Genomic DNA, 144,179 nt, shown 5'->3' on the forward strand with positions numbered 1-144,179 from the left:
TCTGGTAACTTTGGAAAGTTTATAATTTGAAGATTACATCTCCTGGTCACGTTCTTCAGCAATTCTACTTTGAAATTGAGATTCCCACTATCCTTAATCTGGGATTCAACAGATTTTACTCTGGTCTCGTGTCCATCCACTTTATTTTCCAGATTAGATACTCTATTTTTTAAATCCAAATTTTCTGAAACAACCAATGCTACATTTGAGTCCCCAGAGAGAGTTGTAAATTAGATATTGCTTCCCATAATATTTCCATATTTAAAACCCTGGGTCTTTGCATGGGCACAAGCTCTATTCCAAGGCCCACTGGTGGAATCACAGTATTTGTAGCCTCAACAGGAGTCGCATTCAGCTTAAGGAAATCTTCGGGATCTGCTGCTTCTCTTCCTCCGAGTGCTCTGATGACTGTCTCAAAGGCTTCTCTGCCCCCCCCCCCCCTGCAGAGTCGACTGCCGTACTCTGTTGGTCAGGAAAGAGAATGCTCTGGGCCGTTTCCTCCTCCAACTTCCCCTCTAACGCCCCAGGGCGACTCGGTGGACTCTGTTCCTCTGGAGATAGAATTGTTCCCTCGATAAAAAGTGCTGATGCTTCAGCTTGCGTGCCTCCCACAGCCGAAGAGTTCTCCGGATCTCTCGTTCTGGCTCCACACTTGAGGAAGATGTCCATCGGACCCACTGATATCATGGGTTCCTCCGAGAACACCCGGATCTTGGATTTCCTCTTAACCATCGAAAGTAGTAAGGCAAAATTTCCCTCAAGCAGGTCCGTGGCTTCTCAGGACAAGCTACCAGCACGTGACCAAGCAAGAAGCACAAAGGTCGCGTTCCTGTGTCGCTCTGCTAGCTAAAGACACAGGCAGCCATCCCAGAGACCTCGCTGGACCACCACTACAAAAGGTACAGGGGGGGGGGCTGCAGGCGGCTTCTTGCAGCTTTGGGATTCGGGCAGCTGCGGGCGGCTTCGGGATTCAGGTGGCTGCGGGCAGCTGCAGGCTTCTGGTGGCTGGGGGCTTCTGTTGGCTGCAGGCTTCTGGCAGTTGTGGGTGGCTTCAGGCTTTGGGCTTCCCAGCACCAGACGCACCAGACCACCAGCGACACCTACATATATAGGAGGTAAAACCAAGAAGAAAAAAATTCTGAACCAAAATTTTTTTCCTTGGTTTTTCCTCCTCTACAGGTGGGTGCGTCTTATGGTCTGAAAAATATGATAATCTTTAATAAGAGATTAACTATTTTTTCTGTGGCCCTCCAAGTACCTACACATCCAAAATGTGCCCCTGTAAAGGGTTTGAGTTTGAGAGCACTGCTATATAGGAATCTACTGTGTTTGTAGTACTTTTCACTCCTCCACAAGGAAGGAATTCCAGACATCCACAATGTTTTCCATGAAAAAGAATTTCCTGATATTGCTTTTTAAATTACCTCCTTGTAGCTTCATTTCACGTCCTATCTCCAAGCCTCCTCTAAAACTATGCTTATCCGTTCTTGTAATTTCATAAATTAGTTTACTCATGCCCTTCACAGCATCAGTAAGCAATCTTATCTATAATAATAAAACCCTAGAGCGCGCATGCGCTGTTGAAACATCGTGATTCCTGGCGCCTTGAGGTGTGCCTCCGTGCCGAATTCGATTTTCGAACACGGAGGCAGGCCAGAACACGGAGAAACTCCCCCCTCGCTGTCACTTACCGCCAGAGTGCCGCCTCACTGCTGCTGCTGATTTGGAGGGGGGGGCACAGGCGCACCTGCCAGCATCTTCTTCTCACCCTCCTCCCTCTTGCCTGCTCACCTGCCCGCCGCGGCTCCTCTCTCGAACGGGCGGGTGGCCCGCAGACAGGAGGCTGCCGAAATGCACGAAGCTTCCCGGGGCGGGGGTGGGGGGGATGGCAAGCGACGGCGAGGAGGGAGTCGGAGCAGGCCGCAGAGGCTGTCAGTGCCTGCAGGCCGCGGGGGCTTCAGGCGGATGTCGGTGGAGGGCAGACAAAAAAGATCGGAGGTAAGGGTTGCTGCTGGACATGGGGAGAGGTGCTGATGGACTGGGGGGGGGCAGAAAAATGAAGGGAGGTCTACTGCTGGACAGGGGGAACAGAAAAGAGGTACTGCTGGACAGAGGAAGAGGTACTGATGGATGGGGGGGGGCAAAAAAAGGAAGGAAGGCCTACTGCTGGACAGGGGGGAGTAGAAAAGAGGTGCTGATGGACAGGGGGGGCAGAAAAAGGAAGGGAGGCCTACTGCTGGACAGGGGGAGCAGGAAAGAGGTGCTGCTGGACGGGGGGAGTTAAAACAAAGGGAGAAGGGCGGCTGCTGGATAAGGGGAGCAGTGAAGAGGTGGTGGTGGACACAGGGGAAGAAAAAGGAAGGAAGAATGGACAGGGGGAGCAGGCAAGGGGTGGTGGTGGACAGCCGAGGAAAAAGAAAGACAGAAAGAAAGAAATACAGAAATAGGCTATGCCACTGCACACAGAATGCATTTCTAGCTTGGGTCAGTGCTGGTACAACTATTTATTTGGATTTATATCCTATCTTCCCCAAAGAGCTCAGAACGGGCTACAGTTTACTTTCATAGTGTATATTGTAACACTATGAATGTAAACTGTAGCCCGTTCTGAGCTCTTTGGGGAGGATAGGATATAAATCCAAATAAATAGTTGTACCAGCACTGACCCAAGCTAGAAATGCATCCTGTGTGCAGTGGCGTAGCGAAGGTGAGAGGTGCCCGGAGCGGTGGTGCCCCTCCCCTGCCTTCTTCTTCGCCCCCCACCTCCACACACTCCTTCCACGCTCCCTCCTGCTGCGTGTGTGCCATTCCCTTCCCCTGTACCTCTGTAACATTCCTGGCGTAAAGACCTCCCTCGGCTGAACCCATGCTGACTTTCTCATTAAATCATGTTTGTCTACATGTTCCACAATTTTATTTTTTATAGTAACATAGTAAAAGAAGGCAGATATACCAGTCTGCCCAAACATACAGTCTCTATAATTTAATGATTTAATTAAAATTGGTTTTTTTCTTAGATATTTCTGGGCCAGAAACCCAGAGCTCTGCCCATATTATGCACATACTGGAGTCTCCGTCGAAGCTTACTCCAGATAATCTAAACCATCCCAGCCCATCCTCAATTGAATGGCCATATACATGACACAGACCGTGCAAGTCTGCCCAGTACTGGCCTTAGTTCTTCAATATATACCATTATTTTCTGATTAGAGATCCTGTTTTCATCCCATGCTTTTTTGAACTCTGTCACCGTTTTCCTCTCTACTATCTCCCTCGGAAGTGCATTCCAGGCATCCACTACCCTCTCCGTAAAGAAGAATTTCATAACATTACTATTGAATCTACCACCCCTCAGCCTCAGATTATGCCCTCTGGTTTTACCATTTTCCTTTCTCTGGAAAAGATTTTGTTCTACTTTACTACCTTTCAACATCTGAATCATATTTCCCTGTCCCTCCTTTCCTCTAGGGCAGTAGTCGGCAAACTGCGGCTCTTTAGCCACTTGAGTGCAGCTCGCGGCTCGTCTAGAGCAGGGGTATCCAACCTGCTTCCATTTCCCGTAAAGAGGACGCTGAAGCGCCGGGCTGCCTGGCTGGCTCGGAACTTCCTCTCCGACGTTAGAAATGACGTTGGGTGGTAAAGGTTGGTCGGCCTGGCGTTTCAGCATCCTCTTCACAGGGAAGGGAAGCAGGGAGAGCACAGTACTTGGCGGCGGCCTGTTCCCCAATGGCGGCAGTGGCAGCTTATTCCCCAGCAGTGGTAGCAGCCTGTTCCACGGCAGCGGTGGCGGCCTGTTCCCCAATGGCAGTGGCTTGGGGGAGGGCAGAGAGAAAGAAAGAAAGGGGGGGACAGAGAGACAGAAAAAAAGAAGGGAGATGGGAGACAGACAGAAAGGGGACATGGAGAGAGAAAGAAAGAAAGGGGCATGGGAAAGAAAGAAATGGGGCACAGAAAGAGAGAAAGACAGACATACAGAAAGAAAGGGGGCATGGAGAGAGAAAGAAAGAAAAAGTTGGGGGAGGAAATGAGGTCTGGAGGAGAGGAAGCATACAGGGGCTGAAAGAAGGGAAGAAATATTGGATGCACAGTCAGAAGAATAAAGTGCAACCAGAGACTCATGAAATCACCAGACAACAAAGGTAGGAAAAATGATTTTATTTTCAATTTAGTGATCAAAATGTGTCCGTTTTGAGAATTTATACCTGCTGTCTATATTTTGCACTATGGCCCCCTTTTACTAAACCTCAATAGCAGTTTTTAGCGCAGGGAGCCTATGAGCATCGAGAGCAGCACAGGGCATTCAGCGCAGCTCCCTGCACTAAAAAACGTTATCACGGTTTAGTAAAAAGGGAGGGGGTATATTTGTCTATTTTTGTATAGTTGTTACTGAGGTGACATTGCATAAAGCCATCTGCCTTGACCTCTTTGAAAACCCGCGGAATATAAATGATAATTAACATTTTCTCTGCGTACAGTGTGCTTTGTGTTTTTAAAAATTTTATTGTTGGTAGATCATTTTGACTTGGCCACGAAGGTAAGGGGGAGGGAGGGAGGGAAGGGAGCTGCTGAAAGACATCTAGTAATCCTTGCAGGCTTGACTGTGCAGGGAATTATTTTTGTAAAATCATGTTTTGTTAAGTGACTGACATTATTTAAGCTTTAATTTCTATGAATGAATAGAATGAAAATGATATAAAATTGCTTGCTTGTTTTTATGTGCATGCGCTGAAGGGAAGTGGAGAGAGATTGGGCGGAGGACGCTGAAGGGAAATGGGGAAGAGAGAGTGGGGAGAAGACGCTGATTTATAATTGACAATTGTACAGAATATTGTTTCTTTTTATACTTTAATATAATAAGTTCAGTATAAAACTATTTGAGGCTTGTGTGGATGGGATCAGATGGTTTGTGGGGACGGGGACCAAGCTCATGGGAACGGAGACAAATTTTTTCCCCGTATCATTCTCTAGGCTCTGCCATAAATCGATTTCTACTCAGTTCGGGCGAGTGGGGTGTCAGTTGGGTTGAAGTAACCACTTTTTCTTTGCCTTTAGATCTTCAGACACTCTTATTCCAAGATCCCTCTCCCCATCTGTGCATATCAGCCTCTCACCTCCCAACACATACTGCTCCTTCCGATTTCTAATCTCCAAATGCATTGTTTCCACTATTTTGCCCGGCACTGAGGTCAGGCTTATCAGTCTGTAATTTTTTTCTTTTTTCTTTATTGAATTTTAACATAATTTCACAAGAGATCTCTTGTTCAGGGAATACAGAAAGAAAAAAATTAAAGGAAACTGATACTTTATACAATAAAGGAAACAACTTAATTCTTTCTCAGACCACAATCAGAGCAGGAGAGTGTAGGCAACTTAAGTGAAATACAAGTACAATGAAAAGGCTTAATAGCAATTATGGGCCCATCATTATAACTATCTTAGAATCTTCCTAAACTTTTCCAATTGCCAGTTTCTTCACATCCAGGAACGCTCAAAGTTGTTCTGGCATAAAAAGGCATATGATCTCTTTAGCAAAGGCAAAAGCGCACTAATTCTACAATTAGACCTCAGCAGCACGTTCGACCTGGTAGACCATGAAATCATGCTACTGTGCCTTGAAATAATGGGAATTTCTGGAAAGGCAAAGAAATGGTTCCAAGAATTTCTATCAAACAGATCCTACCGAGTAATCAGCAATGGAAATTATTCCAAACCATGGAAAAACCCATCAGGCGTGCCTCAAGGTTCCCCCCTATCGCCCACACTTTTCAACATCTATATCGCCTCCTTAGGCCACCTCCTACAAAAACTAAACTTAATACACTACATTTACGCAGACGACATATCCATCCTAATCCCCTTAAATGACATCACAAAAGAAATTGTAGACAATCTCTCAAACGTAATGACCGAAATCGATAAATGAACCACCAATTTCAAACTAAAATTAAACGCAGAAAAAACAAAAGTCTTTCTGGCTAGTCCTAATGACAAAATTACGAGAACATCGATAAAAATAAACAATCACGAATACCCAATTTCTAATAACATAAAAATACTTGGTATCACCCTAGACACACACCTAACTATGACCGACCACGCTATGGAAACTAAGGACCATAAAAAAATACTTTGACCCAACATCATTCAGGTTGCTGGTACAGGCACTGATCTTATCCATTCTTGACTACTGCAACATCATCTACTTGGGCATCCCACAAAAAACAATAAAAAAACTGAGATTAATACAAAACACCGCCGTTCGACTAATCTTCGGACTAAGAAAAAACGACCACATCAGCCCCTACTATAAAAAGCTGCACTGGCTTCCAATAGAAGCGCAAATACTATTCAAATTTGCTTGCACCTGTTTCAAGCAAGTCTGGGGACTAGCACCTTCATACCTACAAACTCACTTCATCCTACACAACCCCACACGAGCAACCAGAAACAAAAACATATTTGCATACCCAAAGATTACGGGCTGCAGATACAAATCATTCCTGGATAGAACCTTTAAGTTCCAAGCGAACAGACAGCAAGTTTGGCTGAAAAACTACATAAACGAACCCAACCTGTCTTACAGTGCATTCCGCAAATCGATCAAAACCGCCCTATTCGAAAAATTCACGGACTAAAATCGTCCCCTCCCGCACTAGGACTCCCCTCCCTTTAAACGCCTTTCTTTCTTTCTCAAGATGCCCCTCATGTACTCAGATATTCGCTATCCATAGTACTCCAATTCAAATGGAAGTTCTAAAGAAATACTCAGTTACTCATTACCCATTGAACCCCAATCTATAACTTTCCCCTCTTCACTATTGTATTATATTTAGACTCATTGTACGATACTGTATTAGACTTATGTATGGTATTGTCTTTAGACTTATTGTATTGTATTATATTTAGACTCGTTGTATTATATTGTACTGTGTTGTATACACTCATTGTATTGTATTGTATTGTATTGTTTTGTCTTGTATTGTATGTTGACTTATTGTATTGTATTGTGACCTTGTTATTCGCTGAATGTCCAGCCTTCTTACAGTGTGAACCGCCTAGAAGTCACCTGACTATGGCGGTATAGAAAAATAAAGTTATTATTATTATTATTATATTTTATTCCAAGATACTTTATTAGGCATTTACAAGGAAATGCCAGAAGAAATGTTGCTCCCAAGTTAATACTTCAGGTCGCATTGCCAGAAACAATTTCCTCCTCTCTTATGTGTTCCTTGTAACGATACTTTTTTTTTTTCCAAGAAACAATGTTTGAGAGTTACGAAAATAAATTCTTAGAATACCATTAAGGTATTCTAAGGTATTAAGGTCTTGTTCAAAGACCCAGGAAACCAATAACGTAGCTCTCTCTGTTTCTGAAGATAGTGATGATTCCAATATTTCAGTGACATTTAGGGAATTTTCTCTATTTTGAATTTCTTTTATGGTGACACCTGACTACTTCTTGTTAGGCAAATAATAGACCATGTTTAAAGATGGTATTAATTCAGAAGAAAATTTCAATATTTCTATCAAATATTTTCTAAATATTTCAACAGGCATTACTCCAGAAGATTTTGGAAAATTCAAGAGGCATAAATTTAACTTTTGTTATAATTTTCTAGTTGCTCAATCTTTCTATTCAAAAGTATTTTTTCTTTCAAAATCCCATTAGTCACATCCTGTAAGTTAGCCACTTTGGGATAGATTCACTACACCTTCCGATCCTGTACTGACGATCACAAAACCACTTTTACTGGTTTTGCGATCATTCCCTGCCCCAATTCACTAAACTGCTGCCCGATCAATCTCCTATCCGATCCGAACCAACCCATGCAAATTAGTAAAACCCCATGCAAAATAGCCAAGCAATTGATTCACTAACAATTGTTTGGCTATTTTGAATTGGGTTTTACTATCCTAAAACCCGATTGCCTGTTTTTTGTTCATTTTTTTTTAATGGCACTGATATTTTTTGTGAATTACACACGCAAAATAACTGGCAAATTGAAAAAAAAAGCCCTCCATACACAAACGAGGCCCCGCTGCCCCTCCCCACCCCCCACCGAAGAAAAAGGCAGGAGGGATGCCAACTCCCTCCTACCATTGGGTCCGGCTCCCCCCGAAAAAACCAAACACACAAAACTTCCCGACGCTGCCTTCCACCCGCGTGAATATGGCAACCCCAATCATCGCCATTGGCCATATTTTACTCTTTGATCATCCAACGGGCCCACGCATTCCCTCATAGGTTTTCTGCTTTTGATTTGTCTAAACAAATTGTTACCTCTTTGGCAAGTTGATCTTCATATTCTTGTTTAGCTTTGTATCTAACTTGCCAGTGCTTACGTCTCTTCTTATTTTCTTCAATGGGATCCCTTTTCTATTCTTTAAATGATGTTTTCTTGGCTGTAATAGCCTCTTTCACTTCGCCTTTAAACCATGTCGGCTCTCGTTTTCTCTTCTTTCCACCTTTGTTAATACTTGGAATATATCTGGTCTGCGCTTCCATAGCGATATTTCTGAACAACATCCATGCCTGGTTTACACTTCTGACCTTTGCCACAGAAGTGTAAACCAGGCATGCTACCTTTCTGTTGGAAGCTTTCCATCTGTGCAAGCACTGGAGCTTGCTTTTTCTTGTTTCAGCATTCCTGCTGCTTCCCTCTGCTCCCAGGTGTGCTCAATTTATTACTCAAAGGCTTTTCCCTCCTAAAGTCTCCCTGAACAACCAAAGGCTTTGCTGTCTATGTCTCAGCCCCACCTCCTCCTTTAACCGTTTCTGTGTCAGCCTGCTTTACATGCTGACCAGGTTGAGTGCTAGCACATTGTTTATCATAGGAATCATAGGGACAGGTAGCAGGAATTCTGTTCTCCCCTGCAGTTTCCCCTCTCTGTTGCACTCTCTGCACTCATCTAGGGTTAAGTGTAGGTTTACTGGGTTTTTTCCAGTGGCGTACCTAGCATATGTGACACCCGGAGCCCATCATTTTTTGGCACCCCCCCATCTGTACGAAAAACATGATTTTTAGTAACAATGCACATGTCACACATGAGTACCTAGGAAAAGGCAGCATCTTACATATGCAGTGAGCAGTACAACATCAATACACCCATTGTAAAACTAAACAAGCCGGACTAGTACAGATCAATCCTAACAGAAAACCATGTCTTTCGAACACACAGAACACAGAAAACACCTTTGCCTAGTATGGAATATGTAATCACAAACTAACCCCTCCCCCTTTTACAAAACTGTAGTGTAGATTTTAACCACATAGAATTCTGGGCATCAGAGCTGCTACCACCACGGCTGGTGCTAAAAAACACTCCACAGTTTTGTAAAAGGGGGGGATAAAATAGAAATACATAGACAAAGTTTAAATTGAACCAGCAAGAAGCTGGACTCTGCATACAATGCAACACCACAGAAACAGTGACACATGTCTCCTAAAGCAATAAATAAATAGAAAATTTTTTTCTACCTTTGTCTTCTCTGGTTTCTGCTTTCTTCATCTTCTTGTTACTCTCTTCCTTCCATCCACTGTCTGCCCTCTCTCTGCCCCTATATGGCATCTTCTCTCCTTCAGTGCCCCTTCCAGAAACTGTATGCCTCCCCCTTTCATCTCTCCTTTCACCCCCATTGGTCTGGCATCTCTCTCCTCTCCTTCCCTCTCCCACACCTCTCTTCTGCAATCCCTTTCTTCCCTCATTTTCCTTTTCAATTTATTTTCTGCATCCATCTAGATTACGTTCTTACTACCCTCTCATCAATTTCCTTTTTTACTGTCTACTTACAGCTCACCACCTCTTTCCCTCACCCCCTCCAGTATTTCCCTAACTCAATCCTTTTCCTCCATCATGTACCCTCCTTTTATTTATCCCCTCCTTCCATCATCTGCCCTCTTCTCTCTCCCCACTTCCATCATCTGCCCTCTTCTCTCTCCTTCTCTCCACTTCCATCATCTGCCCCTTCTCTCTTCCCCCTCCTTCTATCATCTGCCCTCTTCTCTCTCCTCAGTTCCATCATCTGCCCCTTCTCCCCACTTCCATCATCTGCCCCATCTCTCTCTTTCCCCCACTACCATCAGCATCTGCCCCCTTTCGCTCCCTACAACCCAATTCCATGCAGTATCGTTCTCCCTTATGTCTCTTTCCCTGCAATTCCTTCAGCATCTGCCCCTTTCTCTCCCTCCACCACGCATCCATACCACTCTGACCCCCTTTGTCATCCTTCACCATGTTTTCATAGCACCCTGACCCCCCTTTGTCACCCTTCACCATGTTTCCATAGCACCCTGACCCCCCTGTCACCCTTTACCATGTTTCCATAGCACCCTGACTCCCCTTTGTCACCCTTTACCATGTTTCCATAGCACCCTGACCCCCTTTTGTCACCCTTTACCATGTTTCCATAGCACCCTGACCCCCTTTTGTCACCCTTTACCATGTTGTGTCTGGGAGCCGACAGGATAGCGCCGTGGCTCCCTTAGTCCCTTGCCGCCCCCCCTTTCCCTTCCCTTCCCGCGGTCCCCTCGATACATACCACAGCTTGTTTAACTTTCCGGCGGCTCCTCTCACGATCGCTGCCTGTGTCGGAAGCCTTCTCCGATGTAGGAGCGGCTTGTGAGAGGAGCTGCCGCAGTGTCTTTTAACTTAAAAATAAACTTTGGCCGGTAGCGCTGTATTTCTGGGATGGAGGACTGCACGAGGTGGAGAGCAGGGAGGCCATTGCTTTTCAATTTGTCTGGCGGCCACTGGCAAAGCTAAGCGCGCATGCGCACTCCTGGCGTCCAGGGACCTACAGATCATGGATCACACAGGTAAGCGTGCGCATGCACGCTTAGCGTTTTATTATAGTAGATTGCATACTAAACCTCATTTCCAAAAGGTTAAGAAAAGAAAAGGAAATGCACTACTCACACAATAGCTATTCTTCAGAGCAAATGGAAGTACCTGGTGCACAATCTTGACATCATTGTGACATCATCAAGATGCACCTAGATGGCAGAATATCACTACAAAATAATAGAACCCTTTGCTTAAACAAAAGGTCTTATAGTGGTTAAAGGCACTGCTTCCATCGTCCAAAGGTCATGAGTTCACATCCCAAGGATGGTCATATTCCTATTTTTTTAGTGACATTCTGCCATCTTTAAACGGACACCTAAATGACACCTAATTCGCGTCCACATAACTCGCATCTGCCTATCACCTAACTCATGCTCAAAAGTTGACCTAGTTTTGCAACACCTACATTCTAGGCGTTAGGTAGACACGTTCGGATGCTGAGCAGCATGCGATTCTCTAAATAGGCATCCACATAAAAGCCACTCCTACGCCATGCCCACTCCTATTTTTCAGGCACAGCTTTTCCCGATAGGCATCCATGAAATTGTGGACGTCTATTTGTAGTTTGGATATCTAAGTTCCAATTAATGCTTGTTAAAGTCATTAATTGGACTTATCCACTTTATTTGGACGCCTAAGTCGGTAGATGTCCACATTTTGGATGCCTAATGTTAGGTGTCCTTTACAGAATCTAGGCCTCAATGTCCTTATCCCCCCCCCTTTTTCAGCATTCTCTGTGTCTCTATTTCACCTCACTTTTTTCAGCACTACCCCCTTTCAGCATTGCTCCCTCTCTGTATCCCTATCTTCTTTTCCCCTTTTCAGCACTGCTCCATCTGTATCCCCATCAATATTCCATTTCTATTTTATCCCCCTCTGTGTGCCAATCTAGACCTTTCAGCATTGCCTCCCTCTGTAAACTCATCGACCTCCCTTTCAATGTTGCTTTGTGTTCCTATCTACCCCCTTGTAGCATTTCCCCTCTGTATCCCTATCCTTATAGTTTCTGTTTGCCCCTTCTTTATGTTATTGTCTCCATTTTCAGCTTATCCCCTTCCTTTGTCCCTGCACCCTCCCTGTAATCAACATCTTTCCACTCTCCCTCCACTTCACTCCAGCCCAACCCAGTATGACATATTTCCTTTTGCTTCCCTCCCCTCTCTCTCTCCCTCTCTCTCTCTCATTCTCCTCTCCTGTCTAATTGGAACCCAAGCACAGTACTGGGTAGAGCTTTGGATTCTTGCCCAGAAATAGCTAAGAAGAAAAACTTTAAAAAATTTAAATTGAATCAGATTGGTTAAACTGGATGGACCATTAGGGCCTTTATCTGCTGTCATCTACTATGTTACTATGTTTATTCACCCACGAGTCCTGCATCTGGTCCTCTCCCTTCAACCTGCACCCGGCCGCATCCCCTGCCCTGTGGCCCTCTTCGGTAACTTGTCAGCGGCAGTGATCAAGACTGGCTGCTGACTTTGGGGCCTATCCTCTGTGAGTCCCGCCTACTTTGTTTCAACTTCCGGTTTCTGCAAAGGGGGACTCACAGAGGGAAGGCCTCGACGTCAGATGCCTGTCTTGATCACTGCTGCTGACGAGTCACTGAAGAGGGCCGCGGGGCAGGGGTATGTGGCCGGGTGCAGGTTGAAGGGACAGGGCCAGATGGGAAGGCTGCTGGAAGAGGTAGGAGCTCTGGAGCAAGACACCGACTGGGATGATTTCTTTTTTAGGCTGCTGCTGCTGCAGCCATCACCCCACGAGATAGTGAAAACCAGACAAAAATGACAAATTGAAAAATCCGCCGGGATAACCAATGGGGTCCTCAAAAAGAGAACATGTCTGGAGAAATCCGGACATCTGGTAACCCTACCTAAGGGGGAGAAGGTGGTCATCAGCCAGTGAGGCTCGAGAATCCCCACCAATCACAGCAAGGGAAATGTTACTTAGGGGGCCTAAGCCCCCTCCCTTTGTGGTTGTGCCACTGATTGTGCTCAGTACAAAATTAAGTGCATTTCTGCTTTTATTTCTCCAATGTTTGGGCTACCAAATTTCAGGCCGCAAAACCCCGGGCACATGGCCCCACCCAGTTCCACCTTCAGCTCTGCCCATGTTCCATCCCAGCCCCTCCCAGTTCGGCCTCCAGCTCTGCCCCGTTCTGCCCCATCTGCGCCCCCACAGATCTCCTCTCTTCTTCCCTAACAAGCTCCGGCCGCATCAGGAGGGCCTGGATCATGCGCAGATGTTTGTGACATTATCCGCGCATGCTCAGAGGCTCTCCAGATGCGTCCTGAGATCGCTGGGGCTTTCCAAAACCCAGACAAACTGCTGAGTTTTGGAAAGTCCATCTGGGCACCTGGACAGTCCTCTAAAAAGAAAGCATGTCCAGGTTTTCCCGGACATTTGGTAACCCTACCAATGTTGTAATACTTTCTGAGTTTAATTTGGGTGATTCATATTTCTAATTTGTGATACTTTGTTCTGAATTTGGTGAAGATTTGTCTTTGTGTGTGAAGAAGTCATTCAAAATTGTTTTATGTGTGGAAGTAGAAACATAAAAGCATAGAAACATGATGGCAGATAAAGGCAAAATGGACAATCTAGTCTGCCCATCCTCAGTAACCATTGCCTCTTTCTCTCTCCAAGAGATCTCACGTGCCTATCCCAGGCCCTTTTGAATTCAGACACAGTCTCTATCTCCGCTACCTCTTCTGGGAGACTGTTCCATGCATCTACCACCCTTTCTGTAAAAAAAGTATTTTCTTAGATTACTCCGGAGTAGAGGCTGCACGGGAACGGGGACGACGGGAATCCCGTGGGTTCCCCCTTTGGGTCGCAGGGATCCCGTGGGACACCCCTTAGGGTTGCAGGGATCCTGTGGGGACGCCTCCGAGGGTTGCGGGGTTCCTGCGGAGCTGGATGTACTCAGCCGCGAGGCTCGTCTTCCTACCCGCCCTGCCGCAGCACACAGCCGAACGGAAGTCTTCCCGAGGGCTTAAGCAAAGCCCTCCCTCCCTCCGATGTCAGCGCTGACATCGGCAAGACTTCCGGTCGGCTGTGTGCTGCGGCAGGGCAGGTAGGGAAAAGGCAGTGGCGTACCAAGGCGGGGGGGAGGATGGTCCGCCCCTGGTGCAGCACAGCCGGCCAGGTCCCCTTACCTTTGTGGCGCTTCCCCCCCAACCGACCGACAACAGGCCCGGTCCGACAAACCTCCCTGCCCTGTAGCCGTGAATCTAAATTACTTTCTTACAGCAGCTTCAATACTCCAGCTGCTGTAAGAAGGTAATTTAGATTCGCGGCTACAGGGCAGGGAGGTTTGTCGGACCAGGCCTGTTCTGTTGTCAGTAGGGCGGGGAAGCGCCACAAAGGTAAGGGGCAGGGAGGGAGAAAGGGAGGAAAGGTGGAGTGGAGAGGAAAAGACGCTTAAGGTAAAACTGAGGGGGGAGAAGGACGCTGAAAGCACTGGGGAAGACAAAGGGGTGGAGAAGGACGCTGAAAGGACATGGGGAAGATGGGGAGAAGGACGCTGAAAGGACATGGGGAAGACAGGGGGAGAAGGACGCTGAAAGGACATGGGGAAGACAGAGGGGGGAGAAGGACGCTTAAAGCACATGGGGAAGACAAAGGGGTGGAAAAGGACGCTGAAAGGACATGGGGAAGACGGGGGAGGAAGGACGCTGAAAGGACATGGGGAAGACGGGGGAGGAAGGATGCTGAAAGGACATGGGGAAGACAGGGGGGAGAAGGACGCTGAAAGGACATGGGGAAGACAGAGGGGGGAGAAGGACACTGAAAGCACATGGGGAAGACAGAGGGGGGAGGACACTGAAAGCACATGGAGAAAACAGGGATGGAGGGGATTCCTCGCGGGGACGGGTGGAACTTTGGCGGGGACGGGTGGGATTTCTGTCCCCGCGCAGCTCTCTACTCCGGAGCCTATCACCTCTTAACTACATCCTATGCCCTCTCATCGAAGAGTTTCCTTTCAAATGAAAGAAACTCGACTTATGCATATTTGCATTACGTAGGTATTTAAACATCACTTTGTCTCACAAGAAAAAAACAAAGACTAATAGAAAAAAATCCCAAAATTTAACTACAAAATATTACTCACCAGAGATGGGTTACACTCCCCCGATAACCATTTCACAAACCAGTGGAGAAAAAACTTCAAAAATTTCAATGCAGCAGTAAACAACTTCAATACTGTTTTACTGTTTTAAGTCCAAGCTGCTTATGTACTATCACTGGCAAAAAACTCCACCACCATTGAAATGTAATTATCAAAAGGGTAATATACCCATCACTGTGCACGGGAAAAGCAAAAAAAGTTTTACTTAGCTTGGGACCATGGTCTGAAACGCCGTGCTGTACTGGTAGAAAATGTCTGGCCAGACTGTAGATGAAAACACCACGGCACCATTCAGATATACAATCCAGAATCCATGTCCAATCCTCCAACAAGTGCCTTGTTTCGCCTCTCAAAGGGTTCCTCTGGGAATGTATCAGCTGGAAAACTCCACTCCTCTTCCGTATATCTGAATGGTGCCGTGGTGTTTTCATCTACAGTCTGGCCAGACATTTTCTACCAGTACAGCACGGTGTTTCAGACCATGGTCTCAAGCTAAGTAAAACTTTTTTTTGCTCTTCCTGTGCACAGTGATGGGTATATTACCCTTTTGATAATTACATTTCAGTGGTGGTAGAGTTTTTTGCCAGTGACAGTACATAAGCAGCTTGGACTTAAAACATTACATTACATTAGTGATTTCTATTCCGCCTGTGCCTTGCGGTTCTAAGCGGATTACAAATTAGAAGATATCTGGGCATTTCCAGGAGAATTACAAAACAAAGAAGAAAGTATATTACAGGTTACATTTCCTGGGGAATTACATAACAAAGAAGCAAGTATATTACTGGTTACAGTAGAGAATAAGAACACATTCAGGTTACAGAAGAGAATTACATAACTTGAAGGAAGCAGTTTTCTGGTTACAGATGGTGGCTGCTTATTTGGGTTTCTGAATATATATTGGTGATAAGGTTTGAAGAATTAATTAGATGTTACTATAGGGGTGGTATTCAGGAGGGAATCTGCATGTGCGAATGGGAAGGAGGTTAGAATGATGGGAAGTGTTTTTTGAATAGAAGTGTTTTGATTAAAACAGTATTGAAGTTGTTTACTGCTGCATTGAAATTTTTTAAGCTTTTTCTCCACTGGTTTGTGAAATGGTTATCGGGGGAATGTAACCCATCTCTGGTGAGTAATATTTTGTAGTTAAATTTTGTGATTTAAACATCACTATCATATCTCCCCTCTCCAAATATACAGATTGAGATCTTTAAGTCTGTCCCCATAAGCCTCATAATGAAGAGCACGCACCATTTTAGTAGCCTTCCTCTGGACCGACTCCATCCTTTTTATATCTTTTTGAAGGTGCAGCTTCCAGAATTGTGTACAATATTCAACTAAGGTCTCACCAGAGTCTTATGCAGGGGCATCAATATCTACTTTTTTCTACTGGCCATACCTCTCCCTATGCCAGGGGTCTCAAAGTCCCTCTTTGAGGGCCGTAATCCAGTCGGGTTTTCAGGATTTCCCCAATGAATATGCATGAGATCTATTTGCATGCACTGCTTTCAATGCATATTCATTGGGGAAATCCTGAAAACCCGACTGGAATATGGCTCTCAAGGACTGGAGTTCCCTACCCCTGCCCTAAAATGTACTGTTCCCTCGGGTTTTTGCAGCCCAAATGCATGACCTTGCATTTCTTAGCATTAAATTTTAGCTGCCACATTTCAGACCAAAGTCAGGAAATAGGAAGAGGAGGAGATTGGGGGGCCCCTCCTTTATTTCTGCCCTGGGCCCTAGTATGTCTAAAACTGGCCCTGCTTATGTGGGTCCCAGCTGAATATTGGCCAGGACTCACATAAATTCCAGCACTTAGCATCGTCAAATTAGCCCTGAGCCCTGGATGTTTAGTGCTGGGGCCCGCACAAGGCTAGCACTGAATATCCTGAGCTAATTTAGCCTGAAATGCTGCCAGATGAATGGGCAGATAGATTTTTTTTCTATATAAAAATGAATGGCATGATATTGGCAATACTTATCTCGTTAGCAATATTTTCTAATGGGATAAGTGCTGCTGACCAAGATATTCGGTAGCTTATTCATTAATGATATTTGCTATAGAATTTGATAAGAGTTGATTTCTTACACTATATTTGAAACACTGAACCAACTGAAAGCATAGGCAAGCTATGCCTGTGCCTTGAGCCGAAAATTCTAGGGAGGTTGAGTTAGATGTGCTGAGGACTCAAGAGCCTAGGATTGTCACTATCTGGATTTTTTCAGGATTTTACAAATGTGCAATGTACCTGTCTCAAAGCCAAAAAGATGGCTAAAGTATCTGGATATTTTTCATCCTTTAGTCCTCTGTAGCTCTCCATTCCTCCCCCTTCCAGTGGAGAGACTATGGTAGGAACCAGCCAATGGGAAGGCTGCTCTAGTCACAGGACGAAGGGGTTGAGAAGGAAATGCTTGAGTGGGGGAGGAGGTGGAGGCTGATGTCTGTATGGGACTTTGGAGAGAACTGTAGAGCCAGTGAGTATACTAGAGGGGGGGGGGGGGGATTGTGGAAAAGAAGAAATTTAAGAAGAATCAGATGAAAATGAGAATGGTTTCCTGGAGGCAGAAGAAAAGAACTGGTAGCAAATGTAAGAACTTTACATGCTGGGAGCAGTTGTGGTGGGGTTGGAGGGGACACTGACTGAAAGAAAACATGTCTGTGTATATGTTTTTGTGGCTTTGCTGTAAATAGCCTTGTATAAATTGAACTTCCATTTGAAAAGCTGAGCTGAGTGGAGAAGTCCACTGCCAAAAAAAATGTACCTGTTCTTAGTTTAAATGAGGGAAGTTTTCAACCCAGGGAATTTACCCTGCTTACTATTAAAGGGTCTATATTCAGCTGGTACCAGTCAGTTTTTTTTCTGATCGCCATCAGTTTTATTCCCAGATATCCTTTGCCAGGGATGCTGGGCACCAGCACTGAATATCCAAACATAATACAGCCAGCTAAAATATAGCCAGTTAGATATGATATTCAGCAGTTAACCAGCTGCAATGAACTGCATAAAGATAGGACTGTCTTTTATGTGGTCCTATTTTTCTAGTTATCTTCACCGGTTAAAGTCTGAATATTGGCACTTAACTGGCTAAGTGCTGACTCTGCCTCCAGAACACCCAGAAAGAAGCTAGTTTCAGCCTAGGCATTAACCGGGTATTTTCAGTGGTACTATCAAGTTAACTGCCCTTGAATATGCCAGGTTAGCCCTGCATAAGCATTTTAAATGGTTAGGACCCATTTTTGGCTATTTAAAACACTCTGAATATCAACCCCCTATGTTTTGGGGGCAAATTGCTTTGTCCTAATACTGCCTCCATTCTGTCTGTATTCTTTTAGAAGCACATAGGAAAGCTAAATATTTTATTTTGTGGCTTCTGTTTGTGAAACTTGTTTAGAAATAACACTTTGCAAATTTATCTTGGATGCATTTCCCCTAATATTCTAAATTATTTAACCAGTAAAGAACATTGGGAGATAACCGGCCAAAAATAGTCCAGCACTGAATATCCGGGCTTAATGTCAATGGTGGACAGCAAAAGTGCTGCCTGCCGCCAGCTGAATATCGGGCCCAATGGGGCCAGTTTTAGAAAATCACCGAAAGATAGACACCAAAATGCTGGGCACTAAATCAAATTTCTTTAACAGGATCTGGCACACAGATACCATTATAGGACAGTAGTGTAAATTGACATTTCTATGCTAACATTTAGGTATACTCACTTACGCCATGTCTTTGGCAGGCATAAATGTTCATGCCTAAATGTTGCATTTTAATACATAAATGACAATGGTCAGTATATAAAATTTCCTGTCTCGGACATCTTATCAAGGGAATCAGGGAAGGAGGATCAGTTCGCAGCCGGTGGCTAATAGGGGAATCATCAGAAATGGAGTGGGTGTTTAGAGACGGGTATATTTTTTCATGGACTGATATGTTGGCCGGGGGTTGTGCAAAGGAAGCTGCGGCTTTAACAAGAGATGCAGGGTTAGGATTGGGTACGGGCTGAGGGACGGTAGGTTGTTGAACAGGGGGATCAAAATTAGGGTGGGGTACCGGCGGCAGTGCCTCAGAATAAGAAGGTGGGGCAGTGGGTAAGGGTTGATTTTTCAAATTTGGTACTAGAGAATGACACGGGGAAAAAATCTGTCCCTGTCACTGCACCGTCCCCGGCCCACCATCCTCTGCACCGCCCCGTCACCGCCGTTTCCTTCACCACCCCGTCACCGTCACCGCCATCCCTTTCACCGCCCCATCACTGCCACTGCCATCCCATTCACCGCCCCGTCACAGTCCCCGCAGCATCCATATAAGCCTCAACACTGCGAAACACCATGAAGACAGAAGAGAGTCCTGCAACTACTACTACTGCACTGAGAATCTGTTTCAGTGCCTCTGCCCTGTAGTAAAAGCAGAACATAAAATAAATCAATTGACTTGTCTTCCCTTGCAATGACGTGTCCCCCATGTTCACCTATAGCTCGAATCAGGTCAATTGTGCACACTAAAAATGCAGGAGGATCTGGAACGTGAGCACAGGCAGGCAGTGATACAAAAACAGCAGACACCCGACCGATTGCAGCATTCCGCCATCTCCCTCCCTCCACCTCACCTTAGATGTAGAGTATGCCGGCTTTCTATTTTGCCCAGCCGCACGCGTGGCTGCTCATTTGTTCAATATTCTCCTCTGATGCAACCGGAAACAGGAAGTTGCAAGAGAGGAGAAGATTGAACAACTCGAGCAGCTGCGCGTGCGGCTGGGTGAAAAAGAAAGCCGGCATACTCTACATCAGTGTTTTTCAACCTTTTTACACCCGTGGACCGGCAGAAATAAAATAATTATTTTGTGGACTGGCAAACTACTAGGACTAAAATTTTAAAACCCTGTTTCTGCCCCATCTCCGCAAGCTCAGTCACCTCAGTAACTATAGAAAAATAGACAAATATAGTGCAAAATATAGACAGCAGATATAAATTCTCAAAACTGACACATTTTGATCACTAAATTGAAAAGAAAATCATTTTTCCTACCTTTGCTGTCTGGTGATTGATTTCATGAGTCTCTGGTTGTGTTTCCTTCTGTCTGTGTATCCTTTCTTTCTTTCTGCATTCAGGCCCAAGAATTGTCCCTTTCTATTCCCTCCCTTTTTCCTTCCTATGTCCTTAGTACCCCCGGTGCCTCCTTCCCATGTCTTTAGTGCCCCAGTGCCTCCTTTCCATGTCCTTAGTGCCCCTTCCTATCTTTAGTGCCCCCAATGCCTCCTTCCCATGTCTTTAGTGCCCCAGTGCCTCCTTCCCATGTCTTTAGTACCCCAATGCCTCCTTCCCATGTCCTTAGTGCCCCTTCCTGTCTTTAGTGCCCCCAGTGCCTCCTTCCCATGTCTTTAATGCCCCAGTGCCTCCTTCCCATGTCTTTAGTGCCCCAGTACCTCCTTTCCATGTCCTTAGTGCCCCTTTCTGTCTTTAGTGCCCCCAGTGCCTCCTTCCCATGTCCTTAGTGCCCCTTCCTGTCTTTAGTGCCCCTAGTGCCTCCTTCCTATGTCCCTCTCACTGCCTCCCCTCTGGCCTCGGTCTGCAAATTCTCAGCATGTGCAGCGTGCTAGGATGAGCCTGCCTGGCCGAATACAATAATGCAGTAGATATTCTGGTTTTAGCCCCACCTTTAGAGCAGAACTACCCAGTAAAGCTTTTAAACCATGATTCTTGTCAATGATTTGAATATATCTAAATTCTGAAACAAATCAGACTTGCTTTTACAGTGATATAGGTGTCATATAAAGTGTAAATACACCCTCTCTCCCCTTCCTTTGTAGTTATCCCATCCACCATACCAATAAATTTTGTCCCACCCCCACCCCCGAAGCCTGCCTGCCTGCCTGTCTACCTTTCTCCCTCCCTAGCCAAAGCCAGCCTGCTGCCTCCCTGCCGCTCAAAAAAAAAAAAAGCCTCCCTCCTTTTCCTATTCTCTTACTGCCATACTGCAGCTGCTAAAGCCAGAAGTCTTCTTTCCGACTCAATTCTGAAGTCGGAGAGGACGTTCTGGGCCAGCCAGGCAGTGATTGGCTGGCCCAGGACGTCCTCTCCAACGTCAGAATTGACGTCGGAAAGACTTCCTGTCAGCTTTAGCAACGAACTGAGAGCAGGGGAAAAGGAGAGGTTTTTTTTTTCGCGCAGACCAGCAGAAATTCAACCGGTGGTTGAGGAACAGTGCTCTTCATCAAAGGTGAGGTGGAGGGAGGGAGATGGTCAGGTGGGGACCGCGCGATCCTTGTTTGCCTCACTGCGGAGACAAGTCCATTCACCGCTCCACGGGGCGGTGAATAGCCTTGTCCCCGTCCTCGCAGAGGCCACTATTTTTTCTTCCCCATTTCGGCGGGTTACCAGCGGCTAAACGCGGCTAGCCGCGGGTAACCACCACCTTGTCATTCTCTATTTGGTACCATAATCAGAACCAGTTACAAATCCTCTCCTAAAGTTAGCTAACATTGTTTCAAGGGGATCCCCATAAACAGACTGACTTCCCCCCATCGTGCAATGGAGGCCAAAAACACTTCCTCCCGTTCCTGGCCCTGCCCATCGCCGGACGAGGCAAATGCAGTACTAGGAAGTCCACACTCGCTTCATTCCAAGGACGTCTAAATCACACACAATACACACGCCAGTAATATCTGTTACCCAAAACAGTGAAACACAGGTCCTATATTTCCTCCCCGCGACTTCAGCGATGGATCAAGTGGCTTACTAGGCAGGAGAAAAGAGACAAGATAGGAATGATCAATTCCTACTTACCAGATGGTGGCCACTCCAGGACAGAATTAAACAGATACAGAATCTTGTACTTTAAACTGAGACTGGATAAGTCAGTTGAAGTGGTTGAACTGCCCAAGGTCTGCCAACCCCAAAAGGAGGGCTGCCGGCTAGGCAGACATGTCAGCCGTAGGACCAGAGACAAGTGACCAATCGAGTGACCAGTGGTCAAGAGACCTTCAAGTCCCTGTTCAGGCGCCAAATGAAAAGTCACTTGGACACAAAGTCAGAGGCTTGAAGAAAGTACAAGAGGTTTATTTACAGCATGCCAGACTCTTGTGCAGTGAGCAGCCTGCTTACAAGAGTGCCAGAAACAGGAAATGCACAGACTTTTATGCCTTTTTCACAAACTAATATATGCAAAATCTACAACTTTTCATTTGTTACTTCTATAACTTTTCTACAATTATTATTGGTCCAAAGCCAGCACTTGCGATAGGTTCAGGGGTACAACTTATAGTCCTATAGGAAGCTAGTTCATTTACCTGCTTATCTAAGCCTTGCAGTTCTAACTGTTACATGTTCAGGAGGGCAGGGTACATCATGGCTCAAACTGTTATCTATTTAGCTTACAATGTGGTAAGGCAGGGACATACATTTCAAGCAAATGATGTCAGCAGATTGTACACTGTTTCCAGCTATGTAGGCCAGAGCAGTATTTCAAACAACAGTTAACCATTTCTTGACCCTACAGTGGAACCTGCAGTTCTTCATTTTCCATGGAACTGAGAGACTGTCTTCAGTGTTCTAAGCATGCCAAACTTTTTTACGTTTTGGTGCCTTCCTTTCATTTTTTTAATGTAATGTTTATCAAGCTCTGCTGGGAGCATCAAGACCTTTTTCAGGTACAGTTCTACTAGAGCTCCCCAGCTACTGAACCTTCAACTTAACATTGGCCATTTTACCCTCCATGTCCAAACCAACAAGCAGCTTCAATAGATGCTCTCAATGCAATAGGACTAGCTCAGGCTCTGACTCACACAATTGATTTGTTCATTGCCTCGGTCCTGAGCATCAGGACATTGATTTGCCCTCTGTTCTCGCATGCAAAAGAGGTCAATAAAAGCCCACAGGCTTCAGTTTGAAAAGTTTTGTGGTGCTGCATTTGCGACATCGAGCATGGCTGGGGATTTGGGGCCCAATGCCCAACTTACATTGACACCCACACATCTGCGTCAGTATTGCACCAGGAACATTGAGTGTTGGGACTGACGCAACATAGATATTCCATCTCCCCTATGTCAATTCTGTGTGCATTGGGGAACCTCCTTAAGAAAGCTATTTATTTAGATTTTTATCCCGTCCTCCCAGTAGCTCAGAACGATCTACAAGTAAACATTCACAATGGAGTGTAATTGGACAAACAAGATTATACAGTAGATTTAAATGTTTGGACACACACGACTGTGCATCAGTTTAAATACAGGGACTATACAGCAAATTAAGAGCAGTAGTTTAAATATAAGTAGTTTAGTTTAAGAAGCATAAGCTTGCTACCCCTGAAAGACATGCCATTGCATCTTCCCAGGCATCTTCCTTTTTTGATGCAAGTCAAGCGTCAACATGGATGATAGGTCACCATCTATCCAGCTTCTCTGTGCAGGTGTGCCTTGACATTGAGGTCTTCTATGCCTAGGCAACTTGTACAGAAGACTGCTTAAATGCCTCTGCTTCTTTTGGTACTGGCTCCAACACTACAGGAGGAAATCATGGTGATGCTCTCGCAGGCTATCTGAGCTCCCATGCCTGCCTCAGCCCAGCCCGAGGATGTGTTGACACATCACTCCAGACTATGCTTCAGGACACTGGCACAACACCAAGCATCAGCATCGTATAGGCGCATGATGCATGCTTCATTCTTGAGAGAGTGCAATCCACCTGTTTTACCTCAATGCTCCTTGATGCATTCTTGATGTTCTCCCTCAATATTCTCTAACTGAGACATCTAGATAATAATAATAGTTTATTTTTATATACTGCCAAACCATCAGTTCTTGGCAGTTTATACAATAGAAATTACAAGTAATTAAAATACAGATCCAAATAGCAGTGTCTTATAAAAAAAAATAACACAATTCAATAAAGATACTGACTAACAAAATGCGACCTTAACTTATTCAAAGTAAAATATATTCAAAGTAAAATATGCACAATACAAATTATTTATACTAAAATAAGTAAGAAACTGTAAACATTATTCCATAAAAATAATAAAAAATCTGCTTATCATGATAATTTTGAAATCGATTAAATTTTGTATTGTTTAAATAGATAAGTTTTAAGATCTTTCTGAAATTGATAATAAGTAAGGGCTGGAGAAATAAGAGCATCCAAACATGAATTCATTACTCCTGATTGAAATGCCAGAGTCCTATCTAAGAATTTCTTAAAGCGGCAAGCTTTCGCTGAAGGAAAATAAAACCAACCGGATCTATGTATATTTTTTATACATGTAAAAAATCTAAAATGAGCAACAAGATAAGATGGTGCTAACCCAAATAAAGCTATAACAAATGCATCCAAATTTCAAGGAATCTGACTCTAACCTTTCCATGTACTCCAGTGAGGACCTTCCAGAATATTCAGCTGAAGAATCATATACTATACCCTCTGATCCTTCTCCACCATGTCAGACATCTCTGTCTGAAAGCCTTTCTTTCACAGGCATCATCAGTCAGATGGGGCAAGTTCTTCCTATTAAGATGGAGACAGAGGATGAACCTCATTCAAAGCTCTTTGACTATGAGGTTCTCATTCAGAACTGTTAGACTATGAGTTTCTACCTACATAATGCATAAAAGTACCACTCCATAGGGTCATGAAATATGCTTTATTTAAAAATTGGGAGATTTTCTTATCATTTCAAGTAGCTCTCTGGAAAATCAACATAATGTATAGGATACAAACATGTCCAGGCTTCAGTAGGCCTCAATTCCAATATCAGTCTCTAGTTGCATGTAGCTCATGCTCTTATGCTTCAACTCCACCTGGCAAAGAGGCCAGAACTTTAGACAATTTTGGTAAATGTATTTTCCAATCCACCATGCTTATAAACAGAATAATGGACTACCAATTTTACATGTCCATTTATCTTAAATCTTTACTAAATCAACTACTAGAATTTGAACAGCATCTTCCCTTAGATCAACTTAAGCCATTCCAACACCTAATCAAGAACTTGTTAGCTACCAGAAAGTTCATGTCCAGAGCTACCTTTGATGTCTCCTCTAGATCAGTGTTTCTCAACTTGGTCCTGGAGTACCCTATTGTCAGACAGGTTTTCAGGATATCCACAATGAATATGCATGAAATAAATTTACGTAGAATGGAGGCAATGTATGCAAATCAAATTTATGCATATTTATTGTGGATATCTTGAAAACCTGAATGGTTGAGAAACACAGCTCTAGATCATTTTCTGTGGCTATCACAATGTGTAGAATGACTTGACTTTGAGTTTCTGTTCTTGAGACTTCAGTGCAAGAATGCCTATCCAATGCTTCCTGTAAGGGAGATGACCTCCTTGGTGAATGCACCAAGGAATCTGCAGATAAGATCAAGAAACATGACACTATAACCACTCTTTCAAAGGCTCAGACGTCTCAGTCTTCTATATCATCCCCCAGGTGCTCTGCCAGTTCTATTATACTCCCAAATATCATTGCAATCAGCCTTCTTCATCTACAAGGTCCAATAACCAGACAGTCTAGACAACAAAGACTGCAGAGATCACAATCTCAATCTAAGTAGCAGTTGTCCTTTTGATTCCTTCTTGGAGAGCATAGCCAATGACTCACTTTCTCTACCCCCAAGTCTCCCCATAGGAGGCAGATTTCATCACTTCCAATAGCACTGGACTCTCAGAACATCAGACAAGTGGGTGCACCAGGTAGTAGCTTAGGGTTATGCCCTGCACTTACTAAGCACACCTTAAAATCATCCACCAAGAGAACTTCTTTTGAACTCCTTCATCAGCTCAATGCAATAGAACTAATTTCTCAGCAGGAGAGGGATTGAGGGTTCTACTCCAAATTTTTTCTGATACCCAAGAAAATGGGAGGTCACTATCCAATTCTAGACCTCTGTTCTTTCAACAAATAGTGAAGGAGAAGGTTTGTATGGTCTCTCTGGGAGCCCTGTTACCACTGTTGAAAAAAAGATGATTGGCTTTGCTCTCTAGACCTCAAAGAAGCTTACACCCACATATCAATACTACTTGATCACAAGAAATATCTTTGCTTTTGAGTGGGTTCTCTTCTTCCAGTACAAGGTTCTACCCTTCAGCCTTGCTTCAGCACTGAGAGTTTTCACAAAATGTCTTGTGGTAGTAGCTGCAGTCCTTTGCTTCATCATCACATCTAGCTCAGCATATCATCAACTCAACAATTTGCCTACTGGAACTCTTGGGATTTGCAGTGAACTGTCAGAAGTCACACCTTCAGCCAACCCAAACATTGGAGTTCAAAAGAGATCTCTTAGACACCACTCAGGATGGAGCTTTTCTATCTCGACAGAGAGTCGACAGTCTCCACCTGTGTCAGAAAGTCTGCTCATTACCACACATAGCGCGTCAAATGCTATGTCTCCTCGGACACATGACTTAGACAGTTCACGCCACTCCTTTCGCTCATCTCCAGCTAAGAATTCAACAGTGGACTTCATTGACCCAATGGTTACAAGTCACATGATCTGTCTGCTCCAATACAAGTTATGCCAGACCTTCTTCACTCCCTCCAGTGATGGATGCTTCTGTTCCATTCAATCTTTCCAGAGGTCTCCCCTTCCAGCCTCATGCTCACCAGAAACTTCTCACTACAGATGCTTTGATGCTAGGCTGGGGAGCTCATCTTAATAGCCTCCACACTCAGAGAATCTGGTCTCCTACCGAGAAATCTCTACTTCAAGCTCTTGGAGCTCTGAGCAATTTGCAACCACACATTCCAGGACCATCTTTAGAACCAAATAGTCCTTATCCGCACTAGCAATCAAGTTGCCATATTCTACTTGAACAAACAAGGTGGTATGGTATCTCATTCTCTCTGCAGGGAAGCAATAGGGATTTGAACAGGCAATTGTTCCGGACATACTCCTCAGAGCAGTTTACTTAGCAGGACAGCAAAATGTCTTAGCAGACAAACTAAAAAGACTCCTTCAGCCTCACAAATGGTCTTTCAACATATTTATCTTGAGTCAGATCATCTCCAACTGGGGTATCCCCAAACTTTATCTCTTTGCTTCTGCCCACAACAACAAGCTTCAATTATTTTGTTCCAGACTGTTCCCAATTGTTTAGAGCCGGATGCTTTCCTGCTAGACTAGAAACACAAATTCCTTTATGCATTCCCTCCAATACCTCTCATTAGGAAAACTACTCAAACTTCACCAAGATTGGGGCACCATGATCCTCATTGCACCCTGCTGGCTATGTCAACCATGGTTCCCTCTCAACCTACAGCTCAATGTTTGGAAACCTGACAGATTCCATTTCCAACACTACTCACACAGAACAAACACTCTCTTCTCCATCACAAACTATATTCATTGGCACTCACAGCATGGTATCTCTCTAAGCACATAAATACATTTTTCTTGTCTGCTCCAGTATCAGCTGTTACTGAAGCATCCAGGAAACCCTTTGTTTCAGATGGACGTTTCACTGTCTGGTGTGGCCTCCAATCCCTGGATCCCATCACGTATCTACTTCCTTCCATTCTGGACTACCTTCTTCATCTCTCCAATACTGGCCTAAAGACCAACTCAGACCGAGTTCATTTCAGTGCTATCAGTACATTTCATTCTTCATTAGAAAGAAACCAATGTCTATTCATCCCTTAGTTTCCAGATTCATGAAAGGACTTTTAACATACCAAGTTTCCTATCAAGCCTTCCTCTATTGCCTGGGAGGTCAATGTCATTCTTTCTGCACTTATGAAGTCTCTTTCAATCACTCTCAACTTCTTCACTCAAGCACCTTACTTGGAAAATGGTTCTCCTCATAGCCCTTATGTCTGCATGGCGGGTCAGTGAATAACAACACTTGTCTTGGATCCTCCTTATACAAGATTCTACCATGATTGAGTTGTCCTCTGGATTGAGTTGTCCTTCCAAATGTCTCCATAGTTATACCTGTCTTCTTCCTGAAACCACACTCTCACTCAGGTGAGGCATCTCTCCACACCTTGGACTGTAAATGTGCTCTTGTATTGCACTAAACCTCATAGAACTACCTCCCAACTCTCTGTAACTTTTGATCCTAACAGACTTGGAGTTCTTGTCACCAAGAGAACCATCTCAATTTGGCTGGCAGATTCTATTTCTTCTGCATATTCTCCACTAGGCTGATGCTTGAAAGCTGTGCTACTGCTCATAATGTGTGAGCTATGGCGACTTCAGTAGCCCATTTTTGCTCTAACTCTATTGAGGATATGAGGGGCATGCAATAATTTATCTACTTGAGTATGAAACAAAGTTGCAAGTGTGTTTGAAACAAGTCTATGCATGTTGTGACATGTCTCAAGATTACTCAGCACAGTTGTGGCTCAGTGCAAGTCTAACATTCCAAGAGACAGGATGTTAGAAGAGTCCTTGTACGAATCAAGTAAGAAATTGCTAGATTTGGAGCAACGTTCAGTGATAAAATTTCTCACAAAAGCCAAAGGAGCTCCATGAACACATGACCACAATTTATGGTGAGTCTGTTCCATCATCCTACAAAGCAAAATTTTGGAGCAAGCAATTTAAGTGGGGTAGAGAATCCCTCACATTGGACAGACTGTAGAAATAACTTCCACAGAAATGTGCAAGAAAATTGAGGATTTAATTTTATCAGACAGATGAAAAAGTTTCCCTGAAAGCTGAAAAAGTTGACATCTCATCAGGTACAGTTGCATGTAAAGTTGGGCATGCCCAAGCTTAGTGCAAGATGGGTTCCAAAAATGCTGATGGCTGTCAGGAGAACTTGAAGATGCTCCTTGAAGACCAAGTGAATTTTTTTCATCATTTGGTGACTGGAGATGAGACTTGGGTTTATCACAGAGATCCTGATTCCAAAATAGAGTCAATGCAGTGAAAGCACAAGTCATCCCTTACCCCAAGACAGAAAAGTCTACAGGCAAGGTTATGGCAACTTTTGATTCTGGAGTTCATGCCACACAATTCAACCATAACTGGGGAGAATTACGCCAACACAATGATCGCTTTGCAAGAGTCAATCAAGGAAGAAGACAAGGAAAACTCACAGCAGATGGTAGGTATGCTTCTTCACGACAATGTACCGATGCATGTGTTATGACAATCACAGGCTGCCATCCAAGAATGGTTTTCAGTAGCTGAACCATCCACCCGACAGTCTTGACCTGGCTCCATTAGATTATTTCCTGTTCCGAGTTTTGAAGAAATCTTTCTGTGGAGAGCCATCTTCAAGTGATAAAGATGTCAAGGAAGCTGTGACATCCTGGTTTAAATGTCAAACAGAAGAATTCTTTACAAAGGTGTTAAAGTCATTGCAAGAAAAGAGGTTGATGTATAAGGAGCTATGAGGGGACTATACTGAAAAATAAAACAAATTTTTTTTTGAAAACTTTTTTCCTACTGAGGTAGATAAATTATTGAATGCCCTTCATATCTGCAATGTGGCCACTGAGTCCTCAATGCATACCTTCACTTCACACTGTTGTCTTGAGCAGAACTCCAGAAGAGACAGTTAGTTTGTGCAAGCAGTTCTGCAAAATTAATTTTCTTCCTAAACGTCAACTCTTCCTCCAACCCTTCTGGTTTTGTCAGTCTCCTGTTTATTCATTGTGAACCCTCTCTCTCTAGAGCAGGGGTGTCAAACTCAATGACATAAGGGGCCGAAATCTAAACCATAGGCTAAGTCGTGGGCTGACTTTTTTATTAAGATACTTAGGGATCCTTTTATTAAGGTACGCTAACTGATTTAGCGCACGCTAAAATCACACCTTAATAAAAGCACCCCTTAGTCTTAGTAGAAGTATAGGGTTACAACCTCTCCAACCCCACGCTGGCTCTGTGATGGGCCAGAATTAAAAACTTGGACAAATCAGTTTTTGTTCTCTCAAAAGAGACCTTGTTTTTTTTAGATCCAAAATATACTCAGATGGCATCTAAGGTCACATTGGTGGTTTTGGACTGCAAACAACCTCGAACCATCAATTCTGTCATCACTAACTTTTGTGCCCCTGCTGTAGCTTTTGTAGTGTCTTAGGGGCAACTGAGTGAAGGCTTCCATTGGTTCAGCTCTCTCACCTCCTTTGTCTATATTCAAGATGTTATCTGCCATGGGATCTAAGCCACCAGTAAAATCACAGATGAACCCCTTTGTGGCAGGCACTTCAGCATCTCCCATTTGAAGCATCATAACTGCCTATACTGGCAAGCTCTGAGCCCTCAACTGTAATGGGGAAGCTCTCAAACTAGGGCTACGTATCACATCTGGCCCAACAATGTGCAAATGGTTTTGGAACTCACCTCTTCAATAGCTTTTCTTTTAAAATTTTCAGGCAGGCAGCCGGGAGAGTGCAGGCAGCCAAGAGGACTAGGCGGACCCGAACGGCGACGGCAGCCAGGAGGGTGCAGGCGACCATGAGCGTGAAGAGCGGTGGCAGTAGAGATCATCAGGAGCACAGCGTCGCACAGCATGACAGCCGTGAGACTTGAGGCGCGTGAATCTTCAGCTGGCCCGCCGGAAGGCATCAGCTGTAGATTTATGTGCCTCAAGTCTCGCGGCAGAGTAGTAAAGACTTGAGGCGTGTGAATCTACAGCTGATGCCTTCCGGCAGGTCAGCTTAATTGCAAATTTTTAATTGTCTGGCGGGCCAAATTTTATGATACCGCGAGCCAGAGTGTGACATGTCTGCTCTAGAGGCATGATTTTGGCAGCTTGGATGTCTCATCTGTGAGAATGTTATGCCTGCTTGTCCTCAGAGAAAGCAAAAATACTTACCTTTAGCAGGTGTTCTCTGAGGACAGCAAGCATATGTTCTCACAACTCATTTACCTCCTGTAGTTGACTTCTTAACTTTGTCACTTAACTGCAGGTCCTGCAGTACCTTAAAATTTAAACTGACATTTGGTACCTGTCCAAACTGGGTTCCATGAACTGTCCTCTGAGAACACCTGCTACAGGTAAGTATCTTTGCTCAATGGAGGGTTAAGTGATCTGCCGAGTGTTACAAGGAGCTGTTGTGATTCTAGAACCCAGTTCCCCAGGGTCTTAGCCCACTGCATTAATCATAAGGCTACTCTTCCACAACTGAGCAAGCAGAAGCCAGTGTCTAACAAAATAATGGCCACCATTGGCTGAATATTACCTACTAAATTTCTAATGAAAAATTATTTGTGTGTGAACTATTTGACTATTTCATAAATACAACAAATATTTTTTTACAGGTTCAGTGTCTGAAGTTGCATTGTGTGCAGTAAAGAAAGGAAAAGTTTCATTATTGTGGGAAAACAGGTAATGAAAATCTCTTTTTCAACCTCAAAGATGCTTCGGTATAAGTTAAGAAATAAAAATATATTAGTGTTATAAAAAAAATCTGTCAGAATAATAAATTAATATTGCCGTGTCACAAATCCACCTCCTCTCATTGTTTTTTATTGGACCTGTTTTGGATATAATTGAGACCTCTACAATATAGTTTATATCACTGTTTAGATCATTTGACTAATGACAGTATGGTAAATGTAACCCACAGAGCGAAAAGGTACCAAAAGTGTGATATATGCCACATTATAAAGGGATATCAGTTGCATAATCCTGCAAAATTTCAGCCTCAGGTATGGATCAATTACGTCTTTACAAAATGAAAAATATTTAGCAATAAAAAAGTAATTAACCCCAGTAAATCACATACCCAACTTTAGATTCAAGCAATTTTTAGACTGTAAAACATTTAAAAACCCCATCAAAGTTGTGAAACAATTTGTGTAGTCCCATTCTGCTGGCTATAGTACACAGAACTTTAAAAAATGAAAGTTGCCCCTTTAAACTATTATAGCCTTTATCTCTCATATTTATTTCCTTACTTTTGATACCTTTTTGCTCAGCAGGTCACAAATAGTCCACAAATATAAGGACAAACTTTGCAAAAATGCTGTTGAAATTTTATTAAATTTAAGAAACAGGTAAATATTCTGTACCAATTTTTACAGAAGATTTTTTCTGCACAAATTTTCCTTCTAGAAGTTACAGTAAATTAAAATCTTGGCCAAAAAAAATTATTTCCAAATTATCTCAAAGCAGAACTTTTTCAATTATTTAATATCCCCACTGAATTTGAATAACAGTCACTCAAAAATTTATTTGGAACATATTTGAATATATTTTTATTATTTATATATTGTAATCACTAAAGGCAAATACCCCAGAGTACTTGAAAGAAGCTTGAGTACCTGAATGTAAAACCACTTAGATTCTAAGTGGTATATAAATGCTTAAATAAATAAATGCAAGATGGGTCATTCAAATAAACCCACAAGGACTAGTAATTCCTGCAGACCAAATTTCAACATTACCTCTATCTTTACTTTATATTTTTTTTTATATTACAATTAAAAATCTTTCCAAATCAAAATCAAAAGTGATACTTATCTAAAAATATAATAAAAAGGGGAAAATTGAAGTGGTAAGCTGGTTATGCTGGGTCCAGGCTTCACTGAATAGTCTTACCATAGATTTTACTGAAACTTCCTCAGGTTTTGTACTGAAAAACAGAGACTCCTCTTGGCCATGCACTGCAGAACTCACTGCATAGATTGGCAGTTCTCTGAGAATCCATTTATTTTTTGTTTATTTAATTATTTATATACCACTTATATCCTAAGTGGTTTACATTCAGGTACTTTACCATATTTCCCTGTCCTGGCGGGCTCAAACTCTATCTAAGGTACCTGGGGCAATGAGGGGATTAAGGGACTTGTCCAGAGTCACAAGGAGCAGCGAAGGATTTGAACCCACAAATTCAGTTAATCTTTACTTCTGTAACATTAGTGTTATCAGCCAGACTCTGTTATTTTGTTGAACAACTTTCTTTAATAACTTGAAATAAAGAATAAACACAATTCGAAGATTCCAAGACAGTCCAATTTCATGTACAGAATCTTCTTACTCTACCAGCACAACCTAACTAAAAGAAAGCTGGGGGTGTGTCCACACACTTTGTGGAAATAACACTGTGCGCCAGACTTAGATATTGAATCTAAACTGTATTAGGCTAGCAGAAATAAAGGAAGGAAACTTGGTGAGAGGACAATGTTAGACCAAGTTTTCATTCAGCCATGTGTTCTTACAAAATGGAGACTGTACTCTCTCAAAAGCTAAAGAAGGGTGGGCTTATGCTCTCTAGGTGCAGCCAGGCTCTCTGGGAGAAGCAAAGCTTTCTGGGGATTTAAGTCCACAGAGTACACTTTACTTACACATCTAAGAATAAGCACATATACTTAATTTATACAAGAACTAAGAAAATCCTCACATAAAATGTGGGCAGAACACTGGTGGTTTATTATCTCTGTTTCATGAATTCCTTTTGTTTTATTTCTTTTAATTTTATATATTATCTCAAACAGTGGACTAACCACAACATTTCACTACCACTTGACTACCACAACATTTCACTAAAAAAACTATGAAGTAGGGATGAAATTAGGTCTGCAGGAATTAACTCTTGTGAATATGTTTGAATGAGCAGTCATATATAAAAGATTTTGAGCCCCTTTCTTATATAGTTTGAGTACTTTTAAGTGTTTCCCTTTAGTGATTACAGTATATAAATAATAAGAATATAAGAATAGCCTTACTGGGTCAGACCAATGATCCATCTAGCCCAGTAGCCCTACCTCACGGTGGCCAATCCAGGTCACTAGTACTTGGCAAAATTCCAAATAGTTGCAACATCCCCTGCTACTGATCCAGGGCAAGCAGTAGCTTCCCTTATGTCTGTCTCAATAACAGACTGGACTTTTCCTTCAGGAAATTGTCCAAACCTTTCTTAAAACCAGCTAAGTTAACCAGCTAAGTTACCCCAACCTCTGGCAATGCGTTCCAGAGCTTAACTATTCTGTGAGTGAAAAACTATTTCCTCCTATTGCTTTTAAAAGTATTTCCCTGTAACTTCAAGTGTCCCCTAGTGTTTATTTTTGACTGAGTGAAAAATCGATCCACTTGTACCTATTCTACTCCACTCAGGATTTTTAGACTTCAATCATATCTCCCTTCAGCTGTCTCTTTTCCAAGCTGACGAGCCCTAACCTTTTTAGTCTTTTCTCATACGAGAGGCATTCCATCCCCTTAATCATCTTGGTCATTTTTCTTTGAACCTTTTCTAGTGCTGCTATATCTGTCTTGAGATAAGGAGACCAGAATTAAACACAGTACTCCAGGTGAGGTCACACCATGGAGCGATACAGAGGCATTATAACATTCTTAGTCTTGTTAACCATCCCATTTTTAATAATTCCTAGCATCTTGTTTGCTTTTTTGGCTGCCGCCGCATATTGGACAGAAGGTTTCATCATTGTGTCTATGACACCCAGATCCTTTTCTTGGGCATTAACTCCCAAGTTAGATCCTAGAACTGTGATTTGGGTTATTAAATTTCATCTGCCACTTGGACGCTCTGTCTTCCAATTTTCTAAGGTCTGCCTGCAATTTTTCACAATCTGCAATTTTTCATAATCTGCGTGCGTTTTAACAACTTTGAACAGTTTAGTGCCATCTGCAAATCTAATCACCTCACTCATCGTTCCAATTTCCAGATCATTTATAAATAAGTTAAATAGCACCGGTCCCAGTAGAGATCCCTTTGGCACTCCACTGTTTACTCTCCTCCATTGAGAAAAATGACCATTTAACACTACCCTGTGTTTTCTGTCTGATAACCAATTCCTAATCCACAACTGAACTTTGCCACCTATCCTATGGTATCACCTTTAGAACCTAGCATAACCTAAATGATATAAAACAAAAATATAAAGTAAATATATAGACAAGATCAAATATTTAGATGCTGTATAAGAGAAGACCATATTGTAGCATATGACGATAAGAGCTTATTTCTTTTGACTAGATATAACTCAGATTTAGATGCAAGACATGCCATATTCCTTAGTGTAATCTACGAAATTCAAATTCTTCCAAGAGGCTAATACAATTTTAATTCCAATAGTTAAAAGAATATCAAGTAAATAACAATCATGCTTTGAAAGTCTGGATTGAAAACAGAAAGATTTTAAATAAAGAACTTAAAGCAAATATGTGATGAAATGGAAAATATTACAAATAGTAGTACAAACTTCCACCAGTACTTATGAATTTATACTCAAATAAAATATACTAAAGTGTTCCTATTTGCAATGTGCAAGACCAGTAATTTTTGGAACAGGATGGAGTAATATAGAGGGACATTTTTAAAAATGTCTAAGTCCAACTTGGACGTTTCCAGTTGGACCTCCAAAGTCGGAGGAACAGAAATGACTATTTTTGAATGGCAACCGCTGTACGTCCAAATATAATAATTTTTGGGAAAATGTTATACTTAGATGGCTTGGCCACTAGGACGTTTAACTTTATACCCCATTTTTGATCAATAAAACATCCATGTTGAAAACGTCGAAATGCAGACCATTTGGACGTGGGAGAGGCCAGCATAGTAATAAAGCAATGGGACACTTTAGAGGGCACTGCTGTGAACTTCACATAGAGTGCCAGATGTATATCTCACCAGAACCCCTTTATAATTTATGGTGAGTCCCCCAAAACCTACCATACCCTTCTGTGCACCACCCCAACAGCTCTAATGGCTGCAGGTGGCACCTATATAGCAGTATAGTAGGGTTTGTGTGGCTTTGGGTGAACTCACATTTCTATCATAAGTGTAGTAGTTAGAGTGGCTTATGGTCCTGGGTTGTCCTCTCTATGGTTCACTATCCCACTCACCAGGTAATTCTGCACACCTTTGTGATGCTCTTTTAGGCTTCCCCATATCTCATTTTTGTGTAGTGGAAGGGGGTCAGTGAGCACTTGGGGAGTGTGGGGATGACTTACCTTGGATCATCCAGTGGTCATCTGGTCAGTTGGGCACATTTGTGGCACTTAAATGCTTCTTAAACAGGTCTAGCTCTGAATGTCTATGTTCTGTCCAGGATGACTTGCAAAACATTTGATTATCGCTGCAAGATGCCGAAGTCTAACCCGCTCTTAACTACGGCCAAAGCTTGCTCATTGTATGCCTCCAACATGCCCATCTTGAGCTCAGGATGCATAGAGGCTGGGATGCCTTGCTAGATGTCCAGAAAGGCGGTTTCGATTATCGGCACTTGGACGTCCAAGTGCCAATTTAGGACACTCTTTGGATGTTTATATTTTTTGATTTTGAGCCCCATAGTGTGATTTTAGTGGGGTCCATAAATATATATGTGCCAAGAAAGGTTTTCAGCCTAACCAATCAACTTCCTAAATTCTGAGCGTTATTTTGCCACTATAGCTGAAAAGAGTGTTATCTTATTTCGTTAAGTGCCAATTTGCAGAAACGATTCTATGTTTTGACACTGATTGAACATATCCATGTCATTATCTTCTTGGTTGGGCTGAGAACTATTCAGCACCCCCTCGTACATAGATTGCACTAACTACTAAAGAGGATTTGGTGGATTGAGTAATTAAAACCAAAAGCTGTCCTATTCTAAATCAGTATCTAAATCAAGTCTTATTCCCCATGTCTTCCGCAAACTGTTAAGGTTAGGAGACGATAAGGACCAGATTCTATTAGGATGTCTAAAGTATGTGCCGTTAGGCGCTGAGTTAGGTGTCCAAAATAATTATCTTAACTAGGTGAATAAATTCAATTATGAGCTTTAACAAGCTCATAATTGAAAAATGGATGCCTATCTGATTCTCTAAAATGTGGACATCTAAAGCAGGATGCCTAATGCCTAAGTGGGTATACTTATAGGTGGAGCAAGAGTTAGCCATCCTTAGGTGCAATTCACAACTAGACCTCCACAAAGTAGGCCAGTAAAACCCTGGCCTACTTTGTGGAAGTCTGTTTTTCTTAGGAATCCTGAGCCACAATTCTCTAAATGGTGCTAAGCATGATTGACACGCAAACTGCACTATTTTTTTAAAGTAGCTGACGATTTAGGCACCGTTTACAGAATCCGGACCTAACTGAGAAGGTCATAAAAACAAGAAGCTGTATGACCCAACATCTTATACATAGTATTTAATTAAGTCAGGTTGTGTTTGAGACTACTAATGGGCAGATTACATTTACATATTGCAGTGGAAAAACTCAAAATCGGCAAGGTGTTGTGAGGATTGCATTTCAGCGAATGTGTTCTATAAGGATGGGGTTAGATTAATTAAAGGTTTGCAGTAATATCCCACAATCCTGATTTCTACAAGTTGGACCAAGAAATTGTTTTCATACCAATGAGTAATTGCGGATTATTCCACAAAGAATAATTAAAAGTATTAGTCTACAGGACTTTGTGACAAACCTACTGCATTCCCAAGGTTTGCCACAGGGAAATGTAGGAAAGTATACAAACCCCGGTGCAGAAGGGCTGACCAGGTCAGTACCCAAGACAATAAGGTAGCTGACTACCCTGTGAGTAAGGATTAGGAAATGGAAATAGAACAGGAAAACTTAGACTTACCTGAAGCAGTCCCAAACCTGGCAGGAAGAATCTGCCATGCTATTGTCCAGTGCCTGTAAGGCAGAAAGCTCACAAGCAGTTTCCCCTCAGAGAAACGGCACAGGCTGAGAAAGGAATTCCCTTCCCCCATCCAAGGGGTAGTGGTTCTTTCCCTCAGCTTAAAGCCAGGCTCCTCAGAGAGCAAGAGGGAGGAGAACGAAGCTTGGGAGAACCAGCAGGACAAGAACAGAGGCAGGAAGTGTAGGACGGGGCTGAGCTTGCCTCAGACCCTGCAGGGCAGTTCATCAGCACGGACTGGGAGATGACTGAGGAGATGACTGGTAATTTGTCTACAGAATTCCTTTCCTCAGAGCCAATGGTGGTGGAAGATAGTAGTGCTGTGGAGGAGAGCTGGCTAGAGGAAATGGAGAGCTGAACACACTGGGAAAAGGTCTATGAAAAGGTTATTCTTTTTGGCTGGGTTTTTTGTTCCTCTCATTGAGCTAATGAATGTGGAAGTTATCAAAGGAAAGTAATCCTGTACTACAGTTTTCACATGCTAGTTTGCTGGACTTTGTGAAAGGCACAGTAACCTCCTCTTCAGGAAATGTACACAGTTGAACCAAATGCTAGGCTGTAATGCTAGCCAGGTTAAACCCTGAGGTTCCTGGGGTCAGGATCCCAGCTGGGAATTGATTGCCATAGCAACTAGGTAATTGAATTAGCCTGCATGCCTCTTAGGAAAAGGAGATTAATCCTCTCAGCGTAAAGCCTGCTCCGTTCCTGGGTGGAAAGTCCAACCCAGCTGGAGAGAGTAAGTGCACTATAGGAAAAGCACAGAATGTCTCTTAGGCATGAATATGAATGTCTCCTCTGTAGCTCTACAGTGAAAAGTTATTTTTGCCAACTGTTTCATCTCTAAGCCCTATGAAGAGCTAAATGACTGTATGTGATTTGCCAAGCCAGCCCAGAGCTGATTCCTGAGTATTGATAAATGAAATGAACTTTTTATTTTAGGTTTGTATTATGTTCATGCTACCAGGGAAAACTGGAGTGGCACAGTGATTCTACGGCCGGTGGTTGAATAAAAGCTTATGTTTTTGCACCAAGGCCATTCTGACAAATGTGTTTTCTTCAAAACCCTTGGGAGTAAGCTTAGTTAGTAAGCTTAGTTAGGGGACATTCAATGAAGTTACAGAGAAATACTTTTATATCAAATACAACACTTTGAAGAGGAACTTGCTTGACCAAACTATTTTAAACCAAAACCACCCACCCAGTTCCCCAAAAAATAAAAAATAAAGGGGGGGGGGGGAGGAATGGAGGAACCCAAATCAAGCATAGCTAAATATTTAATACATGCATACTTACATAATACATACATCATTGAGGTCCTTTAAGAGAATTCATATCAGTGACCTCCATCTACTATATCTTCAATTGTTGGATCATCAGAATGCACCATTGAGCCAGGGAGGGAAAAGCAGAGTCTAACCAATGCAACAAGATTAGGCTTTTAGCAAATAGTAATTACTGTTGTAAAAAGCCACATAGGCCTTTTGGAATTTGATACGTAAGGATGAAGGTAGAGAACAGCATTTTAGGATGAGGAGAGCAATGTGAGTTTCAAAGTTTAGAAACATGAGAATGTAAGAGTTTCCAAAAGCTCAGTATCTTAGGGCAAGTATAGAACATGTGACCCAGCATAGCGTGTTCTCTGTAGTATTTAGTACAGCAAGAGTCCAGACAGAGAGAAGCTCGATGTGTTCGAGAAATATAAATTCACAAGGTCAGTTTATAGTGTAATTCAAATAGGGAGACTGGAGTCCATCTCTGAGTAGCATATTTCAAGCTAACTTTTAATAGAACAACTGTGATAGGTATACCCAGATCAGTTGACTACTGCACTCCCAGAGTGTCAAAGTTTAGACCTTGTACCTCCTCTAGCAAAAACTTGTGATGGAAATGTAGTGGTATCAGTGATTGCGCCTCCAAGCAAAATGCTTCCTTCAGTGTCTCTAAAACTTCTGCAGTTAAGGTCGCTGCAGGCAATGATTGAATATAATGCTGTAATTGCAAATATGGAATTACATCTTTATCAGTCAGTTTATATTTCCTTGCCAGTGTTTGATAGAAATATAGTGCACCTGGTGGAGAAACAAAATACCATGTGAAGTCAAGGAAGTGAATCCAGAGGCAAAAAGAGGGTTGCCTCTAATAGTTAACAAGGGCAACCTAACAGAAGAAAGCTATAAATAGGTACAAGTTCACTGCCATGCTTTAGGTATAGGTTGATAAACAGGATATTGAGATAGAACAGATTTAAATATCTCTCAGTGGGAAGTACAAGGGTTCCCACTGTATAGAGTAAAAGTACCTCCAGTTCCACATCTGTAGGAAGTCCCTCTGAACCAGTCATTTAAATGATGCAATTGACAAGCTATAGACAGTAAATGTATGTTCAACAATCACAATCCATCAATAGGAAGAAATATTTTCCACTCAAAGAATAGTTAAGTTCTGGAACTCATTGCCAGAAGATGTGGCAGCAGTAATTAATGTAGGTAGGTTTAAAAAAAGGGTTGGACAAGTTCCTGGAGGAAAATTTCATAGTCTGCTATTGAGACAGACATGGGCAAGCCACTACTCGCCCTAGGATTGGTAGCTTCTACTTGGGTTTCTGCCAGGTATTACCTTTTTTCCTTTTGTTTTTTGTTTTATTTCTTTAAATTCTATATTTTAGATTTTTTATACTACAAATAAAAATATTTCAAAACCATAGATGGTCTTTATGTTCATCAGAATCAAAATAGCAATGCTGATCCTGCTGGGTGCACACATATGGGGAACTGGGCAATAGGTGCTCCGAAATAAAAGCAAACCTGCTCTCTGCCGCCCTGCCTCTCTGCCACCCTTCAAGCCCGTGGTTTTAACCCGCGGGTTTAAAGTGGGGCTGTACTACGGCATGTTCTATTCTGTTCCAGAACATGCCGTAGTGCAGCCCCGCTTTAAACCTGCGGGTTAAAACCACGGGCTCACGGGAAGGGGAAGACTTCTGGATTTGGAATGAGCTTCAATTTTGTGCTAAATGGAACCATATGCAGATCGTTGAAGGTGCAGGAGTGAAGAAGGCAAAATAAAAGCAAGGAAAATGATAGAGACGAGAGGAAGACATAAAATGGAAGCACGGAGAGCAAGCGCATGTGCAGACCATCTACAGGAAAAGAAGATGGTCTGCGCATGCGTCAGGATTGCTCTACAGTGATGTGTGTGGTCGGTTGGTGCATGCCTCTGATTGCAATAATTTGCATGAGGAGGCTTGGTGAATCGGTACCCAGCCACAGATCGGATCGCCCACATAAGAACATAAGAAGTGTCGCTGCTGGGTCAGACCAGTGGTCCATCGTGACCAGCAGTCCGCTCATGCGGAAGCCCTTAGGTCAAAGACTAGTGCCCTAACTGAGACTAGCCTTACCTGCATTTGTTCTGGTTCAGCAGGAACTTGTCTAACTTTGGGCTGGATTCACTAAGCGAACTCATCGTGTACCGATTGGTTTGCGACCAGATTTCCGTCAGGCCCCATTCACCAACCTCTCCTGCGATCTGCTTCAAATCCGTGCATGCAAATGAGGAGAAACACATGCAAAGTAGGCAGGGACGTGATTCACAACACAAAATTCTTGATTCGACTGGGCTGGCTGATCAACTGAAGAAGCGATGCTGGGGACCAGTCAAAAACGTCTTTCCGACTCTGGAAGCCCTGCTCTCTGCCCTACTTGCTGCCCTCTCCTGCCTTCTTGCTGCATCGTCACCCTGGTTCTCCTGCCCTGACTTCCCCGAAAAGCACCTGCCTGCTCGCCGCATCGGTTCTCCTGCCCTGACTTCCCCGAAAATCTCCTGCCTGCTCGCCACATCGCCGCCCTGGTTCTCCTGCCCTGACTTCCCTGAAAATCTGCCTGCTCGCCACATCACCGCCCCAGTTCTCCTGCCCTGACTTCCCTGAAAATTTCCTGCCTGCTCACCGCATCGCCGCCCTGGTTCTCCTGCCCTGACTTCCCTGAAAATCTCCTGCCTGCTTGCCGCATCGCTGCCCCGGTTCTCCTGCCCTGACTTCCCCGAATCTCTCCTGCCCTTCCCCGCCCTGTGAGCCCATGGTTTTAACCCACGGGTTAAAACCATGGACTCGCAGGGCTAAAAACTAATTAAAAAGTTTAAATTTAAAAAAAAAAGATTGCGGCTCCAACAGGCATGCACAGACCATCTACAGATGGTCTGTACATGCGTGGGGATCGCAGAAAAGTGATCCATGCTGGCAGATGGGGGCGTTCCTCCGATTGCCCCATCTGCATATTTTAGCTTCCAGAATTCGTCGGACCTGCCTAAATCGGGCCCGATCGGGCAGGTTGATGAATCTAGCCCTTTGTCCCTGGAGGGTGTTTTCCCCTATAACAGCCTCTGGAAGAGCATTATAGGATCGGATCTGTGAGGTTAGTGAATCCCTCCCCTATTTGGCTCATTATTCAATTAAGTTGCATGCACAAATTGGATCCACATGTAAATTTGTTTATTAAACAAAAATAAAGAAACCGAAGGAGTGGAGGGAAAACTAACACAAATTTTTTTTAATTATAACACTCCACTATCTTGCCAAGCTGTAACTCTTTGGTGATATGGGTGGTGGAGGTAGAGCTTATATATGCTCACCAATGACCGGAGGGTTTTTCTTTTGTCAAACAGTGACAGCTGTGAAAATTGGATTAGCTGCTAGTGTTTGTTTGGAGCGTGAATTCTCAAGAACAGACGCTTTGAGCTACTAAGTGAAAGCTGTTGTTTTTTTCTTAAAGGGATAGATTCACTAACCTTACTTTCCGTATCCGTTCCGCGTCCGATTGCATGCAGGCTGGCGAATTCACACAAGGCCTGCATGCAAATGGGGGCATTCGTTGGCACGCCCCCCACCGACCATACAGATCGTTAGAGAGCGATCCTTGAGCATGCACAGACCATCTTCCTTGACTGTAGATGGTCTGCGCATGCGCTGGCCCTCCATTCTTGGCAGAGCAGAAAACTTTTTTTTTTTTTTGGTATTTTTTTCTTTGCAAGCCTGTGGTTTTAACCCGCTTTAAGCCCGTGGGTTAAAACCACAGGCTTGCACTTCAGGGAAGGGCAGGAGAGTCGAGGTGGCAGGAGAGATTTGGGGTGAGAGCAGGAGATGGGGCAGAGAGCAGATCGTGGCAGGCAGGAGATCGGGGCTGAGAGCAGAGAAGTAGGGCAGAGAGCAGGGCGGCAGAAGGCAGGGCAGTCGAAAAGGACCTGAGCGACTGGTCCTCTGCAGTCGCTTATTTTGGATCGGTCAGCCCAGTCGGTGTCCCCCTTTTTTTTAGGGAATTGCATTCCTGCCTACTATGCATGCTGTTTCCCCTCATTTGCATGCATGGATTGGAATCAAATCGGAGAAGAGGTTTGTGAATCTGGTCAGAGGGAAATCGGATCGCAAAGGGGTCACAAACCAATCTGTACACGATCGGTTTGCTTAGTGAATCTAGCCCAAAGTGGCTGCTCTGGAAAGGCATAGCAGTGTTTATTGTGAAACCTTAACTGAACTGTGCTCAACTTTAGTGTTTTATTTTTGTCCATTACATGCTGAAATTTATCCAGTCTCTGACGGATTGGTTTGTGGACTCTTCCACGGGTTGACTGGGCAAAGCGCTGAAGGTCCAGGCCACAATTAAATTTTTGCTGGATACTCAAGCTACAGAGCCAGTGCTGCCCAACCTCTTGAGCTCAGGCAGATATTCTATTTACTTTATCATGCCAAAGAAAGGCTTCAAAGATTGTAGGCCTATTCTGGATATTCAGCATGTGAATGCGACTCTCAAGGTTCCACGCTTTCGCATGGAGACAGTGCGATCGGTCATTGCAGAACATTCCAATATTTCCGTCCCACCACAAATACTTGCAGTTTCATGTATTGGAAAATCATTACCTGTTCTTGGCTCTGCCCTTTGGGCTTGCAGAGGCTTACCATACCTTCAGCTTACTTATGGAAAATGGGTCTGCAGATATACCCTTACTTGGACTGATCAGGGCTCCTTTGTTGGCCAAGGGTTGGCGCATGGTGGATCAGGTAATCCAGGTGCCGGAGGACCTTGGCTGGATTTTGAACTGCAGGTACTGGAGGACCTGGGCTGGATTGTGAATTACAGAAAGAGCAATCTGATGCCCATGCTGTCGCTGGAATATCTGGGAGTTTTCTCTGATACGGCTGTGTGCCGCATCTATCTTCCAGAAACATGCAGACAGAAACTGTGTGCCCAGATTTCTTCTCTTCTGGAACAGCTGGCTCCTTCAGCCTGGGACTATCTTCAGGTTCTGGGGTTCATGGCTGCCATGTTGGATGTTGTTCCTTGGGCAAGGGTGCACATGCATCCTCTCCAGCATACCGTACTCTCTCGCTGGGCTCCGCACAGGGATGCTTTATAGAGCTGTCTTTCCTGGATTCTGGAGGCTTAGGCCAGTATGGATTGGTGGCTCCTCCCACAGTCGCTCTGCAAGGGTATTCCGCTGCGGATTGCCTCCTGGATCATGGTGATGATGGATGCCAGCCTTCAGGGCTGGGGAGCCCACTTCAATTGCTGTCCCATCCAGGGATGTTGGACACCCTCTCAGAGGAAATGGTCAATCAACCTGTTGGAGCTGAGAGCCATTTGGCTGGCTTTGATGCAATTGCAGAAGACTCTGGAGGGTCAAGTGGTCAGGATCTTCTCCGACATTGTGACAGCAGTAGTCTGGGGAGCCCACTTCAATTGCTGTCCCATCCAGGGGTGTTGGACACCCTCTCAGAGGAAATGGTCAATCAACCTGTTGGAGCTGAGAGCCATTTGGCTGGCTTTGATGCGATTGCAGAAGACTGGAGGGTTAAGTGGTCAGGATCTTCTCTGACATTGCGACAGCAGCAGCCTATATCAATCGTCATGGAGGGATCAAGAGTATCCTGCTGTCTCAGCAAACTCACTTTCTTTTTCTGTGGGCTTAACGCCATCTCTAGGCGCTATCAGCAGCACATGTGGCGCGACTTCCTCGGCAGACAGACTTTAGATCCTCAGCAGTGTTCCAAACCGTAGTGCGTTGCTGGGGTTGGCCCCACTTCGATCTCATGGCCACGGTAAAAAACAAGAAAGTGGATCGTTTCTTCAGTCAAAGATCTGAGCCCGGAAGCATGGGTCTCATTGCTCTAGTGCAGCCAAGGCCTCAGGATTTTCTCCTGTATGTCTTTCCTCCCTGGTCCATAATCAACCAGGTCATTCGGCGGATCACGGTCCATCCGGGCTGCGTCATTCTGGTGGCTTCAGATTGGCCTCGCAGACCATGGTAAGTAGATCTGATATGTCTTCGCAAGGTTTGCAGTTTTTGGCTGAGCTCCCATCCAGACCTGCTTACACAGGGTTCGGTCTGCATGGAGGACCCAGGACACTTTGCTCTTACAGTATGACTTGAGCATGCAGCCATAGAACACAAAAGCTATTCTGATGTGGTTATTGACCCTCTTCTCAAGTCTAAGAAGTCGTCTACAGTTTCTGCTTACTCTAAGGCATGGAAGACTTTCCAACACTGGTGCACTCAAGACCAGGTGGACCCTTACTCAGCTCCAATATTGGTGATTCTCACCTTTCTTCAGGCTGGTTTTCGTAAAGGCCTCAATGGAGCATCTTTTCAGGTCCAGGTGACTGGACTCTCTTGTTTTAAAGCCCGGGATCGTCATTCCTCTTTGGCATCGCATCCTGATGTTGCTAGATTTCTGAAGGGGGCTCTTTGCATCAGACCGCCGGTTAAGCTACCATTCCCTTCCTGGGACCTCAACCTGGTGCTGTCTAGCCTCACCTTTGAGCCCCCGTATTTCTGGTTGCTGTTACCTCAGCATGGTGTGTGTGGGAACTCAAGGCTTTTTTTGTGTAGGGAACCGTTCGTCTGCATTTCAGAGACTGGGGTTTCCTTACAGACGGTTCCTTCCTTCCTGCTGCAGGTCATTTTGGCATTTGCCTTTCAGCCTACTGGTTCTAGGACATAAGAATGTCTTTTGAAGAAATTTGATTTGCGCAGAATGTTTCTTTGAACCTGAAGGTCACTAATGAATTTTGTCTCTCTGACCTTCTGTTTGTGCTGACTCATTTTGTTAAGCGGAATGCTCCTTCTTCCAAGGCCACAATTTCCAGATGGATCCATAGGGCTATTTTGTCAGCCTATATTCTTTCTGTGGAAAGAGTCTCCCATTTCTGTCAAGGCACATTCTACCAGTAGTGTGGCTTCTTCATGGGCCAAAGCTAGACTATGCTGCCACCCATGCAGGGTGCAGCAAGCCCACCCTAATCTTTTGGGGTCTGCTTTTGTACGTCCATTCTGTCCAGAATGTACCACCTATTGCACTGGAAAAAAGAGATTAAGTACTTACCCTGGTAAGCTCTTGTTCCAGTAGATAGGTGAGAGATTCTAGACTTGCGCTCTGTCCTTCCTGCGTCTGCCTACTGTCTCAGTCTGTTTATGCTTCTCCAAGTTGTTTCTTGGATGCTGTCAGTCCTTGGGGGCTGCGAAGAATTCTGTATATATGTTACTTTTTTTGCTTGGGAGTAGTTTCTGAGCTCCTTTGAGGTCTTTGTTGGCATTTGCAGTTGATGTTGTAATGTTACTTCATGAGCATAACAGTTGTTGCTGAACTTGATTGCCATAGGTGTCTCTACTTCATGTTTATGTGGTGACTCTCAGTGCTTGGGTACTAAGTGTAGGTGAAGCTAAGGAACCCAGTAAAGTACGAGATGCACAAATTTAAAATCCGGAGTGGATTCCTTCTGCAGATGGCATGCGGCCATGGGGACACAACCCATCTTTCTAGAATGTCTCACCTATCTACTAGAAAGAGCTTACCAAGGTAAGTACATAATCTCTTTTTTCTATTTACAAAAAATGTTTGACTGTTGTTATGATGTTTTTGATATGAACAGATTAGACTTGTTTCTCTGGGAGTTGCCCCGTACCCCTCTCTTTTCTATGTCCTCGACAGGAATGGCTGTCTGCTTTGTCACACACTGGAAGTTGTAGGGCATTCTAGAAGTAAGAAAGGAGGAGCAAAAAGATATGCTAATGAGGCTTCCTACAAGAAATCTTGTGAGATGGGATTGACTGCCCGAGTGTTCAGGAATAGAGTGAAGCTTTACAAGAAAGAAGATTACCAAGGAAAGAACCTAATCTTTCCTTGTAGTACCAAGAAAGAGGATGTGGAAATGGAGGGGCATTAGAAGGCATGCCTTAAAGTTACGCAAGTAATTATAGATTAAGGAGTATCCACATCTAATTTTAGGTGCGGGGTTTCCATTGGTGCAAATGGTCGTGCCTAAAGCTAGATGCAGCTCCTAAGTGTAAACACTATTTTATAAACTGCAGCTAACTTTAGGCACCATTTATAGAATAGCGCTTAGGCATTTTTTTCAATGCCGACTTTTTAGATGTATTGTATAGATTCCAGTTCCATAGGTATACATCATGAAACTGGTTCATAGCTGTCACCATTGCATTATAGTATTTGTGTATATTATCTGATTTAAAGTTTATGTTTTTAAAGGGCATGTAGTGCTGTGTAAGGTATATATATCACTATCAGGCTTTAGTTATTCTAATAAAGAACATACAAGTCTAATTATAACTTCTGAGAAAGGAGAGTAAGTGTACTAGAAAGATGAAATTGCTTTATTCTATAATTGTTGTTTTTTTTTATATTTTCATTTAGAATTGACACTCTGCTCCTTTGTGCTCACATCAGTTTACAAAATCATACAGCACACTATGGTCCACATAAACAGTCTGAAAAAATGTAGATATATGCTGTGCGCCATCTTTGTCCTTTTGACAATTTGTGTGTGGAATGAAACCAGAAAAAGCATCCATATTTCTTGGAACTTAGAAAGTATGCGTATTGAGAAAACTGTTCTTCCAGCCATACAGTGGGATAGATCACAATTCAGCGTGACTAAGAATAAAGATGTCACAGAAATTATTCAGGAGAGAGCAAAAAGTAACATATTCATCACAGATGTACAGAATAGCAAAACATCAAAGACTCTTCTTGAACTTGTAAAACCAGAGCATAACTTTAAAGTATGGGATAAGGACAGCTCATCTAAGACTCTCATAGTCAGACTCCAAAGAGTCAGACAAAATTACTTAAAAATGAACAAATATAATGTGACCTTCCTTGGCGGAAAACCGAGCAGTAAACTGCATGCTGGGGAGTTACTGTGTGAGCTGAAAAACAGGGTGAACATGACAATGCTTAAAAGGGCTGAAATTCCCTCAAATGACTCCGAGTGGAAGGAATATCTTCCCATGAAAAGCCTTGGTGAAGAAGTGAGACAGCTGGGACGTTGTGCTGTGGTGTCATCTGCAGGATCCATAAAGTCATCAGGACTTGGGTCTGAAATAGGTTTGTATTAACATTTGCATTTCCCCCTAAATTCTGTAAATGGCACAAAATGTTAGGCACCAAATTGCATGCCCAATTATGGAATAGAGTCAGTTATGTGTTTAACATAATTAGTTAATTGGCTCTAAATTGGTACTTAATTGGAGATAGTACCAATATTAACAGTACTAATTTGTACTAATTAACAGTTGCATGTGGAACTGACTTATACCCCTATTCTGTAAAATGAGCACCTAACTTTTCTTACGTGCACCTGCAAAGGGGGCTTGATCAGGAGACAGGTATTCCCAGATTTTAGGTACGATGTTATAGAATAATGGGTGCCAGCATTACATTATGTTCTATCAGGTATAAGTCTAGTGTCCACAGTTGGGCATGAGATTTCACACTAAGCTAATATTCTGCAAAGGATACTGTGGGCTGTATTCTGTAAAGGTCGCCTGGTCTCAGAAGCTGCCTAAGCGGCTTTTGAGAATCACAAACGGGCGTCCCATATAGAATCACGTCCAAGTTGGTTAGAGAACTGGATTGCCGCTGAGCTGATCACGGCAAGGGAATCTCCCTGCCCCCCCATTAAGACTACTGGCAGGAGGGATACCCCTCCACCCCAACTCACCCCCGAGTCATTGAAACCCCCTCCTCTCCGACATATCCTCCAGCAGGAGGGATGCCCAGTCCCTCCTGCTAGAACCCCCATTCCAAAAAACAGCCCAGACTCCCCCAAGCCCATCCAGACCCTACCCCCACCTCAAGCTCACCCAGAAACCCCCCCCCCCCATTATTGAAATGTCTGGCTAGAGGCGTCCTTCCTGCCTACAGCCAGCTGGCCCACTTTAACTAGCCCGCCTTCACTGGCCCACCTTCATTGTGGGATGCACCGGGGAGGGGCCTAAGGCCCTGACTGGCCCAGGCGCCTAAAGCCCCTGAGCCAACTGGAATCTTAGGCCTCTATCGCAGTGCATTCTGGGATGCACTTGGAGTGGCCTAAGATTCCAATTGGCCAAATCCCTTAGGCTGTGTTGCATTTGATATGCTGGGACTCACTACTGTGGCATTATAAAATGAGTCCATAATGTACTCAATTTATAGTATAGGGCTCATTTTCTAAAGAGAAAAACATCCCAAAAGTGGCATAAAGTGGCAGGTGGATGTTTTCCTCACCAAACCATCCAAGTTGCTATTTTTGAAACTTGTATTTTAGATGGATTTCTATGCTGTTCATCTTCAGTTTGTCTAAATCACAAGGGGGCATGTTAGAGGCGTGGTATGGATGGGACTAGGGCAGTCTTATGACTTGGATGTTTTTCTGGCAGACAAAAGAACACCTTGCCTTGAAGTATAGACTGTCAAACAGAAAAGGCAAGGGAGGTGTCTTTTCAACCAATGATAAAGTCTTTATTTAGAAACGGAGGTCCCAACAAGGATCCCTGTTTCAGCATATAGGAAACGCCTTCCTCAGGGGACACTTTTGCTGGAAAGATACTGAGAACAGAAATCATGTGTGCAGTCAAGCACCAGCATTCAAAGCACTATGCCATATAATCAAACATTTTAGAAAATGTCCAGGGTACAATTTGGGGCAAGACCAATTTTAAAAACAAGGGCCAAAATGGTGCCTAAACTGACCAGATGACCACTGGAGGGATGGAATCATGACCTCCCCACACACACACACTCCCCCCAATGGTCACTGACCCACTCCTACTCCACAAAGATGTGAATGAAACAGTACATAGCTGCAGATATTATAGCCAGTTCTATTAGAGCAGTAAGCAGGTCTCTGTAGTAGCCTGGCGATCAGTGCAGTGGATTTAAGAACATAAGAAGTGCCATCTCTGGAACAGACCCTAGGTCCATCAAATCCGGCGATCCGCACACACGGAGGCCCCGCCAGGTGTACCCTGGCATAGTATTAGTCCCCATACTCTAAGCTTCTCATAAGAGATGTGCATCTAGCTTAACCTTACCTATGTTATCTTAAACCACTCATAAGGAGATGTGCATCTAACTTACCTTTAAACCCTGGAACGGTGGATTCCGCAATTATCTCTTCCGGGAGAACATTTCAGGTGTCCACCACTCGTTGCATGAAGCAGAACTTCCTGATATCTGTCCTGAACTTGTCCCCCCTTAGCTTCAGTCCATGTCCTTTTGTCCGTGTCACATTAGACATTGTAAATAATTTTTTATCGTGCTCTATTTGGTCGATTCCTTTCAGTATCTTGAAAGTTTCGATCATATCCCCTCGCAGCCTCCTCTTCTCAAGGGAGAACAATCCCAGTCTCATAAGTCATTCCTCATATTCCAAGTTCTCCATGCCCTTTATTAGCTTCGTTGCTCGTCTCTGCACCCTCTCAAGTACTTTTAAATCCTTTTTTAGGTATGGAGACCAGTGCTGGACGCAGTATTCCAAGTGTGGTCTGACCATCACTCTATATAGCGGTAGTATTACTTTCTCCGAAATATGTGATTCCCTTCTTTATCATGCCTAGCATTCTATTTGCCTTATTCGCTGCCGCCACGCATTGCGCCTATGGCTTCAGGGTCCTTTCAATTAATATGCCAAGGTCCCTTTAATGTTCGGTTTTTCCTAGAGTTGCACCCGAAATACTGTACTTGTTCCTTATTTTTTCTGCCTAAGTGCTTGACTTTGCATTTTTCCACATTAAACTTCATCTGCCATTTATCTGCCCAATTTTCCAATCGGCTCAAGTCGCTCTGGAGTTCCTCACTGTCCTTCTGTGATTTGATTGCCCAGCATAGCTTTATGTCATCTGCGAACTTAATGAGCTCACTAGATGTTCCATCCTCCAGGTCATTTATGAAAATATTAAATAAGATGGGCCCAAGTACTGAGCCCTGGGGCACACCGCTAGTCACAGTCTCCCAGTCTGAGAATTTCCCATTTATGCCCACTCTCTGCCTTCTGTTCTCCAGCCAGTTACCTATCCATCTTAGTATGTCTCCTTCTATTCCATGGCCTTGCAGTTTCCTGAGGAGTCTTACATGTGGAACCTTGTCGAACGCTTTCTGAAAATCCAAGTATACAATATCCACTGGTTCTCCACTATCAATTTGTCTGTTCACTGTCTCAAAAAATTGAAGTAGGTTCGTCAAACATGACTTCCCCTTCCTGAATCCATGTTGACTGGCTCTCATCAGGTCGTGGGTATCTAAGTGCCGGGTTAAGCTGTCCTTGATCAGCGCCTCAACCATCTTCCCAGGGACCGACGTGAGACACACAGGTCTATAGTTGCACGGTACTCCTCTTGGTCCTTTTTTAAATATCGGCGTGATGTTCGCTATCTTCCAGTTGTCCGGTATCTGTCCTGTTTTGATTGACAGGTTGTCAAGCATTTGCAATAGTTCACCGATGTCCACTTTTAGCTCTTTCAAGACTCTTGGATGAATTCCATCCGGTCCAGGAGATTTGTCATTTTTGAGTTTGTCGATCTGGTGGTAAATCTGATCCAAGTCCACTTCCACTGTGGTAAGGCTGTCCTCTGTTGCTCCCTTGAACACTTTCACTGCTTCTGGAATTGTTGCAGTGTCTTCCTTTGTAAAGACAGATGCAAAGAAGGAATTTAGTCTGTCTGCGATTTGCTTATCATCCTTGATGTACCATTTCCTTCCCTGGTCATCCAGCGGTCCCTCTGCCTCTTTTGCGGGTTTTTTCCCTTTCACGTACCTGAAGAAGGGCTTGAAGATTTTGGCCTCCTGTGCTATTGTCTCCTCATAGTCCTTTTTGGCATCCCTCACCGCCCTGTGACACTTCTTCTGATCATCCTTGTGTTTGTTCCGAGTTTCGGTTGTTTTCGTGCATTTCCATGCTTTGAAGGAGTCTTTCTTTTCTTTTATGGCTACCTTAAACTCTTTAGTAAGCCACACCGGCTCTCTCTTGCCATTTGTTTTCTTTGCTTGGACATCCGCGGAATGTATAGGCTTTGTGCTTCCGTGATAGTATTTTTCAGAAGGGACCATGCCTGTTCTACCGTTTTGACTTTGCCTATTTTTTTGATCCATTGTTTCACCATGGTTCTCATGCTATCGTATCTTCCCCTTTTAAAGTTTAAAGTTGTGGCTTTAGTGCCTTTCCCCTTCCCGACATCGAGTTTGAAGTTGATCCTGTTGTGATCGCTCGTCCCTAGCAGGACTGTGACTTCTACATCTTTAGCCGGCTCCAAAATGCTGCTTAGGACCAAGTCCAAGGTGGCGTGTTCTCTTGTTGGTTCCCCCACCAATTGTTCCAGGAAGCAGTCCCCTAGCACCTCCAGGAACATTGCCTCCTTGCCACAAGTTGAGGTTCCCAGGACCCATTCTATCCCCGGAAAGTTGAAATCCCCTAAGATTACAACATTACCTGTCTTGCATTTGTGCTTAATTTCCTCAATCATTTTCGAGTCCGTTTCCTCCCCCTGTCCTGGCGGTCAGTAGTAAAGGCCAATCTTTGTGTCAGCACCGTTGAGTCTGGGAATCTTTATCCAGAGGGATTCCACCTTCTCTTTCTCTTCTGACATAGTCACTCTCACAGGAGACCCAGGCCCTTATCCCACTCTAACTATTATACTTGTGATGCTTGTGGTAGAGAGTGTGAACCCACTAAAACCTTCCCAGATCCCACTGTACCCAAATATAGATTACATCTGCAGCCATAGGGGCTATTGTTGTGGTGTACAGTTTGGTCCAGTAGTTTTGGGGTAGGTTTTGGAGTGCTCCCCATACAATATAAGGGGGTTACGATTAAATGTATACACGGGACCCCTTATGTGAAGTTCACTGCAGTTCCCCACTGCTCTGCTAGGATGTCTGTGTGGTCAGTCTGGCCCCTCCTACATGTCAATGACTTGTTTTGTGTGTTTATCATTTGTACGTTTTATTTTTTGAAAACGGTCAAAAGCGAGAGACACAATAAGGGCAAACACGTTTAAAAAGATCATTTTTGGAAAAAAGAGACATTTTGTGGTTTTGAAAATCACCACTTTTTTTTTTTTACTCAATTTTTGGATGAACTTTACAAAACATCCAAACTTGAACTTAGATGTCATATCATAAATGGCTTCCTCCATGTCTGTCTCAATAATAGACTATGGACTTATCCTCCAGGAAATTGTCCAAACCTTTCTTAAAACCAGCTATGTTAACCGCTCTTATCACAACCTCTAGCAATGGATTCCAGAGTTTAACTATTCTCTGAATGAAAAAATATTTGCTCCTATTGCTTTTAAAAGTATTTCCCTGTAACTTCATCCATTCTCCCTTAGTCTTTTGTAATTTTTGACGGAGTAAAAGATTGATTCACGTACCCATTCCACACCACTCAGGATTTTGTAGACCGTAATCATATCTCCCCTCAGCTATCTCTTTCCAAGCTGGACCCTTAACCTCTTTAGTCTTTCTTCATAATAGAGGAGTTCCATCCATTTTATCATTTTGATCAGTTTTTTTTTAACCTTTTCTAGTTCCACTATATCTTTTTTGAGATAAGATGACCAGAATTGAATGCAATTCTCAAGGTGGGGTCGCATCATGGTGCAATACAGAGGCATTATAATATTTTTAGACTTGTTTATCCCTTTTTTAAATAATTTCTAGCATTTTGTTTGCTTTTTTGGCCACCACCGCACATTGGGTGGAAGATTTCAGTGTATTGTCTACAATGACAGAACACAAGAAAAAGTGGGAAGGGACTTTGCACACAATTCATTTATTAAAAATACATTAACCATTTGAACATATACATAAAACCATGTGAGCCAAAAGGACTAAGGACTCTTTATTTGGCTCACATGATTTTATGTATATGTTCAAATGGTTAATGTATTTTTTAATGAATTGTTGTAGAGGCTGATGTGCAAAGTCCCTTCCCCACTTCTTCTTGTGTTCTGTTCTATTATATTATACGTGGGGTTGTATTTTCCCTTTTTCGTTGTTGTATATAGTGACTACAATGACAACCAGATCTTTTTCTTGGGTGCTGGCTCCCAAGGTGGACCCTAGCATCTGGTAACTATGATTTGGGTTATTCTTCCCAAAGTGCATCACTTTGCATTTGACCGCACTAAATTTCATCTGCCATTTGTATGCCCAGTCTTCCAATTTCCTAAGGTCTTCCTGCAGTTTTTCAAAGTCCACATTCATTTTAACAACTTTAAACATTTTAGTGTCAGCTGCAAATTTAATCACCTCACTCATCATTCCAATAAGTTAAATAGCTCCAGTTCTAGTACAGATCCCTGCGGAACTCCACTATTTACCCTCCTCCATTGAGCAAAATGACCATTTAACCCTACCCTCTGTTTTCTGTCCAATAACCAATTCCTAATCCACAACTGAACATTGCCTCCTATCCCATGGTTCTTTAATTTTCTCAGAAGCCTCTCTTGAGGAACTTTGTCAAAAACTTTCTGAAAATCTAGATACACTACATCAGGGGTGTCCAATGTCGGTCCTCGAGGGCCGCAATCCAGTCGGGTTTTCAGGATTTCCCCAATGAATATGCATGAGATCTATGTGCATGCACTGCTTTCAATGCATATTCATTGGGGAAATCCTGAAAACCCGACTGTATTGCGGCCCTCGAGGACCGACATTGGACACCCCTGCACTACATCAACCGGCTCACCTTTATCCACAAGTGTATTCACACCTTCAAGGAAGTCAAACAAATTGGTGAGGCAAGACCTCCCTCGGCTGAACCCATGCTGACTCTGTCATATTAAATCATGTTTGTTTACGTGTTCCATAGTTCTATTTTTTAGAATTGTTTCCGTTATTTTGTCTAACACTGAAGTCAGGCTTTGTTGTTAGGTGCCATCAACTCATGTTCGAGACCTAATGACTTGATAAATTACAAATCTAAAAAGAAATCAGTTTTGTTCTTATCTGGTATGGTCCTCCAGCATCATCCCCATGGTTGTTTTCAACATGTCCACCCATCTGATTGGACGCTAACCCCCAAGGTGGACCCTAGCATCACTTTGCATTTCTCCACATTAAATTTCATCTGTTACTTAGAAGCCCAGTCTTCCAATTTCCAGAACTGTCTCCTTAATTAAACTCCTTAATTAAATAGTCCTTGTCCATATAGACATCCAAGATGTCATGTTTTATCTGAGCAAACAAGGGGGTATAGGTTCTCATCCCATTTGCATGGAATCAGTCCAGATTTGGAACTGGGCAATTGTTCACAGAATACTTCTCAAAGGAGTTTACTTAGCAGGGAAGCAAACTGTCTTGGCAGACAAATTGAACAGACTTCTTCAGTCACATGAATGGTCTCTCAGCACTACCATCTTATGTTAGATTTTCTCCATGTCGGGAATGTAGGACCTAGATCTCTTCGCCCCCCCCCCCCCACAACATTACATTAGATAGATTGTGATCCCACCAGGACAGACCAGGAAAATGCTTGAGTACCTGAATAAATTAATATAAACTGTTCTGAGCTCCCTTGGGACAACAGTATAGAAAATGAAATAAATAAATAGCTCTCCCTGTTATCTTTCTAAAGCCGCATTCACATTCTGGAGAGGCAGCACTACACACCTTGGACTGCAAATGTGCTCTGGCTTACTAGCTAGAAATCACTAAACCTCATAGAGCAGGGGTGCCCACACTTTTTGGGCTTGCGAGCTACTTTTAAAATGACCAAGTCAAAATGATCTACCAACAATAAAATTTTAAAAAAAACATAATGCACACTGTACGCATAGAAAATGTTAATTATCATTCCTATTCCAGGGTTTTTCAAAGAGGTCAAAGCAGATGACTCTATGCACTATCACCTCAGTAACAACCATACAAAAATAGACAAATATACCCCCCTCCCTTTTTACTAAACCACGATAGCAGTTTTTAGAGCGCAGGGAGCTGCGCTGAATGCCTAGCGCTGCTCTCGACGCTCATAGGCTCCCTGCGCTAAAAAACTCTATTGCGATTTAGTAAAAGGGGACCTGCTGTAAAATATAGACAGCAGATATAAATTCAGTCACATTTTGATCACTAAATTTAAAATAAAATCATTTTTCCTACCTTGTCTGGTGATTTCATGAGTCTCTGGTTGCACTTTCTTCTTCTGACTGTGCATCCAATCTTTCTTCCCTTCTTTTAGCCTGTATGCTTCCTCTCCTCCAGACCTTGTTCCCTCCCCCAACTTTTCCTTCCTCTCTCCCTGCCCTTTCTTTCTCTCTGCCTCTCTTTCTTTTTTTTTTTCTGTTTCTCTTCTTTCCTTCTGTCTCCCTGCATGCCCTTTTTCTTTCTTTCTCCCTGCCCTCCCCCAAGCCACTGCCATCGGGGATCAGGACCCAAACCGCCACCAATAACAGGCCCGAAAGCCGACGACGCCCCAAGCTCTCCCTGCTTCGGCCGACCAGCATTCCTCTCCCCGACGTCAATTCTGCCGTCGGGGAGAAGAAGGCTGATTGGCCAAAGATCGCGATCGACCTATTGGGGGAAATGCTGCCGGGTCCTGCCTTCGCGGAAACAGAAAGTAGGCTGGACCCGGCAGCAAGAAAAGCAAATGCTTCACTAACCTGTCTCCCGCTTTAGCCCATAGCGAACGCTTGCTTCAGGGCTCTCAACATGTGCGTGCCGGCTTCCCTTCTCCCCCCCCCCGGACATAACTTCCGGTTTCGGAGGGAAGAGAAGGGAAGCCGGCACGCACACGTTAGAGCCACGGAGCATAAGTTCGCTACGGGTTGAAATCTCCAAGCCGGTTTTTTTTGTTTTGTTTTTTTTTAATGTTCAGCAGCGGCGGCAGCAGCAGATGACAGCTGGGCGGACCGCCCAGCTAAAAGGCCCTAGAGAGAACACTGGAGAGGAAGGCTGATCGGCCCAGTAGATCAGGACAGCAACACGAGTCTATCACGGAGCTCGGGATGGGCTCCGCGATCGACTCGCGTTGCCTTCCTGAGCTACTGGTCGATCGCGATCGACGTGTTGGGCACCCCTGTCATAGAGGATCCTCCCAGCTCTTTGTGGCTTTTGACCCTAACAGACTTGGAGTTCCTGTTTCCAGGAGAACCATCTCCACTTGGCTGGTGAACTATATCTTCTTCGCATATATTCATACTGAGCTGAAACTGTAGTGCTGTGTAACAGCCGAGCTACGACTGCTTCAGTAGCTCATTTCCATTCTGCATCCATTGAATACATTTGCAAAGTAGCCAATTGGTCCTTAATCCAAACATTTACTTCTTACTACTGTTTGGAACAAAACTCCAGAAGAGACAGTTTGGACAAGCAGTTCTGCACAATCTTTTTACTTCCTGAGCACCAACTTTCCCTCCAACCCTCTTGCATTTCGTCAGGCTCTGTTTATACATATATTATCCTCATCCAGAGCCTTGATCTTGCAGCTTGGGAGTCCCACATGTGAGAATATAATGCCTGCTTGTCCTTGGAGAAAACAAAGATACTTATCTGTAGCAAGTGTTCTCTGAGGGCAACATATATTCTCACAACCCATACACCTCTCCTATTTGGCTTTGTTACTGAACTGATAGACCCGCGAGCCAATGTTGGATGGGAAGGCATCCAGCATGCATGCGGTATGGTCATTGCCAAAAAATTTTAAGTGACAGTGCACTTGGTAGTATCCGTACTGGGTTCAGTGAATGATGTCATCCACATGTGAGAATATATGTCTGCTTGTCCTTGGAGAGCACCTGCTATAGGTAAGTATCTTTATTATATGGCAAAGGGACATGGTCTGGGTGTGTTTTGAGCAGAACTAGGGAGGGGTCAAAGCTTGGACATCCAACTCCAATTGCAGAAGGGGAAGGGATGTCCATATTGTTACAGGGAAATCCCTGTGAGCGCCAGCATAAACCAAGAAGTTTAAATGCTGACAATAAACCCACACCTAAGCCCAGATACTGGTCAGGAAAGGACTATTTTTTTTTCTAGGAAGGCATCTAGAAGATAAATACAGTACAGCAAGAACCCAAAGGAATGGTACAGTTTAGGGGGTGAAAAACTTATGTACACAACTGAGGAGCGGGGTTTGGGTGTGTGATGATCTTAAGGTGGCCAAACAGGTTGAAAAGGCGATGGTTAAAGCTAGAAAGATGCTAAGGTGCATAGGAAGAGGTTTGGCTAGTAGGAAAAAGGAGGGATTGATGCCCCTGTATAAGACTCTGGCGAGACCTCATTTAGAATATTGTGTACAATTCTGGAGACCACACTTTCAAAAAAATATTAAAAAGATGGAGCCGGTCCAGAGGAAGGCTTCTGAAATGGTGTATGGTCTTCATCATAAGGCATTTGGGGACAGACTTAAAGATCTCAATTGGGTATACTTTGCAGGAAAGGCGGGAGAGGGGAGATATGATAGAGATGTTTAAATACTTACGTGGCATAAATGTGCATGAGTCGAGTCTCTTTCATTTGAAAGGGAGCTCTAGAATGAAAGGACATAGGATGAAGTTAAGAGGTGATAGGCTCAGGAATAATCTAAGGAAATACATTTTTAAAGCAAGGGTGGTAGATGTGTGGAACAGTCTCCCGGAAGAGGGGCTAGAGCCAAAGACTGTGTCCGAATTCAAGAAAGCGTGGGTCAGGAACATGGGATCTCTTAGAGAGAGGAGGAGATGATGGTTACTACGGATGGGCCATTTGGCCTTTATCTGCCATCATGTTTCTAAGATTCAATCATGACCAAGAAAGCTAAGCAGGGAGTTCCTGATCTTAAAGCTAACCTATTCCTTAGCCAATAAGCAGGATCTAACAGGATTAATATTCCCCAGAAGTCTCCACCAATCATAGTGAATCTCTCATCTGAAGCTAGTCTTAATTACCCCAGTAGAGTAAGCCAGAGAGGGACAGAGCAAAGCAGGAGCTGGAAGGAACAGCATTAACAAACTAAACCTCACTGGACTTATGCCACGAATAAAGCCGAGGAAGACAAACCATTCAGGTACCCCATAAAGCATAAGATAATCTATCTTGAACCAGAATACCAGGATGACTGCATGTCTGTTTTCACAGGGAAGGATATGATTGAAGATGAGATTGAACCAATGGAATGGACGTTACTCAGAATGTATTCCTATGGAAAGCTAATTCAATAAGAAAGGCTAAAGTATTGAAGTAAAAGTGCTCTGCCAGAAGAAATGTTTGAAGGATATAAAGCACAGCTTCTAGGAGAAAAGTTATGAACTGTTTATGAAGTTGAAGTTATAGCCTTTGCACTAAGGTTGCAGCTGTGTTTTGCCAGCTCCAAGTTTAAAGTAGCTCTCAAAGAGAAAGCCTAGAAATATGACTGGTTGTTTATTCCATGGAGGGAAAGTCTTATCCCTTAATAGCAGCAAATTAGGACTTTGCAGGCAGACAGCTGTAGTGTGAAGATAAGGAAGAGGATATGTTTCTGTGAAGAAAAGCTATATAATAAGGATGTAATAACAAGAAGGCTGCAGCTGTGTTTTGCCAGCTCCAAGTTTAAAGTAGCTCTCAAAGAGAAAGCCTAGAAATATGACTGGTTGTTTATTCCATGGAGGAAAAAGTCTTATTCCTTTAATAGCAGCAAATTAGGACTTTGCAGGCGGATAGCAGTAGTGTGAAGATAAGGAAGCGGATATGTTTCTATGAAAAAAAAGCTGTATAATAATGATGAAATAACAAGAAGAGGTTTTTTTCCCATTATAACCTGAATGGGGTTTGTTTGAGTGGGTTCACTACATCAAATCTTTTGGGTGGGAAAACCCCACGCCTTGGCCTTACTTACAAAAGGCTCAGAGGTATTTCAGGTTGCTTAGTAAAGCAGTTGAGAAGAGAGTTTGCGATAGATTTGCCTACCACTCCTTGAAAAAATATACTGGTCTGGCTAATAGGTTATAGCCAGTGCCAAAGCTTGGCTGAAGGGCTGGGGAAAGAAAAACGTTATGAACTTTGAAAAGGGGTAAAGGCAGAAGTATAAATGAGCGTGTGAGTTGTCTTTCCCTGTATGGAGCCCTGAACTGATTTGAAGCAGGGGCACAGGCTCCCAAAGCCTAACTAAAAAAGTGTCAATATAAAATAAAATGTTTGGTCTTTTTCTCTTTTGATTAATGACAATAAGAATGCAAGAGGAGCAAAAAGGGCTGATTGAAGCTGAGAGATTTTGGGGTACAATTATTTGAAGAGCAACTTCTGTGAGTACTGGTTTTGAAAGTTTTGCTTTTTAATAAACCTTTGGCTGCAGAAGAAGCATTATTTGTACAGTATTGGACTTTCTGACTGTGCTTTACCCTCCTCTCTACCAACCTCTGCTTATCCGCTCAGTCTAGTGCATGTACTGGGTTGACCCTAGGCTAGGCTTATAACCTGCCTAGTACCCGGCCACAATATTTAGACCTGGTACTTGACACGTCCAGGTTATAGAAAGGAATTCTGAACAGTTCTCCACTGGAGGGAGTAAGGGAAGTCAAAGTAGGTACTTTTCTGGAGGGCTCACATTAAAAAAAAAAATAGAAAAGAAATGTACAAACAGCTACAGTAAGATCTGAATTTGCACAGCTGGCTGTTCTAACCATTAGACTCATGGCCCACATAAGTGGCTGGGTGGCCATTTTATAATATGGCCATTCCTATACTTCTCATACCATCCATGTTCCTTGTTTGACCTGTTCATAGTCTGGCCATTTCAGTTTGTAAATGGATGTTCATGCTGGATGTAGCCAGTAGGCTATATGTCAGCAGATCCTGTTCTAAAAGAAATGATCATCTGTATCTGACTTGGACATCCATATTCTTAGTTAGTTGTTCTTTCTAATATTCTGTCTGTATATGTCTTATAGTGAAGTCCATGTACCATTTTGCTGGCCCTTTTTTGAACTGCTTCTGCCATGTGCACCTTTTTGTAGATGTAGGTCTTCGAAACTGAACACAGTTCTCAAGTGGGATCTCATAAGATACTCTGAGGGTGGTAATAGTGTTTTCCTTTATCCATTCAATGCTTTGTCACACTGCAGAAAAGTAGAAGTGGAGAAGAAAATCTGAAGGTGAGAAGAAAATGTTGGAAAGGGGAGAGCAAAATGTGTCAAAAGAAAAATGATTTTAAAATCTCCCAAAAGTAAAAAGCCAAACAGAAAATAAAAGGGAACCTGAGAATTGTGGTTTTAAAAAATATTTTGTTATGTATTTCTTCATCTCCATTTTCTGCTATAAAAATGGAGAAGTTGCAACCATAATTACTAAACTAATTTCATAGAGTTCATTAACTGCCTTTGTTTCATTTATTGCTCCTTTCAGATAGCCATGATGCTGTTTTGAGGTTTAATGGTGCCCCTACCATAGGATATCATCATGATGTAGGAGGAAAAACTACATATCGACTTATTAACTCTCAGGTAACATGCCAAAATAAAATTGAGGAAAAGCATATCAGCCTTATTTGGATGCATTGGTTCAAGCGTCCTAAGGGGTTTATCTGATTTTATATTGTGGCCTTTCTCTTTATTTTACAGTTGTAGTTTAACATGAATTTTCTTTGACTTTTATCTTCAGAAATGTATGTAATATGGAAACTGAGAAAAATGAAGGTATATAAAGACCATATGGCCTTTCTAGTTTGCCTAACCATGCCATTTACTGTCCCCTCCTCTCCCTTAGCTTTCTTGAATTCAGATATGCTTTCTGTCTCCACCATCTCCACCAGGAGGCCGTTCCAAGCATTCATCACCCTTTCCATGAAAAAGTATTTTCTGAAGTTACTTCTGAATCTATCCCCTTTCACCTTTATCCTATGCCCCCCTCATTCCAGAGTTTCCTTTCAGTTGAAAGTGATTCATCTCATATGCATTTATGTAGGTATTTAAACATCTCTATCATATCCCCCTCTCCTACCTTTCCTCCAAAGTATACATATTGAGATCTTTGTCACCAACCATTAAAGTAGCCTTCCTCTGGACCGACTCCATTCTTTTTATATCTTTTTGAAGATGCGGTCTCCAGAATTGTTCACAATATTCTAAATGAAGTCTCACCAGAGACTTTATACAGGGGCATCAATACCTCCTTTTTCTTACTGGCCATTCCTCTCCCTATACACCCAAGCATCCTTTTAGCTTTTACCATCGCCTTTTCTACCTGCTTGGCCACCTTAAGATCATCGCATACAATCACACCCAAGTCCTATTCCTCTTTTGTGCACAGATGTTCTTCACCTCCCCCCCAAACTGTACCATTCCCTTGGGTTTTTGCAGCCCAGATGCACGACTTTTCATTTCTTATCTTTATCAGCTCCTACATATTCCTTCCCTTTACCATTGAGTCTCTGGTTAATAGTTTAGTGGAAGCTAGCGAAGAATTTCTCTAAGCAACTGGCTACCTCTAAACATATAGCTCAGGGGATCAATGTCCCAGAACCCTGAATATACTAGTAAAGGGGGAATTCCTATTTGTCCTATGTACCCTCTTTTTACCTGATAGTGTCCTTCTAGCCTGCCTCCTGTACACATAACCAGACTCTTGGTATCATAGGAAGCCAGGGGTTACACATTCACTTTCAAATGATCCCTTTCTACACCTGTCTTAATATTAAACCGCACTATGTTGGTGCCAGTACAACATCCAGTATAACACCCAGTATAACATCTGAAACACTTTCCCTGTTCGTAAGCACTAAGTCTAGTATGGCATGGATTCTTTATCCAACTGTTGGAACAGTTTTCATTATAGAGAATCCAGGATCTCTCTACTTCTAGGACACCCTGCAATAGAGATACACCAATCAAAATCTGCCATATTAAAATCACCTATTAGTACTTCCCCTTTTATAGCCATATTTTGAATGTCTTCTATTAAATCTCTGTCCACTGCTGTCTGTGAAGGTGGCCTGTATATCACACCAATGTAAATACATTTTCCATTTCCTCTTTCCAAATTGACCCACAGTGCCTCTGCCTTATCCTGTAGATCCTGCATTTGTGTGACAAAAATATGATCTTTAGCATATAAAGCCACTCGCCCTCCTTTTTTTCATACTCTGTCTTTCCAGAACAGAATATAGTCTGGCGTAACTACGATGTGACAATCACAAAAATACTGTAAAATACCACTTATATAGAACAATACACATCAGTATTGTTAGTCCCTTACACTGTAAGGCTTACTATGCGGCCTCAGAGATGGAGCCTACGCACAGCCATACAATCACAAGCTGAGATGATCCGCGTAGATGTAATACTCCTGCTCCAATCATTGGCCAATAAATACTTTTTTTACTTTTTTTGTGCTATTTTTTAAATATAGTGTTTATCTTAGAGCTAATATAAACCCTTCACCAATCACTACTGAAGATGTAATGCGTTTTCAAAAAATCTTCAGCGAATAATGTGCATATTGTCCAAATTTGAAAAACTAGACCACACAACTTATCTTTTTGTTGAATAGTCTTCACTGTGGGAGTCTTTTTTTAAAACCTCAGTTAGTTCATGTCCGTCTGCCGACGCGGCCAGCGTTTCGCAGGAATTACATACATCCGCTGCGTCAGGGCCACCGGGACATTAACAATCACACGCACAATCAGTGCATTCGGTCACAGCTTTTCAAACAGTGGCCGCGTCGGCAGACGGACATGAACTAACTGAGGTTTTAAAAAAAGACTCCCACAGTGAAGACTATTCAACAAAAAGATAAGTTGTGTGGTCTTTTTCAAATTTGGACAATATGCACATTATTTGCTGAAGATTTTTTGAAAACGCATTACATCTTCAGTAGTGATTGGTGAAGGGTTTATATTAGCTCTAAGATAAACACTATATTTAAAAAATAGCACAAAAAAAGTAAAAAAAGTATTTATTGGCCAATGATTGGAGCAGGAGTATTACATCTACGCGGATCATCTCAGCTTGTGATTGTATGGCTGTGCGTAGGCTCCATCTCTGAGGCCGCATAGTAAGCCTTACAGTGTAAGGGACTAACAATACTGATGTGCATTGTTCTATATAAGTGGTATTTTACAGTATTTTTGTGATTGTGACATATACCGCTGGGTTGTATGATTTTAGGTAACTACGATGTGAGCCATATCACCGTGATCTCCACTAAATCCAAATCAGCCTCTTCCATCACAGCCTCTAGATCCAGAACCTTGTTTCCTATTCTTTGAGCATTCTAGTATACTGTTTGAACATAAGAATAGCCTTACTGGGTCAGACCAATGGTCCATCAAGTCCAGTAGCCCGTTCTCACGGTGGCCAATCCAGTTCACTATTACCTGGCCAAAACCCAAGGTGTAGCAATATTCCATGCTACCAATACAGGGCTTCCCCCGTGTCTTTCTCAATAATAGACTATGGACTTTTCCTCCAGGAATTTGTCCAAATCTTTCTTAAAACCAGCTACGCAATCCGCTCTTACCACATCCTCTGTCAATGTGTTCCAGAGCTTAACTATTCTCTGAGTGAAAAAAATTTTCCTCCAATTGGTTTTAAAAGTATTTCCCTGCAACTTCATTGAATGTCCCCTAGTCTTTGTAATTTTTAACAGAGTGAAAAATCGATCCACCTGTACACATTCTACTCCACTCAGAATTTTGTAGACTTCAATCATATCTCCTCCTCAGCCGTCTCTTTTCCAAGCTGAAGAGCCCTAACCGTTTTAGTTTTTCCTCATACGAGAGGAGTTCCATCCCTTTTACCATCTTGGTCACTCTTCTTTGAACCTTTTCTAGCACCGTTATATCTTTCTTGAGATTAGGAGACCAGAATTGAACGCACTACTCCAGATGAGATCGCATCATGGAGCAATACAGGGGCATTATAACATTCTTAGTCTTGTTAACCATCCCTTTTTTAATAATTCCTAGCATCCTATTTGCTTTTTTGGCCGCTGCCACACATTGGGCGGAAGATTTCATCGTATTGTCTATGGTGACACCCAGATCCTTTACTTGGGCGCTAATCCCCAAGGTGGACCCTAGCATCCAGTAACTGATTCAGGTTATTCTTCTCAACCTGCATGGCTTTGCATTTGTCCACATTAAATTTCATCTGCCATTTGGATGCCCAGTCTTCCAATTTCCTAAGGTTCTCCTGCAAATTTTCATAGTCTGCATGCGTTTTAACAACTTTGAACAGTTTAGTGTAATCTGCAAATTTAATCACCTTCCTCATCGTTCCAATTTCCAGATCATTTATAAATAAGTTAAAGAACACCGGTCCCAGTCCCTGCGGCACTCCACTGTTTACTCTCCTCAATTGAGAAAAATGACCATTTAATCCTACCCTCTGTTTTCTATCCAATAACCAATTCCTAATCCACAACTGAACTTTGCCACCTATCCCATGACACTTTTCTCAGGAGCCTCTTTTTTACCAGACATTGCCCCTTTTTCTCATGTGTGCAGAGGTATTTAATGATTCACTTACATAAGGGCTTATACTTACCTAGGGGCTTTGATCAGCTAGCTTCAATGATTCTAGTTTAAAGCCCTCTTCAGTAGGTTAGCCAGTCTGCTTCTGAAGAGACTTCTTTCCTTTCTTTGATAAATGCACACCACTAGTGGAGCCTGAAAATGTCAGTGCAGAGTGAAGTAAATTAGCTGTACATCTTTTCTGCTGTGCCTAAAAGAAGAACACAGGATTTGGATCTGAATGTTAGATTTAGATTGTAAACAATTTTTATTGACATGAAAAAATACACGCAGAAGTGAATACAGCAACAACAAATGCCAGCACAGAAAAAAAAAAACAGAGGCAATATCTGCACAAGCAAAGACAACCGAACACAAACATGTCAAATATACCTACCCAAAAAAAAATACCCAACCACCCCAAGTTCCCGCCACCCCCAAATCTTCCCCCCCAGCACCCCCCCCCAGCACCCCCATGAAGTGGAATGCCAGGCAGAAAATAGAAAGTCGCAAACCAAGTTCCCCCCCAGGATCTGGACTCTGATGACCCCAGGGCATGGAAACCTGAATGTTAGATTTAATTGCTTACCTTTCTAAATCCAAGTTCAAAGCGAGTTAGAGTCAGATACATTTGATGGGTCTCTGTGTATTGCTGCATCCATAAATATGTGTTCCCATCCATAGCCAAGCTAAGATAGTTGTCACCAAAATGAACCTACTGCCTTTTAAAGGGTCAGGCCCTGATGTAAAGAAAATTGCCCTCCACTACCGAGGGCTAGATCCACTAACCTTCTACCCGTGTCTGATCCGTGTCCGTTTGCATGCAGGCCAACAAATTCACTAAAGGCCTGCATGCAAATGGGGGCGATTGCTGGCATGCCCCCCACCGACCATGAAAAAACAAATAGATGCTGTGGTAGGTAAGGGTTATTACATGCTATGGAAACTATGTACCATTAAACCCTTTTTTGATTTTTCTGCTTTTAAACTTCTGGTACAATCTTTATTACTGAGTCTTTTGGATTATTTTATATTGTGTATTTAACAATCCCCAAGAAAGACATGGTAGATTTATACTGATTCAGAATATAGCGGTTGGAATGATCTACGGTCTTAAAAAATATGATCATGTGACTCCATTCTATTGTGAGTTGCATTGGCTGCCAATGGAGGCTCATGTTTTCTTTAAGTTGGGTGGCTTTTGCTATAAGGTTATCTATGGCACTGTTCTGTTTTATATGGTTAATAGATTCTCTCTAGCATTGTATAAAAATAATAAAAAATCTCATGCCCTGTTTACCTTCCCATCAGTACAGGGCTGTAAAAGCAATAAATTTCTGGACCATACTTTAGCATTCCAAGCAGCTTCACATGGCAGAGAATTTCAATTGTTATTGCTTGGAGCCTGTTCTTATAAACATTTCAGAACTCAACTGAAAATTTTTCTCTTTTCAAAATACTTGGTTAAATAATTTCTTTCTGTCATTCTTAAATTGTCTTTAGTTTAAAATCTTCTCTCCGCCTTTTCTCAGTTTGTTATTGCTGCTAGGTTATCAATTTGTCTATGCTGCTAATTAAATAATTTCTTTCTGTCATTGTACTGCAAAGTTCGTTAGGTAGTCAGCACTTCATGGCACACAAAGAAATACCCACACACACAAGAAAAGGCTAATTATGCTGCTTTATTGGCTACATAAATAGCGGGGCAGTAAAATGCTGAGCACAGCTGATATAGATTTAAATTGCAAGGCAAATATACAAAGCACTAATAATTCAAAATAACATCACCATGATTGATTTATGACATCACCGTTCCTCATAGCTGACTGGGGAATCCTTTCTAGGCAGTGATAGACCGGGTCAACCAACCGTGGGACTCCCTTTACAGCGCGCTGATGGATTCCAAAGGAAAAGCCCCAGGATGGCCTCTTATATACTATTTTATCCTGTCTCACACTCTGTTAGTTTCTGCAGTAAACAACAGGTGTTTCACTTATCTCCCAGCTGGAATGTTAGTTCTTTCACATGCCCACCAGATTCCCACAAGCCTGCACCTGGGAAATGCCATCTCCTATCACAGTGTCCTGAGATTCACAGTTCTTTCTCACACACACATCAAATCCAGGCTTCTGGAAATGGCTGCACAGTCATTCTTAAATTGTCTCTAGTTTATAATCTTTTGTAAACCGTGTAGAACTTATGGTTACATGGTTAAGAAGCATGATGCTATGTTATCTTCCTTTCCTGTAGATGGTCTGTGCATGCTTGCAGCAGGAAACTTTTTTTTTTTTTTTTTTTTTGCAAGCCCGTGGTTTTAACCCACTTTAAGCCTGCAAGTTAAAACTTCGGGCTTGCACTGCGGGGAAGGGCAGGAGAGTCGGGGCGAGAGCAGGAGATCGGGGCAGGCAGGAGATTGGGGCAGTTGGAAAGGACCTAAACAACTGGACCTCAGCAGTCGCTTATTTTGGATCGGTCAGCCCAGTCGGTGTCCTTCTTTTTTTTTTTTTTTTAGTAAATCCTGCCTACTTTGCATGCCGTTTCCCCTCATTTGCATGCACGGATTGAAATTGAATCGGTACACAGGAGGGCTCGCAAACCGATCAGTACACGATCGGTTTGCTTAGTGAATCTAGCCCCTAGTCCCTATGAAATTTTATTAGCCACCTACTTCCAACCCATCCCAACACTTCCCCCTAATACTTTAGAGCAGTGTTTCTCAACTCAGTCCTGGAGTACCCCCTTGCGAGTCAGGTTTTCAGGATATCCACATTGAATTTGCTTAAGCTTGATTTGCATACACTGCCTCTATTATATGCAAATTTCTTTCATGCATATTCATTGTGGATATCTTGAAAACCTGACTGGCAAGGAAGTACTCCAGGACCGAGTTGAGAAATGCTGCTTTAGAAAAATGAAGGAATCTTCTTAATATTCTTTTTTTTAATACAAAAATCAGGACAACTTCCCGATCCCTTTTTCACAAGAATCAGGGTCTCCCCATGCTCACCGATGCCCTCTATCAAGTACATAGGGATCCCTGGTGGCTAGTGGATGGCAGGTGTGATTCCCCATCACCCTTGCACCCCTTCTTTGATAGCCACAGGTCCCTAACAATATTATTGCATGAAAGTCAGCCTTTATTATTCTAAGATATGGGAGGTGGATTGTGAGTCTAGAGCTATGTCCCCTCTAAGATGAGCACATAAGCAATAGCTCATACATTCTAGGAGTGTCACGCAAAGATTTTACATGGTCGCTCACAAAAATACTTGCAAATCTGGAAAATTGTTTTTTTAGAACTTGCTGCTCACAAGAAAACATTTTTTTAGAACTTATCACTCAAGTGATAAAAATTTGCACACGCCCAGCCATTCCTTAGAGGGAGCATTGATCTGGAGGGGATGCTGTTGTTAAATAAGGCATCAGAGGACAAGCTTTCTCCTTGTGGCCTAGTCCTTAAATTTGCTCCTGGGATCACTGATTCATGTGTTAGGGGACTGATTATTTTGGGAGAAAGTTAGCAATACTTCTTGAGATACTGTTAACTTTCTAAGGCAGCTTGTGAAGCTTAACTCAAGTTGTAATATTCATTTAACATAAAAATAAGTTGCAAAAAATGCCCACCTTGTATGACAATGAAATACCCAAAACAAAGAAATTGACCCTGGGAAATCCACAGAGAGGAAAATGAAATGCTTCATTTGTAATGCAAAAGCACTTTCGTATTTAACAGGAAATAACACAATGTTAAACATGAGTTAGGGAAATGTCACATGACAGCTGAGGTCATGGTTACAAAAGAGGATTTCACTTTTGTACTTACTTATCAATACAGTGCTACATTTCCTTCACAGACTGCAAACAACTGCACAAAACAGACCTTTCACAAAAGTGAGACTTACACTAAGGGAGGGAGTTACCTTTAAGATGGGTTATTCTATTGTTAACCCATGCTATTAGTAACTAGGTATCTGCATAAAATTGGACCTGTGCTAAAATAGCACAAGTTGTGGTAAAATGACCTGTATAAACAGTAGCCCAGGTTGATGAGTCCTCCCTAAATCTCTCCTAGGCTAGCCTAGATTAGAGGTTATAAACTGTTTATGAGAAGAAATAACAATTAGTCTGGTGAATTCACTGGAGGGGACTCATTCTCTCCAAAACCTTCCCCTGCCACCACTGCCACAAACACTATCTCCATTGCCACTGTAGTCACTCTTCTCTGTCACCCCAGTCACAAGAAGCTACTTTTTCCACTCCTATCCTGACCCCACCAGTCAATCCATCACATACCCTCCCATCACATACCCTCCCATCTACAGTACCCTCAGTCCCACTACATTGTCTAATCTTGACAGTCACTAACTATCCCTGCAGTCTCTGTATCCATCTTTCTTCCCTCTGGCCCCAGTACTCTTTCTTTATCCCAGGACAAGCAGGCAGCCTATTCTCAACATGTGGGGACTTCATCCACGGAGCCCAGATGCGGACAGCTTTGCAAGCAGACTTGCTTGAAGAACTTTAGAAAGTTTGTGACTGCCGCACTGTGCATGTGCGAGTGCCTTCCCGCCCAACGCAGGGCGCGTGTCTCCTCAGTTCTCAGTTTTCGGCGGAGCCGAGTAGTCTTATTTTAATGCTCTGCACTAGACTCAGTTATACTTCGTGCCTTCTCTCACCGCGACTCGTGTATTATTTTCTTACAGGATCGCGGTGTTCTTGGTGTATTTTCATTTTACTTTAAAAAACAAAACTTAATTTCCTTTTTTCTTTGTGTCACGGTGGGGCCTGCCTCGCGACCTCAGCCTGTGGGCTTCGATTTCCTTTTATGTTCCAGCCGGTCACAGGCTTCAAGAAGCGTAGCCGTTGCCAGCGCGCAATTTCCCTCACTGACTCACAAAGGTGGTGTGTTCAGTGTTTGAGACCTGACCATTGTCCGGAGTCATGTGCCTGCTGTGCTACCCTTCAACCTCGAGCCATTAAACGTCGTCGAGTTCAGGTGGAGAAAATCTTCAGCGGTATGGATCCACTTACCCTGGTCTCGACCTCGAATCCGGTCAAGTCTCTCATGGGGGTTCTGCCTTCTGCCTCGACCTCACATTAGTTTGGAAAGCCCTCATCCTCGAGCAAATCTGTTAAGATCTTCTCCTGAGGTGTCGCTTTCCTCGCTGTCTCCCTCAGGTCAGGTAGCGCAGCAGTCTGTTCCAACAATGGTTCTGAAGCTGGCCAAGAAGCATGTCTCCAAACCGAAGAGTCATTCTTCCTCCTCTTCTCCGGAGACTACAGCCACACCAAATGTGCCAGACCCTCAAGTCTCTGTGTCACATTTGCAGGCTATGATCCAGACCATTATGGGTCAGAAGTTTAGTAATATGCTTGCCAAACATACTCCTGCCTCGACTCTGCTTCCTGCAGTCCAGCCTGAACACTCAGCAGTATCACAAGGAGTCGAGTCCTTAACAGTGCCTCGAGCTGAATTACACACTCTATGTAAGGAGTCGAGTCCTTGAGAGTACTTCAAGAGGATTCTACACACTCTATGCAAGGAGTCCAGTCTTTGCGAGTGTCTCGTCTGGAGGCTACACACTCTATCCAAGGAGTGCCTTGAGATACCTCGACACCAGGATTGGGGTCTTGACTTTGATCTCCACAAATAAGATGTCACCCTTTCCGAGGCATAGGGCAAGGCCTCCTCAACATTCCTCTCAGCAGGACCTGCCTGGTTCGAGGCACAGTTCTCCACATCAGCTGAGGCATCCATCGAGGCACAGGTCCTCTTCTCGAGACAGGCTTCGCTTCTCCAGGCCTCGAGACTCTTCGAGGCCTCCAGCTCCGAAGTCGAGGACACCACCTCCAGAGCCTTACAACTATGCTTCTTCTCCTTTGAGGGATTCTATCCATTCTCTCAGTGAGTCATCTATACCTGCATATTCAGACCTCGGGTATCAGTACTCCAGAGAAGCTTCACCTTCGTTCTCTGCTTTGAGAGGCGCCTCGAGGTCACCTTCTTCCCCTCGAGATCTCCCTTCCTCGGAGCAGATATCTTTTTCTAAATTCCTACATCAAATGAGTAAGGATCTCAATATTACTTTGGACTCTGATTCCAAAAACTCTACGGATCTCAATATTACTTTGGACTCTGATTCCAAAAACTCTACGGAGTTTTTGGAGAAAATGGGTCTCGTCCTCCTGCGTAGCCTCTAAAATTGCCCATCAATAGACTTCTTTCTCAAACCTTTAAGCGGAATCTTGAAACATCTTATTCCATTCCTACTGTGCCTGGAAATCTGGAATCTCGTTACAGGATGGTCCACTGCAAGGGCTTTGAGAAATCTTAGTTATCCCATCAGTCCCTTCTCGTGGAGTCTTCTCTGAAAAGGACCAATCCTGCCAAGATTTATGCCACTGTCCCTCCTGGAAGAGAGGGCAGGATCATGGACAAATTTGGTCGTCGCCTATATCAAAATTCTCTTATGGCAATTAGAGTTTTGAATTACAATTTTGTTTTTACGTCTTATTTCAAGCATTTGCTTGACCTCCTGCCTGGTTTTTCCATATATATTCCTCAACATTATCTTCCAGAGTTTCAACATGTGACTACCACTCTGGCTCAACTCCGCATGCATCTTCTTCAATCTTCCTATGATGCATTTAAACTTTCCTCGAGGGTCACTGCCTTCTCAGTAGCAATGCACCGGCTTGCCTGGCTTCGCACTGCAGACATGGACCCCAATCTTCAAGATCGTCTGGCCAACATCCCTTGTCAGGGCAATGAATTGTTTGATGACTCCATCGAGGCAGCTACTAAATGATTGTCTGGGCATGAGAAATTGTTTGCTTCCATCATTCGACCTAAACCTAAGCCTTCCACCTCTAAAGGCTTCAGGCCTCTTCCATCTTACCAGAGGCTTTTTCAACAGAGAGCAGCTCCTTATACACGAGTGCCTCCTAAGAAACAACAGCAACAGCAAAGGCAGCAAAAACTTCAGACTCCTGCTGTGCCTAAGGCCTCTCAACCTTTTTTGACCATCTGATACAGAGCATAACCTCTATCGTTCTGCCTCTGTCCTCTCCCCTTCCCATTGGAGGTCATTTCCATCATTTTTATCACTGCTGGGAGATCATTATATCAGACCTTTGGGTTTCTATCCTCTTCGTTTCTTCCAGATTCCACCAGATCTTCCTCCAAGAGAGTATCCTTCCAATTCATCGCAGACCACCCTTCTTCTTCAGGAAGCTCAAGCTCTGCTTCATCTCCGTGCCATCGAAGAAGTTCCCCTGGAACAGCAGAGCAGGGGGGTTTTACTTCCGTTACATCCTAGTTCCGAAGAAGACGGGTGATCTGCGTCCTATCTTGGATCTCAGAGCGCTCAACAAATTTTTAGTCAAAGAAAAATTCCGTATGTTGTCTCTGGCATCCTTATATCCCCTTCTAGATTAGAACGATTGGTTATTTTGTCTAGATCTCAAAAAGGCTTACATTCACATTCCCATTCATCCAGCCTCTTGACAGTTCCTCAGATTTCAGGTGGGAATTCTGCATTTCCAATACAGAGTGCTACCCTTCGGCCTGGCATCATCTCCAAGAGTCTTCACCAAGTGCCTAGTTGTAGTAGCAGCAGCTCTGCGGAACCATGGTCTACAAATGTTCCCATACTTGGACAACTGGCTCATCAAAGCTTCAACATCTCAAGGGGTTATTGTAGCGACCCAACAGACTATTTGGTTCCTCCAAAGTTTGGGGTTCGAAATCAACTTTCCCAAATCCCAGCTACAACCCACTCAAACTCTACAGTTCATCGGAGCTGTCCTGTATACTGAACAACTCAGAGCATTCCTTCCTCGTCAACGTCAGGATGCTCTTCTTCAACTCTGCCACAAAATGTCTTCCCTCTCTTCGATTTCAGAAAGACACATGATGGTTCTTCTAGGTCACATGGCTTCTACTGTTCACGTGACTCCTTTTGCCAGACTTCACCACAGAATCCCTCAGTGGCTCTGGCATCTCAGAGGGCTCAGAATTTCGACCCACTTTCTCAACACATTAGAGTGACTCCTTCGTTGAGACAGTCTCTCCAATGGTGATGCTCTCTTCCAAACTCTCCAGAGGTTTACTGTTTCAAACGCCCCCTCATTAGAAGGTCCTCACGACAGGTTCTTCAACCTATGCTTGGGGAGCTCATCTCGATGGTCTCCGTACTCAAGGCCATTGGTCCAGCACGGATTGTCAGTGTCATATCAATCTGTTGGAACTCAGAGCGATCTTCAATGCTCTCATAGCTTTTCAGCATCTTCTTCACGCCAGGTAGTCCTCATTCGTACAGACAATCAAGTCACCATGTACTATGTCAACAAGCAGGGAGGAACAGGATCTCTCCCTCTTTCTCAGGAAGCTCTGAAAGTTTGGCATTGGACAATCATTCACAACACCTTCCTGAAAGCTGTCTACATTCAAGGAGAGAAAAACTGTCTGGCGGACATATTGAGTCATCTTCTACAAACTCACAAATGGACACTCCATTCCTCGTCTCTTCATCACATTTTTTTTTCAGTGGGGGACTCCTCACAACATCTCCCCACAACAACAAACTGCCTCAGTTCTGCTCCAGGATATACTCTCCTCACCGACTGGAGGCAGATACTTTTCTCCTGGAATGGAAGAATCAGTTTCTCTATGCGTTCCCGCCATTCCCTCTCATTCTCAAGACACTTGTCAAACTCAAACAGGAACATGCCACCATGATTCTGATAGCTATTCGGTGGCCCAGGCAACCTTGGTTCTCCCTTCTACTGCAACTCAGCAGCAGGGAGCCACTACTTCTACCAGTTTTTCCCTTTCTGCTTACACAGAGTCAGGGATCTCTACTTCATCCCAACCTGCAGTCTCTAAACCTGACAGCTTGGTACCGCTCAACCTGACAGCCACTTTACAGTTTTCTCAGTCTATCAAGGACATTTAGTTGAAATCTGTTTTATTAGAAAAAGGTCAAACATACCGATCACCAAAAGACAAAGGTGAGAAAATGGCCAAAATGTCAATAAACATAGTATGAAAAGGTATAGTCCCTCAGTCTGGTGGACAGGTGTACTGGAAACAGTTGGTTAATGAAGCACAGCAAAGGCAAAAAAAACCCCAAACAATGAACACAACAAAGAACACATGGATGCACCAAAAGCCGTACAGCAAATAGATCTCAAGTCCCAGAACCCCCACACCATCCCCCAACCCCCCACCCCCCAAAAAAAAGACCCCATCCAGCATATACAGGTGGGAGGCCAGAACAAGAACTAAATAGAAAGAAAACATTCAGGGCCCTGGACTCTGACGAGACCCAAAGAATCCGACAATGAACCTCCCTAAGAAGAAAGAGAAAAGGGGAAAAAGAAAAAAGAACACAAAGTAAAAAAAACAAACAAAAAGGGCGGAGAAAGGCCAGGAGGAGGCCACCCCAAGGCCGCAAACCACCTACCATTCAGGAATCAAATAGGCAAAGTATTAACAATCAAACTGCAGGCTCGAGAAGACAGAGTAAATATAAGGTCCCCACACCTGTAGAAAAAAATTTTGATTGATGCATCACAGCGTGCAAGCAATTACACCAAGCCCAATAAGGAGCCCGATCCAAAACCCATTCTCCCAAAATAATCTTTTTAGCCACTAAGCCAGCCTTCCGCAAAAATAACCGACCCCCCCTGGGGGAAAACGAAAAGCCTCATATTTATCCAACAAAAACCCCGCTGGAGTAAGAGGTATAGAGCGGCCGAACAGAAGCTCCAAGTAACAAATCACCCATCGCCAAAAAGCCCAGACCACAGAACAGCTCCAAAAGGCATGAAAAAAAGGACTTAGGTGCACGAGTGCATTTCTCACATTGCGGCGACTCTGCCAAACCTGAGTGAAAAGTTGGACTTGTGTAAAATAAGCACGATGTAGCACCCGAAACTGACACTCCTGGAGTTCAGCCTAAATTGAAAGGGTGGGAATATGCTTAATAAGGCAGGCCATATTCAGATCCGTGGGCCGTAAGCCTAAGTCCGGGGCCCAACAAGCACAGAGAGAATCCCACATCCGAGGCAGGCCAACAGCTCTCAACACCTGATGTAACGCCGAAACCGATAAGCCGTCCTCCGAAAAGGGAGCAAAAAAGGCCCGAAGCTTAGCACCAAAACCCAATTGCAGATCCTCCTTCACCAACGAGTACACATAATGATCCAATTGTAAGTAAGCAAAAAAATCAGTGCTGCGAATCCCATCGCGAAGCTGGAAAGCATGCCCTCCGGGATAAGGACGTGCTCCAACACAGTTAAACCCAAACAATGTCAAGGACATTTTAGAGGCTTCCAGGAAGCCTACCACTAGATAATGCTACAATCAGAAATGGACTAGATTTTCTGCTTGGTGCACCATTCATCACAAGGAGCCTCAATCTACCTCCTTGTCTTCAGTTTTGGATTACCTGTTGCATTTATCTCAATCAGGCCTCAAATCCACTTCCATTCGAATCCATCTTAGTGTGATTGCTGCTTTTCATCAGCCTATCGAAGGAAAACCCCTTTCTGCTCATCTTGTGGTTTCCAGATTTATGAAAGGACTTTTCAATGTCAAGCCACCTCTCAAACCTCCTCCAGTGGTTTGAGATCTCAATGTTGTTCTTGCTCAATTGATGAAGCCTCCTTTTGAACCAATGGCTTCAGCTCATCTCAGATATCTCACTTGGAAAGTGGTTTTTTTTTCTCATTGCTGTCACGTATGCTCGCAGAGTCAGTGAACTACAAGCTTTAGTAGCGGACCCACCTTTTACAGTATTCCATCATGACAAGGTGGTCCTTCGTACTCATCCTAAATTCTTACCTAAAGTGGTTTCAAAATTTCATCTCAACCAATCCATTGTATTTCCAGTTTTTTTTCCAAAGCCTCATTCTCATCCTAGAGAAACAGCTCTTCATACTCTGGACTGTAAGCGTGCTTTGGCTTTCTACTTGCAATGCACAAAGCCACACAACTTTTTATCTCTTTTGATCCAAATAAGTTGCGACAGCCAATTTCCAAACGCACCATCTCCAACTGGACGGCTGCTTGCATCTCTCTCTGCTATGCTCAGGCTGGACTGCATCTACAGAGTCGAGTCACAGCCCATAAAGTCAGAGCCATGGCGGCATCAGTAGCTTTCCTTAGATCTACTCCTATTGAGGAAATCTGTAAAGCTGCCACTTGGTCCTTGGTTCATACCTTCACCTCTCATTATTGTTTGGATGCTTTTTCCAGACGGGATGGCCATTTCGGCCAGGCAGTGTTACAAAATTTATTCTCCTGAATTGCCAACACTCCCACCATCCCATTCTGGTTAGCTTGGAGGTCACCCACAGCCGCCTGCTTGTCCTGGGATAAAGCAGTTACTTACCATAACAGGTGTTATCCAGGGACAGCAGGCAGCTATTCTCACAATCCACCCACCTCCCCTGGTTGGCTTCTCTGCTAGCTATCTGAACTGAGAAGACGCGCGTCCTGTGTCTGGCAGGAAGGCATTCGCGCATGCGCGGTCTGGCAGTCGCAAACTTTCTAAAGTTCTTCAAGCAAGTCTGCTTGCGAAGCTGTCCGCATCCAGGCTCCTTGGATGACGTTACTCACATGTTGAGAATAGCTGCCTGCTGTCCCTGGATAACACTTGTTACGGTAAGTAACTGTGCTTTCTACTCCAGCCTCAACAGTTGCCATTCAGCCCCAGTGGTCATTCTTTCCACTCCTGTAGCCATAGCAGTCAATTTCTTCATTCCCCTGGCCCTAGTAGTCACACTTTCTACTCCGGCCTCGGCAGTCATCTTTCTACCTCCAGACCCGACAGTCACTCACATTCTTTAAACCCTTCCAGCTTCAAAGATTACCTCTCTGCCTCTGGGGACCTCCTTTCTGTGCAGCTAGTTGTTCTCTCCTGTTCAGTCCTTTGAAAAAGGGCTTCTTTCCACCACAGACACTTTTTTTTTTTTTTTTGGATTCTTCTGAAACTGCTACACACTTCACCAAATACCCCATATTCTATAAATGGCACCCAAATACGGGCATACAATTGAACATGCACTTACAGAATAGGTCATTATACATATAAACTAATTGTCTTAATTGGTGATAGGTGCCATTGAAGGTACAGAAGCAAGTTGGACAAAAATGCACTGACAAACGCGCGCAGGACGTATGTGCAAACTGTTAACAGTGTGAGGGGAGGTTGAGGAGAACCCCCCCACTAAACTTACTAGTTTTCGCGTGCCCGTTGGGGGTGTGTGAGGGGGACCCCCCCACTACACTGAAAACTGCCGAATACCCCCCAAAATTAGCAAAATGGCAGTTTTCAGTGTAGTGGGGGGTTCCCCCTCACACCCCCCCTCCAACTGGAGCGCAAACAATTCTAAGTTTAGGGGGGTTCCCAGTATATAAATTGAAGACTAGATTAGATTAGAATTTTTGTTTTGTGGAGTAAAACTCCAAATATCTCCAGATGTTTCTAGGGCTACCCAAATTAGATAGAAACAATTTTTTTCAATTTAAATTTAGATATTTGGCATTGGGAACCAAAAAAGTTTCCCTCTAGATATGCATTATATTTTCTTTGAACCAGATCAGCTGGAAAGACTCGTAGCTAAGTAATCTTTCTAGGTGGTGATTTATTGTTTCTATGAGAACTCAGGTTAGGTTTTTCCTTTGGATTATTTCCTGTTTTCCTCTCTTTTTTCATGATGTTGATATATATATTTTTTAATGTATTATTATTTTGCTTATATAAATTTAATTCAAAAAAAGAAATCCTGCCTTAAGGGCAAATAATACATGCTATAAACAATCAATTGCTAAATATGTATACATTAAATACATTGGGGTACTGAATATTTCTCAATCCAACCTAGAAGAGAATGACGTGGATATCGTTCAATCAGTGATCTGAAACAATGTCAAAACCATAGAATTTTGTTTCTGCAAATTGGCACATAAAGAAATAAGATAACACTCTTTTTAGCTACAGTGGCAAAATAACGCTTATAATTTAGGAAGCTGGCTGGTTGGACTGAGAACTTTTCAGTACCCCGTCATACCCCATCATTTTGTAACTATGGTCCATGTGGCACTTAGCACACACTAATGTCTGTTCTGTGCATCCACTCCAGACTATTTACGCTAGGTGTTCAATCTGTACCCATGAACCGGCTACTGTAACAGAAGCACGCTGGACAAAAACGCGCCGACAATCGTGTGCCGACAATCCCATGCATGCCGGATTAAAACAGTAATTGTTAGCGCTGTGAGGGGGCATTTAGGGGGAACCCCCCACTAAACTTACAAGTGTTTGTTCTCCCATTGGGGAGGAATGTGAGGTGTATGTGGGGGAACCCCCCACTACACTGAAAACTGCCGTTTTACTAAGTTTTTGGGGTATTTGGCAGTTTTTAGTGTTTTGGGGGGTTCCCCCCACACCCCCCAATGGGAGCGCAAACACTTGTAAGTTTAGTGGGGGGTTCCCCACACACACACCCTCAGAGCGCTAACAGTTACTATTTTAATCCGGTGCGCATACATCCTGCGCAGGATTGTCTGCGCACAATTGTCGGCATGTTTTTCTCTGGCGCAGAAATGACGGGTCACCGCAAACCAGATCTTGCAGAAAGCCGCACAAATTGTTTTCAGCTCCTGTATAGTAGAGGAACACAGAGCCCCCTATAATTTTTTTCTTTCTGCAAGTGAACCGTGCAGAGGTTTTTCAGATTTTTTATTTTTGATGTTAGTTTGCTCCTATCGGTGGCTTTAGTGCCTTGAGACCCCTTATTCATGGATCTATGCCTGGGAAAGGAAGCAGTTTGCATTGAGCCAAACTGAAGCTTCACAGGGCAAGCCTCGGGTGGACCTGTGGAGTCAGCCTGCTGTGTTGCCACCTCAGAGCTTGGGGTCTGTTCCCCTGGGAGCAAGCTTGTCTTCTAACCTTTTCAGAAGCTTAAGTACAGTCTGCATTTGCCCCAGAGCCCTCCGGTGTCAGGGCATAGGCTACATTTTCCTGCCTCTGGTCGCATGTCGAGGTTCCAAGGGTGTGAAGGTTTCGGTCAGGGTCCGGCCGACTAGCAACCTGGAGATTCTGAAGATTGGACTGTATGTAGAAAATTGGAGGCAGATATTCTTTTCCCTTCTCTTCAGCTGCAGAGAGAGAGCTGATAGGCAGGCACTGCAGAGACTGTGAGTACAACCCCATTATTTCCTATAGGAAAATCAGGGGAGGGGGGTCCTGAAAGTCATTTTTGGGGGTTTCTATGGGTAGGGTTCAGATCTTCCATCTCTAAAACCCCTTATTTCAGGGTCCAATACCATATTGAAGTCACCCCCCAGGATTAGTTGTGAATTGGCATCAGACAGGACCGTGGAAGCAAGTGAGTGGAAAAAATCAGGGTTGTCAGCGTTAGGGCCATAAACGTTAAGGATAGTAAAAGATTGACCAGCATAACTCAACGTAATCTTGACCTATCTTCCATTAAGGTCATTGGAGGAGGATAAAACATTGAGACCTTGTTTCTTTCGAATTAGAGTTAATACCCCATCTTTCTTGTCTAGGGCAGGGGAGAAATAAACTGGCAAGGCCCAGGACAAGTGAACCTTACTGGAGGCGGTCTGATCTAAATGAGTTTCTTGAATCATGATGACATCAGGGTTGCATTGCTCTAAATAGGTCAAAATCTTTTTCAATTTTATCTTATTATTTAGCCCCTTTTCATTCAGTGATACAATTTCAAGGGACATCAAAGTATGTATTAAGGATATGTAAAGACTTGTTGCTTAGCACACCTAAGGCTGAAAAAAGAGACAAAAAAAACCAAAAACCCAAATACATACCCATGTAGATTCCTAGCACAAACCTGTATTCTATAATGTGTAAAAGCAGTATCACAATGAGGACAAGTAAGAGGCTGTGAACATCAGAAACACAATATTGTGACATAAGCCACATGGAAAACTGTGAGTGCAGCAGCAAAAGCAAGAGTTAAAACAGCAGTGAGGAAGACAGAGCACCCATTGACATTGAAAACAAGAAAAAAAAAATGGACATAAGTCCATTAATATAAAGTAACCACTGCATAATTGTTTGTCTACATATTTGCAGGTATAACCAACCATCAACACAGACTAGGAACATATAGTCCGATATATAAAATAAATTGTATGCAGGAGTCCGGCAGAGATACTTAAATTAGATGGAAAAAGACCAGCAGACAGTCCTCAATCAAACCTGATGAATAGGGGTAGGCGAATGTTGTTCAATGTAGGCAGCAAGGTCATCTGAGAGGTGAAGTCCTTCATCTGGTTATTCAGCGTAACTCTCATATGGGCAGGATACTGCATGCCGAATTTGGCATTTAGTTGCTTGAGCTGAGGTCTGTATGAGAGCAGTTGCTTTCGCCGGAGTGCTGTCGTCTTGCTTAAATCAGGGACGAATAGAATGGTGGAACCCTCGTGCTTCACAGGCGCACAAATTTTTGCACTCTGCATAATATCAAGGACGTGTTGGTATCTCAGCGACTTAAACACCACTGGTCTGGGAAAGCGATCGTTGGCATTGCGAAAGGACGGCACCCTGTGCGCTCGATCAATTTCGAAGTCCCGATGGAAGGTGATGTCAAGCAGCTTGGGAATCAGCTCTTCTAAGTGCTTTGCCAGGTCATGATCATGAGCCCCTTCAGCAAGCCCCAGCAAACATATGTTGCACTTATGCGAACGGTTGCTGCTATCTTCCAGTTCTCTTTCCAGTGTAGAGATTCTATTAGTTTGTTTGCGCAGCTCAGATACTGAGTGAGTGGTCGCACCCATCTTGTCCTCAAGCGTGGCGACTCGTGTCTGAAGGAGCGAAAAATCAGCCGATAAGTTTGAGAGTTTGTTGTTGATCTCAGCAGTATTAGCTTTCATTTCCGTGACTAGCTCCTTCAGCTCTCTCAGTTCTGCCAAAATTGCATTGTTATTATTATTCCCCTCAGTGTTAGGCAGCGGGACTTTAGATGGGGATGGCAGCTCGGGTTTGTGCCGTTTGCCCACTTTTTTATCGGCCATCTCACCCGCTTGAATGGAAACACAGATTATTGATTGCAGTAGTGCTTAGAAGGTCGTGGATGTCAAAAGAGGTATTTTTTTTGTGCTCTATTCGCACATAGTGATTATGATTTTGCAGTCAAGGGCAGGAGCTCCGTAATCAGGCTGCCATTTTCCGCGGGCTCAGCAGCGCCCCCCCATGAGATTCTTTTAAAATAATTTACTTGGAACATGCTTTACAAAACAGATAAAAATGGCAAAATTTTCCCCATTTAAATCTATACTAGATGTTTTTAAAAAATAGTTGTAAAAGCTAATACAAAATGTAAATCTTACTCAGGTGAGCATGAGAAGACATAAGAAAGATACAATGGTAGTAGACCAATTGAGTTTCTAACTACATTTTATTAGCACAAACCTTAAATCAAGGTCATGGGAGTTTGGACATCTCTGTGATATATTCTAAAAATTGCCTTGATGGTATTTCATGGGTGTTTTAATTTGAACTGCCTTTTTTTCTGTCATTCTTTTAGTTGGTGACATTAGAAGAGCATCAGTTTCTTACAAATTCCGTGTATAATTCTGGAATTTTAGTTATGTGGGATCCTGCACCATATCATGCTGAAGTTTCTGAGGTACGTAAGGAAAAAATGAGTGTTCCATTGTTATAAGAGGTAATTCTGAATTCACACCCAAGATGCACAATGATTGAACAATGAGCCCTTAAACTATCAATGTGTGATAACAACCAATAATTGAAGTTAACTGGTATTCATTAAAATTTGTGCACACATCTGGCAGTGCGCTAATCTACGAGGCATGGACTCAACTGTACTAGCATACAATGCAAAAGGCGATGTGGCCATGGGCATGTCAAGGGCATTTCAAAAAATTGCACAAGTCTGGTGTCTAAAATTAGACACAGAAATCGACATTACGTTCTATTCTATAACAGTGCACACAAATTTGGACATATTTTTTCATTGCTCTTTTCTGAGCTTCATTTATAGAATTCCCTCATAAAGCTTTTCCACACTGGGGGGGGGGGGAAATTCAATAAATGATGCTTATAAATGGGTGCTGGAAAAGACCTCTCCGCAGCATTTGACCTGGTCGACCACTCCATACTGCTACAGATACTTGATGCCATTGGGATCTCAGGCAAGGTCTACAATTGGTTCCAAGGATTCCTCAAATCAAGAACCTACAGGGTAAAGTCCAATAATATCAAATCAGAACCATGGTCCAACCCATGCGGAATTCCACAAGGATCACCTCTATCGCTTATGCTCTTCAACCTCTTTATTTCCTCCCTTGGAGCCACTTTAGATAACTTAAATGTTACATCCTTCAGCTACGCAGACGACATCACCATACTCCTCCCCTTCGACCCATCAAAGCCCACCACTACAGCAAAACTGGAAATAACCCTAGATGCAGTGGAAAAATGGATGGTAGACCACAAACTGAAACTAAACTCAGATAAAACAAAATTACTTCTGCTCAAAAAGGCCAAAACCCCCACCATTACAGAACTGAAAATTAAAAACACCAAATACCCAATACAGCCCGAACTCAAACTCCTAGGAGTAACGATAGACAGATGCTGCACAATTCAGGCTAATTGTCCAATCCCTAGTCTTAGGTCTACTGGACTATTGCAATTCCCTCTATCTACCTTGTCCTGCCAACATGATAAAACAATTTCAGACTATACAAAACACTGCCCTCAGACTGATCTACTCCCTGAGAAAATATGATCATATTACAACTGCCTTCCTAGACTCTCACTGGCTACCTATGCAAGCACGAATTCAATTCAAATTCTACTGTCTATTATTCAAAGCATTAAACGGCTCCGCCTCCCCCCCCCATCTAAACAACCGCCTAAACCAGATCCTCACCTCAAGACAAAGAAGAACTCCGAACCCTTTTGCCTTTCCTCCACTCAAGGGCACTCAGCGCAAAAAGATGTTTGATAACCTTCTGGCTACGCAAGCAGCAAAACTTAACCACTCCATCTCCAACCTGTTGACGGCAACGGGTGACATCAAAACTTTTCGAAAAGAAATCAAAACCCTACTTTTCAAAAAATTTATCCAGATATCTTAACCCAACCCTTCCCCCTCCTCCTAGATAAATTCTCCCCCAAAACCTCCACTTAAATAATCTCTTCCTCCCCAAAACACCAACCAAGTATTCAGATCCCTGAAATGTTACGTAATCTTATTTGTACTCTAACTGTAATCTATTTGTTATATCACACAGTAACGTACAGTCAATTTAATATCCAATTTGCAAGTTCTTCCAGAATTAATCCAGGTACCTCTCTTCCCTTGTAACCAAAAAAAAACAAAAAACCCCAAAACTGTCCTAACTTCACTGGAAATGTCCAGTTAGCTCTTTTGTAATCCGCCTTGAACTGCAAGGTATAAGCAGAATAGAAGTCCCTAATGTAATGTAATGTAATGTAATCAGCGCTAACCACTATTCTGTAAAGGACTCATATCCTTATGGAATAGAGCTTGGCGCTGGGCTGAAACTTTTTTTTTTTTTAGTTCAAAAATTTTTATTGAGTTTAGTATATGAAGTACAATAAATGTTAACAAGGCAAGAAACATGCATGCCTTACCAATGCAAAGATTCACAAAATATTATCTATATAATGTAATACAGCAGGCAGAACCATGCCTATCTATAAGGAGGAAAGTAGCAGCACAACATACAGCCAAAAGTACATGTAAAATCCAAAACACAGAGCACAGAGAGACACCGGAGCCATACACCTATAGGAACACTGGGAGTGAGCCATAAAGTAAGAGCCAGGTTTAGATGATGATATCCATGTTTCAGCACATGAACTGAATGTCGTCAGCTTGTGTTGCAATAGGAGTTAACCGGACTCCGTATTTTAGTATAGGAACTCATGGCCTTATGTTTTTCGGCTATAACACTTTCATATTTTACCGTAAGGCATAGCGTATTTCACCATGTGTTATAATTCACCTTAGACAGCAATGTAATATGTTTTTAAGGGCTAGAAATATCAATATGTTGAGAAGTCGCGCATTGTGATCAGGCAGCGCATGCGGGAGGCCATGATGACCTAGTATAATAATGCACAAACTTAGAGGTTCTGACATGTTTAAGATTTTAGAAATAGTTTCCCATACTTTATTCCAATAACCTACTAAGTGTGCACAATCATAGATCATATGCGTTAAGGTGCCCTCCTGCAAATTTCAAGACCAACACATGGGAGAAAGACCAGTTGAGATTTTTGTAATCTTAATTGGGGTCCAGTGAGTTCTATGCAATAGAAAGAACATAGATTGAAGAAAGCTGGCAGATCGAGAGGATTTAAACAAATTTTTTCCAGAGAGCCTGCCAAGTTTCATCCTCTAATGCTAGTCCCAAGTCTCCATTCCATGCATTCATCACCTTCGACAGGGGATAAGTCGAAGACTTTCTCAATAGGATATACCATCTCGAGGTGACTCCTTTTTTATTTTTATTAATTAACGATGTTTGAGAGATCAAAGTTGGAGTAGTTCCCAATTTCCTCACATCCGGATAAAGAGCGGTCAAGCAATGTCTCAGCTGTATCCACTGGTATTGTTGATGAGGGGGCAAGTGGTAACGAGTGTGAAGGTCCTTTATTAAATCTTGAAGAGTCCAAACGCCACAATTCTGCCACAACTTCCTATATCTTGATATGATCGTTATGCCACAGCAAAATACAATGAGATTCATGCATTTAATTTCAAACAAGTTGTCGTAGGCTTTAAGCACTTTGTGAGTGGAATAGAAAATGGGTTGTTGTTTATCCTTTGTACGTAGAGGGCTAGATAGAGTGTAGGCTAGGTAAGTTGGATCATACAGACATTTTTCCAGTTGTAACCAGATGGGAGAATTAGGATTGGAATCAGAATCCAACCACAACGATCCATGTCGCATGATGAAAGCTTGGTGGTAGTGCAAAAAAGTCAGGAAAATTAACTCTCCCCATCTCTTTGGGTTGCTTCAATTTATGTAGCGCAATTCTAGGTTGTTTATTTTGCCATAAAAATGCACTCAAGCAACTTTCAATGTTATGGTATGTACGTCGTTTGAACAAAATGGAACCATGCTCAGTATATAGTTTATTTTAGGAAGTAGCATCATTTTAATGGTATCCAGTCGGCCCCACCAGGTCAACTTGAGACGTGACCACTTCCGAATGGAGTCTTTGATGGTATTTAGATATAGTCTATGTTGTACTGCTCCATATCCTCCAGAGTGGAGCCCACATAAACACCTAGATATTTAATCTTGGTTGGGTTCCAAAGAAAACCATGTGAGTCCAATTCATGCTTGTCTTGAGCACAGTTCAGTGGCAGTATCTCAGATTTTAATGTATTAAATTTGTATCCAGAAACCAATGCATAGTTGTTTATCACGTTGAGGACAGATGGAATTGAATCAGGAGTTACGTAAAGTATTATGTCATCAGCATATGCGGATAGTTTAACCTCCATGGTTTCATAGCCAAATCCCTTAATGGAGTCATTTGTATGGATAGCAGTCAACAGAGGCTCTAGAGCTAAGTTGAATAACAGTGGCGAAAGTGGGCATCCCTGTCGTGTTCCTCTCGATGGTCTAAAAGAAGCAGAAAGGCGTCCATTGATGCAAATCTTAGTAGAGGGGGCATAGTATAAAACTTTAATCATTTGAATAAATTGTGAGGGGAAGCCATATTTAGTAAGTATGGCGAACAAAAAGGGCCATTCCACTCTGTCGAAAGCCTTTTCAGCATCTAGGGCTAATAAGGCTAGTTTGTGGGACTTCGACTGACATACAGATATAATGTTGGACAGGGTACGCGTGTTGTTGGAGGAGTGGCAACCATACATAAAACCTGTTTGGTCCTTAGTAATCAGCAAAGATAAAACTTTCTGTATTCGGGAAGCTAGTAGTTTAGCATAAATTTTAGCATCGACGTTTATCATCGAGAGTGGTCTATAATTACTAACAAGTTTAGGATCTTTGCCCTGTTTGGGAATCGCAATTATAGTCGCCTCAGTGAAAGCCCATCTGCTAGGTGTTCAAAAAACTGTAGCAAAAGCGGGGCCAATGTTGTCTTAAAAACTTGGTAAAATTTGACAGTAATGCCATCTGATCCTGGTGCTTTATTTGTTGCCATCTCATTGATGGTGTCAATGATTTCGGCAGTTCAGTTCCTTAATGCCAATTCTCTAAACATCCTCATTCATTCACTTGTCATTTCAAAGATAGATTACTGTAATGCCCTGTTCAAAGGTATAGCACAAAAGGAAATAAAACGCTTACAGATAATACAAAATACATCCATTAAACTCATCTTTAAAGCAAAAAAATTTGATCACGTAACGCCGCTCCTTAAGGAAGCCCATTGGCTTCCGGTGGGTCATCGAATAATATATAAACTCAGTTTGATCACCTTTAAATCACTCCTTTATAAAACTCCAGCTTTCATTCACAAACTGCTAATCCCTTATACAGCTAATAGAACTTTAAGATCTGCCGAACAACATCTTCTAACGATTCCATCGCTAAAAATAATTAATACACGTCGTCAGTTTATTTTTTCAGTCACTGCACCCCAGACTTGGAATTCTCTACCGAGCTTTCTAAGGGAAGAAACTAATTTAGTAAAATTTAAATGTAAACTAAAAACATTCCTGTTCAGTGACGCATTCATAAACTAACTAGCTCCTAAGTGACTTTTTAATAATCATGAGAATCTCATAAATTTAATCTTTCGAGTCTCATTTCCGATTTTTACTCTCCTATCAAATTTTATCTTTTTAAAATTATTATCATTATCCCTCCCATATGTGCCTTCCCTTTATGTATATTCTACTGTATTTAAAATGTAACTTCATCCCCTTATTTTCCTTTTGTCTCCAGTTTTGTCAAATTTGTTTTTTTTAACCTTGTTAGTAGTATCTTCTATGATTTTGTTTTTACATTGTAATTTTATTATATTGTACATCGCTTCGAATTTAGAAGAAGCGATTCATCAAAAACGTATTAAACTTGAAACTTGAAACTTGATGATCCGTATCGGGCAAAAGGGGCAAAGAGACTTTTTCAAGAAATACATGTGGTTCATCATTATTATGCGATTGAGTTGTGTACAAGACTTCATAAAAGTTTTTAAATTCCTGTAATATCTCAGTTGTAGTGGAAGTATTAGTGCCGTCCACCCGGGTCAGGCAGGAGATGGATTTACGTTCACTTTTATGCTTTAAGTATGAGGCCAGTAGATGACCCGACTTGTTATTGTCCGCATAATAGTGGGCAGCTTGCAGAAATACAGAATGAGCAGCAGTTTTCCTCAGTAAGGAGTTGTATTGAAATCTGTATCTCTGCAACTCCCCCATAAGAGGGTTGTTGATATCAGAGTGGTGCGCTAATTCTTTAATTTGATCATAGATTCAAGCTTTCGAAGTTCTGCTGTAGTTTTCTTTTTAACCATCGAGCTGAACGACATGATCACTCCTCTAATGTACACTTTAAAGGAGTACCATGTGACACCCCAACTGGTATCTTCAGGAATATTAAAAAGAAAAAATTAAGTGATGGCTTTTTCCACATGCTCCTTAAATCCATCTTCTGAAAGCAGTGATGAGTTAAATCTCCATGATTTGGATGGTATAGGGGGTACTAAGTTGTCCAGGGTAAGCGTGATAGCAGCATGGTCTGATATGGAAATTTCTTTGATAGAGGAGTCAGTAAGAGACTGAAGTAGTGAGCTGCTTATGAGAAACATATCAATCCTCGAATAGGATCCATGTGGCGGGGAGTAGAAAGATTATTCCTTATCATTCAGATGAAGCGTTCTCCAAGCATCGGCTAACTCAAGCTGTGTCATTATGTCTAGCAAAGCAGCACTCGCTTTCGTTGGTCTATATATTGCTGTAGAGATCCTATCAAGGCACGAGTTTAGAGTCAGATTAAAATCACCAGCCTGCTGAAACTTAATATAAATCCTGGCACCCAAGTTGGTTGTGCCGACCCATTATTCTATAACACTGCAGTATTTTGTTACCAGACTCACCCATGCCCCTCCCATGGCCATGCCCCCTTTTGGATTGTGTGCTATAGGATTAATAGCACATAGCTAAAGGCGTGCACAAATCCTAATCGATGCCAATTGATGTCAGTACTTAGTTGTTAGCATCAATTATTGATGGTTAACAGCATATTAGCTAATTAAGTTGCTCACATATCTCAGGAGCATGTCCAAGGGCCAGATTCTGGGCAGGTCCGACGAATTCAGCAAACTAAAATAAGCAGATGGGGGCAATCGGAGGAACGCCCCCATCTGCCGGCACGGATCGCTTTTCTGTGATTGGAGCCGCAATCTTTTTTTTTTTTACTTTTATTATTAGTTTTTAGCCCTGTGAGTCCATGGTTTTATCCTGCTTTAAACCACGGGCTCGCAGGGTGGGGAAGGGCAGGAGAAAACCCGGGCAGTGAGCAGGCAGGCAGGAGTTTCAGGGAAGGGCAGGAGAAAACTGATGCAGCGATTCAGGGTGAGCAGGTAGGAGAGAGCGGCGAGCAGGGCAGAGAGCAGGGCTTCCAGAGTCGGAAAGACGTTTTCGACTGGTCCATAGCAGTCACTTCTTCAGTTGATCGGCCAGCCCAGTCGGATGTGAAATTTTGTGTTGTGAATTGCGTCCCTGCCTACTTTGCATGCGTTTCACCTCATTTGCATGCACAGATTTGAAGTGGATCGCAGGAGAGGTTAGTGAATGGTGCCCGAGGGAAATCTGGTCGCAAAGGGGTCACAAACGATCTGTACACGATCGATTTGCTTTGTGAATCTAGCCCCAAATTTGGGGTCATATATAAAATTTGGAGGTTTCTAGAATAGCAAGTAAGCGCAATTATGTATATAACTGCAAATTAGTTGTCATGGAGTAAAAAGGAGAATATGTAAAGGATTGCGGGCTCTTGGAAAGAAGTTAAAAATGGTAGGAGTTATAGTAGTTTTTCTGGTAGTTTTGACTAATTTTCTTCCAAATTGATTTTGTAATAAATTAAATACTCTTGCCTATGTAGTGCAAGTCTCTGTATTGAATGTTGTTCAAAATATAAACTAGCTAAAAAAAACAAACATAATAAAACAACAAAACAAAACATTGGTGACTGCAATTTGCCTATCAAATGTTTGTCTGAATAGATATATTTTAACTGTTTTCAAATAGTTGCAAATTTAATATGGGCTTACCACACCATACAAAGGTCAATTCCTTCTAGGCGGCTTACATTCTAATAGGGAAGGAGTATTATGTGCACATTACGCATTCAAGAGAATGGAGGATAGGGATGGGGGATGAACTGCAATTTCTGATAGGATAGGAGGAACATAAGGAAAAGGAGCATGCTTTGTCTTGGAGGTCTGTCCTTGTTTGAAGTTAATACGTTATGGATAAGCATCTTTGAATAAGAAGGATTTTAGTTCTGATTTGGATTTCTGATTCCTAAATTGGATAGGTAATGTGTTCCAGAGGCGATATATAGCCAGGGCAGAATTAACCAATAGGCCAAGTAGGCACATGCCTAGGGCCCAAAATGGTCAGGGGGACCCGATGAAGGGGGGCATCAACATTGTCTTTTCCAAACAACGATGGGCCCCTCCAGCATCGATTAGCAATGTTCCCCCCCCCCCCCCCGATTGGCAACGCGGGCCCTACCACGATCAGCAACGCGGCTCTCCCCCCCATCGACGGAAAGTAAGACAAGCAAGCAACGTGGGTAAGAAAGGCAACAGGAACTGTAATTGTGCAAGCAGTGCTGCTTGCCCAAAGCTTCCCTCTGACACAGCATGGTGGGGTGGGGTGGAACAGGGGGCCTATTGTACTTGTGTGCCTAGGGGCCCTGTATATAGCTGATACTTCTTATAATTCTTTATTTTGAATTAAGTCAGGAACAATTCAGAATACACACATTGGCATAATGTTTTCAGTAGATCACAAACAGACAATACTCTGAACCAACTCTACAAAAGATCCTGGGAACATAACAGCAAAATTTGTCACAGGTCCCATACACCTACACCAACTCCCCCAACCAACATACCATCTCCCTCCCTCCCCCCCCCCCACCAGAGAACCTAAACTCAAGCACAGAAAAAGAGAGGCCCCCAAACCAGCCTCTAGATGCAGAAACCTCAATCCACACCCCCTCCCTATTCTACCTCCAGATATCGTCCCCAAAGGTCCAAAAACTGAGCCCATTTATGTGTCAGTATGGCCGAGAACTGATACCGAGCACACACACCACCCAGCTGCTTCTTCAGGAGTGTCAAGGTAGGAACACTAGAGCTCTTCCACAAGTGTGCCAAAACTAGGCAAGCTGCAAGAAAGGTCAGACTCACTATTTTATCCTGATATCCAGTCATTCCCTCTACCCCTACCCCCAATAAGGCAGTTTCTGGCCTAAATAGCACCGGAACTTGGATCCGTGTACTCACATATAGAAAAACCTCCTTCCAATACCCCCGAAGTAGAGGATACGCCGACCACATATGGAAAAATATACCCTTTTCAGTATACTCCCTCCAACACCCATCCCCAGACAGAAGATTAATCTTATTAAGCAACACAGGAGTGACATACCACCTCACCAAGAGCTTGAGTGCATTTTCCACCAAAAGAGGCGTCTTGGCAACATGGTGGATCCGCATCACTATTCCCCCATATTCTTCCATAGTAAAGTCCAACCCTAAATCCTGCTCCCAAGCCTTAATATAGGACGTTTTCCTCCCTTATCCTCTTGAATGATTTTATATAGAATAGAAATACACCCCTTCTTCACCGGGCCCCCCAAACCTTGTTCAAACCCAGATCTATGCAGTATCCGAGGCTCCCTGGTTCTAGCAATCAAAATATATTTTTTTACCTGTAAGTAAGGTAAAATATCCCTCGAGTTCAACTGAAACTGCTCCTGAAGTTCAGCAAAAGCCCGGACCCCCTCCCCGCCTATAAATTGACCAAAGTACTGTACTATAGTCCTTTACGTGCCCACAGTTTGACCCCCCCCTCCTCCCCTTTACCAGGGATAAAGTCCGGGGCAAATAATAGAGGCAGAAAAAATATCCCTTTAGTCTTACCCAACAATTTCTGAGCCTCCACTCGCCATACCCGTAAAGTCCAATGGGTGAATGGATTAGAAATCTCCAACAGTTCCTCGCTCCCAAGCTCAAGTGATCCCCGAGGTCCCATCAAAGTGATCTCCCAGGTCAAGTGATCCCCGAGGTCCTGTCAAAAGATCCTGTTCAGCCTGCACCCATAACTTGAGGAGGCAAGCATGCCAGTCCACAATCGTTCACAATTGTGCCTTATGATAATATTTCTCAAAATTAGAAATATCTAGCCCCTCTTCTCCCTTAGACTTAAACATAGCATACCGAGCTACCCTGGCTGATTCCCTCCCCAAATAAACCTAAATAAACAGTTATGCCAGCACCTAAAATAATCTTTCAACCAGAAGTACTTGGAATAAATAAAGAAATTTAGGGAGAATCATCATTCGTGCTGTCTCCATCCGACCCATCCAAGAAATATAAAGTTTATCCCATCTAGCTAAATCTCTTTGGATAGTAACCATTAACGGGGCATAATTTAATCGAAACAACGATGTCCAATCCACCCACCAATTGAATCCCCAGATACCTGATTGGCTCTTTCATCCACCGAAAAGGGACTGTCCATTGCAAATCCGAGACTCGGTCCTCCATAACCGAGATATTCAATTCCTCTGTCTTAGTCATATTGGCCTTAAAGCCAGACAGCTGTCCATATTCCCCCATAAGATCCCAAAGAGCTACCATGGAGGATTCGGAGCCCTCCACTATAGCCAGAATATCATCTGCAAATAAGGACAGCTTATGCTCGATATCATTTATCCATACCCCTAAAAACCCTAGCAGAAAGCTGAATACGTTGTGCCAACGGCTCAATCACCAGAGCAAAGAGTAGGGGCGAGAGCGGGCACCCTTGCCTCATTCCCCGTATATATTCAAACGGAGAGGAGTATACCCCATTGACCTTAACACACACCAACGGCCTATTGTACAGTGTGAGTATCCATGATATAAACCTATTGCCAAACCCCATATGCCGCAGCACTGCCCCCATAAACTTCCAATCCACCCAATCAAATGCCTTTTCTGCATCCACCGCTACCGCCACCCATGAAGAACTCTCTCGCCATGCTTGCCATACCAGATTCACAACCCTCCTAATCCCATCCACTGCCTGCCTCCCCCCAATAAAGCCTACCTGATCGGGATGGATGAGCTCCGGTATATAGATAGACAACCGATCTGCCAATACCCTAGCCAATATCTTAGTGCCAATGCCCAACAAAGAAATCAGCTTGTAGCTACCACAGTGATTTACATCCTTGCCTGGCTAGGGCAAGATTGTGATGCCCGCCAGTCTGATATAATAAGGAAACTGTGCCCCATCTTTCAGATCATTAAACAACCGCACTAAAAGAGGCACAACCAAGGGACTAAATTTTTAAGCGAAAACAATTTTTTATTGAACTATCAGAGAAACAACAAAGAATACAAGAAAAGTAACAGGAAATGTTCAAGAGTGTTGCATTATACAAGCAGAAACCCCCGTGCAATAACCCCCTCTCTCCTCCCCAGAAGAGCAGGTAAAAAGAACATATGAAAAAACAAAACAAGAGGACGTGCCCCCAAGCTGCTCCCCGGCACAATGAAGCATAAGAGCAGACAACAACAAGGATAGGCAGCCAGGGCACAGTCAGAGGAAAGGCAAAAACTACAAGCTATAGAGAACATAAGAAGGAGCAAGTACCCCAAACCCCAGAAACAGGCGAGCTCCCAACAGTACCAAATAAGAACTAGAACGTCAGGGCCCTGAACTCTGATGGGCCCTGGAATACTGCAAAGGGGGACCTCCCCTCACCCCCATCCACCCCACCCCCAGCCAGCAAAAGCCCAACAAGCCCAGCAAGACAAACACTAACACAACAACAACCAATACAGAAAGACAAGCGCACACAAAATATAAAAAAGGGAAGGAGGAGGAACAGCTATGAGGAACAAATTAAGAAAGGGATGCATCAAGGACGCTGACCCTCTCACCGCCTAAAAGGGCTCAGAGGGTTAAAGTATTTATTATAAGACTACGGGCTCTAGGAGACAAAGAATATACATAAGGACCCCAGACCCTCATGAAGAATTTAGATTGGTGGAAAGAAGTGCGCCCCCGACCCCTCTCAAGCACCATTAAAGCATGTAATTGATTACGCCAAGTCCAGAAAGAGGGAGCCTGAGTAGAGACCTATTCCCCCAAAATCACCGTTTTAGTCACCAAGCCAGCCTTTCGCACAAAGGTCCAACTGACCCCAGGGGGAAAACAAAAAGCTTCGTATTGTGACCGGGCCGGTTCCTTGGTGGCTGGAAAGCCAGACCCGGACCACAGGTAGATTTAGGTAGCGCCTTTTATATGGCTGGTAGAAAGAAAAACCAGGAAAAGGGATTTCTCAAAAGAAAAACAGCTTCATTTTTATTTGTAATCCTTGAACATGGTAAATCAACAATATGTTCATCAAGGCAATGTCCTATAAGTCCTTTGGAGCAATCCCTCTTGCTCCAGCGTGGGCCACTTGCCCTGTACTTGTCAGCAAAAGCATAAAGAAAAAAAAAAACGTTTTTCCAAAACACCCATTCAGGAGTATGCTTTAATTTTCTGGAGCCCACATCTTCCTAAGCAGGCTGGCAACTTCCAGCCAGTGTCCATGGGCTCACCCAGCCAGTACACCCTGCTGCTGGGCTACTTGTTCTCCCCCCCACCAAGGGTCTCCCTCCCTGAGGCAATTACCAACTCCTGACTTTGCCTCTGGAGTCCTCTGGGCTTATTGGAAAGCCTGCAAACAGACTTCCCTCAAATTGTCTTTAATTAGTGCAGAGCTGCTTCTGCCCTGTTCACAGCCTTGCTCTAGCTCAGGGTTTTTAAACCACCAGGACTGGATTTCCCATAAGACAGGAAGGACCTTTCATATTTCATGCCCTCCTATATCCATGCCCTCTTCAAACTCACTTTCATCAAGAAGGCTGCTCATTTCCCAGTCATTAGTTCTGTAGTCAGGGCTGTTTCTCCACCCATTAACTTCAGGCTGTTTCACCCATCCCACACTTTGCCTGCCTGCCAGCTCCTTCAGAACGTTATGTCTCTGAGGGCAAACCCCCGGGTCTCCCTCCCAAGATTGGCCAGGCTGTACCTCCCAGAATTAACACTTCCTCCTTTGCTGGGTTGACCTCCTGCAAACGTCCTGGGTTGGGGAACTAGAACTCTGGAGTCCCGGCGTGTAGCTGAACTCTCTTGATTAGAGCCAGGTGAGCTCCCCTGCTTGCTCTGTCTCCTCTCTATTTGAGGCAGCTGGTCCCCTCTAGCACGAGTGCTGACCCCACCCCCTCCTGGGTTGGGTTTAGGTTTCTCACCTTGAGGAAAGGATCGATAGGGGAGATAATTGGTTTGCAGTGCCCTTCCCCCCTGGCTGTTGTGTTGTACCGAACCTTGCTTCTGCCCCTTCCCTCTGGGCTGAGTCTGCTCCAGGCCAGGTTTTATCAAGCCATTTGATGCCTGCTGGGGAAGTTTAACTGTTCTTTTCCTTGGGACAGGGGCTTCCCTGTCACAGGATTTATCCAAGAGAAACCCCACCGGGGTAAGAGGGATGTGCCGGCCCAACAAAGACTCCAAATACCGGACTATCTACCTCCAAAAACTCTTAACCAAGGGACATTTCCAGAAAGCATGAAAGAAGGACTTGGGTGCACTGATGCATTTTTCACATAGGGCTGATTCCGTTAAACCAGAATGGAACAATTGAACCCTCGTGAAATACGCATGGTGCAAAACATGAAACTGACACTCTTGGAGCTCAGCTGACACAGAAAGAGTGGGGATCCGACTAATAAGGCAGCCCACATCCAAGTTGGGCGGTAACAAACCCAGCTCAGGCACCCAGCGGGCACTCAAGGCATCCCAAGACCTAGGTGACGCAAGGGGACCCAAAGCTTTATGGAGCGCCAAAACAGAGAGTCTCGTATCCTCAAATTGGTCAAAAAAGATATGAAGCTTAGTCCCTAACCCCGACCGCAGGCCCTCGGCCATCAAGGAGCGCATATAATGACCCAATTGCATGTAGGCAAAGGAGTTGGTACCCAGAATCCCTTCATGCAGACAGAAATTGCACCAAAGTGGAAGAGTACCGTCTGGACGCAGGACGTGCATCAAAGTCAAACCAGACTGTGCCCATCGGCGAAAAGGGGAAGAGGTTCGGCCCGGCAAAAAGTGAAGATTCTCCTGAAGAGGCAATTGGTCCGACACCCCCGGGAGCTCTCCCAAATGGAACATTAGGAGCTTCCAAACATCACAAAGGGAGCCCAATATCAAACTAGAGCGTAAATGAGAAGGAAGGGAAGATCTCAGGGCATGAAGCAAAGAATGTAGATACCAGGGGTGGTAAAAGGCCAATTAGTAGTCGAAGCATGTGTACATACTCTGCTCCAGAATCCAATCACCAGGATAATGAAGCAAACAAGCCTGGTTATACTGCCGAATATCAGGGACGCCCATGCCTCCCCACGACCACGATCCTACTAAATTCTGAAAAGCCATCCGGGGCTTTTTGCCTCTCCACAAAAAATAAGATAAGAGCTGATACAACCGACAGATGTCCTTCTGCAGGAGGTGAATAGGCAGCACCTGGAAAACATAAAGCCATTTTGGAAAAACAATCATATTGAATAACTGAATACGACCGTGCAAAGAAAGGGGAAAAAAATTTCCAACTGTCCAGACGCCGATGCGTGTAGTCAAAAAGCAGATGTATATTAGCATTCGTAAGAGAGGGAACCGAAGACGTCAACTGAATGCCCAAATAATGAAAGGCTGAGTCCGCCTATTTCAACAGGAACAGGCTCGGCCACTGATCACGAACCGCACGGGACGTGGGAAGGGCTAAAGACTTGTCCAGATTCAACCGAAAACCTGAAAAATCCCCATATTCGGCCATCACTATCAGAGATCTCCGGGTTAGTAAGATGAACCAGAAGGTCATCCGCAAAAGCTGACAACTTAAACTCCATAATGCCAATGCGAACCCCACTAATGTTAGATTGCAAGATATCTCGCACCAAGGGATCCAAGGTAAGGACAAACAGAAGAGGGGATAAAGGGCAACCTTGCCTTGTACCCGTCTGAATTGCAAAAGACTCGGAAAGCAAACCATTAACCCAGATCGCTGCCGACAGGGAAACATAAAGAGCAGCAACAGCTTCATTAAAAAAAAATCAGAAAAACCATAATGACGTAACGTAGGAAACAGAAAATTCCAGGCTTTTTCTGCGTCAGAACTGACCAGCAAGGATGGTACCCGGCGATGAGCCACATATTCCAACGATGTGAGAATACTGTAAATATTGTGAGCCACTAGGTGGTATTGCACAAACCCAACTTGAGGGTCTGCGATAAGAGCAGGGAGAACACGGGCCAACCGATTAGCCAAAATCTTATCAAAAAATTTTGCCTCAACATTCAAAAGGGAGATAGATCAGTACGAACTCGGCAAGGTAGGATCACAACCCAGTTTCAAAAGCACTACAATACGAGCATCTCACAAAGACGATGGCAAAGACCCCCGCTCAACATAAGCAGTAAATGTAGATGCTAAGACAGGTGAAATTTCCATGGAGAGCAGCTATAAAACTCAGAGCGGAACCTGTCAGGTCCAGGAGATTTCCAAAGTTGACTAGATTGGATGACCACAGCCACCTCATCTGCCGAATAGGTGCATTAAACAGCCGGAGGTGGGAATCGGACAATTGTGGAGAAGAAATGTTATCCAAGTAAAGCTCACTCTGCAGGTCCGGGTCTGCAGAACCAGCATACAGATTCTGATAAAACATTCGAAAAACCCATACAATCTCAGCATCAGAGCTAACTGGACCGGAGCCCTCTTCCATCAACCGCAACACTCTTCTCGGACCATCCGAAGTATGCACCAAGTTAGCTAAAACATGCCCACCCTTATTGCTGTAGAAATGGAGGCAATGTTTAAAATATTGGAGCGAACGGATAGTATGGGCATGCAACAGCTCATTTAAGGAAGCCTGTGAAGCCAACAAATTACTCCTACGTTGAGGGGTAGGGTAGCAAGCAAACTAGATCTGGTCCGCCCGCACCTGTTTCTCCAAACGAAGGATCTCCCGATCCTGGACTTTCCTCTTAAAAATGGCATAAGCTATAATTTTCCTGTGTAGCACAGCTCAGCCGTATCCAAATATAAAACCGGGTCAGTCCAATGAGCGGCATTAAGGGACTGGTAGTCTCTCCATTTCTTGAGCAGATGGTCCAAAAAACCTGGGTCTTTGTACAAAAACGAAGGAAATGTCCACCTACGGACCCCTGCCCCACCAACTCCAGAGTGCACCAAACAAAAGCATGATCGGAGATGCAATATGGCCCTATCACCGCAGACTTCGTAGAGGAGAAGAGACTAGTAGACAGAAGCCAATAGTCTATCCTAGATTGTGTACTATGAGCATGCAACAGGTGAGTATAGTCCCATTCTCCAGGATGGAGAGTTCGCCATACAATGAGAAGATCCAACAAAGAGCAAAGGTAAGGAATACCAGAAGATCCTGTGGGCAGGGAGCAGTCTTATCAAGGCTAGGATCATGCATGATATTGAAATCGCCACCCAACACCAAAGGCACCTCGGGGCACTTATTGAAAGCCTTAAACAAAGAACAATAAAAGGCAGGCTCGTAAACATTTGGCGTGTATACATTACAGAGAAGCAGGGCTCTAAGGTCCAGAACAATATGAGTTAAGACAAAGTGTCCTGAGGGATCCACATACACATCTTGCACAATCACCTCTAAAGATTTCCTAATGAGAATCAGAACCCCGGCCCTCTGATGAACCGCCGCCACACCGATCGCCCGCCCCACCCAGGCAAATTTCTCATGCACCAGAGAAGTCAAGTGCGTCTCCTGTAAAAAGACAATATCCGCCCTGTGACGATTCAGGGTCTGTAAGATTTTCTGTCTCTTAACAGGCGAGGTAACCCCATTAATATGCTTTGATTGTAACCACAGAAAGAAAATCTATCAAGTCCCATCACCTTTCCCATAAGTATCAACTTTTTTTTATTATTGTTGATCCTCTGAAACAACTTTTGCTTCTGGCAGGATGTGTTAACTTTTATGATGAAGACGAAACTCAAAATCATTTGGACCTTTGTATAGAACAGGAAGTTTAAACTGAGCCATGAAGATTTTGTTACCCAGTGATATAATCACCTGATTCTAATTAGACAATTAATTAAGCCAAGGAAACTAAAAGTTCATTTATTATTCACACACTGATTCAGAATTAATTATTGTTCTTACTTTGTATGTTATGGTATCATAAGAAACACAGAATTGTTGAATATGTGTCCTTTTTATATCACAAAAAGAGCCCAGTTTCAATTAACAACGATGTCTTATTTATTGTACTTAAAGTTCAAAAACTTTTCTCATCACTGTATATAGTCAGAAGAGATTTTGCTGAGCTAAGATACTGAAGGATGTATTCCCAGTAGCATCTTAAAGATCCTATTCTACTTTATTTCAGTGGTACAGAAGACCTGATTATAACTTTTTTGACAATTACAAGACATATCGTCAAAAGTATCCTGATCAGCCATTTTATATTCTGCACCCCCAAACACAGTGGCAGATCTGGGATATTCTTCAGGAGAACAGTCCAGAGGACATTCAGCCCAATCCACCATCTTCTGGATTGCTTGGTGAGTTCAGAGGACAGGACATGGTTAGACTATTAGGTCACAGACCAGGTTCAATTTGCACCTGCTTCAGTTCTATAAAATGTGAAATGTATCTGTCTTTGGAATTGAATAGCTTGTATGTCAAATAATACAAATACATCTGAATTCTCCAAATCAAGGTGGTGGTGTATATTATGACTGACAGAAGTCTCATACAAGACCAGATGACTCAATACGGCATCAGGTGTCCAATGTTCAATAGAATTTTGTAAATACACACGAGCCGAAACATGTCCATGTCAGTTTTATTTTTTATCTACACTTTAGTCTGTTTTAAGTTTTATCTACACTTTAGTCTGGCTTTTTTAAATTTTGTTTTGCTTGTTCATGCGAGACCCTTCTTCTCTGATGTTTAACCAGGTCTATGAGCAATAGTGATCCCTTGTGAATCCAAGATCACATTGAATAAGAACATAAGAACATAAGCAATGCCTCCACTGGGTCAGACCAGAGGTCCATCGTGCCCAGCAGTCCGCTCACACGGCGGCCCAACAGGTCCAGGACCTGGGCAGTAGCCCTCTTTCTATACCCCTCTATCCCTTTTTCCAGCAGGAAATTGTCCAATCCTTTCTTGAACTCCAGTACCGTACTCTGTCCTATTACGCCCTCTGGAAGCGCATTCCAGGTGTCCACCACACGCTGGGTAAAGAAAAACTTCCTAGCATTAACCCGAGAGCAGCATTTTTTTTTCAGTAGATTCTGCATGGCATACCCCAGAACATATCGACTGGCCAGTGACGGGAAATACTCAAACCCATGGAAAAATCCCTTGGGGGTTCCACAAGGCTCCCCTCTATCACCCACACTATTCAATATTTATATCTCATCCTTAGGCCATCTATTACAAAAGTTAAACTTAAACTATTACATATACGCAGATGATATAACTATTTTAATAACCTTAAAAGACATAACAAACGAAATTATAGATCACCTATCTCACATAATGACTGAAATCGAAAAATGGACAACCGACTTCAAACTGAAACTAAACACAGAAAAGACAAAAGTCTTCCTGGCAAGCCCCAAGGACAAAATTACCAGAACATCGTTACAATTAAATGGCTACGGATACCCAATCTCCAAAACCATAAAAATACTGGGAATCACACTAGACACTCACCTAACCATGGCTGATCACACGAACTTAGTGGTGAAGAATTGCTTCTGTACACTGTGGAAACTCAGGACCATTAAAAAATACTTTGACGCTACATCCTTTAGACTACTGGTGCAGTCCCTGATCCTATCAAGTCTGGACTACTACAATATCATTTATCTAGGAATCCCAAAGAAAACAGTACAAAGATTAAGAATAGTGCAAAACACAGCAGTTCGCTTGATCTTCGGACTGAGGAAAAACGACCAAAAGGTTATACTGGCTACCAATGGAGGCGCGAATACTGTTCAAGTTTGCCTGTATTTGTTTCAAGCAGATCTGGGGACTAGCGCCTTCTTACCTATTACCATATTTCATATTACGCAACCCCACACGACCAACCAGAAACCACAACATATTCATATATCCAACGATCACAGGCTGCAAATACAAATTCTTTCTGGACAGGTCCTTCATGTTCCAAACAGGCAAATAGCAGTCCTGGCTGGGAAACTACATTGGCGAAGCCAGACTGACCTACAGCGCATTCCGGAAAGCAATTAAAACCGTATTATTTGACAAATTCCTCACATAAACAGAAGCCTCACCACTTTCCAAGTTATACTTTCCCGCCCCAACCTCGATGTAATATGCTGTCCTTTTATCTTTATCCTATGTAATAAGTTGTACCCTCACTTTTTACATTCTGTAATTCTTCAATGTGAACCGCCTAGAAGTCTTATGACTATGGCGGTATAGAAGAATAAAGTTGTTATTATTATTATTATCTATGTTGCTTGCCCATAGAAGATTCACTGGCTGTAATTAGAGTATTTAATGGAGTGTAGATGGTCAAGAGGGGCTAGTTCTGATTCTGGGGGCCTTTATTTTTTAAATTTTGTGGTAGGGGTAAATGACCCTAATTTATTTTTCATTTCATTTTCATCGCTTTTATTGGGTTTTCAGTAGTTTAATTTCAGAAAACAAAATGAGCCCACACTGCTACCCTTGCACACTCCAAAATGAAAGTGAAACAAACAGCAAAGCAACTTAAAATTGCTCAGTATACATTCCTGCTGTGCAGGCTGAAAATTGACTCCTAAATGGCCTTCACTTGTAGATCTGATTTGTTGTAATTTTCTCGCTCAGGTATTCTACTAATGATGGACCTCTGTGATGAGGTAAATGTTTATGAATTCATCCCTTCAAAACGAAAGACAGACATTTGCCATTATTATCAAAGGTTTCAAGATCGTGCCTGTGTCATGGGTGCCTATCATCCCTTGCTTTTTGAGAAGAACCTGGTGAAGAAGATCAATCAAGGAAAGGATGAACACATTTATGTAAAGGGCAGAGTGACCTTGCCTGGTTTTAGAAAAATTCAATGTTAGTTTCAAAGAGAAAACCTTATACTTCACATACCCTGACTGAGGAGTGAGGTTCATTTCTGTCATGGTACCCACAAAAATAACCCCTTTGAAAACACTGCCCCCTAAAAAAAAAAAAAAAAAAAACACCTCAAGGTGAATGAAATTCTTTGGCTTACAAAGACTGTTGTTTGTACCCTGAATGGATGTTGTTTGTACCCTGATGTGTTTTTTTTTAAAGTGAAGGTTTTGAACAGTCAGGATTGTAACATTTGAACACTTTGATCACCAAAATAACTTCTTTTGGAAGGATTTTTTGTTGTTCTTAATTTTATTTGCGTGTCCTGAGGTACATGAAGGAAATTTATTTAGATGTTTTGAGCGATATCTCTTCCTCATGTTTTGTATGAAAATAAGAGGGGCTGCTGAAAAGTTGTCAGCCTAACCAAAAAAGCTGAGGCAGTCTCCATTGAGGGCTAAACACTTAGGGCTCCTTTTACAAAGGTGCGTTTGGGCTTTAACTCGTGGAATAGCGCGCGCTAGACCTTAACGCCAGCATTGAGCTGGCGTTAGTTCTAGAAGCATAGCGCGGGTTTAGCGCACGCTAAAATCCTGCGTGCGCTAAAAACGCTAGCGCACCTTAGTAAAAGAAGCCCTTAGTCAAACGATTTTCCATTTTTTTCGTTCCGTATTATTCTGACAGAACAAAAAAAAGTAGAAAATCACTGGACTAAGTGTATAGCCCTTGACAGAGACTGCCCTCAATGGAGACTCCCTCAACTTGGTTGGTTGGGCTGAGAACTTTTCAGTCACCCCTTGTACATATTTGTATCTTATAGTGTAAATTTTTTCATAGGGAAGCAGGGACATAAGAACTAGTTACCAAATTCAGAGGTTTTTTAATTTACTAATTATTAAGTTGGATATTTTCAAATCATTGTAGAGCAAGGAAATAAATTGTCATGTCAGCATATCTGTATCAAACTAAGGGGCCCTTTTTCTAAGTTATGTTAGGTTCTAATATGCACCTAATGCAGTCAAAATAGCCTAGTGCAGGAAATTTAAAAACATTTTGTGTTAATGTTGCCATCTGCACGTGCTAATCATGAGAAATTTCTTTTGTGTATTTTTTGGAGGGGGCGTGTTGAGTCAGAGAATGGGCATGGATGTGCGAATAAGCTATTATGTTGATCATAACGCCACGCTAATGGTTAGTTTGTCTATAACGTGGGAGCCCTTAACGCCTACTAAATGGGAAGCAACAAGTGCTCCTGCATTAATTTTTTGAAATGGTGGCATGCCAATGCTAACAGAGTATGGTTATATATTAAAAAAAAATAGAAAATAGCCTTTTTAATGCTGTGCTAGAAATAGGCTAAGTGTGCAGAAAAGGTCTAAATAAAGATGCATTAAGCCTATTTCTCAGCACAGGTCCAACAAATTACATATAAATATTAGTCTCTGCCAAAGGAAGCTTACCATTTAAGGAGGAATCTAAGGCGATGGGAGATAAAGCAGTCTGTTCAAGGTCTAAGTGTAGCAAGATTTAAAATTAAGTCAGTTGGGGCATTTAACTAAAGTACGCTGAAATATGGGCATAGCACTTGTAATGCAAAATTTTTCTAAACACAAAGCCCAGATTTTACACAGCATATTTTAGACTTTTTAAAAAATAATTTTATGAGATTCATGCGCTAATATAGTTATTAGTACATGCTGCTACCTGCTGTAGTTAACATGAGAGTGCTTAGGACCAGATTCTCCCAAAAAACTGCCAAAAGTTAGGCACCAAGTGCCTGTCAGTGCCTAACTTAAGTGTTTTTATTGGTTTTAAGTGTCACGATAATTAATCACGCCATTAAAAGCCAAGCAAAAGCAGATTAAAAAAAAAAAAAATTAGGCACTGCTAGGCACCCTTCAGGACCAGTGCCTAAGTACATGGTGCCTAGCAGTAGAGAATGACACAGGGAAAAAATTTGTCCCCATCTCCGCCCTGTCCCCGTGAGCTCGTCCCCGTCCTGTCCTATCCACAGCCCCATCTCGTCCCTTCCACACAAGCCTCAAAATGTTTTATACTGAACCTTAAAGTATAAAAAGAAACAATAGTCTGTACAATTGTCATTATATAAATGCAAATTCTGGCTGCTAAACTAGAGAAAGGGATGTTCAGCTGGCAGGGCTTTGTTTATAAATTTTTATCAACACAACCAATATACTACATACTACTTTATCCTAAAGCAAAATAAAAGAAAAGAAATAGAAATAGAAATTTTTTTTCTACCTTTGTTGTCTGGTTTCTGCTTTCCTCATCTTCTCCTTATTTAATTCCTCCATCCACTATCTGCCTTCTCTCTGCCTCTTCCATTTGCTCTGTTACTGTGCCTCTGCCTTCCATCCCCCCCGCCAATTGGTCTGGCACCCATCTTCTTCCCTTCGCTCCCCCCATAGTTTGACATCTGTCTCCTTCCCTTCCAGCGTCTTCTCCCCACTCTCTCTCTTCCCCATTTCCTTTGCTTCAGCGTCTGTTTCTTTCCACCCCGCTTGAGCATCTGTTCCTCTCCACCCCCCTGCAGCACCCCTTGCATGGTGGTCCAAGCATCTCCCTTCCCCTTACTTTTGTGGTGCGGTTTAATTTAATTTGTTCAAGCAGCCAGAGCCTGAAGTCGGGCAGGCTCTGGCTGCTTGAACAAATTAAATTAAACTAAGGTGAAGGGAGGGAGGGAGGGACATAGATGTGGCGGCGATTGGTAGGTAGGAAGGAGAGAAGGAGATAGATGCGGCGGCCATCGGGAAGGATGGGCGCGCAATCGGTGACCGCACAAGTTCCCTCCCTTAACTGCAGAGACAAGGCCATTCACTGCTCCACGGGCAGAGGATGGACTTCTCCCCGTACCCGCGGTGAGCACTTTCTTTTTCCCTACTGTGCCATTCTCTACCTAGCAGTGTCTAGTGACACTGAAGCCCAGAGGAGGGCATGTTTGCGGGTGATGCTGGACTATAGCATCACTAGACACCACTGGCTGTGATTCTACAAGGACTCAAGGCACCAGAAATGTAGCCCTATAAAACCATGGCTCACATTTTCGGCACCTAGGATCCTTGCTAGCCATGATTCTGTAAATGGTGCATGTCCGTGATTGACACACGGCAGGTGCCACTTTTCTAGGTACCTGCCACATCAGGTACTGCTTACAGAATCGGTCTCTCACTGCCTCCTATTTAGAAGGCACTAGGTGCTCCTGTGTTAACGTTACGGTATCCAATTAGCGCATGCTAATCATATTGAGCTAGCCAGATAGTGCAGGACTTTCTACTCTCTGCCCAAGGCATTCCTGCCTCTAAAAAAAATAGTTACCATGCACTTTAGGACCAGATTCTGTGGTGAAAGTTGCATGTGCAAATCCCACTTTATTCCAGGACCAGTAGGTCATTTCCCTCCTCCTGCCAAGGATCTGTAGGAAGCCTCAAAACCTTTGAAGTTTTTACCTTCTCCCCCTCACACCTTACCACTGAGCATGCTCCTGTGTACTCCAATTTCAATTCCTACAGACCAGGCTGTAGGAGCTTATCTTTTCTGTTCGTATTTCTTTTCGTGATTTTACAGTAATTTTCTGTCATGTTCCCTGCGTGGACATCCTTGACTACGGAAGATCGCAGACTGTTGGAGAACGTCTGCTTCTGGGGGGTTCCCTGCTCGGCAGTAAGACCCCCTGGACAGTCTGCACATCAGATCGGAGATCTGGGACCTTTCCCTTTGGAGCTGGCTCACCCCAGATTTGTCCGCTAGTTGGGTGTAGCGTAGGCTGAGCAAACTGCGCTCCTCCACCAGGTGTCTGTGTGACGTGTCCACGAGTGCCAGAGGTCTCCGGCTGTGGTGGGCAGGCCGGTAGGGCAGTCAGAAGACTTGAAATCCAGATTTCCAGTTCACTGAGGCAAAGGATCTCCCTGTAAGCTGTGTTCAGCTCAGTTTCTCTTATCACAGTGAGTGTAAATGTTTGTTTCCTGTCAGCACATGGTTATATGAGAGCAAGCTAACAGCTTAAATCTGAAATTTAGGGGGGTCTTTAAAAAGGGAGGTTTAGGTGGTTTCCCTGCATGTCCTAAGTTCCCCCCTTAAAATCTCTGTTTTTGAGGGTTCTCTGTGATTTTCCTGGACTATTTTTAGTCAAAACAGGGCCTCAGTGGTCAATTTAGATTTTTTCAGATATGATTTTAAAGTAATTTTTCATATTTGCCTATTTCATTTTTGAAAGAAAACCACATAGAAGACCTCCCCAGGGCAGGATGGGATAGATTCATGCCTCATTTGTGTTGGATAGCTGTCGGTTTCACAGCCGTGTTCCACATTCGATGCGGCCCGTGAGGGGGGTGAGATTTGCTCGAATGCGGTGCCTTTGACCTCCGGGGATGGCCTCCTCCTTCGTGGCACAGGCGTGTCTTTCCAAGCTGCACCATGCTCCTTACACTGGTGCTTCATGATTTGGATTTTCTCATCTCCGGAGTGGATTGCATGGCCCCAAGAAAAACCTAAGGTTTGCCAAAATGTTTATAACAATAAAAAAAAAAAAAAAGAAAAATTTGGCAACTGAATTTCAATCCTACTTGAGACAAACACTGGTGCCTATATTGGACCCCAACGTCAAAATAAATTCTGCCCTGTACATCATTAAGTCTTATTTATTTAAGATTATTTTAAATATTAATACATGTGGAAAAACTTTTTCTCAAAAAGACACAGTGTTGCTTCAATGAGGAGGAAACAAATGAAGTTATAAATCCCCAAACTATGCAATGAATTGATACAAAAATTTACTTGATGTGAAAAAATCACTAATTTAATGTAATCTAATAAAATGTTGAAACCGTAAATGCGATCCAACTTATCTGAGTTCCAAAGGAATACTGTCGCTGCTCGACAGAGCTCCGTTTTGAATTCTTCATCAGGAGCAGAGACAAATCAGTCCTTTGTTTGAAACATAAACAAGTATAATTCTGTGTATTCTTTTCAGATTTGACAATGAATTCCGATGGTGCATCCAGAACTTAGCTCAATCCAGTGCAGCGTTGATTGAGCTAAGTTCTGGACGCACCATACAGTGATTCTGGTGGTACCCGATTGGCAGTAGCGGCTGTGGTATGCTGCCTTGTTTCGGCTCCAGCAGGATTGGGGGGCTTCGGTTACCTTGTCATTTTCTCCTCACACAGGGTCCAATTGGGATGAAGGATCCGAACTGCTTCAGTCTTATGGCATGGCTCTTGAGCCCGCGGCCTCGACTGGCTGGGGCTATTCTTTGGTAGTGATTTCTGAGTTGCTTCACTTGGTGCACCCTCAGACAGGTGGATCCTTCTCTTCCAGTGATTCCTCGGATCCTGGTGTTTCTGCAGGAAGGTCTGCAGAAGGGTCTAGCAATAGCTTCACTCTGGATTCAGCTTGCTGGTCTTTCACGTATGGGCCCTCCTTCCCTGAGGGGCTCCTTGGCAGTTCATCCGGATGTGGGTCGTTTTCTGTGGGCTGCACTACATCTGAGACTTTCCCTTGTGCCTTCCCTGTCCAACCTGGAACCTTAATGTGCCTTTCTGCATTTCACAAATTCCGCAAATGATGCTGCATACTGTCCCTTGTTTTCTTCCAAAATTGGTTTCCGATTTCCATGTAAATCAGGAAGTCCAGCTTCCTGCTTTTGGCTTCCTCTGATTCGGGGGAGCAGGCCTGGTGCTGCAGGCCTTAGCTGTGTGCAGGCTTCTGTTGCACTATCTGGAGGCTACCAATGAGTTTGGCCTCTCTGACCTCCTGTTTGGTCTGGCGGATTCTGTCCACAAAGGTAGGCCAGCATCTAAGGCTAGCATTTACAGGTGGCTTTAAGTGGCCATTTTTGTAGTGGTTGGGAAGGAGACCCCCTCCTAGGGATGTGTGCTCCTTCAACCAGAGGAGTTTTCCTCTTGGGCAGAGTTGTCGGCTATGTCTCTGGATGAGATTTGCATACTTTCACCAAGTTTTACAGGATCGATGTGGCAACCAAGCAGGATACTACTGTTGGGGCCTCTGGATTGGCAGCAGGCTCATCAGTCCCACCCTGACTTTTTGGGACAGCTTTGTTATGTACCACTGGTCCCGGAATAAAGTGGGATTGTACAAGAATGAAAGACTATGTTCTTACCTTTGCTAATCTTCTTTCTTGTAAATCCTCACTTTATTCCGGGAGCCCGCCCTAAACGCATTGATTTGTCGATTGTCTGCCGTAAAAGTACAGGTGAGCTGGGTTTCTGACCATCAAACTGGATTTAGCTCTTCATCTAGGAGGGTTCCCTAGTTCAGGTGCCCTCCTCTGTCAGTACAGGCTATGTCTCCCTTTAGCACTGTTTTGTTGTTCAAGTTTTCACTGTTTTATAACATGTTATTTTGTTTTGCATTGTTGTTGCATTTGTTTTATGAGCAGAATTGATTTGCTTGTCAGGGAGTTCCCCGTTCCTCTCTCTCTCTCTCTTGTTCTTATCCTCTACAGATGTTCCTGGCTGCTTTAAGACTGACTAGAGTACACAGGAGCATGCTCAGTGGTAAGGTGTGAGGGGGGAGGGGGGTGAAAGCTTCAAAAGCTTTGAGGCTTCCTACAGATCCCTAGCAAGAGGAGGGAAATAACCCTCTGGTCCTGGAATAAAGTGAGGATTTACAAGAAAGAAGATTAGCAAAGGTAAGAACCTAATCTTTTGTTGTGTGTGCAACTTAAATTAGCACCAATAATTAACAAGCAATTATTGACACTACTTAGAATTTACGTGCACAACTTTCTAAGCATATTCTATAAAGTGGTATGTGTAAATTCAAGTGCATGGATCTCAAAAGGCGGCGTGGCCAGGGAGGAGCATGAGTGGGTCAAAAGTGTTCCTAAAAGTTAGGTGCACTGTTATAGGACATACCCGATCTGTGCACAAGTTAGGCACAGGCATTTAAGCCTGGTTTTCATTAACATAAATGCCTGCACCTAAATGTTAGCCACGTGAACAGGCGCTACTTGTAATTCTTTAATCTGTGCCTAATTCCGGAAATGTCTATAGAATCATAGTAAGCACCAACCTTTTCAGTGCCAATTTTTTTTACATTTTGGCCCTGATTCTACAATATAAAGGTTCCTTTATGTCAATCTTCAGTTAGGCGCCATTTAAAGAATGACGCTTAGCAGTGACTAAATTGGACTTAGGCACCGATAGTTGTTAAAATCTTAGGCACCTCCAATTTTTGCCAGTGTTTTCTTGGCCTAAATACCAACATCTACACGCTAAACATGGATCCACGCACAATCCACCCATAACCATGCCCATTTTCTGGGAAGCATCTACAGCCCAATTAATTTTAATTTTTGCTAATTATGAGCTCATTATTGCTCGTTAACAGTGCCAATTAAGCAAAAAATTAAATTAGGTGCCCGATCTAGGCACCTAACTTCAGGCGCCATTTATAGAATCTGGGCAATTGTGCTCAGCCTTTTACAGTAAGCGCGTATTAAGGCTTAATGTTCTTTAATAAAAGGGCTCCTTGGTTCTCATTTCATTATGGCAACCACTGGGTTGCTTCCTTTGCTTCCACTCTTATGGAGTTCAGTTGAAGTTAGAATTTATTGTATGTTCTCAATAATATACCACTTTGGTTGGAAAATAAAATAAACATTGATTTGTTTTGATCAACATGCTAAGTTTTCCTTTCATAGTTTATGAGGTAACAGCCTTTCATTATGAAAACCTAAAATAATCTTTCTACATTTCCTTTTAGAGTACTGTGTCTGGGTGTAATAAGTCTGTACGTACTGTACTTCTGTCTTTATCACAACGTGCTGCTACCAAATTTCCTATAATCCTTTCTTGTGTTTATTTCTTTGTGTTATTATGATTGTCAAGATTTAATGTATGCAGTTCATCATGCATACTTTAAACAGAATATTTGATTTTATGGTGATAAACAGCTGATTTGAGGGAAGTAAAATTATTATTACCAACAACTGTTAAAAAAACAAAGATTGTATGAAAGCAGGAAGTTTGTGATTTATTGCAACAGCTACAGAGGAAGAGCACAAAGAGGCACTGTACTTCTATTTTTGTACATTTATTAATCAGTAATTATTAGTATACATAAGAACATAAGAATTGCCGCTGCTGGGTCACACCAGTGGTCCATCGTGCCCAGCAGTCCATTCACGCGGCGGCCCCCAGGTCAAAGACCAGTGCTCTAAATGAGTCCAGCCTCACCTGCGTACATTCCAGTTTAGCAGGAACTTGTCCAACTTTGTCTTGAATCCCTGGAGGGTGTTTTCCCCTATAACAGCCTCCAGAAGAGCATTCCAATTTTCTATCACTCTCTGGGTGAAGAAGAATTTCCTTACGTTTGTACAGAATCTATCCCCTTTTAACTTTAGAGAGTGCACTCTCGTTCTCTCTACTTTGGAGAGGGTGAACAACCTGTCTTTATCTACTAAGTCTATTCCCTTCATTATTTTGAATGTTTCAATCATGTCCCCTCTCAGTCTCCTCTTTTCAAGGGAGAAGAGGCCCAGTTTCTCTAATCTCTCACTATACGGCAACTCCTCCAGCCCCTTAATCATTTTAGTCGCTCTTCTCTGGACCCTTTCGAGTAGTACTGTGTCCTTCTTCATGTACGGTGACCAGTGCTGGATGCAGTATTCCAGGTGAGGGCGTACCATGGCCCGGTACAGCGGCTTGATAACCTTCTCCAATCTGTTCGTAATCCCCCTTCTTAATCATTCCTAGCATTCTGTTCGCATTTTCACCGTCACCGCACATTGCACAGATGGCTTCATTGACTTGTCGACCAGTACTCCCAAGTCTCTTTCCTGGGAGGTTTCTCCAAGTACTGCACTGGACATCCTGTATTCGTGTATAAGATTTTTGTTACCGACATGCATCACTTGACATTTATCCACGTTAAACCTCATTTGCCATTTCGCAGCCCATTTCTCGAGCATGTTTATGTCACGTTGCAGGTCTTCGCAATCCTCCTGCGTCTTCACTACTCTGAATAACTTCGTATTATCCGCAAATTTAATCACCTCACTCGTCGTACCAATTTCCAGATCATTTATAAATATGTTGAAGAGTACGGTCCAAGCACCGAACCCTGTGGCACTCCACTCGTGATGCTTTTCCAGTCCGAGTATTGTCCATTTACCCCACTCTCTGTTTCCTATCCGCCAGCCAGTTTTTAATCCACTTCACCCTCGATTCCATGGCTCGCAATTTTTTGAAGTAGTTGTTCATGCGGAACCTTGTCAAACGCCTTCTGAAAGTCCAGATATACAACCAAGTCACCCTTGTCTATCTGCCTGTTTACTCTCTCAAAGAAGTGCAGCAAGTTCGTCAAACAAGATCTTACTTTGCTGAAGTTGTGCTGGCTGGTCCTTATCAGATTGTGTCCATCAAGGTGATCAATGATGAGGTCCTTTATCAGCGCCTCTACCATCTTTCTCGGTACGAGGTCAAACTCACCGGTCTGTATTTTCCCTGGATCTCCCCTTAAACCTTTCTTGAAGATCGGCATAACATTCGCCACTTTCCAGTCTTCTGGAATCCTTCCCGATTTGATCGACAGATTGGCTATTAGTTGAAGCAGTTCAGCTATAGCCCCTTTCAGTTCCTTGATTACCCTCGGATGGATGCCATCCAGTCCCGGGGATTTATCATTTTTAAGCCTATCAGTATGCCTGCATACCTCTTCTAGACTGACCATCAACCCTGTCAGTTTCCCATGTTCATTTCCCGCATATAGCCTGTCGGCTTCCAGTATGTTGTGTATATCCTCTTCAGTAAATATAGACACAAAAAATGTGTTCAGTTTGTCGGTGTTGTTCTCCTTTAGCACTCTCTTTATTCCGTGGTCATCCAATGGCCCCACCGCTTCCTTTGCGGGTCGTTTCCCCTTAATATATCGAAAAAACGGCTTGAAGTTTTTTGCCTCCTTGGCTATTTTTACCTCGTAGTCTCTTTTGGCTCCTCTTACCGTGTTATGGTACCTGCTTTGATGCTGTTTGTGCTTTTTCCAGTTTTCATCCGGTTTTGACCTTTTCCATTCCTTAAACGAAGTCTTCTTGTCTCTGATCGCTTCCTTCACCACTACAGTGAGCCACGGCGGTTCCTTGTTCTTTTTCCTCTTGGATCCCTTGTTGATACGGGGTATATACATATTTTGCGCCTCGGTGACTGTGTCCTTAAAAAGGGACCATGCTTGCTCTAGCGTTTTTACAGTGCTTATCCTCTCCTTAGTCTTCTACCCCACCATGAGTCTCATCCCTTTGTAATTCCCTTTTCGGAAGTTCAGTGCCATGGCCGTCGTTCTGGATCGATGTTTTGCCCCCGTGTCCAGGTAGAAGCGGATCATATTGTGATCACTGCTTCCCAGCGTCCCTTCTACTTCTACACCTTGCACCGGTCCTCTTAGTCCATTTAGAATTAAGTCCAGAATCGCATTTCATCTCATATTTTCATTGACAAGTTGTTTCAGGAAGTTGTTCGCCTACAGCAGGGGTGCCAAACTCAATCACATTAAGGGGTCAAAATCCAAAACACAGGCAAAGTCACGGGCCAGACTCCGCCCAATCTCCACCCCAGGCCCCGCCCCCATAATAGTACTAATTATAACACCATTTTTTCCATTCATTTTTCATATATACACACACAATATAATATTATTAACACAAAATGGTAATAGTTAACCACAAAATTAAACTACACAAAACACACTGTATGCTTCTCAATATTCATTCCTACCAGAACATACATAACCCCTATACAAATACAGAGCCAAAAACTAAAAGTACTAATATATAAAAATGAAACCCTAAGATTCAAGACTCTGCATGCAGTACAACCCCAGAGAAAAATAAACAAATGTATTTCTTCCTGAGCAGTGCAAAAGATAGCAGATTAAAACTCTCAAAATTGACACAATTCAAACACTAAATTGAAAATAAAATCATTCCCCCTACCTTTGTCATTCCCTCTCTCACCACTGCAGCTTTGCAGAATATTACTGGAGGCAGCAGAGGTACTCATGCTCCCCTACCCCTGCGCACAATGTACTGCTGGGCCAGACCAGTAGGGAGGTGGAGCTGGAGGAGGAAGTCAGGAGGGGAAGTGGAGCTGGAAATCAAGAGGGCAAGCCTCCGGTTATAATCAGCGCCCATCCCCCCTCGCTGCCTCAATTTTCTCTTATGGTCTTGCTTCCTCTTCTCTACTGGTGTGGTGTGAACTTGCGCATGCCAGTAGCACACCAAAAATGAATTTAACTGTACCGACCCCAGCGATGCTTCCCAGGTGGGGCCGGCACAGTTAAATTCATGTCTGCTGCACTGCCGGCACGCGCAAGTTGACAATCACACCAGCGGTGTAAATTACTGGCCAGCAATAGGGTGTGTCGCTGGGGTAGTTTTTGTTGTGTTGCCAACACGCACAAGCTGATGATTACCGCGGCCCACGAGTGCTATTGTTACCGTCAAGTGAAGGCCCAAAACAGAAAGCAAGGCAACATCGTGAAGCCCTGTTTACTCCCCCATAATGCCGGCCCTGAACCGCAGGCCGCATAAAACAGCCCCAAGTGCCTTATGTTTGACACATGTGGCCTACAGCATCCAGGAACTTGGTCTCACTACTGCAGTCGGAGGTGCCTAGATTCCATTCTATCCCCGGATAATTGAAGTCACCCATGATAACTGCGTTGCCTCTTTTGCAGTTCCGTTTAATCTCATCTGTCGTTTCTCCATCAATTTCTTCAGATTGCCCTGGGGGGCCAGTAGTAGATGCCGATCTTCGTTTCCGTTCCATTTGTTTCTGGAATTTTGACCTATAGAGACTTCCTTATTTTTCGTTTCCGCCTTGAACTCTCGGTAAACTCAATTCCCTCTTTGACATATAGGGCAATACCCCCATCTTTTTGACCCACTCTATCTCTACGGTATAGCTTGTATCCCGGTAGCACAGTGTCCCAGATGTTTTCCTTGTTCCACCATGTTTCCGTGATGCCGATGATGTCAAGATTATCTTTTTGTTCCATAGCTTCCAATTCCCCCATCTTATTCCTTAGGCTCCTTGCGTTCGTGTACATACACTTGAGTTTGCGGGCTGTTACTTACTTTCTTGCATTACAAACGCCTCCTTATTCCTTTGTCATCATCCCCCCTCCCCACTCCTGAAATCCATATATGTCCTTGAAATTTCCACACATCTTCTCTTTCATAAGGCTGTGCTTTTTCAGGAGTGCACCTCTGTACAGTGTCTGTGTACTTAATGATGATTCCTCCATGCTACTTAGGCCTTGCTATGTCTCTAAGCATCACTGGGTTACTTTCAGATACTTGGAGGAGATGAAAACATCCCAGGGAGAGGAAGGACCAAAGCTCGAAATCCCCAAAGTTGCTGGATCCGTGACCACTACGAGGTGTAAGGTAGTGGTGGTTTGTAATTTTATCTTCTAAGGAGTACAGAGGCGTCCATCTGCAGACCAAACATGAGGTGTGCTGTCTGCCTGGTGTCAAAATCTGAGATATTATGGAGAGCTTTCCAAGACTCATCAAGGAACAATGTCTGAAAAGCAGTATATAATAATGTTTAGAGTATGGGAAACAAAGTTCTGAATCTACAGTAGAGGCTGAGTTGGATTTAGTGGTGATCACAGAAAAGTGAGTCATGGAGAACTATGACTGGATATAGTTATACCGGGGTATAATCTGTTCAGGAAAAACAGGGTAGAAAGAAATATGTTATATGTTGAAGATCATATTAAAGCCACAATTGCAAGATCTACAGGGTAAAGAAGAGACACTGTGGGTCAATCTGGAAAGAGGCAACGGAAAATGTATTTACATTGGTGTGATATACAGGGTTTTACAAATACAAGGAAAAACAACCCCATAAAAAACAAACAACAACAAAAAAAGAAAATTGGGGCAGAGGCTGTACAATCAACCTGAGATAATGTGTGCCTGTGTATTGAAACATCAATAAAAATTTATTTAAATATAATTTAAAAGCTGTGAACAATCTGTATTGCTTATTGGGTCGAAAGTCCTAAAAGTGCTGAGACCAATCTGTTTGATGGACACTGTGTCAAAGGCATGTGTTGTAGACCACAGGTATATGTTCTACCATGTTTCCCCGAAAATAAGACCTACCTGGAAAATAAGACCTAGCATAATTTTCAAGGTAGGTCTTAATATAAGCCCTGCCCCCAAAATAAGCCCTAGTCCCGGGATTCGCCGGCAATTCTTCAACCCGGCACCACTGCTGTTGTCCCCACCACCACCACCACGCAGCCAAACCGCTGCTGATCCTCCATCCTTCCTGAAAAGGTTCCAGTCCCAATACAGCCTTGCCCAACTTCTGCTGTCTTAGGACGGATGCATCCGGAGACACCCCTTAGAAAGAAACCACACACATTCCCATGTTCTCAGTTGTATATCTAAAGGGTGTCTGTTTATTATGAGTGCTTAATAGAATGAGGAAACAGAGCTCAGAACACAAAGAGAAAGGACATTGTGGCATCTTGGCAAATGCAAACTGTTTCAGCAATCTTCATATATGTTACACAAACAGGAATGGAATAGACTTACAAGAAGTATATGCCCCTTCACTTCCCTCCCCGCTGACTGCGAGCGAGCCCTACCTTCAACCGAAGCAGCATCGGGCTGGCAGCACTCTAAACAGGCTGCTTCGGCCTTGTCTGTTGGGGATTTCACTCTGCCGCTTTACTGATGTCATCATCAATAACGCGGCAGATTGAATTCCCCAATGGACAAGGCCGAAGCAGCCTGTTTAGAGTGCTGCCAGCCCGACACTACTTCGGATGAAGGCAGGGCTCGTTCGCGGTCGGCAGGGAGGGAAGGATGGTCAGCAGGGGTTCGGCTGCACGGTGGGGGCAAGGGGGATGCTCAAGGGTTCTGCTGCACAAGGGATGGGAAAGAGGGAGGGAAGGTTAGCAGCTGGGCAAACCTGCTGCACAGGGATGGGAGTGTGGGAGGGGAGGATAGATGCACATGTGGGGGAGAGAAAGGAAAGAGGAAGAATTGGGGTAAAGGAGAGGAAGAAAGAGATCATGTGCATATCCTGAAAATATGACCTAGTGCCTTTTTAGGGCCCCAAATTAATATAAGACACTGTCTTATTTTGGGGGAAACACGGTAGATCCGACACGGTCCCCACTTTTTAAAAAAAATATATACAGGCTTCCTCTACAGACAGAAGAAGTGGACACAGATTGAACAGTAGTCATTCAGTATATAGCTGTAAAAGGGGAAATACTACTTTGTAAATCTTTATTCATTTTTGAATCTTACAACAATTGAATTAAACATAGTAAAACAATTTTACATTTCACTTGTATTTCCAATCAAATATTCTTATAAAAGGGGAAATACTACTAATATGTGATTTTAATATGCCAGTTGTTAATCGGGGCATCTCTATTGTGGAGTCTCCTAGAAGTACGGAAATCCTGGATTCACTACAAGGAGAACTGCGGGATGGTACCATACTGGACTTAGTGCTTACAAACAGGGAAAGTGTTTCTGATGTTATAATGGGTGATCATCAGTGATCACCACATGAGGGCTCATTCAAAAGTGAAGGTTCTAGACCAGGGGTGTCCAACCTGCGGCCGCGTGAGGCCCATGAGAGCCACTGCCCATGGCTTTAAGGGAACACTGCAGCAAGATGGAGGCGGGAGCTGGCAAGAAGATAAAAACCCACGGCACAGAAGGGAGTGAGGGAGAAGGGCGTGTTGGAACTTGAGAAGGAGGTGCTGCCTATGGCTTTCAACAAAAAAATGACTAGCAGTGAGGAGGGAGTCAGTCTGAAGGTGAACATCCATGGCACAGAAGGGAGGGAGGGAGATGGGCATGTTGGGACTTTAGAGGGAGGAAGCACAAACTTAGGAAAAATGTTGGAAGGAAGGATGGAGGGGCATGAACCTAGGACACAATGAAGGGAAAGAGGGAGGGAAGCATGAGCCATAACATGGAAGAATGGAGGGAGTGAGGGAAAGAGATGCTGAGGTAAGGGAGATAATATAAAGGGAGAATTGGGTGTGAGAGAGGGAAAGAGATGGTGCAATTGAGGAGATAAAGAGGAGAACTGTTGGGCAGAAGAGAGACAATTGGACATGGTGGTGGGAGAGAGTGAGGTAGAGATGCATGGCGCAGAGAGAAGGGGGAGAACATGCTGGGCCGAGGAAGCCTCCTGGACTCAGGGCAGGATTAATTTGTCGAGGGCCCCTAGGCACACAAGTACACTGGGTAAGGGAGATAATATAAAGTAGTGCAAGCAGGTTGCAGGTTCCAGGACTTGAAATTGAAAAGTTATTTTTGTGATTTTCTTGAACTGTAAAAAGAATAAGCATGGTGGGCTAACAGGCTGTTTAGCCACCAATGAGAGTTTTTGTGTGTTTTGAATAGCACTACAGTACAAAGCCAGAAAATAAAGAAATAATAAATTCACACTAATCACCTTTGCTGGACCTTTCTATTTGAAGCAGACACTCCTCTACCCTCCATGCCTCATTCAACCACTTGGCTGAGGCTTGGATGACCCAGGTCAGGACTCTGGCTAATCCAGTCCAGGTCTTACCCGGTCACAGGCTACAGAAGACAAACACAAATAGGGCTGAAGGTGTGGTAGACCCTGATAAATTTTCAGAGGATTTATTTGTGAAGAACTAGCTAAACTAAAGGTGGACAAAGTGATGGGGCTGGATGGTATACATCCAAGGGTATTGAAGGAGCTTAGAGAAGTTCTGCTGGCTAACCTTTTCAATGCTTCTCTAGAGCCAGGAGTAGTAGGGCGGATGCAGTCCCTCTCCACAAGTGGAAGTAGAGAAGATGTAGCGAAACACAGGCCAGTAAGTCAGACTTCTGTGGTAAATAAATTAATGGAAACGCTTTTAAAACAGAGAATATTGAAGTTCCTGGAAGCCAGTGGATTACAGGACCCGAGTCAACATGGATTCACTAGAGGCAGGTCTTCTCAGGCTAATCTGATTAATTTCTTTGACTGGGTGACCAGAAGATTGGATAGAAGGAAAGAGCTAGATGTGGTGTATTTAGATTTTAGCAAAGCCTATGGAAACGTTCCACACAGACATCTAATAAATAAACAGAGTGACGGATTAGTTGAGGAATTGGTTGAGTGGAAGGCGATAGAGGGTAGTGGTCAATAAGAAATCAAATCAGTAATCTTATATTCTGCTTTTTTTAATTCAAATTCAGAGTGAATTACAAGAAAAACCCTATATTAATGAGATCACATATACTTAAAAATTATTACATTTCTCCCTCAATATTCGCAGGGGTTAGGGGCAGAGCAGGCCCGCGAATGTTGAAAATTTGTGAATAACTTTTTGGCTGGCTCTCAGGAATACGACAGGAACTCCCTGCAGCCATTTTGTCTCAGTGATCTGCACGGGGCAGGAGTGTAGGAAGTTCGCTCCTGCCCTGAAAACCCGCTAGACCACCAGGTAAGGTCCGAGAAGGTCTGGAATGCAGCGTTTCCTGTATAAAAAAAAAAATTGCGAATAACCGAATCCGTGGATACTGAAACCGCGGATTCGAAGGGAGAAGTGTACTCAGCGTTAAAATATCAAGAGTAACATTCATCAAAAAAGTAGCAGAGTGGATGCTGTAGATAGGCAGACATAAGAATTGTGATACTGGTACAGACCCAATAACCCTGATAAGCTAACTGATTTCATCAAAGTCTCCGGCAATGAATTCTAGAGTTTAATTACAGTTTCAAGCTCATTTTCAAAAAAGATAGACATCCAAAAGAAAACAAACTGCCACTTGGACGTCATACTAGGCAAAACGTCCAAATGGGCATTTTCAAAATTGACTTTCTGGATGTCTTTCTGGTTGTTTTGTCTCCAGTGTGTCTAAAATTCTTAAGGAGGTGTGTTAGAGGTGGGATTAGGGCAAGCTTAGCACTTGGACGTTTGCAAGGATAAATCAAACCTGTAACAAAATGTCCAGGGCTTTTTTTCCTTAAGTTTGGAGCTAGACCTGTTTTAAAAGGGTCTAAATCCAAAAAGGTGCCCAAACTGACAAGATGACCACTGGAGGGTTTAAGGCTTGACACCCCCCCCCCTCCCCCAGTGGTCACAACCCCTTCTCACCACCCAAAGACAGAAAAAAACAGTACTTTTCAACTGTTCTACCCTATCAGAATGGCTTCCCATCAGCTGATTGCGGCAGGAGAATTCTGATCAGCTGAGCAGGTTTCGTGGAGTTCTGCCAACTCAGCTGTTTGGGGTTTCCCTTGCCAGGATCAGCTGAACTGACAGGGAGAACCATGATTTCTCTCTCCCTCCTTCCCTCACACCTACCAATCAACCCAGCCCTCCTCCACAGAGAGCCACTGTCCTCAGAGCCCTACACCCCACCCTCCAACATCACCTGACATCACTGACACCCCCAATATCACCCGACACCCCCTGACATCACTGGCATCCCTGCAACATCATCCAGGCCCCTCCCCCCATATCTTCTGATGAAAAATTGGCAGGAGGGAAGCCTCCTCTTCAAAATGATGGGCCTTTCCCTTCCCAAAGCATCTTGATATGCAGTGGGAGGGGCCTAAGGCCCCGATTGGCTCAAAATGAAAATTTTCATCTGAAGATACTGGGGGGTCTCGGATGATGTTCGGGGATATCAGTGATCTCAGGTGATGTTGGGGGATTGTCAGAGATGTCGGGGGACTCTATGAAACTGGCTCAGCTGATTGGGATTCCCCTGCCACAATCAGTTGTAGATCACAAGTAGTAAAACAGATTTTATGTTGCTTATGCTAGGAATAAGCAGTGGATTTCCCCAAGCCATCTCAATAATGGCCTATGGACTTCTCTTTTAGGAAATTATCCTAGCTACTTTAGCCTCTTCTCATAGGGAAGTCCCTGTCATCCCAAACCTTTTATCATTTTCATCACCCTTCTGTGGACCTTTTCTAATTCCCCTATATCTTTTTTGAGATACGGCAAGCAGAACTGCACACAATATTCAAATTGTGGCCGTACCATAGAGCGATAAAGTGTAGGAGTGATCATTGTGTTGGAAACTATGTATGAATGAATGTTTTTGTTTGAAAGCTATTTTTTGTGAGTGTGAGATTTTTGAAGTAATGAGGATATTATTGAAATGAAGTTATAGTTTAGAGCAGTGTCTCGCAAACTTTTCTGGCTGGTGGCACACTAAAACCATGCCCCAGCTGGAAGGCACTCGGAAGTCTATGTGATGACGTCATGCGCATGCATGACATTGCATCAACGTCCACGACCTTGCCATTACAGGGATCTGGGAGGTGCGGGGAAAAGAGGAGAGACGCCGGCCAGGGGAGTCAGCTGTGCCGGCTGACTTCTTACAGGACATGCCTCTCACCATGAGAGGCAAGTCCTGTAGGCAGGCAGCTGGCATGGACGACTCTCCTCGCCAGTGTGTCGCGGCACACCAGAAATCTCAGGAGGCACACTATTGTGCCGCGACACACTGGTTTTAGAGTGATCTTGTAACTGAAATATGTAATATGTAGAAATAAAACAAACATAAAGGAAAAAAAACTTTTTTTTTAATTTGACTAACTTATTTTAGTTTATGGCTAGCTTTCAAAGGTAACCCCTTCTTCCTCAGGATGAAATGATGCTGAATTTTTTTTTCAAAGTTTAAGGAGTATTTAGGAATGCTAGTATGACACTTTGGATATGCTGATGTGTGGGAACTGTCTTCCATATCTTGTTTTCAGTTGTTTACTGTGAAGTTTTTCTACATTGCAGTTAGTAGCAGCCTTAGTGGGATGAAAAGTTTGCCTGAATATTTAAACTTGATCCCTGAAGAAGCTGGATGTTCCCAGTGAAATGGGTCCTGTTGAGTGATCCAAGAACTATGGTCCCCTTTCACTAAGCTCATTTCTGCAGTGGCCCACAGTGCCATTACCGCATGGCAGCCGCTAGCACGGCTTTGTAAAAGGATGGGGGGAGGTGAGGGGAGAGGGGGGTGTATATAAGCTAAGAGCAGTTTTGTGCTGTAATCTCTAATGGAGTTCCTTTTCTAGTTTGTCTGCTTAGATCTGTAATATGCTTAAGCGGTACATCAAATGTTAATAAAACATAATCCCCCCCCAAAATTCTGAAATATGAATAGTAATATATAATTTGCAAAAATGTTTTGTTAAATGTTGGGAGTTTATTTGGATCAGTGAAAGATACTATGAAGCAGATATCACAAGCACTATAATTAATAAGGTACTGTGTTATGATTTCTGAGATCTTTTTATCTTCCTTTCATGTGATGATTATATAAGTTTACAGTATTTTCTAAAGGTTTCTGGTTTTTGATGCTTTCTAATGGGGCTCAGAGGTCTAAATAACGTTGTTGCAATTGAACACTCAGCACTCTACTGTTATTACTGCTATTACTTCCATGGGGTGATAGTATAACAACTTTAAAATGATGTAATTCTACCACATGCACTCAACTATGAGTATTTTCCACTCCTACACTGAAGAACTCAAACAAGCCAAGAATTCTATTGTAGAAATGAGGAAAACACTGAACTTAGTGTATACAGTAAAGTACTTTTTGAACTCAAGACTCAGCACTTTATATGTCTAAAAATGAAAGGAATGCTGGCCCAGAAGCATGAGGAGTTAGATGCAGACTGTGATATATTCTTTGGAAAAGGATAAATCTGTACAGCAAATGTATGGAAATGTGGTGGGAACTCTTCAAGACTTCTCTTGCTTTGTGCAAACTGCCCTGAGTGGTACATGGAAGCCTGTATAAATGTGCATTAATAAACAATAAAATGAGATCAGTGATAGTAAATTAGGCCTCCTTTTACATAACTGCGATAGCAGTTTCTAGCGCGGGTAGCTGTGCTGCTCCCGATGCTCATTGAGTTCCTATGAGTGTTGGGAGCATGGCTCCCTGCGCTAGAAACTGCTATCGCAGTTTTGTAAAAGAGGGGGGATTTAGTTATAGTAGTTTCACTGGAAGAAAGAGAAGGGTGAGGGACAAGCTAGAAATATGAGGCACTTCAGCCAATCAAGTTAGAACTCTTTAAAAGGTTGCTTGTTATCCCTGTTTGACTTCTGCCCCACCAGAATGCAAAATGGAACTATTCACTTGGCTAACAATGGCCCTTACAAATGGAACACTAAACAAAGACATGGGTAACATACTGATTACACCAATTCCCAAAGATCAGAAAACATCTACACCACTGACATCCAACTACAGATCCATAGCAAGCAATCCCCTCTTCACAAAACTAAAGGAAGGATTGGTCAACCTCCAACTAGTAAACTACCTAGACAAATTTAACATCCTCAGCGAACATCAATCAGGTTTCAGGAAAGGATATAGCACAGAAACGGTCATAGCCTCCATACTAAACCACCTCTATGATCTCTTCAGCAAAGGCAAAAGCGCACTGATACTGCAATTAGACCTTAGTAGTGCGTTTGACCTAGTAGACCATGAAATCATACTACTTCTCAGGAAAGGTAAAGAAATGGTTCCAAGAATTCCTAGCAAACAGATCCTTCCGAATAGCCAGCAATGGAAATCACTCCAACCCATGGAAAAACCCGTCAGGGGCACCCCAAGGCTCCCCTCTATCACCTACATTATTCAACATCTACATAGCATCCTTAGATCACCGACTACAAAAATTAAACTTAAAACACTACATATACGCAGATGACATCTCCATCCTAATCCCCTTAAATGACATCTCACCTGAAATTATAGACAATCTTTCACACACAATGATAGAAATCGAAAAATGGACCACCAACTTCAAACTGAAACTAAACACAGAGAAAACAAAAGTTTTCTTGGCAAGCCCCAATGACAAAAAAACGAGAACATCATTAAAAATAAATGACCGCAAATATCCGATTTCCAAAACCATAAAAATTCTGGGTATCACACTAGATACGCACTTGACCATGGCTGACCACACAAACCTAACAGTGAAGAAATGCTTTTATACACTATGGAAGCTAAGGATTATTAAAAAATGCTTTGACACAACATCCTTCAGGTTACTATCCACCCTGGACTACTGCAACATTGTCTACTTGGGTATCCCACAAAAAACAATAAAAAAACTGAGATTAGTACAAAACACTGCAGTTCGCTTAATCTTCGGACTGAGAAAGCAAGACCACATTAGCCCATACTACAAAAAACTGCACTGGCTACCAATGGAAGCGCAAATACAGTTCAAATTCGCATGCATCTGCTTCAAACAAATCTGGGGCCTAGCACCTTCCTACCTGCAAACACACTTCACTCTGCACAAGCCCACACGAACAACCAGAAACAAAAATATCTTTGCCTATCCTCAGTGGCGTACCTAGGGTATGTGGCACCCGGGGCCCATCATTTTTTGACACCCCACCCCCCATGTAAAAACATATTTTTTGTAATGACCATGAAACGGAATAAATGGTCAGAATAGAAACAGCCAGTGAAAATTTTCTTATATTCCAAACATAACATAACATAAATTATGTCTGAATTGTCATGACATCAGAAGTACATATGGAGTAGTTGCAGGTGATGCTTGGGACAGTTCTGATTGTGTTAGTTCGGTTTTATGTGTTTTTTGAATAGAAGGGTTTTTATTTCTTTTTGAAGGTTTTGTAGTCTGTGGTCGAGGTCAATAGGTTGTAGAGTTGGGGGTCGAGTGTTGCAGCTCGAAAGGCTAGGAGGTTGTCGAACTGGTGTTTTTCCTTTTGACGTTTTTGGTTGGAGGGTGTGTGAATGGTGCGTGAGTTCTCCTATGTCTGTTTGAGGTGGATTGAATTATTTAGCTGAAGAAATTAGTTACCCCCTCATCCCACACACATTAATTCTCTTCCATTTTTGTTCCCATTATAAAAAACACTGATAAGTTCCCAGAAAAAAAATAAATTAAAATAAGAAGTGAAAACAAAGGCCCCTACAGATGAGACCATAACATAAGAATAGCCTAACTGGGTCAGACCAATGGTCCATCATGCCCAGTAGCCCATTCTCATGGTAGCCAATCCAGGACACTAATACCTGGTCAAAACCCAAAGAGTAGCAACATTCCATGCTACCGATCCAGGGCAAGCAGATACTTCCCCCATGTCTTAATAACAGATTATGGACTTTTCCTCCAGGAATTTGTCCAAATCTTTCTTAAAACCAGCTACACTATCTGCTTTTACCATAACTTCATTTATAAGTTTAGATCTTTCCTTTCAAACAGAGACCTTGCTAGATGTCAAATACAGCACAAGGTAACTTCACATGGACTTAGCTGTGCAGGAAATGTGAATCTCCTCATACACCCACCATATAGTGCAAAAATGTGCAAAGGTCTGTTTTTTTCTTTCGATCACTACATAGCCTAATGCCACACAAGCAGCGCTGTTACAAACATATTCTGTAGGTCAATGCTAAAGATAACAAAGTTTCCTTTCTTGGACCAGAAGGAGATACGGATAAACCACTGGAAGAGATCCCAAAACAACACCCAAAGACCCACTCAGTGTGTGAACCAGTTGAGTGGAGTGGACTAACTGGGGGGTGAAAATGGGCCTGGAGATTGCTCAGCAGAATTTACCAGACCACCTCTTCCTCTCAACACATTGACACGCTGCCGCCACCACCACCACTAGGAACACCTCACTGGGTAGGCCAGCTATGCTATAAACTTTATAAAACACATTATTATATTTTCTTATAAAGCACATATTTTAACTGAACTCTCTGACATCCTCAGCCTTTCCATTCACAAAAATAGAAGGAAGAAAAATTCCCATTTCCTGCTATCTCATGTCCCCGGCCTATACAATATTTTTTTTCTGCAGACCCTTCAAAAGTCTGACCAAATCCTCGTTTCACTTGCATTATAAAGTACTGAGGATGCCATCTCTCCCCAATCCCAGGTCCTAAAGTCTAAGACAGTAGCGCAAACTAATGCTGCCAGATTCAGGAAAAAAAATTTCGATTCGATTCAGCCTATTGAATTGGTTTTTCAATTTGATTTTCCTGCCCAGTTGGGTGATTTTTTTTCAAAACTCCTGGTGGGTTTTATAGCTTTTTCACCCCCTTTGGCTTCTCCTAACCACACTAGCACTGTGGTGTAAATAAAATAAAGAAACAAAAAGGACTTTTCCTCTCTCTGTTAAATCCTAGCTCACGTTTGCAGTCCAACACCAGCTCTGGCAGGCTACACATTTCAAATCTGACATATTGTAATTACAAAACAGAAAATAAAATTAATTTTTCAACCTTTTGTTGTCTTGTTATATTTCAAATCTTGTTGGTCCAAGGCTCTGGTTTTCTTCTGATAACTTGCTTGCCAGGGTCTCCTTCTTTCTTCTTTCTGCATGCTAACCATCCATCTGCCAACTCTGTCCTCCCTTTCCATTTCCCTTCCCTTTCCAGGAAGTCTGGTATCTTTCCATTTTTTCATCTCCCTCCACAGATCCACCATTTCTTAACTACCCTTTCATCCGGCATCTCTCCCTCCTTCCCCACCACCCCAGAGTCCACCATCTCTCCCTTTCTTTTCCCAATTACCCTCCTATCCAGTATCTCTATCCCTCCTCCACACCATCCCTTGTGTCCAATTTCTCTCCCTTTCTATTCCTTCCCTCCCTAAATCCCATGGTCCATCATCTCTCTCCCTCTCCTCTATTTTCAGACCCATTATTTCTTCCCCCCCCCCAAAGTTTGGCATATGCACATCTTTTTGAACACCCCCTTCCCTCCGTGTATTTCTAAACCAGGGTCCCCCCTTAAAGGTCTGCCTGTCCCCCCTTGAAGGCCTGTCCCACCCCCTTGTAGGCCTGCTTCCCCCCTTGAAGGCCTGCCTGTCCCCCCCCCTTGAAGGCCTGTCCCCCCTTGAAGGCCTGCCTGTTACCCCCCACCCCCTTGAAAGCCTGCCCGCCCCACCCTGAAGGCCTGATGCCCCGACCCACCCCGAAGGACCGCTTGCCCCCCTGGCCTCCCCGCACCACCTATGAAGCAGCCACAGCAAGATTGCGACGTCAGCGATCCCTGCGCTGCTTAGGCTCTGCTTCCTGCGCCGCGGTCCCGCCCTTCCTCTGACATCAGAGGAGGGGCGGGACCGCGGCGCAGGAAGCAGCACCCAAGCAGCGCAGGGATCGCTGACATCGCGATCCTGCTGCGGGCTGCTTCATAGGTGGTGCAGGAAGGTCAGTGGGGCGAGCGGTCCTTCGGGGGTGGGGAGGGACTGAACGGCAAGGCCGGGAGCACCTCCTCAGGGCTGGCACCTGGGGCGGACCGCACCCCCCGCCCCCCCCTTGGTACACCACTGCCTATCCTAAAATCACTGGCTGCAAATATAAATCCTTCCTTGATAGAACCTTCATGTTCCAAGCTAACAGACAACAATCCTGGCTGGGAAACTACATAAACAAAACCAGACAGACCTACAACGCATTCCGAAAATCTATCAAAACCACTCTGTTTGACAAATTCATCACCTAAACAGACCGATCTATGCTCACCATGCTTTTTCCCCCTACAATCCCGAAGCAATCTCTCATGCAATTCCTACCCCTCTCACTCTCCCTCCCCTTACAACCCTTTTTTTCTTCTGTAACTTCCCCTCATGCATTTGTAATTCGCTGAATGTCCAGCCTTCTTCGATGTGAACCACCTAGAAGTCTTCTGACTATTGCGGTATAGAAAAATAAAGTTATTATTATTATTATTATTATTATATTTGAAGAATCTAACAGGCTCCTAAGATCTTTAGGACCAATTCCACTAGAAATAATTAGCCATGTATTGTAATCTTCTCATTTAATACAAGATCAGAGAATCTAGGGCTAGATTCACGAACCTGCCCGATCGGGCCCGATTCGGGCAGGTCTGATAAATTCTCCATAGCCCAATATGCAGATGGGGGGCAATCGGAGGAACGCCCCCATCTGCCTGCCCGGATCGCTCTAAAGCAGGGGTGTCCAACTTTTTGGCTTCCCTGGGCTGCATTGGCCAAAAACATGTTTCTGGGGCCACACAAATGCACAAATGCTGCAGCAAGACAGAGGAGGGAGCTGGCAAGACGGTAAACACCCAGGAGCAGCAGAGGAAAACACTGCATCGCCCTCGACCGGGGCCACACAAAATACTTCACAGGGCCGCAGGTTGGATACCCCTGCTCTAAAGCGATCCCAGCACATGCGCAGACCATCTTTAGATGGTCTGCGCATGCACTGGACCTCCGGACCCGTTAGAAATTTTTTTTTATTTTTTTAACAGAGCCTGTGGTTTAACCTGCTTAAGCCCACGTGTTAAAACCACGGGCTTGCACTGCGGGGAAGGGAGGGAGAGTTGGGGCAGGCAGGTGATCAGGGTAGGCAGCAGTTTGGCCAGGCAGAAGATCGGGGCAGGCAGGCGATCCGGGGCAACGGGAGAGTCGGGGCTGCAGGAGGCTTTCGGGGCCGTGACTTTTTTTCATTGGGGCGAGCAGGTAGGAGATACGGGGCAGAACAGGACAGCATTCAGGGCGAGCAGGCAGGAGACAAGAGATCTGGGCAGAGCAGAGCGGCGATTTTGGGGCAGAGCAGGCAGGAGAGATTGCAGAGCAGGGCTTCCAGAGTCAGAAAGACATTTTTGACTGGTCCCCAGCAGTCGCTTCTTCAGTTGATCGGCTAGCCCAGTCAGATATGAAATTTTGTGTTGTGAATCGTGTCCCTGCCTACTTTGCATGCGTTTCGCCTCATCTGCATGCACGGATTCAAAGCAGATCGCAGGAGAGGTTAGTGAATAGTGCAGGAGGGAAATCTGTCACAAAGGGGTCGCATACCAATCGGTACACGATCGATTTGCTTTGTGAATCTATCCCCTAGTCTAAACACCTTTATCTTATCCCTATTTAATTTTAAATGATGAAGAGCTAATGTATTCATCAACTTAGAACAGTACAGACCTTGAATAATTTGTTACTATATTCTCATTATCATCAAATTCATCATTGTTTGGGATCCTGTAGAGCTCTGCTCCGGTTCTGAGGGACAGTATTTTTTTTTTTCTTTAATTATAGATTAGTGAATTTTCTCAAATAATTATTCAACATGACATCTTTTCTGCCCTCAGACTGGGAGAATCAGCCTCCATCATGTTTAAATGATATGCACCATAAGGCACCTAGATGTGTTTCATTGATCTGTTTTGGAGACAGAAGCAGGAATGCTAATTCTGCTTTAGGCATTAAATAAATATTTCGTTTGAAATGTATGCCTCCTACTGTTTTGGACTACACAGTTAAATTATAGAACAACCCTCATTTATACTTTTGCTCTTCTTTTTGTTTTTTCAATTTCAAGAGCTTTAACTCCAGTTAATTTTGGGAAATATAAATAATGGATGTGCTATAAAATCAATTAGAAGAGTTCACGTAGAAACTTGTGACTAGACAGAGAAGGGATTAGATAGGTCAAATTTCTCAATTTCTTGCTTTTCAAATTAAGGACTCCTTTTACTAAACCGCAGAGGAACTTCTTACCACAGGCTGGTAAGAATGCTCCGACGCTCATTCAATTGTCCCATCCCTGAGAGTTTTGTTGCTATCCCTGTCCCATTCCTATAAGCTCTATCTTAACCGCACAAGCCTCAAACACTTATGAATTTTAAGTGTTTGAAGCATGTGTTGATGAGGACAGAGCATGCAAGAATGGGGCGGGAAAATGAGTTCCCGCAGGGACAGGGAAAAATTTGTCTTGCGGTAAGAAGCTCTTCCATGTACGCTGAATCTTTTCAATCTAATGTAGAGTTTTCATTTCATTTCATTTTGGTTTGTCTTATTTCATTTTCCGTTATAATTTAGCACAGGCCTGCACAACTCCGGTTCTCGAGGGCCGAATCCAGTTGGGTTTTCGGGATTTCCCCAGTGAATATGCATTGAAAGCAGTGTGGGTAAATAGATCTCATGCATATTCATTGGGGAAATCCTGAAAACCTGGCCTGGCGAGGGCCGAAGTTGTGCAGGCCTGATAGCACATGAAAAATGAAGGGCCTCTTCTTTCAAACTGCGCTAGCAGTTTGTAGCGCGGTGAGCCACAATGAATGGCCCGCATTGCTCCCGACGCTCATAGGAACTCTATGAGCGTCGGGAGCAGCATGGGCCATTCCGCGTGGCTCACCGTGCTACAAACAGCTAGCGCAGTTTAATAGAAGAGGCCCTAAATTTCATCAGGATTTTTTTTTTTTTTTCATTTCATTTTGAAACAAATGAAACAAACCAAACACATTTCATTATAGATTTTAATTTAATTTCAGATTAATTAATTCAGTTGATGAATTTAAAAGCATATGGAGGAAACGCTTCAGAAAGGATATACAAAGTGGATTGATACATCCAGGTCAGGACTTCTCAAATTCCGCTACTATTTTTATAACAGGATCTGCTGATTTAGAGCCTGTTCTAAAATACATGGAGAAATAGATGTTTATGCACCAGTTATGTGAGGCAGGAGCATTTGTTTTAGAACCACAAACATCCAAAATATCAGTAGGGACAAAATATTCTGAAATGCCAACATAAACATCTATGCAGTAAAACATTAGCGATGAGCTCTAGCATAACGAGGATGGTGGCAGTGCATATGTCCATCCTGGGTGCAGGCAGTGGGTGTTAGGGGTGCTTGGATCAGTCACCACATACATGCGGCTGTCAGCTCCACCGGCTCCCATCTCCACCTCCTCTGATGTCAATTTCCTGTTCTGGGACAGGGAAATGGCAGAGCTACTAGTCAGGCCTTGTAACTGTTTCACACTCCCCTACAGCTTGGAGGAAGAGGTGCTCTGGCTAGTGTTGCCTGATTCACAATTCAAATCAGTTCACCGATTCACTTTGGGTGAATCGATTAAAAAAAAAAAAATCAGCTTCCCCTCCCCCCTCGCCCCTAAAGCAGGAGCGGCAGCACTGCTTTTGCTGGCTGGCCGCTGCCGCATCTGCTTTAGAGGGCGCAGTTGGAGGGTCAGTCAGGAAGTGCTGCTGTCGGCTTCACCCCTGGCCTCCCTGAAGGACTGCGCTTTACCCCCCCGGGAAGGCCTCCGTTTTCCCCCTGGCCTCCCCGCATCGTTTACCTTATAGCTTCAGCCTGCAGTGAAGATCGCGGTTACAGTGTCTTTGCAAAGTGCTTTAAGCTGTTTCCTCCACCGCGATCCTGTCTCTGACATCAGAGGAGGGGTGGGACCGCAGCAGAGGAAACAGCTCAAAGCACTTTGCAAAGACGCTGTAACCGCGATCTTTGCTGCAGGCTGAAACTACAGTGGTGCCTCGCATAAAGAACGTCTCGCACAGCGAACGCTGCACACAACGAACTTCATTTCATGATTCATACAACGAACTTCGTTTCACACAACGAAGTCGCCCGAGCTTCCACGATCGCTGCCGATGTATTGCATCCTTCCGCGCAGGCACTGCAGGCAGTCGTTAGTCACTGCGCTTAACGCGTTTCACATAACGAACTTTTCGCATAACAAACTTGCTCCTGGAACGAATTAAGTTCATTGTGTGAGGCACCACTGTATAAGGTAAACGGTACAGGGAGGCCAGGGGGAACACGGAGGCCTTCCCAGGGGGTGAGGTGCGCAGTCCTTTGGGGGGGCAGTCCTTTGGGGGTGGTACAGACCGTGGGGGGAACAGGTGCAGACCTTTAAGGGGGGGGCAGGCTTTCAAAGGGGGACAGGCCATGGATGGTGGCACAGGCCTTCAGGGGGAACAGGCAGGCCTTCAAGGGGAGGACAGGCCTTCAAAGGGGGGACAGGCCAGGGATGGTGGCATAAGCCTTCAGGGGGGACAGGCAGGCCTTCAAGGGGGCAGACCTTCAGGGGTGGGGTGCAGGCCTGCAGGGAAGAACAGACCTTCAGGGGAGGGAGGCCTTGGTGTAGAAGTACACGGAGGGAGGGAAGGGGGTTCAAAGAGACGTGCATATGCCGGACTTTTGGGGGGGGGGGAGAAATAATGGGTCTAAAAATAGAGGAGACAATGGGATTTAGGGAGGGAAGGAACAGAAAGGGAGAGAAGTTGGACATAAGGGATGGTGTGGAAGGGGGGATAGAGATCCTGGATAGGAGGGTAGTTGGGAAAAGAAAGGAAGAGATGGTGGACCCTGGGGTGCTGGGGAAGGAGGGAGAGATGCTGGATGAAAGGGTAGATATGTTGATAGATTGAGCCCTATATGTTATTTACCATTCTTTTTTGTAGGATGACAATATCATCAGGGCAATGCTATATTTACATTTAATGATGTAAAACATGTTCTCTACTTCTACCATTATCCATGTGAATAATTAATGTATCTTATAAGAAATGTCAATGTAAACATCCATAATTATAACAGTCAGTTCCCAATTCTGACATAGCACTATCTCCCCTTTTTACAAAACTGCGATAGCAGTTTTTAGAGCATGCCGGCGCGCTAAATACTCTGTGCTGTTCCCAAGAGCGTCAGGAACAACGCAGAGCCTTCAGCACGCTGGCCTGTGTTAAAAACCATTATTGTGGTTTTGCAAAAGGGGAGGGGTCTGTTTTGATTGTTGGTATCTGCATCAGAGAATTTTTTTTTCATATCCACATCCCTTTCTTTGACTTTCTCTAACTCTCCTCCCCCCCCCCCCCAATCTTTGTTCCTTCTGTTTACACAGCACAGAGATGTCTATTACTTGGATAAGTTGGCCATGTATTTATAGTATATGCACATACCAATTCTTTGGTTTTGCTTTACTGGAGATTCAGCCAAGATTTTCATGTTTGAGTTCAGTTCCTAAATTTGGTATCAATTAGTCACTGTGTGGCTGGTTTGTAGAATCAATAATAATAAAACCCTTAGCACGCATGTGCACTAGCATTGAAACTCCGTGCCTCTGTGCCTCTGCATGTGCTGTACAACAGAATTCTCCCCTACCTGAAGGAGCCTGCGGCGGTTTCCCCATCACCTTCCTTTGTTGACGCTGCGAGCCCGAAGCCAGTGAGAGAGCGAGAACGGGGGAAACAACAGAAAAACTAGGAACTGGAATAAAAGGGAGCACCAGGTACACAAGGTTTAGGACCCTGAAGAAGCCTGCGGGGGAGGGGTGTGACTGATACCCCGCACGGACTGAGCTGGTGCTGAGAAAGAATGAAAAACCCAAGGAAGGGAGGGGGCGCTGGGGGGGACTCGAGCACCCTGGAGCAGGAGGACAGGGAGAGGGTGCTCGACCGAGCTGGGGAGAACTGGACCGAGGCGCTGCAGGCACCCCGGCAATGGGAGGGGGGAGGAGAGGGCACGGGGATCCAGGTGATAGGGGGAGAGAAAGTGGAGGGTGATGTGGGCACCTGGGTGCAGGTGCTGCAGAAACCCAGGCAGACAGTTCAGAGAAGAGAGCTGGAGCTTGGGGCTGCAAAAGGTGAGTTGTGATAGAAGGGGTCTGGGTTTGGGGGCTGAAAAGGAAGACAAGAGCAAGTATGAGGAGGTTAGGGTTGGGGGCTATAAAAAGGGAATGTGTGAGAGAAGAGAGATGGGGATAAAAAAGGGGGAGATGGGAGAAGAGGGCTACAAAAGGGGACATATGAGAGAAAAGGACTGGGACTGAAGCTGGGGGCTAAAAAGAAGGAGGCTGCAAAAGGGACATGTGAGAAAAGGGGGCTGGGGCTGAAGACTGAAAGAGAAAAGATGGGAGAAGGGTTTGGTGCTGGGGCTGAAAAAAGGGGACATGTGAGGGAAGGAGGCTTTAAAGGGGGTTCTTGGGAAAAGAGACCTGATGTAGGAGGCTGTTAAAAGAAGACAGTTTGGAGAAGAGGGCTGGAGCTTGGGACTACAAAAAGTGAGTTGTGAGAGAAGGGGTCTGGGTCTGGATTTTGGGGGCTGAAAAGGAAGACGAGCAGGTATGAGAAGGCGGTTAGGGTTGGGGGCTATAAAGGAATGTGTGAGAGAAGGGAACTGGGGATAAAAGAAGGGGGCTACAAAGGGACTGAAACTGGGGGCTAAAAAGGGGGCATGTGAGAGAAAGGGGTTGAAGATAGGAGCTGGAAGAATAAGTGAAGGTTGATGGCGAAAGGGGGAATGGAGAGAGAGTTCTATGGAGGTAAAGGACAGAGAAAGGGGACAGATTTTTAAGTTGGTGGAAATAGGGAAGGTAAAAGGGGAAATGGGAGCCTGAATATGGGGGTAAGACATAAGAAGAATAGCCATATTGGATCAGACTAATCTATTCTAGCGGGCTTAAACACTAGTGGAACATAAATTGTTAGCCTGACTTTCAGTGAGAGACAATTCATCCAGTTCAATCTGAATGGATAACAATGAGGTTTAAATGTTGCTAGCCAATTAGTTTTGTCTGAAAATTACACTAAAGATAACATTGTATTTTTGCTCATATTTAATCATTTTACTATTGTACTGATAACAACATTGAAAGTTTTATGTCAAGCCGTATCTGCTATACACCATCTTGGGTGAATGACTTTATAAATGTGGTAAATCAATCCCAATAAATAATTACCATACATATATACATACAATTAACTATTTATCTTACCTGTTCAGCAGATCATTGAATATTGTCACACAAAAGATTGGCCTTTAATAAATACCACATTAAATATTCTGCATAAAGGTTTGCTTTTTTAACTCATCTTAGTAGAGGTCCTTTAGAGAGGCAGTTAATAAGTTAAAATTTTACATTTGGTAACTTGCATTACAAGACTAGGGTTACTCTGTGCCATTTTGAACTTGGCACTGGAATAAGCAGGAATGACTGGGGATTGCTCTTTTCTTGAGCCTCTGACATTAGAGACACCTCCCTTCCCCTCCCCCCCCCCCCCCCCCACACACACACAAGAAGGTTCTAGAGGATCTTCAGGAGAAGTTTGAAGTACCTTCAGAATGAGGGTGGGGTTGGGTAGGTTTAATTGGAGGGTGTACTGTATGTGATACCCACAGAAGTGTTAGGCTTGTCTGGAGAAGGTTCTGGAATGCCTTCGAGGAGGGGGGAGGAGGAGTCTGTGCATGAGCATAAATAATTTAACATTGGCTTCTTCAAGAATGCTTTCCAGAGTATCAGGTTGCATGTTTGTGGCCCAGTGCTCTGGGGAAGAAAATTAAAGCCAACTCTAGCCTCCTCTTTTACGAAACTGCGTTACAGTAAAATAACATGCTATTTTGCCGTTTAACACATTTTTTTTTTAAGTTCAATTGTTCTTATTGATTATAGTAAGAGAAAAATACAATATCATATGGAAAGATGTACATGTAGTCACAATTATCTCTCGAACAACCCAGACATGCGTATGAACAGATTTGTATATAATATATATCTTACTCACAGTAAACTTTTAAGTATGTGTATCCTATGAGATATACATATGACAAAGACACAAAAGGTCAATCAGAGCAGTAATCAAGTAATGGTTTCCATATATCATAATATTTAGACATTAGATGAGATTTTTCAGCATAGATTTTTTTCATATTTACCAGTGATACAAAGAGCATTCCACCACATATGAAAATCTACTTTAGTGAGATCTTTCCAACAATATAGTATCGTTTGTAAAGCTAATGCCAACATAATGGTAAATAAGCATTCTGAAGGTTTAGATATGGGGGTCGATAATGTTTGACTCATACCAATGAGTGTAGCAGGTGACAACGTTTCATGCATCTGAAGAACTTCACAGACAGTTTTCCAAACTCTGTCCCAAAAGGTTTGGACATGTGAACAGGAGAAAAGTAAATGTTCCAAGGAACCCTCAGATGAATTACAAGACCAGCAGAGAGGAGATGTTTTTGAGTCAATTTTATGAGATAATTGTGGGGTCCATACAGCTCTGTGGAACACGAAGAAAATGGATTGTAAAAGTGAAGCAGAGCGAATGGATTTGAAGAAGATCTTCCAGAGCTCCTCCCAGTCAATGGCATCAGAGGGGAGACTGAGTTTATAATTCCATTTCTGTTCCAGTTCTGTAGATCCAGGAAAAGCCGTCATCTGCAAGATTTTATACCAGGTGAGTACTTGTCCAGTATTCCTATGTAGAAAACTGCGCAGACCAGAGTCAGCGTTGCAAGTAAGAATCGTAGGCAAGGAATTTCGAATGCAATGCACAAGTTGTAACCATCTGTATTGTTGGGTAGCAGGAAGTCCTTTATTCTCTACAAGTGTCTGAAACGGAGTCCAATCAGCTGAAGTCATGAGATCTTGCACAGTCCAAATGTCGCATCCTTGCCATTCTCTCCAGGATACAGTTGAGTTTTGAATTTTAAAGCGATCATTCCTCCAAAGAGGAATAAGAGTCGACGTCTCCCATTTACCCATAAAAGTTAAGTCGAGGTTATGAATGGTTGATTTATAGGCCTGAAGAATAGGGTCAGTGGTGTCCTTTTTAGGCAAAAGCGCACCCGCCAATAGTTGAAGCCGTTGTTCACCATATAATTCTCGTTCAATCAGTATCCATGTTGGAGGGTTAGGATCTCTGACCATTAGGTAATGCCCCAGCGTCCATTGTCTCATGATGAATGCATTATGGTAGTGAAAGAATGATGGGAAATTAACCCCTCCAGATTTACGTGGAGCTTTCAGTTTGTTTAACGCGATGCGTGGCTGTTTAGAATTCCATAAAAACTTCGTGAGTAGGGAGTCAACTTGTTTGTAGAAGTAAGAGGGCAACTGAAACGGTAGCATGTACAGTATGTAATTAATTTTAGGAGTCAACATCATCTTGATAGTTTCAAGTCTCCCCCACCAAGTCAATGTTAAGGGAGACCATTTGGTTACTATCGATTTAAGGGTATCCAGGAGGTGTTCACAATTTAGTTGTATAGATTCAGGTATGGTGGGACCAAAGAGCACTCCTAAGTATTTCATAGAGGAAGAAGTCCATTTAACCCCATATGAAGTTATGTCAAATTCAGCAGCCGGGCACGTGATCGACATCACCTCCGTCTTGCCTGTATTCAATTTGTAGCCTGAAACTGCAGCATATTCCTTGATGGTTTCCAGTAAGTGAGGGAATGAAGCAGGAGTCATATACAACAGGACATCGTCTGCATACGCTGATAATTTAAGTTCATGATTTTCAATCTTGAGACCAGTGATCCTAGGATTGTGACGTATATTTTGTAACAAGGGTTCAAGTGCCAGATTAAACAGGAGTGGCGAAAGGGGACAGCCCTGTCTAGTCCCTCTAGTTGGATGAAAAGGCATTGATAGGTGACCATTAACGTATGTTCTAGTAGAAGGCTTGGAATATAAGACCTTTAATTTGGTAATGTAGTTCTCAGAGAGGCCATACCAGCGCATTGTTTGGAAAAGAAAGGGCCATTCAATACGGTCAAATGCCTTCTCAGCGTCTAACCCCACTGCAATAATGTCCTGATGTTGAGCATGTGCCTGTGTAAGTACATGAGAGAAGGTACGCGTATTCTCACAAGAGTATCGACCATTAATGAATCCAGTTTGGTCTGCTGATATGAGGTTAGTGATGACTTTTTGCAGACGTATAGATAGTAATTTGGCGTAGATCTTCGCGTCTACATTGATTAATGACAATGGTCTGTAATTAGATATAATTCTCTTATCCTTGTCTGGTTTTGGAAGGACAATAATTTTCGCTTCTGTAAATGACCCGGTGACTTCACCAGTATCGATGAGATGTTCAATAAATTGTAAATAATATGGAGCCAAAACATCCTGGAATTCTCAGTAGTATTCCACAGTCAGTCCATCAGGACCTGGAGTTTTTTTGAGTGCCATGGATTTAATTACTGAAGAGATTTCAGCAAGAGTTATTGATTCATCCAATAGTTCATTATCATCTGAAGAAAGACGATTGTGCGGAATAGGTTCTAAGAATTCCGTAGATCTGTGTGGGAATCGGGTTTCTGATGTATAGAGATTACGGTAGAATCCCATGAAAGCTTGGGATATGTCTGATGGGTCAGTAATGTCTTCACCCGTATCCGCTTTGATGGCCGCAATAGTGGATTTTTCTCTACGCCCTTTAAGATACTTGGCCAATAAAGACCCACATTTATTATTCCCTGCAAAATACGATGCCGATTGCTGTATTATCTCCTGCAACGCTCTTTGGCTCAATAGAGAATTATATCGAAATCTCGCTTTATTGAGTTGGATCAAGACGGAGACATCTGAAGGTGTGTTCTGGTGTTGGTTCGCAAGAGTTGATATCTCATGTTCAAGGAGACTTGTCTTCTCCTTCAGTTGTTTATGTTTATGTGCTGTGTAAGTAATAGTAATACCTCTGACATATGCCTTGAAGGCATCCCACCAACATATCCATGTGGTGTGTTCAGGTTTGTTATGTTGAAAGTATTCTTCTATCTGGGACTTCATCAGGGTGCAAAAGTGTGGATCCTGCAGTAACGAGTTGTTAAAGCGCCATTGTTTAGGTAGAGAGGAAGGCAGACAGCGTTTGAGTGAGATGGTGATGGCTGCATGGTCTGAGACACAGATAGGAGAGATATCAGATTTCACAACTGAGTTTGTGAGGGAGTCACTGATCAAAAACATATCAATACGGGAATAGGATGAATGTGGGGGAGAGAAAAATGAAAAAGAATTGTCATTAGTGTGCATATGTCTCCAAATATCAAGGAGCAAAAAATCAGTGATTAGATCTTGTAATGCATACCATGCTTTGGTTTTTTTGTAGGCACAGTTAGATTTTCTATCTTTTGTCGGATTCAATACCATATTAAAGTCTCCTGCCAGTATCAATTGTGAGTCAATATCTTCCAGGATTGTTGCTTTAATTTCATGGAAGAATTCAGGTTTATCAGCGTTGGGGCCATATATATTCAACAGGCAGTAGGTCTCACCTGCTATTTTAAGTTTAACTTTGACCCATCTTCCACTAAGGTCTGTAGTTGAAGAAATTATTGTGATATCTGATCTATTACGAATTAAAGTAATTACTCCTCCCTTACGGTCATATGCAGGAGAGTAAAATGGATTTAAAGACCATGAAAAATGGACTTTCGAGGAGGATTCCTTATTAAGATGAGTTTCCTGAAGCATAACTATGTCAGGGTTGAAATTGTGAATATATGACTGGATTTTTTTCATTTTCACTTTATTATTGAGTCCTTTTGTGTTCAATGAAATAATATTAAAAGACATTGTGATGATAGAGTAGAATAACATATACAGGCAAACAGTCAGATATGCATATCAATAGCAGAAAAAATGTCATGAAGTTAGTATCAAACCATACAATTATACATGTCTTGAGCAGTACAAGAGAAGGCCATATCATTTTTATCTGTAAGATGTACATCTAGTAAGCAATGGTGCAAAAGTGTGCACCTCTACAACACAGCGTGAGTACAGCTAAGGTAACAGAGAGGCAGAGAGGGAAAACCTAAACTCCCAATCGTGTCAGTAGTTTTAACAGGCAAACGTAAAATGTCATAACTCTATATATGTAAGAGCAATAGGAATAGTGGATTGAGCAGACACCAGATAATCTTTGGTGGGAATAAAATCCAGAAACAGGCAAGAAACATTAATTATACAGTTATATGAGATCCTGTAAGACACTGAGATCTTCCCAGGTATATTCATTTCCCTAGTCAAACCTGATTAATCGGTGTTGGTGAGTGGAGCTCAATATATATAGCCAGCTCTTCCGGGGCAGTGAAATCTTTAGTTTGGTTGCTTAATGTCACTCTTAGACGTGCTGGATACATCATGCCAAATCTAGCATTCAAAGCTTTGAGTTGTGGCCTGTATGAGAGGAGTTGTTTGCGTTTAGAGGCCGTGGTCTTGCTCAGGTCTGGGAAGAATAAAATTGTGGATCCCTCGTGCTGAATCAGAGCTTTTATCTTCGCCTTTTGAAGGATGTCCAGCACTTGCTGATATCTCAGCAGTTTGAGTACAATTGGTCTGGGCCGACGGTCAGCAGGCATGCGAGAAGAGGGTACTCGGTGAGCTCGTTCTATTTCGAAGTCGCGCTGAAAAGTGATGTCAAGCAGTGCTTCAAGATGCTTTATTAGATCACAGTCGCGCACACTTTCAGAAACACCTAATATACGCAGATTACAGCATCTGGAGCGGTTATTACTATCTTCCAGCTCTTGTTCTAGTAAATTTATTCGATTAGTTTGTCTGCGGAGCTCAGTGATTTGTAGTGAGGACGCCTCCATCTTGGATTCTAGAGTGGAGACACGTGTTTGCATTTGGGAGAGATTGGCAGTTAAAGCAGATAGTTTTTCATTTATTTCATCTGTGCTCGTTTTTGTATCTGCTGCCAGTTCTTTTAATTCTCGGAGTTCGTTTAAGATCTCGCGATTAGTGTCTTCCGACGCAGCGGGAAGCAGTGTCTTAGATGGGGATACGGGGTCCGGCTTGTGCCGCTTACCAACCTTTTTATCCGTCATCGCTGATAGCTGGAACTGGTAAGGTATGATAGAATTGTGCCCCACACTTGCGTGATCGAGTACGATTGTTCAGTTCAGGAAGTGCTCAATTTATATCGCCGTTTGCTACGTTTTTAAGCGGGAGATCATAGGAGCTTTGGTCTTATGCTGCCATCTCGTGCGGGCTCAGCAGCGCCCCCCCCCCCCCCGTTTAACACATTTTAAGAGGCAACTGTTGGAACAAAAAAGAACTGCGGGAAATGTACAAAGTACAGGAATTTTATTCAAAACAATAAAATAAAAAGTTTTGTATCCAAAATTAGTCCTTGATATTAAATAGTACGGACCCAATATCAAGGACTAATTTTGGATACAAAACTTTTTATTTTATTGAATAAAATTCCTGTACCTTGTGCATTTCCTGCAATTCTTTTTTGTTTCTGTTGTATTTTTATTGCAGTTCTGTTGGTTTCTTTTTTGTTTTGCCAAGAGGTAAATGTTGTACATTATTCCTTTAACACAGGTTGGTAACTATCCTCTTTAATGCCCTCTTAGTCCACTTAAAATACTCTGGGGTCCATTTACTAAGCTGCAATAAGCACTAACACATTCTTACTGCAGCTAAAAATGTTTTACCACAGGGCGCACTTGGGCATCCTGCAGTAATTTTGGGATCAGCTCATGTTACCCATGTGCTCCTGAGCAGGTCTGGGGATAGAGAGTGGGTGTGAACTCTACATTGATGTGTGCTGATTAGCGCGTGGTTAGCATGTAAGCCCTTAGACCGAGGCAGATTCTATAAAAAGCAGCAGCAGTGGCTGCCTTAAAACCAACCACCGAATCATGTGTCGATTACACAACAGCGCTGTTTATAGAATTACAGCTTTGGGAAAGGTAGGCACCATAAATATAAGCCATGGTTTTCAAGGCCTACATTTATGGTGCCTAACTTTTCACATGAATTGCGCCTATGGATGCACTTTACAATGCATAGCGCCACTTCTGGCATCATAAAATGCCTCCATAGTCACAATGCAGGTGCTGAGGGGGTTTTAGGTGAACCTCAAATTTTTTTTAAACTGCTTTTAAACGGCGTTTTGTACTTAACTTAGGTACTGGTAGGCGCCTACTCATGCCTAAGTTAAGGTGCTATTTATAGAATATGAAACTCATCGTCTACAAAATAAGTGGTGGTAGGGACTCCTGCACTAATGGCCATGTGCTAATGAGAAAATTAGAGTGTGGCCATTAATATGGAAAATAGAAAAATCAACCATTTTATACCTGTGGTACAAATGGTCTTAGCGTACATGAATGAACCGCATAAGGACATATTAAGGCCACTTTGTACCACAGTTTGGTAAAAGGTCCCCTTTGTTATTTACTCCCCCTCCCCCTTTTAACTAAACCAAAGTAAAGGTTTCTACTGTGGCCCAAGGCGCTAAGGGATGGATTCTGTAACCAGCGCCCAAATCAGTGGCCACCTTAAAAGCAGTCGCCAATCGTCTGTCAATCATTTGAGAGCACCAGTTACAGAATCACATCTATTCAGTCAAGATAGGAGGCTGAAATGTAGGCCCAGAAAACCCTGGCCTTCATTTCAGCCATTTATCTTTGCCACTTAACCACAACAGCCGATCACGGCACGGGAATTCCCTCCTCCCCCATCAGCTGAGCAGCAGGGACTCCCAAAAGCCACGATTCTGTAGCTGGCGCCCAAGTTGGATTGCCTATCAATAATTCTAGAATGCTGGTTACAGAATTGTGGCTTTGGGAAGTCTCTGCCGCTCAGCTGATGAGGGAGGGGAGGAATTCCCCTGCTGCGATAGGCTATGCGGCAGTGACAGGTAACCCCTGACCACTACTGCCCACTCCCTCCCATCACCACACCCGAACCTCCTCCAGACCTTTTTCTGGAAGGCTGGTAAGAGGGATGCCCATTTCCTCTGGCCGGCAGGCATGCCTCTTCAGAATGGCAGGCCTTCCCCTTCCTGGTGTATCCTGGGATGCTACAGGGAGGGACCTAAGGCCCTAATTGGCTCAGGCACCTAAGGCCCCTCCCATAGGAGGGGCTTTTGGCACCTGGGCCAACTGTAGTCTTAGGCCTTATTCCCAGTGCATTCTGGGATGAACTGGGCATGGCCTAAAATTCCAATTGGCCAGATCCCTAAGGCCTCTCTCATGGGAGGGATCTGACCAATTGAAGTCTTAGACCACTCCCAGTGCATCCCACAATGCACTGGGAATGAGACCTAATACACTGGTTGGCCCAGGTACCAAAAGCTCCTCCTATGGGAGGGGCCTTAGGCACCTAAGCCAATCAGGGCCAGGAAGGGGAAGGCCTACCTTTCTGAAAAGGCGGGCCTGCCGGCCAGAGGGAATAGGCATTCCTCCGTCTGGCCTTCCAGAAAAAGGTACGGGGGTGTCCAGATGGGTTTCGGGGGTGGGGGTGTTTGGGGAGGGTGGCAGCAGGAGGCATTGGGCATCCCTCCTACCAGGGATGATAGTGGGGGTGGCAGCAGGAGGGATTGGGCATCCTCATACCAGAGATGTTGCGGGGATGGCAGTAGGAGGGATTAAGTATCCCTTCTGTCCGTGATGTTAGTGGGGGGTGCTGGGAAGAGTGAGTGAGCATCTTTCCTGCCGGCCAATTTGCAGTGGGGTTTGGGGGTTCCTTGCCATGGCTGCTCAACCAATTGCAGCAGGGGAATTCCCCCTCCCCATCAGCTGAGAGGCAGAGACTTCCCAAAGCTGCGATTCTGTAACTGGCAGCTTAGAATGATTGACAGGAATCCAACATGGGTGGCAGTTACAGAATCGCGGCTTTGGGGACCTACCACTCAGCTGATGGGGAAGGGGGGAATCCTCTACCACAATCAGCTGCTGCGGTCTAGTGACAAAGATAGGTGGCTGAAATGTAGGCCAGGGTTTTCCAGCTGAGTAGCCACTTTAGCCCACCTAACGCCATTTCTGGTGTTGGCCATGCCTACTTTGGTGTTCTGCGGCCTAAAGTGGCTATCTAGCCACGATTCCAATGGCCATTGTGATTGCCTTTTATTTAGACGTCGGTAGGCACTTCAACACTTCCGTTCTGACTGTATTTTTAAATTACTTAGGCATCAGTAAGGTACCTACTGATGCCTAAATTTAGGCATTGGTTATAGAATTTCCCCCTAAATGCTCCAACGCTGCTCCGAAGCTTATAGAATTCTATGAGCTTCAGAGCAGCATTGGAGCATTAAACAGCTCTGGCCACGGTAGAAACCTTTAATGTGGCTTAGTAAAAGAGGGCCTTGGTACTTTATGTGCTTATTTAGAAATTGAATTTGGGTTTTTTTGGGGGGGAAACTTAGAATCTTTCCTGGAAGAAAAGTACTTGATTATTTTCTATAGTTCAAAAACCAGTACTTGCTTTTATAAGGACCTGACAGTATTTCATAATTTTTGCTGTAGGGTGAATGATGTCTCTGAGCTTAAATCATTTGACACTGACATGGAACTTTTATGAACTTACTTCTTTTTTCCCATTGCAGTTGTAATAAAAGATGGAGGCCACCACCAGCCTTGACCTAGTACATTTTCTTTACAAAATTAATAGTGAAATAATTGTATTACTGTCTTATTTCAATAGAGTTGGATTTTGTTTTCTGTTGATGATAAGCAGCACAATTCTACGGTAGTACCTGACGATCTAAGCATGCAGTTTTTAAATGATGAAATCAGAAAGGCTTCATGTCTGAACTCTCCAATCAGGCAGTATACTGAGCTACAAGTGTGTCACAGCTGGTTCAGAGCTTTTGTCCATGACTGCCTTGAGATTTTGAAATCTTATTGTGGTTGACTGGTTGTTGTCTTTGATTTTTTTGAGAAACATGACATACTCTAGTACATTTCGATGAGCCCTTGTTGCTGGAGGTAACAGTTGTCTTGCTGCATTTTAGAAGTGCCCAGAAGCACCTGTAGAACTGCAGTGGATAGAAAACAGGGAAATAAATTAACAAGATGCTCTGTATAATATATATCAATGTTCTAAAACTTGCTTTGGGGAAGCCATTATATCCATTATAAATATGCATAAGAGAGATTTGCATGTACTTCTTTCAAATATATGCAGAAAATCTGACTGCTTGGGGTCTTCAAGAAAAGATTTGGGAACTAATACAGCAATTATTTTTCAACTCCCATGACTGAAAGGTGATGATTTAAATTAATTTACCATGAGAGCTTTTGCATGAAAAAAGAATAATTTTGCTATCTGTTTGACATGTGAAGGTAGTCAGCCTATTGTAACATAAGCATAAAATAGTGCGTTAAACAGAGATTATTTAAGTTGTAAAACATCGAAGACTTAGATTATTACCTTTGTTTGTGACATCTCAGTTATTGACTGATCTCTTTTAGTGTGATCTGCATTGAACCATGTAATTTGGAATGTGTGGAATATAAGAAACACATTGCATTGCATTGTCTCCTGCAAAACATCACAGGAGAGAATGAAAATGTGTTACTGAAGCAGAAATGTATTATTAGCATTACTATCACTAGTAATTCAAGGTTTAATTTGGACTTAATGTCCTCCTCCACCTACTCCAGCAAACTGCTTGAATGTTTCCCTCAGGTTCACTTATTGCAGTTTCCTGAACTAATCTGAGTCCTGGCATAGATGCTAGGGGTAGGAGAGAGGCCATTTTCCTGTAATTTGATTCATGTTTAACTTCAAAGTAGGATGACCTTTGTATTATACCCTCAGTGTACAGGGGAAAAACTTTTAAGTTGGTTGATTGATACAATCTTGAATATTGGCACTAGCAGGGCAACAGGGAGATATTCTCCTTCCTGCCTCCATCACCTGTGCTATGACTTCTATTACTCGAAAAATTATATTTTCAAATTACATAGCATCTGTTCTAAAAAGGACCCATGGTGCCTCACAACACAATCGAATAAAAAATAGCACATATCAAATTCCAGACAAAATAATTATTAAGGGTCTGATTATCGAAATGTGCATCCTGATTGAAGGCGGCGGTAGACATCTTACTGCCCTCTAGCAGCCAATCGAGTTGCACATTTTTAGAAAAAATTGAGTGAGGATGGATGCCTACATTGTAGTGTG

The 144,179-nt window shown here is 43.3% G+C and overlaps 2 protein-coding genes and 1 long non-coding RNA gene across 3 annotated transcripts in view; 1 reads left to right on the plus strand and 2 right to left on the minus strand.

The window, feature by feature from the left end:
* The first annotated feature begins 47,231 nt into the window (after positions 1-47,231).
* ST6GAL1 (ST6 beta-galactoside alpha-2,6-sialyltransferase 1) lies at positions 47,232-101,827 on the plus strand. Its single transcript, XM_033959054.1, has 5 exons — positions 47,232-47,902; positions 61,130-61,227; positions 81,816-81,917; positions 98,976-99,150; positions 101,438-101,827. Exons 1-5 carry the CDS (start codon positions 47,266-47,268, stop codon positions 101,677-101,679), a joined length of 1,254 nt encoding a protein of 417 aa, XP_033814945.1. The 5' UTR covers positions 47,232-47,265; the 3' UTR covers positions 101,680-101,827.
* Positions 47,325-67,131, minus strand: LOC117366960. The gene is made up of 3 exons (XR_004540669.1): positions 67,023-67,131; positions 65,269-65,445; positions 47,325-47,449 (listed from the first exon to the last, which is right to left on the minus strand). It is a non-coding gene; the product is annotated as an uncharacterized LOC117366960 (long non-coding RNA).
* Positions 101,828-142,344: 40,517 nt separating the features above from the next.
* The window catches only part of LOC117366435 (pinopsin-like), a 26,566-nt gene continuing 24,731 nt past the window's right edge, over positions 142,345-144,179 (minus strand). Inside the window, exons 4-5 of the mRNA XM_033957772.1 lie at positions 143,424-143,534; positions 142,345-143,028 (exon numbers count right to left, since the gene is read on the minus strand). Of these exons, the coding sequence (XP_033813663.1) occupies positions 142,852-143,028; positions 143,424-143,534 (288 nt within the window). The 3' untranslated portion in view covers positions 142,345-142,851. The remainder of the gene's footprint in view (positions 143,029-143,423; positions 143,535-144,179) is intronic.

This window comes from Geotrypetes seraphini, chromosome 9 (assembly GCF_902459505.1).
Source record: "Geotrypetes seraphini chromosome 9, aGeoSer1.1, whole genome shotgun sequence".
Classification (NCBI taxonomy): domain Eukaryota; kingdom Metazoa; phylum Chordata; class Amphibia; order Gymnophiona; family Dermophiidae; genus Geotrypetes; species Geotrypetes seraphini.

Bases quoted from the DNA above. Each gene is read 5' to 3' on its own strand.
- ST6GAL1 (XM_033959054.1), top strand. From the start codon at position 47,266: ATGGTCCACATAAACAGTCTGAAAAAATGTAGATATATGCTGTGCGCC. The intron at 47,903-61,129 runs GTTTGTATTAAC...TGCTCCTTTCAG, and splicing joins AGGACTTGGGTCTGAAATAG to ATAGCCATGATGCTGTTTTG. The intron at 99,151-101,437 runs GTGAGTTCAGAG...TTTCTCGCTCAG, and splicing joins ACCATCTTCTGGATTGCTTG to GTATTCTACTAATGATGGAC.